The sequence below is a fragment of the Panthera leo genome, chromosome E1, assembly GCF_018350215.1.
Source record: "Panthera leo isolate Ple1 chromosome E1, P.leo_Ple1_pat1.1, whole genome shotgun sequence".
In the NCBI taxonomy this organism is placed as follows: domain Eukaryota; kingdom Metazoa; phylum Chordata; class Mammalia; order Carnivora; family Felidae; genus Panthera; species Panthera leo.
In genome coordinates this window covers 13,459,666-13,603,844 of record NC_056692.1, presented here as the reverse complement: position 1 = coordinate 13,603,844, position 144,179 = coordinate 13,459,666, and the positions used below count along the sequence as shown (strand labels likewise).

At 40.5% G+C, this 144,179-nt stretch overlaps 7 protein-coding genes, 1 long non-coding RNA gene and 1 pseudogene across 24 annotated transcripts; 3 read left to right on the top strand and 6 right to left on the bottom strand.

The window, feature by feature from the left end:
• The first annotated feature begins 2,899 nt into the window (after positions 1-2,899).
• Positions 2,900-3,847, top strand: LOC122206697 (putative olfactory receptor 3A4). Its single transcript, XM_042916113.1, has one exon. It carries the CDS (start codon positions 2,900-2,902, stop codon positions 3,845-3,847), a length of 948 nt encoding a protein of 315 aa, XP_042772047.1.
• Positions 3,848-6,287: 2,440 nt separating this feature from the next.
• LOC122206995 lies at positions 6,288-7,034 on the bottom strand (annotated as a pseudogene).
• A 29,094-nt stretch (positions 7,035-36,128) lies between these two features.
• LOC122207173 (olfactory receptor 139) lies at positions 36,129-37,076 on the top strand. The gene has a single exon (XM_042917031.1). It carries the CDS (start codon positions 36,129-36,131, stop codon positions 37,074-37,076), a length of 948 nt encoding a protein of 315 aa, XP_042772965.1.
• Positions 37,077-45,936: 8,860 nt separating this feature from the next.
• Positions 45,937-73,965, bottom strand: LOC122206473. 4 transcript variants are annotated; one of them, XR_006196473.1, is made up of 5 exons: positions 73,695-73,965; positions 68,035-68,215; positions 65,987-66,050; positions 46,666-46,862; positions 45,937-46,032 (listed from the first exon to the last, which is right to left on the bottom strand). It is a non-coding gene; the product is annotated as an uncharacterized LOC122206473 (long non-coding RNA). The 4 variants fall into 4 exon arrangements; XR_006196472.1 differs by lacking the exons at positions 45,937-46,032; positions 46,666-46,862 and adding an exon at positions 55,845-56,414; XR_006196474.1 differs by lacking the exons at positions 45,937-46,032; positions 46,666-46,862; positions 65,987-66,050 and adding an exon at positions 66,057-66,212.
• On the top strand, positions 51,216-99,019 carry LOC122206469 (olfactory receptor 1L4-like). Of its 11 annotated transcripts, none has more exons than XM_042915677.1 (6): positions 51,216-51,534; positions 52,937-53,051; positions 66,546-66,630; positions 68,067-68,151; positions 70,486-70,638; positions 73,401-74,577. In XM_042915677.1, the coding sequence occupies exons 5-6, from the start codon at positions 70,537-70,539 to the stop codon at positions 74,442-74,444; spliced, it is 1,146 nt and encodes a 381-aa protein (XP_042771611.1). In that variant the 5' UTR covers positions 51,216-51,534; positions 52,937-53,051; positions 66,546-66,630; positions 68,067-68,151; positions 70,486-70,536; the 3' UTR covers positions 74,445-74,577. The 11 variants fall into 11 exon arrangements, 6 of the variants coding, with proteins under 6 accessions (XP_042771611.1, XP_042771609.1, XP_042771612.1 ...); XM_042915675.1 differs by having other exon boundaries at positions 66,504-66,630; XR_006196465.1 differs by lacking the exons at positions 51,216-51,534; positions 52,937-53,051; positions 66,546-66,630; positions 73,401-74,577 and adding exons at positions 78,826-78,892; positions 89,561-89,669; positions 98,646-98,729; positions 98,846-99,019 and having other exon boundaries at positions 68,068-68,151.
• Positions 79,850-80,812, bottom strand: LOC122206472 (olfactory receptor-like protein DTMT). Its single transcript, XM_042915683.1, has one exon. The coding sequence runs from the start codon at positions 80,804-80,806 to the stop codon at positions 79,850-79,852; it is 957 nt and encodes a 318-aa protein (XP_042771617.1). The 5' UTR covers positions 80,807-80,812.
• On the bottom strand, positions 94,685-96,863 carry LOC122206471 (olfactory receptor-like protein DTMT). Of its 2 annotated transcripts, XR_006196470.1 has the most exons (3): positions 95,889-96,863; positions 94,922-94,981; positions 94,685-94,832 (listed from the first exon to the last, which is right to left on the bottom strand). XR_006196470.1 is itself a non-coding variant. In XM_042915681.1 (2 exons), the coding sequence occupies exon 1, from the start codon at positions 96,833-96,835 to the stop codon at positions 95,891-95,893; it is 945 nt and encodes a 314-aa protein (XP_042771615.1). In that variant the 5' UTR covers positions 96,836-96,863; the 3' UTR covers positions 94,685-94,981; positions 95,889-95,890. The 2 variants fall into 2 exon arrangements, 1 of the variants encoding a protein (XP_042771615.1); XM_042915681.1 differs by having other exon boundaries at positions 94,685-94,981.
• A 22,261-nt stretch (positions 99,020-121,280) lies between the features above and the next one.
• Positions 121,281-122,225, bottom strand: LOC122206369 (olfactory receptor-like protein DTMT). Its single transcript, XM_042915466.1, has one exon. It carries the CDS (start codon positions 122,223-122,225, stop codon positions 121,281-121,283), a length of 945 nt encoding a protein of 314 aa, XP_042771400.1.
• A 5,852-nt stretch (positions 122,226-128,077) lies between these two features.
• SPATA22 (spermatogenesis associated 22) lies at positions 128,078-143,094 on the bottom strand. Of its 3 annotated transcripts, none has more exons than XM_042916944.1 (9): positions 143,015-143,094; positions 141,505-141,619; positions 139,664-139,792; positions 137,455-137,515; positions 137,222-137,317; positions 135,467-135,809; positions 133,187-133,316; positions 131,270-131,367; positions 128,078-128,399 (listed from the first exon to the last, which is right to left on the bottom strand). In XM_042916944.1, exons 2-9 carry the CDS (start codon positions 141,545-141,547, stop codon positions 128,208-128,210), a joined length of 1,092 nt encoding a protein of 363 aa, XP_042772878.1. In that variant the 5' UTR covers positions 141,548-141,619; positions 143,015-143,094; the 3' UTR covers positions 128,078-128,207. The 3 variants fall into 3 exon arrangements, with proteins under 3 accessions (XP_042772878.1, XP_042772880.1, XP_042772879.1); XM_042916946.1 differs by having other exon boundaries at positions 141,505-141,613; positions 143,015-143,074; XM_042916945.1 differs by having other exon boundaries at positions 142,977-143,040.
• Between the last annotated feature and the right edge of the window lie 1,085 nt (positions 143,095-144,179).

Sequence of the window (144,179 nt, the reverse complement as noted above, 5' to 3'; positions counted from 1 at the left end):
AGTAGGGCAGTCTTGGTCTAAAACATACTCCAAACCTTTCTCTTCCTTTATGATGTTGGGGGCCTTGAAGGTTGGAAAATATTTAGGATCAGGATGCTACAGGGTCTTGATTGTAAGTGGAAGCAGAAAAATGGCAAGGCATTCGTTTGAGGCTAGAAGAGATGCCAAGTTTGAGGATGGTTAATGTGAGCTGTGTTGGGAGATGTGACATGACCTTGTGAGATGAGGGAAGTCCAGGGATGCTGCTCCAGGACTGAGATAGGAGCAGATCCTGCCCAGGCTCCACCCTCCTCTCAGCCCCAGGCTGCAGGCAAAGCTGTGTAGTTACAAGACACTGCTCTTCCCCACCGAAGACAATGGGCTGAACTAAACCAGAAACCCAAAGTCCCAAGGTCACCTCTGAAACTGTGTGACCTTTACTGTACTTTAAGACTTTCTGAAATTCATTTTAACTCCATGCAATGCTGATAGCAGTGCAGGTACACAGTATGAAAATTAATAAAGGGAAACATCATTAAAATGGAGTGTGGAAGCCAGAAGGGGGGAGCTCTCACTCTATGCCACTCCACCGCAGTTCTAGGAAGAACTGTCAATGCAGACCCCAATGGAAGAATGCTCAGGGGAAAAGAATCCTCAATTTCGGGCCCCAAGACAAAAAGATGTACATTTCACCTCTGACAAGTAATAGACTACCCCAGCAACTCAGCCAATGAGAAACCATCATCACTCTCAACTCTTGCTTTTCTCGAAGGGACAAGAACTCCTCTCAACTCCCTATTTCTTCATAAAATAACATTCCTTTCTTTTGTTTGTGGGACTCACCTATGGTTTTTGCCATAGCTTGCTTGTTCCAAACTGCAGTCCTCTGATATTCCTGAACAAACCCATATTTTCTGGTAAAATAACTGATTTTTATTTGTAAGATCAATAATAGTAGGTGGTGAAAAACATTTTTGTTAAATAAATGAATGAATTTTTCCATATCCATGAAGGTCATACTTGGAAACATGTTGAGGAAGTCCAAAACATTTGAAAGGTTCTAGAGATCATTATGTCTATGGCAGACACAAGTGTTTACCTGGTTCTGTCTCCCCCTGGAAGGTGCTAATTTCTGAAGCCTCAAGGGGTAACAGTGGAGTGGAGAAAAATCCCAATGTGAAATGATGTCATATTAGCTGTCTGTCTCTATCTCTCTGTCCTTTATAAGCTATTGCCTCCGTGAGGGTCTCTGGGCAAGTGTGACTGTCCCTCCTCTTTGCTTAAGAAGTGCCCATCTCCTTGTCTGGGTGAATGCCATCCCAAGACCCGTCACTGGACTCTCAACTTGGTTTGCATACCAAGGAAATGGGCTCTGGAATGGCTCCTCTCTTCCCCCAAAATATCAAGTGGGACTTGGGTGCTTGAATATGAGGGGTTAGAGAGAAGGCAGTGATGACTAAGTTTGCCAGCCCTGCTACTGGGAGGATGGCAAGGCTGTTACCAAAATATTTAAGTCAAGAGCAGATTGAGAAAGAAGACCATTTCAGATCTGGAGAGATTGACTTAGAGGTGACAGTCTGAACAACGTGTCCATGTAGAAGAGGCTGGACCATCAGTCGGTGTTTGACCCATTGTGGTCTTGACATTATTTTCAAAATTAATCATCAGGAAATGTATTCCTCTGCTCATGCCTTTTGCCACTTGGGGAGCTCCAACTGCAGCCTTTTCCTGTTCAAGACGACTTAAACATCCATCCTTCAACCAGAAGTTGAGACAGACCACGGTGCATTTTATTAGTGTGACCACTTTGGGGAAAGGCAAGTATTATCCAACTGATCATATGGGGCCAGTCATGGCACCATCACAGACTTTGTCCTTATCTGGTCATTGGGTCCATGATAGTATGTGTGTTGGATGATGTGTAACTAGAGCCGGGAGACCGAGGAGCAAGAAGCTAAGTGATGGTGTAATTGGAAGCAGAAGGGAGTTCAGGGGCTGGGTATATACTTGTTTAGCTCCGTGAGAGAGTTCAACTGGGTATCCACTGATCCCACCTGGGAACTTAAGCTTGCCAATTCTCACCCTACTCAAAAACTTTTTTTACAGTTTTCTTAATCAACAAAAGGTCAGTACTCTGGAGCCCAAATTTCCCAAGTTCTACATGGAGAAATGCAATAGAATCTTGCTGTTTAGAAAATCTACAAGGCTTGTATTCACCAGCAGTGGAGCGGGAGATGTCCTCAATGGTATCTTCTCATTTCATGTAGCTGTTTTCATTTCATTTCATCTCATCTCATCTCATCTCATCTCATCTCATCTCACCTCATTTCATTTCATTTCATTAAATTTCATTTCATTTCACTTTTTCTGAAAAGTCCAGACCAGCGCTCAGCTTCCCAAGTTAATGTCTTAACAGTCTGGGTAACAGCAAGCATCTCACTACTGCCATCCTACGCGATGACATGTGTAGTGGAGATTGTGGACACAGGTTGCGGGAGCATGCCTTCCCATTCCCTTTCCCTGAAGCCTCCATTTCATCCCCTGGGATCTTGTGTACCTAAATTATGGCCATGCCACCATCTGCAGGCTTGGCGTTTTCTTCTTGGAACTTTGGTCTCAGGAAAAACATCTTTCCCTTTAACTTTCAAATATTACATTTGTTCCCCATTTTATGTCTATTCATTTAGTTCTGTTTGAGTCTCTCCAGTGCTACTGTTCTTACCCATTAAGTGTCAGGTTTATCAAGTCTTTTCCTATTATGTCACAATCTTTAACTCTGTTAAATTTTATGTGTCCTTGCATCCTGGCCCTCTCTGGGACATTGCTACACTTGGTGGTTTCTATCAGGATCTCATTCTCCTTTCACCACCATTGGCACCTCCTAGTTTTTGCTCCGTTCTGCTGCTGGTGGAAGAAAGCCATGGATCTGGGAGCCTCAGGAAATGATTCTGTTGTCACTGAGTTTGTCCTGCTGGGTCTGTCAGAGACCCCAGCTCTGCAGCCCATCCTCTTCACCGTCTTCCTTCTCGCTTACGTAGCTACTCTTGGGGGCAACCTCAGCATCCTGGCTGCCATCCTCACCGAACCCAAACTCCACACCCCCATGTACTTCTTCCTGGGGAACTTGTCCCTGCTGGATGTCGGGTGCATCAGTGTCACTGTCCCTGCCATGCTGAGACGCTTCATGTCCAATAACAGAAGCATTCCCTACGGGGCCTGCCTCTCACAGCTCTTCTGTTTCCACCTCCTGGCAGGGGCGGACTGCTTCCTGCTGACAGTCATGGCCTATGACCGCTATCTGGCCATCTGCCAGCCCCTCACCTACAGCACCCGCATGAGCTGGGGAATTCAGCAAGCGCTAGTGGGCGTGTCGTGGGCCTTTTCCTTCACCAACGCACTGACCCAAACTGTTGCCTTATCTACTCTTGACTTCTGTGGCCCCCATGTGATCAATCACTTCTACTGTGACCTCCCACAGCTCTTCCAGCTCTCCTGCTCCAGCACCCAACTCAATGAGCTGCTGCTCTTTGTAGCAGCAGCCTTCATGGGTGTGGCCCCACTGGTCCTCATCACTGTGTCCTATGCACACGTGGCAGCCGCAGTCCTGCGAATCCGCTCTGCTGAGGGCAGGAAGAAAGCCTTCTCCACGTGTGGCTCCCACCTCACGGTTGTTGGCGTATTCTACGGGACAGGCGTCTTCAGCTACATGAGGCTGGGCTCAGTGGAGGCTTCGGACAAAGACAAAGGGATTGGCATCCTCAACACTGTCATCAGCCCCATGCTGAACCCACTCATCTACAGTCTCCGGAACCCTGATGTGCAGGGCGCCCTGCAGCGGGTGTTCACAGGGAGACGGCCTCCAGAGTGAGATCCCTTCCTCTCCTTTATGAATGTCACGCTTACTGCTTCCAAAAGGTATTGTGATTAGTGCAGATGAGAAGTGAGTATGATGAAGTGGGGTTGGAGACTGGCTTAGGAAGGAAAATACAATAAAATGATAATGGCTATCACTTATTTTATGGTACATGACAGGCCGTCTTCTCAGTGACTGACATCTACTAACTCATTTAATCCTCATAATAACCTTATGAGGTAGATGTAGATTTACAGTTGCCGATTAGGAAATTGAACCTTAGAGAGGTTGAGTAACTTGCCCAAAGTCACACAGCTAATCAACACCAGAGCTGGGATTTGAACCCAGGCAGGCTACATCTGTAAGTACTGCATCTCATTTCACCGAGGAAGGGTATCTATAAGGTGTGGGGAGGGGGCGGGAACTGGGCAACAAAAAGAATGAAAAAGAAAAGGAAAATCAATATTAGAGGGAAAACATTATTTAAACAAAACAGAAATATGAATTAAGAGATTTTTGTGCCTTTGACAAATTTACACTTTGTTCCAGAGCAGCTGGTAGAGGTTAAAGGGATTGCTGGAGGCCAATTGCAACAAATAAATCAACAAAAAGGAAACAAGTGTTAAAACCAAGCCTGGGGGCGCCTTGGTGGCTCAGTCGGTTAAGCGTCCGACTTCGGCTCAGGTCACAATCTCACGGTCCGTGAGTTTGAGCCCCGTGTCGGGCTCTGGGCTGATGGCTTAGAGCCTGGAGCCTGCTTCCGATTCTGTGTCTCCCTCTCTCTCTGCCCCTCCCCCGTTCATGCTCTGTCTCTCTCTGTCTCAAAAATAAATAAAAACGTTAAAAAAAAAAACAAAAAAACAAAAAACAAGCCTGAGGTGTCTTTAGGCCTAAAATGAATCTTTTGCAGGCAGCATACAGAAGGGTCTTGTTTGTTTTTTATCCATTCTGAAGCCCTGTATCTTTCAACTGGAGCATTTAGTCCCTTTACATTCAAAGTAATTATTGATATGTATTTACTGCCATTTTATTACTTGTCTTGTGGTTGTTTCTGAAGATTTTCTCTGATCCTTTCTTGTCTTTATTGCATGTTTTGCCTATTTTCTTTAGCGATATATTTGGTTTTCTTTCTCTTTATTATTTGCATGTTTGTTAGTGGTTTTTAATATGTGGTTAGCTTTGGGTTTGTATATAACCTCATCTGCATATAGCAGTCTATATTAAGGTGGTGGCCATTTAAGCTTGAACCCATTCTTTTCTCCTCTCCTCCCCATGTTTAAACATGTGTTACTACATTTTATATCCCTTTTTATTACTTCCTTGACTGATTTTTTAACAGAAACGTTCATTTTCACTGCTTTTGTGTTTCCTACTTTTATACTTCCACTCAAAGAGTTCCCTTTGATATTTCTTTCAAGGCTGGTTTAGTCATCATAAGCTCCTTTAATTTTTGTTTTTCTGGGAAACTCTATCTCTCCTTCTATTCTGAATGATAGTCTTATTGGATAGAATATTCTTGGCTTCAGATTTTTCCCATTAATCACTGTGGCGCGCGCGCGCGTGTGTGTGTGTGTGTGCGCGCGCGCGCGCATGCGTGCACAGGCACATGTGTGTACACATTTAGTTTTATTGTAACAAAACAACTTGTACACTTTTAAAGTTTAAAACCAAGCATCATCTTTCCTTTCCGGTGAAACAAAAAGAAAATTTAAAAATAAACAGGAACAAAATTACAATGGACAATGTCAATTCCCAATAAGATCCCATAGGTTCTTCTGATTCTCCTATTGAGCGGCAGTGTTCAAGTCATCATTAGGAGGGTATTTTATTTTAAAGGTGTCATCTTAAACTGCTAGGATGTCCATTAAACATCCTGATTAAACATGCCAAAGCCATGTTGTCAAAATGTCCTCTTACCCACCCAAACATTTCAAACCCACTCCTTGCTGATCTTCGGTAGCCCCATTTTTTTAAAGTCCCCCCCGCCTTTTTTAAACAAGAGAAAGTAGACAGATATATCTTGGTCAATGCTAATTGTCCATATTCACGTACAGACACAGTGTTATCTCTGAGCCCAATAGTGAGAGAAAGGAGGGAAAAAGCTAAATTCCATGCATTACTACACAGCAGGGTAACACCCTCCAGTTTCCGGCATAGCTAAGGGAGCAGCTTTTTCTTTTTTCCCACAGAACATGGTGGTGTTAATTCCATAAAGGTTTTGTTGAGACAGGAAGGGATAAAAATAATTTGGAACAGAAAGGGGTAGAGTTTCTTTCCCTACTCTATTCTGTTCATGGTATTTCCCCCCAAAGTAAGTTGAGAACCGTGGTATAAAGGCAGAGAATAGAGACTTTTAAAAACAGGGCGCATGAGCCACAAGGAAAGGGGAAAAAAAGATTACAACTTGCTCCAAGGGACCGGAGAAAATTAAAAATGGAAGTTTGGGATCCATCAGTTAGTCCTCTTTTCCTTCATCTTCCTCCTCCTCCTCCTCCTCCTCCTCCTCCTCCTCCTCTCCCTCCTCTAACATCCATATCAGGAACCAAGTAGTGCTACAACGGATTTGGCCAAATATCATCTTCGATGACCTCTCCTAACTCATCTGAGTCAGAATGGTTAGCAAACAGGTGAAGAAGCTTTCTGCTTCTTCATGCCGTCTCTTCCCGAAGGCTTTGTTCTGCATTTGACTTGAACGTTTCATCAAATCCTTTCCAGATTTCCATTTGATTTTAATGGACTTTGAAGATGGATCACAATTCACACTCAGATGAAATTCTTTGGAGAGAACTTTATTTTCAAAGTAAGGGTTTTCATCAAAATAAAAATCCATTCTGTAACCCGATTTAATATCTTCAAATTTTGTCACTTCAACTCTTGTCAAATAATGCAGCACCTCTTCATCCTCCTCCTCAAGCAGTGCAGACACCTGTGGATGATTGACAAATGTTACCTCAAAATTTGGGCTTTATGGTGATCAATTCTGACCTCTTCTGAAAAAATGGTTGGTGGAGTTTGTTATATTTCTGTTCTACTTTCAAAATCTCCTCACTGACTTCTTCGTTAAGTCTATGTCATTTTGTACTTCATCAATATGTTCAGTTGCTTTTTGCTGCTCTTTATCTCCCATTGGAGAGGTCAATGTCTCCTTTGACTTGGGGACAGGAGGCAGTTTCTTCATTTGAGGTGGGAGTGAAGCTGGCATTTAGGGCCATGCTGTGAGGAAAGTCCACAAAATAAGGGCAGACGTATGTCTGGAAGAAACTCCAACTACTCTCCCGTTCAGCACTTTGAATATATTATGCCACTCCTTTCTGTCTTGCAGAGTTTCTCTTGAAAAATATCCCAGTAGACTTATGAATTTTCCCTTCTAAGTTAATGATTTCTTTTGTCTTGCTGCTTATACGATTTTTTTCTTTATGACTCTATTTTGCAAATTGAATTACAATATGTCTTGGTGGAGGTCTGCTTTTGCTGATTTTGATGGGAGTTTCCTGTGCCACCTAGATCCGGATATCTATTTCCTTCCACATATTAGGGAAGTTTTCAGCTATTTTTTCTTCAAATAAATTTTCTGTCCCCCTTTCTCTCTCTTCTTCTGGGACTCCTAGAATATGAATATTATTATATGTTTGATGGGATCACTGAGTTCTCTACCTCCATTCTAGTTTTATGTAATTCCTTTGTCTCTCTCTTTTTTCGCTTGGTTACTTTCCATTCCTCTTTTAGCTCATTAATTCACCCCTCTGTTTCATACTGCTATTCATTCCATCAAGTGTGTTTCTCATTTCATTTATCGAGCCCTTTATCTCTGCTATGTTATTCCTTTTTCTGTGTTAAGGGCCTAACTCATGTTTTCCATTCTTTTCGCAAGTCCAGAGAGTATCCTTATAATCATTGTTTTAAATTCTCTATCAAGCATATTACTTGTATCTGCTTCACTTAGATCTCTGGCCATGGCCTTGTCCTGTTCTTTCTTTTGGGATAAATTTCTCTGTATCCTCATTTTGTCCGCTTCTCTGTGTCTCTGTGTAAGAAAGTCAGATATATCTTCTGCTCTTGAAAGTTAGTGACTTTATGAAGAAGAGGTCCTGGAGTACCCTGCAGTGCAATGTCTTCTGTTCACCAGAACCTAACCTGACACTTGTCAACACAAAATGAACAAACCTTGTACAATTTCTAAAAAAAAAAAAAAAAAAAGGAATAGAGTTTTATTCAAGCCCAAGTGAAGACAGCTGCCTGGGATATACAATCTTCACGGAGAAGAAAGTGCTTTGGAAAAGGAATGTTTAATCCAGGGTTGTATATGGTTTTGTTATAGCAAGAGTTACAATAATTATTATGAAGGACATTTCAGAAAACTACTAACTTTATTTTATGCTTTTAGTATGTGCAAGGTTGCAGGCTTCAGCAATATGGGAATGGAATTTAGGGAGATTTTTACTCTTATCTTTAGTTTGTAATATTTATTTTAGGTTATTTGCTAATGAAGTAGATGGACAATGTGTGCTCAGGGCAGAAAGATTGCCATGCTTTGAAGTTTGGTGAAGGCATTGTGACCTTGGTAAAAGTATAGCTTCCCTGGGAGCCCAGGAGCAGCACCCAAAAACGTTAAAAGTTGAAAATGTCTTTTATCATTCCCCCCTTTTAATCAATAATCTGTCCTCAGAAAGCAGTGATGATCGACCTTATGTTATGTCCCTTGATGCCAGGGTGACTGGCTTGTCTGCCGTTGGTCCATCAAGTCCCTCATTTGCTAGGCATGAACACACACACACACACACACACACACACACACAGGGTTCCTTGTTGGGGGGAATTTATTGTAACATAAATGGTGGGAAGCTTAAAAGTGGTATATGTTCTTTATTAAGTCCAACTGATGAACAAAGTACATGTGCTTGGCTGAGACTGTCTAGTTTTACATTTGATATAACATTTATAACAATGATATATGGACAGTAAAATAATTCCAATAAGTACATTTTGAAGAAACCAATGTGATATTTGAACAGACTGAGACAGAAGAAAAAGTCCAAAGAATCCTTTACGTACATCTTGGAAAATAAAAGGGTAGGGAAATTTATGATTATTTATGAGGAAAGATGGAGCATGCACATTGAACAAACCTAACATATATTCCCATGTTTCCTTGGGGTGGAGACTTAACATCAGAAGGAGACAAAATTCAGTCCCTGGCATCAGGAAGTTTTCTTAGGATAAGGAGAAGGGGTCATGGGCATGCTCTAAGAACTGGTATAAACTGGATGGGGTCTTAGGCTTGTTGTCTCTGGTAAGGCACGCACCTGTGCCAAGCCTTGCTTGTTCATAGGCTGTAATCACATCAGTTGACCTTGAGTCCAGGCTTCTGCAGAGACAGCTAGTGAGTCTTTTCCTGAGATCTGAAAAACACAACAGCTGGCTGGGGGAAATGCTTATCTGAAAAACAAGTTTTAAACTTTTTGTTAGTTTTAACATCCTTAATCCCATGAGGCACGGTTTCAATTCCCCTGAGTTAGGATCATCCCTTCATCTTGAAGAACTGGAATGATGACCAATTTGGCTACTTCTTTGTTTCTTCAGGTGAGGTAGGTTTTGCATAAAGAGCAGTTTCTGAAAATCTTTGCTGTACTATACCTATGTGCTGGGCTAAGCAGAAGTTTTAAAGGCCATAGCAGCAAGGGAAATAGAAGCAACATACAGTCAAATATGCTAAGTTTTTTTTCTGTTATAATTTCCTGTAGTCAATCCTTCATTCCATTTCTTTGGAACATGGGTGGCAGTCCCCCTTCTGTAACTGCTTCAAGCTGAATTAAGGCATAGTAGGGGCCTTGGAATGGAAGGATTTGACGTGGTACTGGATGCAACTCTTGGCCCCTTGTGCCAATGGAGGGGAACTATCAGAGAGAGTTCCTCATCTGAGAACTTGGATATTTTCCTACATAGTTTGGTACTACATGACATCGTTCATTTTATCCCCAAACACATTTTAAGGAAAAATAACAATATAGTTAAGTCCGTCATCCCCTCTAAAGGCTGTATCAATGGGTATCCAATAGAATAGATCAGTAAACCAGTCCCAGCCACCTTGGAAAGGGGGTGGTGGTGGTGGTCAAGAGCTTCTAATAGCCAAGTGGCTTGCTGCTTGATTTTATCTCTATGGGTTTTTATTTCCCATAAGAAGTCAATATAGGTGGTGTTAGCAAGTGGTGTTAGCCACCATATAGACTCTGTCTTAGTTAGCAAGCAATCAGGTCATTAATAACAGGGTTTTTTTTTTTTGGAAATAAAAGAAAAATATAAGTTAATGGTTGGAGCAAATTATAAACGCGGCGTCGGAGTCCCTAGTGATGCCAGTGTGAGAAGATTTTTAGATGTCAGACTTGAAGCATCCCCAGATGTAGGGGGAGCAGGCAGGGGCAATCTGATGGATTTTATAGTGCAAGTGTCTCTGGTGAGCCTTTTGAGTGGCCCATAGAGTAACAGGCACAGTGATTGTATATGATCTATTGTGGCAATCTTTCTGGAGTTTACCTCAAGTTGTCTGGCTTTGGTCTGCAGGGCTGGTAAGGCAGCTGGGAACTCCATAAGCAAGGTATCAGGCTGACATTTGTAAGGGACTCTACTGGCTATAAAGTCAACCTTAATTCCTTAAAGCCATCTGGTCTTATCTGAGTCTGTACATGTCTCTTTCAAATATGATGTTGCAGTCAAAGCCTTGGTAATATAACCAATGTTTCCAATGGTGTTCTGTTAAAGGAGAACAGATTTTTATTGAATTTATGTAAATAATTATAATCACCATGAAGGAAAGAATACTCATTGAGAGTTTTGAATTCTGGAGGGTTCAGGCAGGGAGAAAAGAGAAATGCTTCAGTTTTTTCATAAAGGAATCTCTATCAAATTTTTGTAAGTCATAGATAACCTAAGAGAAAAAGTTTCCTTGAATCTGAAGAGCAAGCATTAGAGAATCAGCAATATTTTCAAACAAGAGTCATAAAACAAAACTGTAATCATTTTCCTTAATTCACTTAGTCCCATGTTATTAATTTTTGTTTTGCTTGAATGTAGTTTTCCATTAGTTTTGGAAATCCTTAGTTTAGTTTTATGATTTTAAAGATATCAGAAACCTGTATTTGTCAAAATTCCTTTTCACAAATCTCTTTGAAGTTGAAACATATTTTGTAAGAGCATCAGAACAATAACTGTAAATGACAAAAGACTCAAAAATGGGCATGGTTTGATGAGACTCTGATGAGAGCTCATTACAATGCAGTTGACAAGGAAATTTGGTTATTTTTGTGACACATAATGTTTTAATAGTTAGAATTTTAAGTGATGACATTATACCAGGAAATATTCAAACCTTAGGAATTTTATATGGTTTTGGAACAGTTATAACATTAACCAACAAAGATAACCTAAGAGAAGTTACAATCAGTTATTTGACAATGCTTCCCACGTGACTTAACATACCAAATAAACAAGCCTATTTAGTCAAAAAGACTTCATTTAGTATTTGAATTTCTGGGAAGTTTGTTTAAAAAAAACTTAGAAAGTTTTAAAAGCATGTGCCTATATAAGATATTAGATTATTATAAAACCTAATATTTAATTACTGTTTAACCAAAAGGGCCATAAGAGATTTTACGGAACGTTGGAATACTTGTGACCAAATTTTGCCCCTTTAATATTGAAGGATTTAGTTTTTTCGAGTAGTCTAAGACCTTACAAAAACAAATCAAGAAACCTTATTTTTCTGAGCAAATGGGCAGGGGGGAACCTTGTTTATAATTTCTTATCAAGAGTATACCAGTAATCCAAGAAATCTTAGTCTTTTTTTCTTAACAGAGAGAAAAGCCAAATCTTAATTTTATATCATAATATTTAAAAAATTCATTTATTCTAGTGTTAGTCCTGACCACATATAAAATTCTTTTTCAAAGATTCCCCTTCACAAACATTTTACAACTTTTTTTTTTTTTAACTTAGATTCTGTCCTAAATTTTCTCTCTCTAAATAACCAGTCTCATTTCAGGACAAAATTATTTTCTTTCCATCAACAAAATGTATTTTCATTCTTTACACCTTTCTTACATACCTCCTACTTTCCTATATACGTAATTGCTTTTTTAAAAAATCATTTTCCAGCAATCTTAATCATATTTATCAGAGTTTTAATTCTTAGAAATCTTAGTCTCCTGTGAAAATTAACTAGTAACAAATTGTGAATTATTACACCAGAACGTTTTAGAATGGAAAATTTATGAATATATTTAATAGTTTCTACATCCTTTTTTTATAGTATAGTCTTTCAATAATGCACAAAGTATGTTTACCAACTGACTCAAGTATTTGTTGTTTTTTTTTTAAGTTTGTTTATTTTGAGAGAGACAGATCGCAAGCAGGAAGGTGCAGAGAGAGGGGAAGAGAGAGAATCCCAAGCAATCTCTGCTCTGAGAGCAGGGCTTGATCTCATGAACTGCACCATGAGATCATGACCTGAGCTAAAATCAAGAGTCAGACGCTTAACCAACTGAGCCACCCAGGTGCCCCTGGACTCAAGTATTTTCAAATAAGAAGCCAACACAGACAAACCTATATGCAGTAATTAATGTTCTAAGATTTTATTTTATTTGGGAAAGACTTAGATACCCAATGAATTTAACCTAGTTTATCATTTAACTTAGCAAAACTTCAAAGTTTTAGATTATTAATGATTTGGGGAAGCTATTTAAAAATTTATCCATAAACCTAGTTATTTATTTAATTTACTTGTTCTTAGCAATTACCCATGAAAACTTTATGAGACAGACAAAATTAACCAGTTTTTTAAGTCCCCTCTGCTTACACATTGCAACAGAGATAACATGAACTTAACCAATAAATTCAAATAGAATAAAAAGTTGGTTGCCTACATTATATTTGATGTCGATAACTCTAAAGCCATGTTTATTTTAATGAAATCAATGACCTCAAATTAGCTTTAATATCGAATATATTGCATCCAAATCCACTAAGAAGTCAATCGGTTTGTTCCCCACTGGTCAATTTTATTTGGGGCTCCTGTGGGGAAATCTGAAGTGAGTGATCTGAGTCCAGGGGAGTCCTTGACTCTTTCATGTTGATTTGGGAGGTGCTTCGTTTTGAACCTCACAAGGAGGTGGCCCAACAGCTTGGGGTGCTTTTTGCTCCTTGACAGTGAGGGTAGGACGAGCAAGAGCTGATGGCACTGGAGGCACCAAGGATAGTTTAGGAGCTGGTTGTGCGAGTGGACCGGAAGCGGGTACAGGAACAGGAAGCAGAGGCAAAGGTAGAAGGGGAGTCGCTGGCAAGGCCAGAGGCAGATTTAAAGTTTTGGCCTAAATTTTTTTTAAACCTCCATCTCCTATCCGGTCTCCTGTCAGCCTCTGGAAGAGGAGAGGGCCGGCCACCAGTTCTGGTGCTTGTGCTTGGAGGGTGGATTTAGGATTTCTAGTGTCTGCCTGTCTTCCTTCTCCTGTTCCTCATTATTCCGACTACTGGGTAAGGGGTCAGTGTCTTAAATTTTCGTCATCTTTATCTCTTTGGGCCATCAGTTAGGTCCTTTCCTGTGATGCATCTTTATTATGAAGTAACATAAAAGTATGGATGTTGGGAATTTTATCCCGGCTCATGTGAACTTGAAAAAACATTTGGATTAGTTTTTAGCCTTTTGTGTTTTAAAATGCTCAATTTTTACAAGCGCTTGCCTTTAAACCAATTAAATAGAGCTCTTTTACAGATTAACTTTAGCAATGCCCATCCACAGGTAGAGAAAATATCTCACATTTATAATACATATGGACACAAATGCACAAACAGGATGCAAACAAAATGTAGTCTGCATTTCATCAATGTTTGTGGAGAGGACATTAAAGACCCAATTTCCATATATCCCCCTTTTATTAACACAAATCTAATTGTAAGACAGCATTATAATTTATGGATCTATTAATTAGTTATTTTCCGTTTCCAATTACATCACAACCGGTTTCTTGCAGAGATACCAAAAGCTGCAGCAAGGGACAAACCGAATGAAGCCAGAGTACCTCTGTGACTGTTGGTTCCTCCCCCAAAGCCAGGAGCTTCATTGACTGAACCAAATGGCTTCCTGGTTTCTGGTAACTTGGTCTCATAGCCGGCTTTCCCTACTTATGCACACAAGAAACTAATTCAGACATGTCAAAAGAACCCCATTTGGGCCACCTGAGACTCAAGTTATCCTTCCAATTTTCCCACGTAAGTAAGCACTTGCAAGTATAGGCTCCATATGTCCTATACATGTAGCCGGCTGGAGTTTCTTGTGGGTGGTTCTTGGTTTTCTGGGGGCTAATTCCATCCTTTGAAACATGGCTCCCCAATTCTTTTAGTTTCAGTTTTACTTTTAGAATAAGGCTTGAATAAGACTGTGGTGGATCGAGAGGGTGCTGTTTGTGAGTGTCGCCAGTCGCCATGATAAACTCTCTTACGTGTCTTGGTTTCTTCCAGAGAGGTCCAAGACCACCGAGGGGGCTCGGGGCACTGGATGATCAATCCTTACGTGTGCGTTCCCTGACGAGCCAATCATTAATTATCTTATGAGATGGAAATTCCTAGGGGACCCCTTGTCGCGACCGGAACAACAAACACCGAGATCAGGGTCCTGAGGGTAGGGGAATGTAAGAAAAAAAGAGAGAAGAGAAGACAGTTTGGGAACAGGAGGGTCCCCTGGGCTGATGGCCCAAGTGACGGCTTTATTGTTGCTGTACACAGTCTTTTATATCCAGACTCTTATGGGTCAGGTCATTCTAAGAATAAACAGGTTTCACATAATCGCTGCCCACCAAAACATTTAGTTCTGTGTTTCTTGTGCATTTTCTAGACGGGTCACAAGACCTTGTTGATAAGATTGCTAGCAAAACACAATTCCCATGTTTGTTTCTATCTGACTCGGGGTAGAAAAAGGGAGGTAGCATTACTGCCAACACCTGCAGACCACAGGCTTCAGGAATTAACTTTCTCAGCCTTGACAAGGCTTTAGTATGCCCTTGAGAGTGGGGGAATGGGAGGGGGAACCACTGGGTTGGCTTGAGTCAACAGGGAACGTTGCTCGACCTGGTCTCAGCCTGGCACCGGGGCCCGGCCTCCCACATGAATGGGAGGGGGAACCACCGGGTTGGCTTGAGTCAACAGGGAACATTGCTCGACCCGGTCTCAGCCTGGCACCAGGGCCCGGCCCCCCACATGTCCCCCTATTGCTTGTAATTGCAACATGTGCATCCTGGCTTGGTATGTGGTAAAGGCAGTAAGACCCCATCTCCAGAAACAACACAGCAAGACAAGTATAACAGATATTAGGGAAACAATTCCAATAAAGATCCAAAAGGAATGCTGAAGAATATTAAATGGATTAAACCCATTAAGTTGGTGCAGTATGGTTCCAGCGAGATCTCCAGGGTCAGGGAAACTGAGTGAGCTACTTGCAACAGCATTTATCTCTTCTTGTAGCTGTAAGAGGTCTAAGCTAGTGTTAGCATCATGCCAAACCCCTTGTAAATGATGACGCACTTGTCCCCATGTCATATTGGTATACTCTAAAGGGGTAACACAGATATGCTTATATGCATCATGACAAATTAAAGAAAGTCTGGTATGCAAAACAGCAAACTGATCACCAAGATACATCAACGCTTCTTGTAGTGCCTCTAATTGGGCTTCCAATTTACGGTCTATTCGTTCTTGAGTGGCAAACACCTTGGATACATTATGAGCCAATTCATTTACATGGGATGCCATTTGGGCACTTTCATGTAAGGATATTACAGATACAGTTGCAGAGGCAATTACAGTCACTGCTGCTATGAGTCCAGCAATTAAGAGTCCAAGAAACCGTTTGGTCCTGCGCAGCCGTTCACAAGCAGGACAAGTCAGCCGGTATAACTGATGACCATCTTCTTTCACTGGAGTAATGACTCCGTCTCCAACAATCAGATAGTAGGGTGGAGGAACATAGGCACGCAATTGCAGAACTGGAGAAACATAATATTCTGGAAAACTAAAGCTGTCATTAGTATATATTTTATCAAAGGTAGCATATAACTTCCAAAGATCAGAATGAATTCTTCCTTCAGGGGATTGCGAAGTGGTTTGTGGGATAATCTTGTGGTGTACCTGTACCTTGTTAGGAGGTGGACCCATATCTCTTAAAGGAGCCACTAAAGGTCTCCTTGTTTCCCTTTGCACTTCCAAAATAGCCATAGGTGTTTCTTGAAGGAATGAATGCCAGGCCTTTCGGGAATAATCTGTAATGGTATAGTTTATGCCTTTAGGAGTCATCCTCAATGAAGAGGACTGGGCACATTTACCCCAAGGTGAGTCCCCAGTAAGGCCTTGACCAACTGAGGGACATACAGGAAGATTCTGAGGGGGATCACGCGGTCCAGAAAACATCCATTCTCCTAATAATTCTCTCTTTTGCCAATAAGCGGCAACAGAGCGGGGTACCCATTCTGAAGGACGCTTGCCATTTTGCCACATAGTATAAGTAATAGACCGCCCTACTGGTTTCGTACCCAAACACCCATATAAGCAAGTTTGTACGGCGTAGACTCCCTTTGCAGGCAGATGGGTACTCCTGCAGAGAGTGCCGTCCAATTTATAGAGGCCGACACAGTGGGCAAAAACCCTGCATCTTCCCCTCCCATAAAGGAGAGATTGGTGTATACTTTGGGTGTGGGGTCTCTCCATGTTACAGGTTGTACTGTAGGAGGACCTACCACGTATGCCCAATAGAGGGCAGACTCCCCGGTTGTAGTGAGAATGCACAGGCATGCCAAGAAGACATGTGTGGCCGTTACCTCTCTACCTGAGGCCGTCACTACATCAGTGGCCTGGGTCAGCAGGTTCTTTATCTGTCCCCAGGTGGGTGTACCCGCCTTATGACTCCACCGTTGTCGCTTCTGGGGGGGCTCCGTCACCGTCAATTTGGCCATTTTTCGGTGCAACCGTAATATCTTTGAGGAGCCGAAGCGGGACCCAGCGCGGCGCTTCCTCATCCTGTGGAAAAACACAAGCATACCCTCGCCCTTTTCGAAGCACTGGGTCTGGGCCTTGCCAAATGCCTTCCGGCATATCTTTCCATCTTGCCATCAAGAGAGGTTCTTGATTCCTTCCCCAGCGACGCTCTGCGGCAGTCATCCCTGCTTCATTGACATTTAAAAAATTTAAAACATACAACACAAGAGTGAGATGTACATGTGGGGAATACTTTATCTTTCCCTTTAATATCTCCCCCTCTTTAAGTTTTTGCAGATACTGTTTTAGAGTCAGATGAGCTCGCTCAACAATAGCCTGTCCTGTGGAATTATAAGCAATGCCAGTTGTATGCTCAATTCGGAGTCGGCGGCAAAATTCTGTAAAAGATTTAGAAGTATAAGCACTACCATTGTCAGTTTTTATTTTATGAGGTTTGCCCATTGCTGCAAAGGCAGAAAATAGGTGATTTTGAACATCAACAAATGCTTCTCCTGAGTGGGCTGAAGCATGTATATAGCCTGAGCAAGTATCTACAGACACATGTATATATTGCAATTTCCCAAAAGGTAAATATTGGGTGACGTCCATTTGCCACAAGTCATTGGGGCGAAAACCTCGGGGATTAATGGCATACACCGGCTGTGGGAAGAATTGCGGACAGATGCCGCATTGTTTAACAATTTGGCCGCTTCACGAGATATTTTGAATTCTTGTCGAAGGGCTGCCGCATTCTGATGAAAATTATCATGACTCCTTTTGGCTGTTTCCAAAGGAGTGGTAATGGGCAGAACTTGCAATAAATGGGTTGCTGCATCGGCTATCCGATTCCCAGCAACTAGGGGACCAGGCAGATCGGTGTGAGCTCGAATGTGGGAAATATAAATTGGAATGTGCCGTAAATTAAGAAGTTTTTGTATAGCATGAAATAGATGATAAAGTTCCTCATCTGCTGTCAGTATAAAGGCAGTGGGAAGCTGCAACACGGCTTTGACAACGTATTGACTGTCAGAATAGACATTTATAGATTCCGGGTAAGTTTTTAGGGCTACCTATACAGCATAAAGCTCGGCCCTTTGGACAGATTTAGTCGTATAATTTAAAGTGATCAAATTTTTATGTTGAGAAGTGACATAATACACTGCAATTTTACCCTCTTTACCAGCATCCACAAAAATGGAAGCAGCATCTTCAATCGGCTGACAAACAATAGGATTATAGGGCAAAATATCTATAAGACTGAAACCTTGTACTAAAGAATCAGAAGGTAAATGAAATTTAATTTGACCTGTAAAATCAGCCAAGGCAAGTTGCCATTCGATGGACTGGGCAAAAGCAGCGTCCACCAGCTTCTGTGCCAGAAAGGCACATGCAATAAATTCTGGATCGTGTCCAAAGAGCTGAACAGCTCGGGATCTTCCTCTAATGATGAGAAGACAAACCATAGATAGCAAAGGATTAATGACATGCAGAGAGTGTAAGGCTAAATGTAGCCATTCAAGTGGGCCATGAGATTGCCACAGAATTGCAAAGGGGATGACTTGAGGTTTTAATATTATTAGATACAAAGGCTGAGAAGGGTCAATTCTAGTGACTTGGGCCTGCTGAATGGCCTGTTCTATATGTCTTATAGCTTCTTTAGCTTCTTGAGTGAGACTTCTCAGGGATGCTGGAGAACTATCTCCTTTTAGAATATTAAACAAAGACAGTAATTGTTCTGTGGTGACCCCTAGTGTATTTCTAATCCAATTTATATCTCCTAATAATGTCTGAAAATCATTTAAAGTAGTCAAATGTCTGGTTCTAATTGATACTTTCTGAGGTCGGACAGTTGGTTTGGAGATGAGATACCCTAGGTATTCAAAAGGTGCTTCCCTTTGAACTTTCTCAGGGGCAACAATCAAATTATATGCTTTAAGGCATCTTTGAAGAGAAATAAAAGCCTCCTGTAATAATTCCTCAGTTTCAGCAGCCAAAAGTAAGTCATCCATATAATGGATACAATATACATGGGGAAAACTCTGTCTAAAAGGGGCAATTGCTATGGCCACAAACTCTTGACATAAAGTCGGACTGTTAGCCATGCCTTGCGGTAAGACCTTCCCCTGATACCACTTAGCAGGTTCCTGTAAGTTAGTGGAAGGCAGGGAGAATGCAAAATGTTCTCCGTCGCCAGGGGCCAACGGAATGGTAAAAAAACAATCTTTTAAGTCCAAAACTAGTAATTGATATTGTAAAGGAATGGCCGATGGGGAAGGGAGGCTGGGTTGCAAAGCCCCCATGGGCTTCATGACAGCATTAATTGCTCTCAAATCTTGCAGCAACCTCCATTTATTTGACTTTTTTCTCATCACAAAGATTGGGGTGTTCCAGGGACTGGTGGAGGGAACTAAATGACCTAATTGCAGTTGTTCCTCTATGAGGTGAGCAGCAGCCTCCCTCTTAACAGTAGGTAAGGGCCATTGGTCAACCCACACTGGAGTGGAAGACATCCACTGGAGAGGCATAGCGTGGGGAGTTTCCAATGGCCCTAGGAAAAACCCAATCCGAAATGGTCTCTTTTAGGCTCGGGGACATACGGCTCAGGATTCCCCTGCAACTCCTTCCCAAAGCCTTTCCCCTCAATATAGCCCATTTCCTTCATAAGGTGCATAGCAAGATTAGTCTGTTTTTGAATCGGGACTGCCTTAGTCTCCAGAGTCAAATTCATTGCAGTTAATATGTCCCTGCCCCAGAGATTAAGATCTATGTTCAAAACAAAAGGCTGAAAAGTTCCAGTCATACCATCAGGCAGTCTCCAATGTAAATAATCAAAGCTTTGCAACGGAGCAGAGGCATAACCAACACCTTTAATTGGAATATTAGTCACTTGAGTAGGCCATGTGACAGGCCAATTTTTTTGAGCAATAACTGAGACATCTGCACCTGTATCCACTAGTCCCTCAAAAGGGACTCCTTGGATATGCAATGTAAGCATGGGCTTTTCTACAGAGATCACTTTAGCCCAATAAAGATCTGTGGAGCTGAACCCCTGATTTCCCCGGTAAGGTTTAACAGCCTTATTATTGGAGGATATCCGGGGTATCAAGATCAATTGTGCTATGGGAGTCTTGGGCTCAAGCACCAAAGTTCCCATAGTTAAGCTGGCCAAAATTTTTATTTCTCCAGTGTAATCTTCATCAATAACTCCAGGATAGATCATCAATCCCTTAAGAGTCCAGCTGGATCTTCCCAATAATAACCCCCAAGTATTCCTGGGTAGAGGCCCCCATATCCCTGTGGGGATGGCTTTGGGGGGCTGTCCTCCTTCTAGGTAAACGGACTGAGCTGGGGTAAGATCTAGTCCTGCACTGGCGGGGGTACCACGGTATAGTTGGCTAATACCTGGGAGGTCTCCAGTGTTAGACACAATGGGTGAGAAGGTGCCTGTGGGAACATTGCCGCAGTTGTTTGAGGGGCCAGCGGCTGGCCCCGCTTCCAGTTTCCCTGAAGAGGTCTGCCATTACAATCAGTTTTAGAGCGGCATTCATTGACCCAGTGATACCCCCGTCTACATCTGGGACAAATAATTGCCGGCTTGTTATTAATGTTAGGGCCACTTGGCAAACCGGGGATAGTTGGAATTATTTCTTTACTATGACATTGGGCCTTCATATGGCCCTTTTGGCCACATTTGAAACACACTATTCCACCCAACTTCCTTGGATTAGTTCTTACGTTTTCACCCTGAAGCTGGGCATGCACCTGTAAGGGGTCCATTCCCTTTAAGGCGGCTGCCAAAGTAATGCCCTGAATATAAGATGGTCCAATCTCAGCACATAGCCTAATATAATCCTCCAAGGTACCCTGATTTTTCCAAGGATGAATGGTTGCCTGACATGCAGAATTAGCATTTTCATAAGCCAGTTGTTTTACAATAACGGTACCTGCCTCCCCATCAGTAACGATACGACTGACTGCAGTCAAAAGGCGCCCAACGAAATCCTGGTACTTCTCATCTGGCCCTTGCCTAATTTTAGACAATTCCTCAGTTCTGCCCCCTGTGGAGGGGAGTTTTTTCCAAGCTGTAATGGCACAGGTATTAATTTGATTATACGCAATTTCAGGATAATTCAGCTGGAGGCCCACATCATAATATTGTCCTGTACCTGTGAGCATGTTGAAATCCACTGGTATGTTAGTTCTTTTATTATACATAGCCTGTTTTTCAGCATTCTCTGCAAATTCTGCTTTCCAGAAGAGGTTATCTCTCACACTCAAACAAGCCTGAGCAATGACCTTCCAATCTCCTGGGCACAATGCCTCCCTGCTCAAATTATCAAGCATAGACAGGGTAAAGGGAGCTGTTGGACCATACTGGGCTGTAGAGGATTTCAAATCTTTCAGCAATTGAAAACTTAGGGCGGAGTACACTCTCTGTCCCCCCTGCTGAATAACAGGGTCAGCGTGAAAAGCAGAGGTGTCTTCCCCATACTGTGTTGCTTGATACAGAGTCCGCTGCAAAGGAGTAGCTCCCATAACGGGGTAAGGTTCAGTGGACTGTTGATTCTGAGTAATAGGGAAAGCCAGCCGAGGTAAGCCTCTATCTGGTGCCTGAAAAGAAGGTCGTTTTAAAGGTACCTTCCGGACCAGAGGGGCCAAGAAGGCAGGTGTCCTCTGGTCTTCCAAACACGGCCCATCATCCCCCTGATCCCCAAAAGGAGAGTCATCATTATTTTCTGGATCTTGCACAGATAACTGTTCTAGGAGGGGGAGAGGAGGTAAAGGTGAAGGCACCCGTGACTGTCCTGAAAGGGCATTGAAAGTAGTTTCTGGAGGGAGAGGAGCATCTGAAGTCACTAAGGGTTGGGCTACTTCCGAGCTAAGAGAAACTATTTCAATAGAATCCTGCGGATCAAGGACCTCCTTAATACAGGTCCAAGTAGACCACAAAGTCCCTGGAACTGCAGCCCCACGAATCTTCATTTGATTTTTAAGTTTCTGACCAACTCGCTGCCAATCCTTTAAATCAACTGTACCCCCGTCTGGAAACCATGGGCAATAATCATGCACTATGTCAAAAAATTCCCTAAGGGCTGACTGAGAAACCTTAATTCCCTCTCCTTCATAAGAGCCTGCAAGGCAGTTACAAAATATCCCTGTTCCGTAGACTGTTTCTGTCCCATAGTTTTACTCCCGTCGTCTGTGCTGCTGGCACAGTTCCCCTACCTGAATTAGACGTCGCGCGGTCCGCTTTCGCTTTCCTCCTTGTTGTCTCAGGTCCCTGTTCGGGTGCCACTTGTCGCAACCGGCGCAACAAACACCAAGATCAGGGTCCTGAGGGTAGGGGAATGTAAGAAAAAAAGAGAGAAGAGAAGACAGTTTGGGAACAGGAGGGTCCCCTGGGCTGATGGCCCAAGTGACGGCTTTATTGTTGCTGTACACAGTCTTTTATATCCAGACTCTTATGGGTCAGGTCATTCTAAGAATAAACAGGTTTCACATAATCGCTGCCCACCAAAACATTTAGTTCTGTGTTCCTTGTGAATTTTCTAAACGGGTCACAACAAGACCTTGTTGATAAGATTGCTAGCAAAACACAATTCCCATGTTTGTTTCTATCTGACTCGGGGTAGAAAAAGGGAGGTAGCATTACTGCCAACACCTGCAGGCCACAGGCTTCAGGAATTAACTTTCTCGGCCTTGACAAGGCTTTCGTATGCCCTTGAGAGTGGGGGAATGGGAGGGGGAACCACCGGGTTGGCTGAGTCAACAGGGAGACGTTGCTCGACCCGGTCTCAGCCTGGCACCGGGGCCCGGCCTCCCACACCCCTAGACGTCTTGAATAGTATCCTCAGACACTTCCGCTAGGCTTTCTGCCACCTGAAAGCACCATTCGACCAGAAGGAGCAAGTGTCCCTTCTCTTCAGAGCTCAGTGATTCAGCCTCTCATATTTCTAACCAGAAAATGGATTCAAGCCTTATATTAATAAGATCAATTAGTATCATGCCAAATTAAAACAACCAACCCATCCACTTTCCCCCTCTAGGTTATTCCCACCTAGAGAACATTACCGCTCAAATCAAAGTCATGACCATCAACACAAATTAGGGACGTCCGGATATCGCCAGATACACCTGTGAAATGTGAGCAGTCAGAGGGGCACAAGGGGCTGTGCTGGTTCCGAGGGCCACGTTCCAGATGATCTGCACCCCCCTGCCACCCCCTGCCCACCAAGGTGTTCTCAGCCAAGCTGCTCTGGTATTCTGACAGCAGTGCCAAGAACTGTTAATGCAAAATGAACAAATCTTTCACAATTTCTAAAAAAAAAGGACGAGAGTTTTGAGCCCAAGTGAGGACAGCTGCCTGGAATATACAATCTTCACAAAGAAGAGAGTGCTTTGGGGAAGGAATTTTAATACAGGATTATATATGGGGTTTGTTGTTTTTTTTTTTTTTTGTTACATTAACAGTTGCAAATCATCATGATGAAGGACATTTCAGAAAATTACCATTATTTTATGCTTTTAGTATGTGCAAGGTGGAAGGCTTTAGGGGTATGAGAATGGAACTTAGGGAGATTTTTCCTCTTTAGTTTGGATGTTTCCTTTAGGTTATTTGCTAATGAAACACATACAGTGTGTGCTCAGGGCAGGAAGATTGCCCATGCTTTGAAGTTTGGTGAAGTCATGGTGACCTTGGTAAAAGCGTAGCTTCCCCGAGAGCCCAGGAACAGGGCCCACAAACGTTAAAGTTGAAAATGTCCTTTATCACACTTTAGGAGAGTACCCTTTGTGTGTTGCTTGTGTCCTGTTGTGTCTGGGTCACTTTTCCTTTCAGTGCAGCCTTCTGCACTGACTCCCTGCCTGTTGTGGGCTGTGATCTCTGCGGTGTGGGTGGGACCCAGGCAGGCCAGCTCTGAGGGGACTGCCCACCCACCCCTGAACTTGAGAGGGGGCATTGGCATTAGCAACATTTGTGTGGGGCCTCTGGTCCCACGCCCCATCCCTGAAGCGCTTCGGCTGCTTTAACAGCATTTGCCCTGAGCCCTGGGCTGAGGCTAGCGTGCCTGGTGTGGCGTGTCCTCTCGAGAAACTGCGGGTCTGGCGCGTGCTGGCAGGTTGGGTAGCTGGCGCCCATGCAGCCCCACCTCCCGCAGAAGGGCCGGTGTTTATGCTGGAAGGTGGGGGAGGAAATTGGCACCTGCCAGCTCCCTTGTTTCTTGAAGTGCCCCCAACACACTCCGAAATCAGTATGAACAGATCTGTCTCCCGTTTGCCCCCATGTTGTGTAAACTGCCCTTTTTGCCTTGCCTCTCTGCACCGACTGCAATCCCTTTCAGGGCCAGGTACCCAGCTATCTCTCACCCTCCTGGCAGCCCAGTGCTGAGTCAGCTGACTTTTAGAGCTGACTTTTACAGGCTCCACCTCGGTGGCTCAGTCAGTTAAGCATCCTTCAGCTCAGGTCATGATCTCACAGTCAGTGAGTTCAAGCCCGGTGTCAGGCTCTGGGCTGACACCTCGGAGTCTGGAGCCTGCTTCAGAGTCTGTGTCTCCCTCTCTCTTTGCTCCTCCCCAGCTAATGCTCTGTCTCTCTCTAAAAAATAAAATAAAAACATGAAAAAAAATTAAAGCTTTGGGTTCCAAGTCCCATTGCTTATACGAATTCAGCCCCTTGGTTTTTAAAAGCCAAATGTTTGGGGGATTAGTTTTCCCCACGTGAGCTCCCCCGTGTGAGTGATGTGAAATTGTTGGGGTTCAGAGCCCTCCGCCAAGAAAGAATTCTTGAGACATCTTCAGTGCAAAAGGTGGCTTTATTAAAGCACAGGGACAGGACCTGTGGGCAGAAAGAGCTGCACTGGGGTTGTGATGGGTGACTGATCATATACCTTCAAGTTTGGAGGGAGGGCGTGGTTAGGGATAGAATAAGTCTCTAAGGAATTCTGGAAGCAAGGTTTCCAGGACCTTGACGGGGCTAGCTGTTGTTAGGAAAAGATCATTCAGTACTAACAAAATCTTAGTCATGAGACTCTTCAGATCAGTGGGCCATATGCATGGCTAACATATAACATATATGCTAACATATATTTGGGGGCTAGAGATAAAGGAATTTTCCAAAGGAGTTTCTATATGTTAAAGGAGATTTACAGGATCCTGGGGGGTCGGGGTAATTTTAAGCTAAGTTTGCCTTTTGGCTTTAGCAGTGTTAACATCGAGGCCGCCGAGTTCCTAGGGGAAGGTCACTCTGCCTGTCTCAAGGACTTGTCAAAGGGCTGTAAGCTGTAAGGAAATTTAATTTTTTTCTTTTGCCTTTGTTTTCCACATTGTAAGGGCCAGTTTCTCTGCCGGCTCCCTGCGTGTAGCTCCCTCCCTCCCGGCAGCAGCCTCCCTCCCCACTTCTGGCCTTTCAGATGCAGCTTCTTCTCTTTGGATCGCTCTCTGGTTTATTGACTTGGATGTGGATGGTATCTACAGTAAAACCTGGAATTGCCAGTAACTGGTCCTGCTTGTATTGATGTTCTAATTTAGGGGCATTTGGCAATATTGGGAAAGGCTTTATCTGTAACGTATGTTTGCTTCCTAGAATTTTCTGGTTCTGTCTGAACCCTAAACTTACAATACAGGTTACTTGTACCAGCACACGAGATGTGCTCAAGCAATATCAACGGGATGCATCTGTCTTGTTTTAAGGAAGACGGTCGCAATAGTTAGGTGTTATCTAGGGAGAGAAAAGAGGTACAAGACCTGCCAAGACATTAGACCTGACATGAAACTGAACCCCACATATTTTCATAAAAGCGTAAGTCTATTAAATTATTAATTGATTCCTAAAGCACTCATTGAGCACCTAAAATGTAACAGGACTCATAGTAAGTATTGAGATGCAGAGAAGAGTAAAACAAAAGCTCTGGTCTCAAGATGATTCCTTGATAGAAAAGGGACCCAAGGAGGCCAAAGTGGCAGAAACATGAAGGGTTGTAGGTGCTGTGTGTTAGGTGGCTTACGTGCACAGTGACGATAAAGAGAAAACTCTGTTGTGGCAGGACAGTGACAATATTGTGAAAGGGCATCCTGGTAGAGATGCAGATTGAGCCGTGTGTTTATTTTTTTTTATTTTTTTATTAAAAAAAATTTTTTTTTAACATTTATTTATTTTTGACACAGAGAGAGACAGAGCATGAACGGGGGAGGGGCAGAGAGAGAGGGAGACACAGAATCGGAAGTAGGCTCCAGGCTCTGAGCAGTCAGCACAGAGCCCGACGCGGGGCTCGAACTCACGGACCGCGAGATCGTGACCTGAGCCGAAGTCGGCCGCTTAACCGACTGAGCCACCCAGGCGCCCCTCTTATTTGATTTTCAAGACGTCTTGTGTGGCCTGTAGTACAGGCAACATTATTATTCTTCATTATACAGGTGAAAAACCTGAAGTACAACAAGACACCATTTTTCATTCAAGATCACAGTGTCAGAAAAAAATCCTAGAACTTGACACACTTGGAATCTGGAAGATGTTTCCAAGGATGAGCGGAATATTTTAAATAATTTTGAATGAAGTCGCATAGAGACATTACAGCTGTTTATAGCACATTCTTTTTTTTTTTTTTTTCAGGCTCTGTTGTGAAGTTTATAGCACATTCTAATAAAAATAATATCATGTTCTTCTTTAATAAAATAAGAAGCATGTATTTCAAACCTAGAACCAAACGATATTCTTAATGGCAAAACTCTAGAAGCTATGTCCTCTGAACTCAAGGCCAAAGTGCATGTGCCCATTATAGTCATAGAAATTTACATATAACTGAATTGTGATTTCTGTACTTTGGAAAATGTTGCTACTTTAGTAAGGCACCCTGAATTACCTTATTCATTTGAATTATTTTATCTGCTCTGATGACCCCTTGTCTCCAGGCTTCAGATGCATATATTCATCAGTCTGAGGGATGTTTCCACATGCATTGCAAACCCAACATGTAAGTGGTTAAGCTCATCTTCTTGCCAGCCTTGCTATTCTTTAATATCAGCTCATTTGTATGCCACCATCTGCTCTCCCAAGGATTAAAACCAGAGGTCATTAACTCCTTCCTTTACCCTGTTAGCATCCTTGACCTCTCCATTCAGCATGCATCTGCGAGCCAATAAAAATGACCTGGAACACATTCACATATAGTTGGAGTTCTGACACCTCTACTCTTTTTCATTCCTTCTGTTCTCTCTGAGATCACATTTCTACATAACTCTAAACTTTCTTCCTTTGAAATTGGCCTTTCTCCTGCCTCTGGTGCCTGAACCTAGCACTTAGCCTTGGTCTCTAATGTTAGAATCTCAGTTTTCCTCTGCAACTTTCTATACCCTGACCCCTCTTTGCTCTAGGCCAGGCCTTGAGATGCCCAACCTTGGCCTCTTGCTTCATTTTGCTGTCCAGGCCATTTTCCAGGAGGACTGCACAGAATTTTCAGTTGTTCTGTAGGCAACGTTTTATAGTCCTTACACTGGGCTGTGGGAACTACAGGGAGACACTGGTTCCGTATGAGTCAGGGATTTCAGGTCACTGACCACAAACTGACCAGAATTGCCTACTGCATTGGAACCAGTCATGAAAAGGCCTCAGGGAGAAGGAGGTGTGGACCAGGCCTAGGTTTAGTATGTCCTGTTATGAATCTGGTGCAAGACAGTACTGTGTGCATAAGAAATACATGTAGCCACCCCCCCCCCCCCAACCCCCGCCCCGATCAGTACATAGGAAACTTCATTAGATGACCATCGTACTACCCGGTAGTCCCCGATATCCTCCCACTGGGAACTTGTTAGCATATCACTTCGGTGTGGACAAACCCTATATATCACGTATTAGTATAGCCACCATTTCTATTAATAAATCCCTGCAGCTTTTATTTTATCTGCCTCCTTTGCATATGTTCATCATGCTTAAAACCCATATCCAGGTTAATTGCCTACAGGAAATGTCCAAATAGGAGGCAGAGAGTTTCTTACACTGTAAGAGTATCACTTAAGGCCTGTGATCCTAATATAACTTCAACTATCACCCCGAACAGGATGAGTGTAAAGGAAAACACACCCACACACACTGTGATCAAACTGCTGAACACCAAGGATAGTCTTGAAAGCAGTCAGAGAAGACAGAAACATCACATGGAGAAGAACAAAGGTAGGAATGAGAACAGACCTGTTATTAGGGGATGGACAGCCTAGGAGAAAATAGAGCAAGAGCTTTAAAACATTGAAAGAAAAAGAGCTGCCAACTCAGAGACTTTATCCAGCAAAAATATCTTTCAAAAATGAAGGTGAAAAAGGATTTTCCCAGAGAAAAAAAAATAAAGCTAAAAAAAATTGATCACCAGTAGATTTACACCAAAAGAAATGTTAATGTTCTTGGGGGTGCCTGGGTGGCTCAGTCGGTTAAGCGTCCAACTCTTGGTATCAGCTCAGGTCATAATCTCGCAGTTTGTGGATGAAGCCCTGCATCCACCAAGTGTGGAGCCTGCTTAGGATTCTTTCTCACTCCCTCTCTCTCTCAAAATAAATAAATAAAATTAAAAAAACTTAAAAAAAAGAAATGTTACAGTTCTTTTTTATATTTATTTGTTTTTGAGACACAGAGAGAGACAGAGCATGAGCAGGGCAGAGAGAGAGGGAGACACAGAATCAGAAGCAGGCTCCGAGCTGTCAGCGCAGAGCCCAATGCGGGGCTCGAACCCACACACGGTGAGATCACGACCTGAGCCACCCAGGCGCCCCAAGAAATGTTACAGTTCTTGAGGCTGGAGTATGATATCAGATCAGGTATTCAAGAATGTAAATTGGTCCATCATCTAAAATGAATCAATTTTATTTACGATATCAGCTGACTAAACATGAAAAACCATATTATGGTCTCAATCCATTCAGAAAAATCATGTGACAAAACTTCAACATTTATTCATGGTGAAAACTCACAGGAAGCTAGAGGTGGAAAGTAACTTCATCAGCTTGATAAAGGATATCTGCAAAGAACTTAGAACTATATCATAAATAATATGATATTATTTATCATATATAAATATGATAAATTTTTATCATATTCAGGGGCTGAATGTGTTGCCCCTGAGATCAGGGATGAGGGAATGAAGCTGGCATTCACAACTACTATTTAACATTATTTTGGAACTTCTAGATAGTACAAGGCAAGACAAAAATAAAAATCCTACACATTGGAAAGTGGAAGAAATAAAACTGTCCACATTCAAGATGACATGATCTTTGTTGACAATCCCAATCTACCAAAAGCTACCAGAACTAATAAGTGAGTTTGGTGAGGTCAAGTAAACAAGATCAACACAGAATATACAATATGGACTATGCAAAAATCAGTTATATTTCAATATATTAGCAAAAAAATTGAAAGTTGATACCAAAACAATACCACTTACAATACCATAAAAAAAAACCCATGAAATGGGGATAAAATAAGCAAAATATGTGCAAGACCTATACACTGAAAACTGCAAAACATTGCTGAGAAACATAGAAAGACCTATATGAATGGAGAGATATGTCATGTTCATGGACCAGAAAACTCAGTATTGTTAATATGTCAGTTCTTCCCAAATTAATCTATAGATCTTGGCATGTGTTTTATAGAAATTGGCAAGCTGATTCTACATTTTATATGAAAGAACAAAGGGCCTAGAATGGTCAAAGTAACCTAGAAAAAGAATAACAAGTTTGGGGTACGTAAACTACCAATTTCAAGACTTAACTGTTAAACTACAGTAATCAAGACAGTGTATATTGATGTAAGGATAAACACATTGATCAATGGAATAAAATCGAGAATCCAGAGGTACGCTCATACGTATATGGACAATTTATTTTTGTCAAAATTGCCAAAAAAAAACAGTCTTTCAACACATGGTACTGAAACAACTATACATCCATATTAAAAAAAAATCCTCAACTCAACCCTTTCCTTGCGCCATATCACACACACAGAAAAACCTTCAAAATGGGTCCTAATCTGAGTGTAAGCACTAAAACCATAAAACTTCTAGAAAACAATAGAAGAAATATCTTTGTGATTTGGATTAGACAAAGATCTCTTAGATAAGATGCAAAAAGCATGAACCAGAAAAAATTGATAAATTGTACATCATTAAAACTTTAAATATCAGCGATTCAAAGGAAACAATTAAGAAATTAAAAATGCAAGACTGGAAAAATATTTGCAAGACACTTACCTGATAAAAGGCCAGTATCCGGAATGTATAAAGAATGTTTACAATAGAACAAGAAGAAGTAGAAAAACCACCCATTTGGGATGGAGGGCAAAATATTTAAACAGACACTTTATCCAAGACATATGATGGTGAGTAAGCACATGAAAAGATGCTCAATATCACTGAGGAAATACAAAGTTAAACCACAATGAGATACTGCCACACACCTAATAGTTAATGTTAAAAATTCTGATGACGTTACGTTTGATGCACAACTGGGAATCTCACACTTTGCTGGTAGGAATGCAAATGGTATAGCCAGTTTGGAAAACAGTTTGACTGTTTCTTATAAAAATAAATATTCACCCACCTGGAGTCCAGCCTCTACGCTCTTGGTACTTTCCAAGGAGAAATGAAGACAAATATCCACACAAAGAACTGTATGCACATATTTATTGTAGCTTTGTCTGTAATGGCTAAAATCTGGAAACAACCCAAATGTGCATTAACTAGTGATTAGCTAAACAAATTGCTATATATCCATACAGTGGCTGGACTACTAGTACAGCCAACGTGCATGAATCTCAAAAAGATTATGCTGCTTCAATGAATCCAATTATAAAAAGTCTACTTACTGTCTGATTTATGACAGTCTGAAAAAGGCAAAAACATAGGGACAGAAATCAGATCAGAGGTTGCCATGGGCTATGATGTAGAAAGGGGATTGTCCGCAAGGGGGCAGAAGGGAACATTCTGGAGCGGTTGAAAATGTTTTACATATTGATGGAGATGGTAGATCCATGACTATACTTTTATCACAACTCATCAAAATTTACAATTGAAATTATACTTTAGTTAACCCGACCTTGTAAAGTTATGCCTTAAAAACCCAACGTGAAAAACAAATGAGAGGAAAAGTGCCAGAATCAGCTTAGCTGGGGCCCTGAGTTCCACCACAGCCCCCCGCTCTCTGGCCTTGGCAAATCATCTCAGCCCTCTGGATCTTATTTCCATCTGTAACATGGTGACTGTTTATCACCTTTCCTCCTTTCTTGGAAACTTGAGGAGCTTGGAGTGATGTCATAAATCTAATGGTTCTTTAACAGAGTCCAAAATACTCGGCAGATGAGAGAGACCCTTAAGGACTGAGGTTGTTTGTCTGCCTCTGGCTTCTTGTGCAATCCCTGAGAGAGTTCATTTTTAGGGCCTCTAAGTGCTCGTTAGCTGCCAGTTAGAGCACCAGGACAGACCTCTGGGTCGCTGCCTCACACCTTTTAAAAGTGTTTGGAGACAGGCCACCTTGGGTCAGCTTACCACTCACCCCCATCTCTGTAAGACCCAGGCAAGAGTACTAGCCAGAGTGCTCACAGAAAGGTAAGCCCCACCACGACTTCTCACTGCTCCAGGACCCCTAGTTTCCTCCCGTCTTGAGTAAGGGTGAATGGACATCACTCAAGGTCTTCACGTGGCTTTTTCCTTGTTGATAAAACAAAGAATTGAGTGATGCTTGGATTCAGGGAAGGTAGGGAAATATGGTGAGGTTTCCACTCTGAGTGACTGGAAGATTGAAGGACAGAGCTGGCAAACAGAAGGACATCAGAGGGAACTGACTGGGCTGAAGAGAAGGGGGAAATGAAGAGTCTGGGAGAGCCAAGGAGGCTATCTAGGTTGGTTGGGGCAGAGCAGCCTGTATTTACCTTTAAGTAAACCTAGAGAGAATGCAGTACAGCCTTTCACATTACAGAAGAAAAAGGGATGAATGGATGGATAGATAGATAGATGATAGATAGCCTTGGAAAACAGCAGGGGCTGGCAGAAAATGAACAAGTTCTCCATTCAGAACAAACTCTTGCTTATGTGAAATTCAACAAGTTAATTTTTTTGAGCCTCTTTTTTCTCATTTGTAAGATGATTACCTATCTTTAAGAATGTTTGCTAAGTTTAAATGTAACATGTAATGCAGTAACATATAATACCTGAAAGAAGGTTTGTATTTATGTAAACATTAGCTTTCTGTTTTATTTCTTTTCATTCCTTCTTTCCTCCCTCCATCTCTCCCTTCTTTTTTTCCTTTTTCCAAGGTCCCAGTGCTAGTAGAAACTTGTTTATAACACAAAAAACATAAGAAAAAACATAAGTCCCTGGACTCCAACTCCACAGCTCTTTCCATTTTGCTGAGTTGTCATTCTTATAAACCAGAAGAATGAGAGAGGGACAGAGAGAGAGAGAGAGAGAGAGAGAGAGAGAGAGAAGAAAAAAGTAGAGGGGAGGGGGGGGATTATGCATGACTTTGTGGAGAGAAAGAATTATGCAGGGCAAATTGGAACAGAGAACTTGAGATGAACTGAACGTTGTGTGAACCGGCAGGGTGGGAGATGATTGGGGTGGGGAGTGGACAGATGCGTCCAGGGTGGAGAGATGTTGCTGCTGCTCAGAGCAAGAATGAACTCTTGCCACTGTGCTATGTGACACTGGATTGTGTCACTGCTATGATTTCCAACCCAGATTGGGCTTGCCTTAATGTTAAGCTAGGAAAATCCATCTGTGAGGACATTTCCTCTGGTGACAAGGGATCCCGAAAAATACCCACTCCCTTCTCACCAAATAACCTGCCTGTCCCAGAAGTGGCAGGTGTTGGGGCACTCTTGATGAGTCCTCTGCCGCCTTTGGTCAGACCCCCAGCTCTGCTCCTCACTGTCTGCCTAAATGTGGACAAACTACCTTACCTCTTTGTGCCTCAGTTTCCTGTCTGTACATTGGGGATTATAGTAGTATCTACTTCCGAGGCTTATTTAAGATAAAATGAGGTAATACATGTAAAATATTCAGAACATTGCTTAACACATAGTAAGGTCTAATTAAGTCTCAGTTATTATTACCTCCCTTACAGGCTTTTTCTGTGGGCTGAATGAGGGAAAACATAAAAGCAACTTGGGTACAAAATACTTGATAAATGTTATCTGTCACTGGCTGTCACTCCAATCCCAGCACCCCCAGGAAACCCTCTCTTGTTAGTCGTAAGCTGACTTCGAAGGCTACACTTTGCTGGGCCTCCTCAGCACTGGGGGAGGGATTATATGCATGGGACCAACTCACAATGGAAGAAATTTATCCTCTCCAATCATGGAACAGGAAGAGGCGAACAATGAGGAAGGGATTATTGCCCATTCGCTTTTTATAGAATGAAGGCAAGAAGGGTTGGGAGAAACCCTTAGGCTCCTTCATTCAGCAGCAATCGCTGCCTTCAAATCTGTGCATGGGAGACCTCCTTGGCGGCTAAAAAAACCACTCCCAGCCTCAAGAAAACCCACAGCCGACCTCAGAGAGAAAGAGAGGGGTGCTATCTGTGAGAAAGAACCCTGCTATACTCAGAGGTCTTTTTCCTATGCTTTTTCAACACAAAGTAGTCATTTTTCTTCTGTTGTATTTCAGTAAATGGAGCAAGTCCCTCTTCCTTTATTAAGGAAATTTAACTTGCCCTTCTTAACTGCTGATACTGGTGAAATCTGAGTCATGTTATCTACATGTCCTGTCTCTTTCGTCAGATAGTGGCTGTCAGGTCCTCTGTTTCCTAAAGCCCAGGGAGCTCAAGTCTTCCAAGTGTCCCTGTCTCCTCCCACCAGTTCAGCTGAAGGCTTTCTTATTTACAGTCCTTCTGATCCAGGTAGGCGACCTGTGAACCTCTCTTAGAATTCCACAATCACTACAGTGTGATTTCCTTGAAGGCAAGAGCACATTTTCTCCTTACATGTTGCTTTTACAACAGCCTGACCAGGAAAGCTGTATCTGACGGACAATCCATGATCCCTGCCCTACCTCCAGCATTCTGGAGAGGTGCGTCTAGGGGACACGTATCTGTTGAGGGCAAAGGAGGCACTGCCACTCTACTCTGTGTCCGAGTGTAGCCCTCGGCGGAGCTAAAGTTTGCCTGGCATCGTGATAGAAAACAGAACCCAAATGTACAGTGTCACCGGCTGGCTTCCCACTGAGGCGACCGGTGGTGGTCCCAGGTGGGAGGCAGATTCTGGAAAGGAAGGTATAACCTGTGAGAGACTAGCAGTCTTCTTTCTCCCACTGAGGGTCGGCGCTGGCCCAACAGAGTGAGCAAAACAGATTGCCAACGGTTTTCACAGAAAAGGACAGAATGGAGGTGCCAGGAGTAGTGTAGAGTCTGCTGTGGTAGCCTGTTAGCATAATCTACATTCTGTGTCTTGTGCTATTGATTTTGAGTGGTCCATGTCGAGCTCTGTAACCTACTCCTCACAATGGTTCAGTTCCCTACCCTTTCTCCATATGCAAGTGCTAGAATGATCCAAGTTATCAATGATCTCATCAGAGGAGGGAAAGATCAGTTAAAAACTGGGGTGCATAAGGGGGCGCCTCGGTGGCTCGGTCAGATGAGTGTCTCACTTCGGCTCAGGTCATGATCTCGCGGTTTGTGAGTTCGAGCCCCACGTTGGGCTCTGTGCTGACAGCTCAGAGCCTGGGGCCTGCTTTGGATTCTGTGTCTCCCTCTCTCTCTGCCCCTCCCCTGCTCACCACTCTCTCTCTCACTCTCTCTCTTTCTCTCTCAAAAATAAATAAACATTAAAAAAATGTTTTTAGAAACTGGGGTGCTTAAGGAAGATTTCTTTGAGATGATGGGACAATGACCCAGGACTGAGCCTTGAAGGATGGAGTCTTGATGTGTGAAAGAGAAAGAATGTTCTAGTTAGAAGGGAGCACTAGCACAGTCCTGGACAAAGGGTGGCCTAGCAGAGGCAAGAGTCAAGCAGAAGGAGGCCCCAAAGCTACCTTTCCAGAGCCACTGATGCAGTCACATGAAAGAACTTTTGACTTCATGGCTTCACTCCTCAGTTGTCCAAGGATTTGTTAGGTAAACGGAACTTCCACTATGTACAATAGAGTAGAAGCTGGCTAAATGTTCCCTGGGACTTCAGCTGCCCTATTTTCCCTTGGAAAATCTCCTGATCTCCCATCCCACCCCCTACAAAATCATCATTCTTCCCCATATCTCTTAATAGCAACTCCAGTTGTTCAGGCCAAGAATTTTGGAATCATCCCTGTACTTCTCTTTCTCTCACACTTCATGCCTGGTCTGTTAGTTCCACTGTCAAAATATATGCAGAATCTACTACCTTCAACAAATAGACAACTATTGAATAAAAGGAAGGATGGATGGATGGATGGGATCTTGACTTCTTTCAATAGCTGTAGTGATACCAAGACCTGAAGACTTAGGAAAACCTTTCTTCTCTGTAGCACACAATGTCATTTATAAAGCCTCAGTAACAATACACCCAAGTTCTGTAAGAGGCAGTACAGGTGTCGATTTAGGGAGTCAGACAGTCCTGAGTTTGAGACCCTACTTTACAGCCCCGGACTACTTATTTAACCTTTAAAAACCCCAGGGTCCGGATTACACCGATATAATAGCAGTTACCCCACAGAGCTCTGTGAAAATTAAATAAGAAAATAACTATGAAGTTCTTAGCACAATTCTCAGAGTTTATGCTTTCAAAATGTTGTCAGCGCTTTCTTAAGTCACCTTCGTGTCCTTCCGTATTTAGCGTCCGAGTGCTTCTGTACTTTGGTCTGCTCCTTGCTCCTCTCTTTGTTCACTCTCCCTTTGTATCTCTTCTTGATTTTGTGAGATCTTGTCCTCCTACCCTTCTTTAGATTGTTCCTACTCTCCTATATTGTGCTTTCTAGAACCTCATATATTCATCTATTCACTGAGCTAGTCAGAACTGCTATTCAGCACTACACACAGACACAACCTTAATAGCTGTTAAAATGCTGGTAAATAGTCAGAGTCCTGGGCCCCAGAGTAGTTTCCTCTGCCCCAGCCCCTTCCCTAGGATCCCCCGGATCTCAGCCTGAAACAGGAATTAAAGGTCCATGTCTGGCATCGTGGGGCCCTCCAGGAGACTGCTTAAGCTGTAGGCTGGTAGGTGCCCACGCCATATTACCCCAGCATCCAGTAGCCACAGATTAGGTGCCTACTGTGTGTCTCTTTCCTTCTCTGGCAGGTTCAGGTCTTCTCCCACTACAGAGCTCAGCAGCAGCAGCCTATGGAGCCAGGCGCCTGGGGGAACAGGACAACTGTCACTGAGTTCATCCTTCTTGGCCTGACCGAAAACGTAAGACTGAAACCCATCCTTTTTGTCGTCTTCCTCTTTGCCTATGTACTCACCGTAGGGGGCAACTTCAGCATCCTGGCTGCCATCTTTGTGGAGCCCAAACTCCACACTCCCATGTACTACTTCTTGGGGAACCTATCTCTGCTGGACATTGGATGCATCACTGTCACTGTCCCTCCAATGCTAGCATGTCTCCTGCCCCCCCAGTGCAGAGTCCCCTACGCTGCCTGCGTTTCACAGCTCTTCTTCTTCCACCTCCTGGCCGGTGTGGACTGTCACCTCCTGACAGCCATGGCCTATGACCGCTACCTGGCCATCTGCCAGCCCCTCACCTACAGCACCCGCATGCGCCGTGAAGTCCGGGGTGCCCTGGTGGCCATTTGCTGCACTGTCTCCTTTATCAATGCTCTGACTCACACGGTGGCTGTGTCCGTGCTTGACTTCTGCGGCCCTAATGTGGTCAACCACTTCTACTGCGACCTCCCACCCCTTTTCCGGCTCTCCTGCTCCAGTATCCACCTCAATGGGCAGCTGCTTTTTGTGGGGGCCACTTTCATGGGGGTGTTCCCCATGATCCTCATCTCAGTGTCTTACGCCCACGTCACAGCTGCAGTGCTACGAATCCGTTCAGCAGAGGGAAGGAAGAAGGCCTTCTCCACGTGTGGCTCCCACCTCACCGTGGTCTGTATCTTTTATGGAACTGGCTTCTTCAGTTACATGCGTCTGGGCTCAGTGTCAGCCTCAGACAAAGACAAAGGGATTGGGATCCTCAATACTATCCTCAGCCCCATGTTGAACCCACTCATCTATAGCCTCCGGAACCCTGATGTGCAGGGCGCCCTGAAAAGGGTGCTGATGGGGAAGCGGCCTCCTGAATGAGAAGGCAGGGCATCAAAATACCCCTCCCTCCTAGAGCACCCCCTGACTTTCCCATGCTGAAGGCATGATGTCGGTCACAGGTGTCTTCAGGGGTGGGTTGAGGGATGGGAGGAAAGTAGATAGTATGGACCAGAGTAGAGGATGGTTTATCTTGGATTAGGGAGAAAAACTAAAGCTGGTAGGAGATGGATTAAAGTCAGGTGGGAGAAAATTATAATGTGGGTCAGGAAATGGGACACAAATCAACTTTTTTTTTTAAATTTTTTTTTAACGTTTATTTATTTTTGAGACAGAGAGAGACAGAGCATGAACAGGGGAGGGGCAGAGAGAGAGGGAAACACAGAATCCGAAGCAGGCTCCAGGCTCCGAGCTGTCAGCACAGAGCCCGACGCGGGGCTCGAACTCACGGACCGCAAGATCATGACCTGAGCCGAAGTCGGCCGCTCAACCGACTGAGCCACCCAGGCGCCCCTCAACTATTTTTTTAAGTTCAGTGAGTGTTCAGTTGAAATATATTTAAAATGCTAATAAAAGCAAAATGTTTGTACCCTCCACTCACCTTTTAAGACAAAATATATTCGTACCAGAGCAGGGGGTGTGGTTTTTAGTAGATTCTTCTTCAGGAAATAAACCCAGGACTGTGTCATTAAATTGAGGTTTGACATAGCCTAGGAGGGGGCATTGGGACCTGTCCGAACACCCCGCCAGCATCTTCTTCAGAGCAACGTTGCCACATGCGGGCTCTGCAAACCAGTGTCCCCATCCTGAGTAATCGTTAGTGGGAACACCACATTTTCATGTCCGTGTGCGAACTGACTCTCACAGCTCCTGCACCAAAAATGTGAGGACAGAGCATGTTTCAGGAGAAGGAGCACTCAGAATAGTAAGGCGCCCCTCTCAGAGTCCAACAAACTCATCCTGATACGAAATTGTAGGACACAGCTGGGGCAACTTTTGGTGAAATGAAGGTACTATGCACATTTTTAGGCCAAAAAAGAAGGATGAGGGGGGCAATATTAGGAAGATACTGGATATAAAAGAAAAAAAAACCCACTGTTTTTGATGAAATAAAGGCAATCACTGAGTTTGCCATAAAAGAGCAACACTTTCCTAACCGTGTGAACTGAGAGAATCCTGCCTGAAGCTACAGCCAAAGAAGTGTCTCTTTCCTGCAGAGAATTAGCAAGAGAACATTTAGTTAGCAAAGCTGAGCACAGAGCACCAGGGTGTGAAATCCCGTAACACCCAGAAACCGGGATCCACTTAACTTAGAGCACGCGACAGGGGAGGGGTAATAATAAACAAGTCATCATGTGCTATGACAAAGTGGTTGTCTTTAATTCATGTTCTGAAGTGCATGGTGTTTTTAGGCCTGCCTTTAGATATTGTGAATTTTGTTATTTAGCCTAACTAGGTGTGATCATGTTTCACAAAGCCATTTCTTCCCCAGGGAAATCTGAACTGTATAGTTTTTAACTCTGCTATGCAAATATGAGCAATTCATGTTTCATGTAAATCATTTTAATAAAAAGCCTCTTTTTGTTTAAAAAGAAATGTGAATGTATTGACATGACAAGGTGTATAGCATCTATTGCTAAATTTGGAAAGTGACGATAATGTGATATGTGTGCGGGGGCAGAGGGGGTGAGTAGGCAAAAAATCCCGGACAACAACCCCCGAGCTTAGACAGTGCTTCCCTCTGTGGAGGAGGGTAGGGCTGTGGGGAGTGGAGAAGCACTTCAGCTTTTATTTTGTGTATTTTTATTTGAATTTTTTCACTGGGTTCTGTAATTTAAACAACGACGACAAAAAATAAATTGTAAAAAATGCTAATGGTGACAGTGCGGAGTTGGGAGGGTAGGGTGAGTGGACTGTAGTGTTTTATCTCCGGCCTTCAAAGTGTCCTCTGTCATCCTCAACTTTGAGAAAAATAGTAAGTTGGCTTGTCCATCCAACAGAAGGCCACTGGGTTCACCTGGTCAAGATCTGGACGCCTGGGAGAGACATAAGCCAGTCATTGGCCATCTTGCTTCTCCAAACAATCCCTATCCTAGGAGAATACTCTCGGTGGGCCCTTCCTCCCTCCTCCATGCCCTTCCTGGCCCTGACCATTTGAACTGTACCCTCCATTCCACACCAATGTAATTCTACTCAGAAGTAGTGACTAATCTTGGTGGGGACCCATTTTGACCTTTCCTAGTTCCCTGTGCTGCAGACAAAGGTTCGTGGACTCCTGGCACCGAAAGACAACTTCTAACCATATCACCACCCTGACTTCAGAGAGCCCGTATCCAAAGAAATATGTTACAGATGTCATCGGTTACTTTGTAAACTTTTGAGGACGTCCGGGACCCATCTGTCAAGCTCAGCAGATGTCATTTTATACATATTGGGCATCTACATATGAGTAGTGGAAGATGCTCTCATATGCATCCCAATCATGCCTCCTTCTCCATCAAGAGGCTTAACCATTTGTCCATCACAGAGAGAGGCACTCTTAGGACTCAAGAAAATTATAAAAGTAGTAGGTTTTCTCTTTTATTCTATTAGCACACAACAGTATTTACGGAACACTTTGAAATCTATTCTCATTTGAATATTGTAACTGCATAGTTGAGTGTCACCCACAACCAGGGCCAGGATTGCAGAGTAAGAAGGCCAGCGTCTATCATCCTCACTTTGCAGATTAAAAAAAAACAAAGGTACAGACGTGCTAAGTGATTTTCCAGAGGCCGTAGACAGACTTAGTAGGTAGGGCAGCCTCCAACTGCCAACTCCTGATGCAGTATTTTTGCCTTCCTCCCAACCTGCTTCTAATAAATCACCAAAGAATTCAAAACTAAATGGTGATAATGACTCTAGGTGCAGCGAGTCTCAGAAATGGGAAAGGCAGCGTAGTTGAGTGGAGAGAGCTTTAGACAGGACATGTGGAGACCTGGGTTCGAATCCAGCCTCTTTTACTTTAGGCTACATGAATTTTAGGAGCATCAATTCCTTTCATCTGTAATTAGTCCCTTCCAAATATCTTGGCTTTTTTCACTCACCTACCATATGATAAATACTCAGACCCACATAGGTTGCCAAAGGCTGAGGGAAAATAAGGGACCATGGGCAATTAAATGGACAAGGATAAGGTTGAAAACAGGGTACAAGCCCAGGAACAATTAATTGATGGGCAGTGGACCTGTGGTGTGTAAAATCGGTTCTTGGTCTTCAGCAACTGGAGAGGTAGTAGCAGTGGGCCAGGCAGAGGCACGAAGGCCTGAGAGCTAATAATGATTGAAACAGGAAGAAGAGAGCCTGGAAAGGAATCTTGGAACATGAGCCAGATAATATGTCACCTGTTTTCAGAGTTTTTTATGTTTGAGCGACCTGGTTAGATGATGCTCTCAGGGCCTAAAAGAATTCCGACCTTATATTTGGTATGGACAGGTAGCTGTCCAGGGTAACATTCGGGGAAGAGAAAATAAAGCAAGCATCTTCTATGTGCCAGGCAGCAAGGTGAGAAGCCCATGCTCCTAGTTAAATTAAATACGCTGTGGTCAAGTTAGGAGACCTGGCTTCCGGGCTAACACTGCTACGAGCTAGCTGTGTGACAATGGGCAGGCCACTTCCTCTCTGCGGGCCCCACTTTTCTCATCTATGCATAGGGCATCATAACATGCGCTTTAAATGATTATTCGGAGCATTCAATGAATTGAAATACAGAATTATTGAGTTGACAAGTGCAGCGTGAAGGTGATGTGAACATTCCATCGGGTTCAAGTAGAAGGCATTGCCAGATTTCTAGTGTTTGTGTCCTCTCTCTACTATGGACCAAAGCAGGGATTTTCCCCGCAAAAATGCCGGCTTTCCCAGCCAGTGCTATGCCCTTTGTACTGCACTGGCCTTCAGCTCCCTTGAATGAGCTGGTGAAGGACTCAGTCCTGTAGAAGCTGCTGCCCTGCACCCCTCCCCCCCACACCACGGGAGGGAGCATGATGAATCTCTTGGGCCCCCAGACACCTCAGTATCTTTTGGTCTATTCACAAGAGGCAGCTAATTGATAAACTTTGCTAACTTCCCCAGCCTCCGCAGGACCTCAGGAGTCCCACCCACCCAGGAACTGCTCTAATGAAGGTTTCCCTCGGAGACAGCCAGGGTCAGGATTGGGGAATGTAGTCCTTCCAAGATCCACAAACAGAATCTTCTAATTAGCTCCCAAATGAGAGTTCAGGATAACGCAGCCTAGGGGCTAAGGGAAGGTGGGATTTGCTGATTGTCTTCTGCATCTCTGCTAATAAGGCCAGAGGGAAGGGATGCCCAGAGAAAACTTCCTTTCTTTTTGGTCCTTAAGTCAGAAAGAAGCTAGACCTCAGGGAGGACAGCGGAGGAGGCCAATTAGTGATGAGTGGTTGCAATAGTGTCATTAGTAAGACTCATTAGCAAACCTGTGAGTAGAGGGAGGATGCGTTCAAACCGAGAATGCCTGGTCAGGGGTCTCAGCCTCCCTGCAAACACCGGCCTCCCATTTCTCCACTTTCTGTCTGATTTTCAACATTTTGTTCTCCCACCTTCTCACATCCAGAACTCTGTGTTCTCCCTCCCCTCCCAGGACAGCCTGGTTGTTTTCAATCCCATATTAAGAAGCACACCTGCTTCATTGTAAGGGTGCATCATTTTATAACTGCACCAGGATTTCCTTGATCAAACTCCTGCCTCGACCGTTCAGGTTGCTTCCAGTTTTTCACTCTTAAAGGCAGGGCTTTGATATGTCTTTGCACAGCCGTTTCCTTGAACGGACCATATGCGTGTATGTATGTATATTCAACACTTTTATGAATATTGACAAATTATCAATAGGCAGATTGTACCATTTGGCTTTTCTACCAATTCAGTGCAACAGGGCTAATTCCCTGGTCCTCACCAACCCTAGATATTACCATTTACAAAAATGTTTTTACAACATGATAAGTGAATCACTATTTCCCATTACTGTTTTACTTTGCATTTCTTTGTGAAGGACGCTGAGCTTTTCTTCTTACATTAACACAAGTGTCAGCTGTTTTTCATATATGCTGCCAATATTTCCCTTATTTATATTTGTCTCTTATTAATGCTATTGGTGTTTTTGACTTTTAACATTTTCTGTAGCCAAGCATATATTTTACTTTATGATTTCTGTCTTTGCTGTCACACTTGAAATTATTTTCCCCATCTCAAGTTTATGTAAATATTCATCTATATTTTCTAGTGCTTATTTTAGGATTTTATTTTTTACATTTTATGTTTTACATTTGGACATCTCAAATTCATTTTCGTACATGATGTGACATAGTGATACAGCTTTATTTTTTTAATTCTATAGCTTAGGTCCCAAGACTGTTCCCAATAATTTGAAGTACCTCCTTTTGTCAAACATCAAATGCTTTGGTACACTGTTGCCTGCTTCTGGAATTTCTACTGTGTTACTCCATTCTGTCTGTACCACAATGTTTCAACCACTATAGCTTTAGAATACACATTCATTCATAGCTCATTTTAGAAATCACATATTCGCGTCACATTCTCCTTGATCTCTTTCCTCCCAAGTGGACTTGATTAGTCTTGCATGTTTGACATAGAATCATTTTTCTGATTGGAACCTTCTACCATGGAAATTTGCATTGGAATGTGTAAAATTTATAGATGGTTTGGGGAGAATTGACAGCTTTACCATATATCTTTCCAGATAGGGACATGGTATATGGTCTATCAATTTATTCAAGTATTGCCTCTAAAGAAGAGCTCTGAAGTCTTTTAAAAATGAACACTTCCACCTTTCTAATATTTCTTTTTTAAAAGCTTATTTCTTTAGGGGCGACTGGGTGGCTCAGTCGGTTAAGCGTCGGACTTCGGCTCAGGTCATGATCTCACGGTTCGTGGGTTCGAGCCCTCCATTAGGGTCTTTGTTGACAGCTCAGAGCCTGGAGCCTGCTTTGAATTCTGTGTCTCCCTCTCTCTCTGCCCCTCCCCCACTCACTCTATCTGTGTCTCAAAAATAAACATTAAAAACATTTTTTAAGCTTATTTCTTTATTTTAAGAGAGAGAGCGTACAAGCAGGGGAGAGGCAGAGAGAGAGGGAGAGAGAGAAAATCCCAAGCAGGCTCCGTAAAGTGCAGAGCCCCATGCAGAGCCGAACCCATGAACTGCGAGATCATGAGCTGAGGGGAAACCACGAGTCGGCCACTTAACAGACTGAGCCACCAGGCGCCCCTCTGTTAAGTTTATTTCTAAATAAATAAGAGTTTTGTTACTATTATGAAGTAAATGCTTTAATATAAGATATGAATAGTTTAGGACTCTTACTACATCTTGTTAAACTACCAACAGGAAAGTGACAGGGTATCCATTTGGACATGATCCATGTCTATTTCATCATACCATCACAAATATTACTTTTTTTTATCATTTCTAATCTTAGAGGCAAAAATATATGATAATTTTACTTTGCTTCCCAGTAAAACAGAGTAATTTCTTCTGTTAACCATGTTTGCATTTTTCTCTTTTATAAATTGCCTTTCAGTTCTTGGCTTATTTATCTAAGGAGATGTCAGTGTTTTCACTTCATTTTTTCTTTTTCTTTTTTTTTAGTTTGTTTGGTATGAATTTCTAATAGATCTTTAAAGAGTAAATATATTAGCCTTTTTGTATTTTCTGCAAATATTTCTCCAAGTATTATTTGCCTAATTTTAATTTGAGTGACTTTTTACATAAAATTTTTTAAATGTTCAAGTAGTCACATCTTTTGACCTTTTCCTTTGAGCCTTGTCGCATCCTGTGTGTTCCTAGAATGTCTGCCATTGTTGACAGTTATGAAAAATATTTGCTTCTTTGTTCCCCTGTATTTTTTCAATTTTGAGTTTTGTATTTAACTCCTAAGCCTCTCCTACATTGGTTTGGCCACATTGTGTACTGTATGCATCCAAGAGGTCTTTTTTTTCAAATGAACAATCAATGCCTCAACATAGTGTTAAATATTTTATTGAGTCCTCTATTGCCTCAATAATTTATGCTTAATTTATGCATGATAATTACTGCTTAATATGTACACATCAAATTATTAAAACTCCAAAAATGTGTTTATGGTCTGTGTCTTCCATTCTGTCCATTGTCTATTTCTATGTAAGTATCAGTGTGTTTTTTTCAGTCTCAAGACAATTTTTATGACCAAGACACCAGATCCTAAAAGGAAATTTTTACAGTAGAAATGTCACTTCTTTAATGTATACACATTTCCACATCAATTATATTTTTTAAATAATTTGGAGGCTTAAAAATGATTCTATTAAAATGTTCTTTGATATCTTTTCAGTATGTTTTTATTATTGTTAGTAACAACCCCTATTTATTTTCATGTATTTAACAACTAGCCAGAGACTAACTAGGCTTATACATACATTTTGTTACTTAATCCTTAAATAAATTTGTCCCATGAGACAAATGTTAGAATTTTCATTTTACAGATGAAGACAGCCGCAGGGGGAAAATTCTGACAGAAAAATATTCTGTAACATTTTCTTTTTTTTTTTTTTTTTTCAGTTCGTTTAAGGGTATATCACCTGGCTTCTCTCAACCCCCCAACTGATCTTACTAGTGCCCTCAAGACAGTAACATGCTGCCTTTCCTGTCACACCTCCTAAATTAGATCAGGGACCAGATCAGCCAGCTGGCCAGAGTTCCCCATGCAACTTCTTTCACAACTGGTGAAAAGCAAACACACTGCCCATCCTGCTGAAATATGCAAAGCCCTCCGGTGTATTTCCAGTGGAAATTAAAAAAAAATTAATGTTTATTTATCTTTGAGAGAGAGAGAGAGAGAGAGAGAAAGAGAGCATGAGCCAGGTAAGGGCAGATAGGGAGGGAGACACAGAATCTCAGGCAGGCTCCAGGTTCCAAGCTGTCAGCACAGAGCCTATGTGGGGCTTGAACTCACGAACCGTGAGATTATGGCCTGAGCCAAAGCTGGATGCTTAACCAACTGTGCCACCCACGCACCCCGTCCAGTAGAAAAATTTTAAACTCTCCTTGCCAGTGCTGATCAAACTTTGATCAATATTTTGTGACATGCATATGGAAATAAAGACATGTAACCAGTCTTGACATCAATCAGGTATTAGTCAACTGAATATAGCAGGTGAAGTGGGCTAAAATTCTAAAACCGAACAATTCACAGCATAGTGGTTTTCAGTGAGAATAAGTGTATTTTTTTTGTTGTTGAGTATCTAAATTTTAAACATTTCTGAAGGGATGTGCAAGCCAGGAAAAGAATAATATTTAAAGCTGCTTAAAATAACTAGTATTATTTCATACTGTTTCAGAGTATTTAGGAGTATGTTAACTGGGTGGTTCTGGCCCAGGGTCTTTCATGAGGTTGTAGTCAAACCGGTTGGCATGGCAAGCCTCTGAAGACTTGACTGGGACTGGAAATTTCCATTCATCACCATGTGGTCCTCTCCATAAGGATGCTCTTGCCATGGCTTCTGCCAGAGAGAGTGATGAGAGAAGGAGAGTGAGAGAGACAGAGAGGGAACACCAAAAGATGGAAGCCACAGAATCAAATCTTGGAAGGGATTCCCATTACTTGTGCAATATTCTTTGTTAGAAGTGAGTCATCAAGTCCAGCCCATCTCTAGGGGTTGGAAATTAAGTTCTACTTCTTGAGAGGAGGGGCATCAAAGAATTCATGGAAATATCAGAAAAGAATAACTTCCATACACATTTTGACAAAACTTAAAAACCATAGCCACATAAACTTCTTCTGTCTTTAAGGAATGTAATTAGTGGTGTTCAGCTACAGTGGAAGAAACATGAAATAAAAGAGAATTTTATTACCTGCTGGTAGCATCTTGAATGACCTTTATTTTTTCTTTATCCATTTCCATGTTTTCTAATAATCTTATGATAAGCATTGGTCAGCATAATAAAAGAAAAAAGCTAAAAAAAGAGAGAATTTTATTTTACTGAGTCAAGGTATGTTCAATGCAGGTGCTAAATCCATTAATAGTACCCAAGGGAGAGAGACATGCAATTTTTATTCAATAAAAATCCACTCTATACTCCACAAGAAATAAAACTGGAATAAATACATAGAGAATATCAATTTGAAAATGTATCAAGTATTAGACTGTCTGGGAGCCCAGACTGTGCTCACACTGGAAATTCCTCTTAACTCTTCCCCCTTCTAGACTGGACAGAGTTTTCCACAAGATCAAGAATTTGTGTATTATTTCTTGAAACTCCCCCAGAACTTGGGGCGCCTGGGTGGCGCCATCGGTTGAGCATCCAGCTTCAGTTCGTGTCATGATCTTGCGGTCCGTGAGTTCCAGCCCCGCGTTGGGCTCTGTGCTGTCGGCTCAGAGCCTGGAACCTGCTTCAGATTCTGTGTCTCCCTCTCTCTGCCCCTCCCCCACTTGCACTCTGTCTTTCTGTCAAAAATAAACATTAAAAATTTTAAAACAGAAAAAGAAACTCCCCCAGAACTTGGTGCACATAGGAGCCATCAGTAAATATTCTCTGAATGAACCAATACTGCATCTCTTCTCACTCTTACCCTAACCCCCAACTCACCTCCTCCTAGAAGAGTGGTTACTGTCTTCTGTATCTTGCGAAGATAATTACTCGAACAAGTAGAGACTGACCCTGGGTTAGACTGCAAACATGGGTTCTGATATCCTTGTCTAACTTCATTCCTCTTTCTTTTCTCCAAATCCCAATTGGACATTTAGGTTCCAGAAAGACAAGCACACACTTCCTCAGATGAAAATCTAATGGAAAAGCAGTTAAGAATTTGGCTTATTGGCCCAAATAGGCTCAGTATACCTTACCCAATGATTCTCTTTGGAGACTGCTCAGATTTTAGTATGCTTCTTCTTGCTTTCATTTACTGTGGCCAGGGGCGACAGCGGGTGTGGCAAGAGCTGCTTAGTCAAGGACCAGTTCTCAGTTACACGCTTGGGTGTTTGAGAGCTACTTGGCCCACTTGGAGGTGGGGCTGGTTTTGTGGGACACGGCTGGGCAGGAAGACTATGACCTTCTGAGACCTCTCTCCTACCCAGATGTCAGTGTGGTGCTGACCTGCTTCTTTGTGGTTTGCCCTAATAATTTTCAAAACACCAGTAAAATGGACCCCAGAGACCAGTCATTTCTACCCCGATGTGCCCATCATTCTGGTTGGGAATAAGAAGGACCTTTCTAATGAAGAATGAAGAAGCAGGTTCCAGTAAAACCAGAGATTTTAAAAGAGGGCCCAAAATTTCAATACCTGAAGAGTAAAAGTTCCCTAGAGAGAGAACAAAGGAAATGGGGTGGGAGTGGGGGAAGTAAAGTGTTCTTTTTTTAATTTCCATATCTCAAGAAAATGCCCAGATACAAAGCACAATGGGTGAAAACAGATCTATCCAAAAGCAATCATTGTGAAATTTCAAGTCACTGGAATTTAAGAGAATAGTCCACAAGCTTTCAGAGTGTGGGTGGCAGAGAAAGGAACTGTCAGCTCACATGTGAAGGATAAAGAGTTAGATGCATCTTCCACTTCTGGCAGGTGAGGTAACTGGAACTAAGCCTCCTTCTCGGGACAACTGAAAAAGCTGGACAAAATATTTAAAATATATTTGTCAAGGTATCAGAGCTAATAAAAACAGTGAAGAACTGCCAGGACAGAGCCCAGAGAAAGATGAAGTCCCACAGAAATGGGGCCATTCAGGCTTTTTCCCTGGAGCCCTTCACTGATTTCAGAGGGCACAGCCAAGTGACTAAGGGGCTACAAGTTCAGGATCACCCCAACTCAACTTCGGGAACTGAGATAATGTGGAGCTGTGCTATAGTCTCTGCAGAAGTTTTTTTATTTTTAGTTCGCCCTTTGCTATTAAAATAGCCTTTCCAGGGGCGCCTGAGTGGTTCAGTCGGTTAAGTGTCCGACTTCGGCTCAGGTCATGATCTCAAGGTTCGTGGGTTTGAGCCCCGCATCGGGCTCTGTGCTGACAGCTCAGAGCCTGGAACCTCCCAGGCCTGGAACCCTCCCTCTCTCTCTGCCCCTCCCCTTCTCATGCTCTCTCTCTCTCTCTCTCAAAAATAAACATTTTTTAAAAATTTTTTAAATGAATAAATAAAATATAGCCTTTCTGGATCCCAACCCAAATAAGGGGGTTTCATTACACCCTGAACTCTGATCCTTTTTCTCTAGGACCTTGAAGATTTTCAAAAGCACTTAACTGCATATTAGGAAAGAAGAAAAACTTCCATAAGCAATGAGCTAAACACCCACCTTAAGAAGTTTAAAACGAAAAAGAACAAGTTAAAGTCAAAGAAGGAGTGAGGGTAATAAATGAAGGTGTGAGTTAAAATAAATAAAATAGAAAAAAATATTATCACAGGGAAGATTGACAAAGCCACCATTTGTTCTTTGAAAAGTGTAACTAGTAAAATTGATAAGAGAGAGAAGGCACAAAATGACGTACACCATAAAAAGGAGAACATAACCACAGATGCTGCCAACATTTAAAGGATTATAAGAATGTATGAAAAACTTTATTCCAAAAAATGTTAAAATTTTTAAAAGAAGAAATGTGAAATCTGAACAGTTTTATAATTATTAAAGAAATTAAATCTTTGCTGAAAAACTTTTAACAGACAAAAAAGCATCAGGTGAATCTCCACCCGATATTTAAGGAATAAATAATGCCAATTTTACACAACCTCTTCTAGAGTATAGAAAAGCAGAATTCATCCCCCAACTGTTTTATAAAAATAGAATGGCTTTGATAATAAAACCTATCAAGGTCAGTAGAAGAAATTATTTCTTTTATCTTTTTTTCTTTTTCTATTCTTATTTGTTCTTTTATTTCTATTTCTATTTTATCGTTTGAGCGTCCAACTCTTGATTTTGGTTCAGGTCATGATCCCAGGGTTGTGAATCGAGCCCCACATCTGGCTCCACACCGAGCATGGAGACTGCTTAAGATTCTCTCTCCCTCTCTCTCTCTCTCTCTCTTTCTCACTCCCCCCGCCTCTGCCCCTCTCCCCTACTGTGCTTTCCTCTCTCTCTCTCTCTAAAATAAAGTAACAAAAGAAAAAGAAGGAAAACTTCAGGCAAATGTCATCATAAGCATTATGGAAAAATCTGAAATAAAATGAGGCAGCGATATATAACATAGAAGCTTCACTACAACAAGCTGGGAAGCTGGGTTTGTTCCAATAGGCAGCGTTGACATGTCATTCAAAGGCCAGGACCATTCACCAAATTAACAGACTAAAAGAGGGGGAAAAATCAATTGATCTTGTCATTAGATGCAGAAAAAAACATTCGGTAATATTAAATATCCATTCATGATAATAACATGGATAAAACTATGAATAGAAGAAAACATCTTTAATGAAGATTATCTACCGAAACCTACAGCGAACATCATGCTTGCTGTTGACTGAATGTTTGTGTCCCTCCAAAATTCATACGTTGAAACCTAATCCCTAATGGGATGGTATTTGGAAGGGGGGCCTTTGGCAGTGATTAGGTCATGAGGATGGACCATCGTGAATGGGATTAGTGCTTTTGTAAAAGAGATCCCAGGGAGCTCTCCTATATCTTCTGCCAGGTAAGAACACAGTGAGAAAATGGCCATCTATGAGCCAAGAGGCAGGTCCCCACCAGACACAAATTCTGCCAGTGCTTTGTTCTTATACTTCCCAGAGTCCACAACCGTGAGACATAAATTTCTGTTGTTTATAAGTCACCCAATCTATGGTATTCTGTTATCGTGGCCCCAACTAAGACAGAATGTTGCAAGCTTTCCTTCTGATACCAAAAGCAAGTGCTATCACCGTTTGTATTCAGCATTTTCCTGGAGGTTCTTGCTAGTTTGATAAGGCAAAGTTATTATTTTATTATTTAAAATAATGAGACTTGGAAAGGAAGAACTATCATGATCACTTTTCATAGATGATACCTTTGTGTGTTTAGAAAATCTAAAAATTTTATGACAAACCATTAAGATTAATAATTGAGATTAGTAGGATTTCTGGATACCAACTCAGCTGCACTTCTCACATCAGCAACTTACAGTTAAAACATAAAAATGAAAAGATAGCACTTACAATAGCATCAAAAATACCAAATGTCCCGAAATACAGTTGATAAAAGATGTGCAAAACCTGAGATGGAAATTCTATGGCATAATGGGGAGAAAACTTTAAGGACAAAAATAAATGAAGGCTTATCCGTGTTCATCACTGAAAAATATAACATGTGAAGAAGTAGATTCTCCCCAGCTTGATCTATATGTTTAATTCAGTCCCAAACCAAACCTCAACAGGTGTGTGTTGTGGGGAGGAGGGAAGCAGAGGGACTGGAGAAGCTGATGCTAAGATTTTTGTGGAAAATGCAAAGGCCCCCAAATAGCTTGAAGAACAAGCTGGTGGACCTTCTGGACAGTGAGACTCATTTTCTATAGCGATTAAGATGTGTAGTATTGATACAAAGACAGGCAGATAAACCAGTCTAAAATAAAACAGAGTCCGGAAGTGTCTTCACACAAATAAACACTTGATTGACAACAAAAGGTGGCACTTCAAAGCATTGGGGAAAGAAGGATCTTGTCAACACATCGTATGGCACAAATGAATACCTAAACAGGAAGCTATGAAATTTGACCCATATCTCAGACTACACACAAATGCCAGTTCCGGTAGATCGTAGATCTAGATGTAGCTGGGAAACAATAAAGCTTCAAGTGGATAATAAAGCAGAATATCTTTAGGGCTCAGGATAGAGAACATTGTCTTAAATAAGACAAAAGCATCAATCATAAAGGGGAAACACTGAGCCACCTGATTGCATTAAAATGAAGGACTTCTGTTCATTAGAAGATACAGATAAGAGAATAAAAAGAAAGCCACAGACTGAGAGAAGATCACGGCAACATATATATAAACAACTAACTAAGGAATTTCTACAAATTAACTCAACAAAAAGGTGGACACGGGACTTGGATATCACACAAGAAGACATCCAAGTGGTCAATGAACCTGTTATGAAAGCGCAGCTTCGGTAACCAGGGAAACACTCACGCAGGCGGGCATTCTTCAAAGCCTCACACGCAGGCAGGCCAACTCCACGAGCTAGAGTGAGGACGCCAAGGCCAGGTCACTGGCCATCACCTGGAGCCCCATCCCCTTCTCTCGGGAACCCGTCTGGGCAAAGCACCACCTACGCCCCGGCCGCCAGGTGGCAGCCTCAGCGCGGGGAACGCGGGAGACTCCTCCCAGGCGGCCCAGGCGCCGTCCGCAACCTGGTCAACAGGCCAGGTGTCCCTCGGCACGAGCGGGCGCCGGCCACCATCCACAGGAAGCTCGTGGCCATGAGACACGGCAGCGCCTTTAACAAAATTTGCCCTGATCCCTGGGCTGAGGCTAGAAGTGTCTGTGCGGCCCCACCTCCTGCAGGTGGTTCTGCGTTTGCGCTGGGGGGAGGGAGAGGTTAACCGGCTCCTGACAGCTCTCTCATTTCCAAAGAAGTTCCCCAACATGCTCCGAAATCAGTATGAACAGATCTGTCTCCCGTTTGCCCCGGCATTCTGTAAACTGCTGTTTTCATGTTGCCTCTCCGGGCCGGCTGCTGTCTCTGTAAGGGTCGTGACACAGTTACCATTCCCCACCCCCCGCCCCAGCTCACCCAGGGCTGAGTCAGCTGACTTTTAAAGTTCCAGGCTCCAAGTTCCACTAGTTTTACAAACGTATGGAATTCAGCCCCTCTGGTTTTTAAAGCCAAATGGTATGGGGATTAGTCTTCCCGTGAGCTCCCGGGTGTGAGGGGCTGTTTCTCTGCCCTTTCCCTGCACAAATCTGCCTCCCTCCCGCCAGCAGCCTCCCTCTGACTTTCTGACCTTCCTCATCTTTCAGATGCAGCTTCTCCTCTATATTTAGTCGTGGACTTTGTTCTGCCGGTCTTTGGGTTGCTCTCTGGGCTTACTGACTTAGATGTGGATGATATCCAGTTGGAAACATGGGATGGTGTGAACTCAGGTCCTCCTACTCTGTCACCTTCCTACGTTCCTCTCTTTTCAGAATCAATTTTTAAAAGCTATGGCCCTAAGATAATTGGAACAGAGCAGATGATCTGAAGTGCTTTAAAAACATTTTTATCAGTATGCAGAACATGTCACTGTTAAGGTAGAATAAATAAATTAGTTTAACAATGAAAATAACTATTGTGTTGAAATTCCATTATTATACCTAGAGAATACACTTTTTTAAATTAGCAGCAAAAATGACAACTACGAAAGCGTCTAGCCAAGCCCAGACCAAACCCTAAGCTGGTAAGACTCTCTCCCATAATCCACGTCATGGAAACAAGTGCTACTTTGACCACAACAAACTCCAGATAGTATTAATACAGTTCATCAGATCACTGAAAAACAATGCTATAACTCCTGGAGAAATCTGGGAAACTGCATTTATTCTATAAATATTTATTGTTCCATGCTCTACGTGAAGTATGCTGTGATACCACAGAAAACAAGATGGATGTATCTTACTACACAGAGCTTATCACAAAAAGTAAACATAAAACTCAGAAGTATACCGAAAAAAACATAATATTGGATCTGATGATACAGACCTTTCTAGAGGAAGCAATAATTTTTGCTGGGGAAGTGGAAGAAATTGAGACAAAGACAAATGTTCTTTGGTGAATGTTTGTCAGAAGCCACGGCAATGAATTTGTCACATTTTGTTCCTATCAACTTGTGTTCATTTTAGTAAGGATACGGTTGGCTATGCTGAGGTAACCATTGGCTTCAAAATCTCAGGGATTAACGCAACAAAGTTAATTTCTCAATCATGCCAGATGTACATATGTGGAGCTGTGCTGAAGGACCTAAGTTGACAGAGGCTTTATCATCTTGAACTGAGAACCCAACACCTCTGAGGTCACCACAGCAGGGAAGAGTGGAATAGAGGAGGTACATGGGCTTTTAACTTAGACCAGAAGGGACACCACGCTTCTGCTCACAACCCGAACCTGAGTGTGGCAGACACTGGGAAATGTAAGGGAACACATGATGAGCCCTACTGTCCCTGCCACAGATTCTTTCATTACAAGCAACATAAATCAACGAGCTTACTTATTCAGGGAAAAATATATATCTGTTGGAAAGATATGGGGGGAGAACACAGTACCAAAGAGAAGATGGAAGGGCCATCTTTGCACAGATAGGACTCAAGGAGCCTCAGGGGTTCTTGATAACAAGAAGCCTTTGAGTATCTCTTCTGGGAACCACTACTAGAATGGCCCTAGTCTTTTTTCAATTCTCTTTGATTCTTGTATAAGCGTCAAAATCCCAGGGACTAAGTGGGAAAAGAAACGGTCACTTGGAAGTAGCCTCCAGTTATCCCATCAGTTTAATATAGTGCATAGTCAGCACATCTGGGTTGACTGCCCCAAACCAAGATCACATCCATGGGATGAAGGAATTTCCCCAACGGTAAATCATAGCCCTGTTATGAATGGTGAATAGACATAGGGTGAGCACTCTGTTGATATTCTCACTTTCATCTTTATCCTGGTGTTTCCACTTACTTCTCCCACCCTAGCTAAGTCCAGAACCTCAGGGACCCTGCTATGAGGACTGATCACCTTGTTTAAAGCGAGAAAGCTGAACTGGAGAAGGTCTTCTCTGAGAATTATTTTAGCTTAGGTGGAACTGGTGAGATTTAAATAGGTCAGGTGAAGAAGCCCACTTCATGTCCAGGACATTAGTGGGTCATGTATTTCTCTCACTAGCCAGATGGCCAGAGGAGGCCCCAGGAAATTTGAATGCTAATTCTCAGAAGAAAGTCTCTGGGAAACAATGGTGACAGGGCTACACCCTCAGAGTCAAAAGACCGGGTACAAATCCTGGATCTTCAATATACAAGCTGTGTGACATAGGGCAATTTATGTCTGAACCCCAGTTTTATCATCTATAAAGCAAATATAACAATGCCCAATTTATGGAACTATTGGGATTATTCAATGACAATATATATAAACAGTAAGTGTGAGGCCCGGTAGGTATTCTAAATGGGGTAGCTGTTATTATTATTATTAATTACTCATTTTATTAGTTTTATTTTCTCTCTTCTTTCCTGAGCTTGCATTCTTTGTTCACCTCAATTAACCCACGAAAAGGAAATTTTGGCTTTTGAGAGTTATCTCCAGAGAGTCCTTTGCGCCTTTGTTCCTGGGGATTTAATTTTTTTTTTTTTGTTTATTTATGTTTGAGAGACAGAGAGACAGAGGACAGAATGTGAGCAGGGGAGAGGCAGAGAGAGAGGGAAACAAAGAATCCGAAGCAGACTCCAGGCTCTGAGCTGTTGACACAGAGCCTAACACAGGGCTTGAACTCATGAACTACGAGTTAACCAACTGAGCCACCCAGGAGCCCTGTTCCTGGGGCTTTAGATGAAAATGTTTAGCATGGATATTTTCACTGTGTACAAAACAGTGGCTACTGGATCTCCTCTAGTGAGCTGTCCCATATACCAGGGAGCTGACAGCAAGGTGGGAGCCACTGGTGTTTCTCTTATGAAAAAAAAAAAAAGATTCTGAAGATAGGTGAGACAATACAGATAAAGAAAAAGATGTCAAGATATAAGAGGGCTGGTAGAATGGCTAAAATTAAAAGACTGACAATGTCAGGTGTTAATGAGGATGTGGAGCACCTGGAACTCTCAAACATTACCAATGGGAGCATAAACTGATAGAACCATTTTGGAAAACTATTAGGCAGGGTCTAAGAAAGTGAAACATACATCTACCTTTTGGCCCAGCAGTTCTCCTCCTAGGTATACATCAAGGAGAAATGAAAACATATCCACAAGTAGCCTTGTATAAAATGTGCATAGCAGTGAAAGAAAGAAAGAAAAAGGGAAAGAAAGAAGAAAGAAAGAAAGAAAGAAAGAAAGAAAGAAAGAAAGAAAAGGAAAGGAAAAAATATTGTGCATAGCAGCTTTATTTACAGTTGCTGAAAACTGGACATGACCTAAATATTAATCAACAGAAGAATGAGTAAGAAAAATTTATCACTATAAATCCATACAACCGAACACGACTCAGCAATAAAAAAGCACAAGTTGGGGCGCCTGAGTGGCTCAGTCGGTTGAGCGTCTGACTTCAGCTCAGATCATGATCTCACAGTCTGTGAGTTCGAGCCCCGCGTCGGGCTCTGTGCTGATGGCTCAGAGCCTGGAGCCTGCTTCGGATTCTGTGTCTCCCTCTCCCTCTGCCCCTTCCCTGCTCATGCTCTTTCTCTGTCTCCAAAATAAATAAAAACATTAAAAAAAAAAAAGCACAAGCTACTGACACATGCATCATTGTAGATGAATTTGAAAACATCATGCTGGGCAGAAGGAACCAAACCACAAAGAGTACATACTATGTACATACTGTATGATTCCATTTATATGAAACTCATGAACAGGTAAATCTAACATATGGTGATAGAAATCAGATCAGTAGTTGCCTCAAGGTGGGGGATTACTAGAAAAGAGTATGAGGCCCTTTCTAGGATAATGAAAATATGCAGTATCTTGACTACAATGATCATAATATGATAATATGTAACATGTTAATACATTTTGTCAAAATTTACTGAACGTACTGACCTATGCAGTTTACTGTATATAAATTATATCTCAGTAAAGTAAACCAATAAGTATCAGGGCTAAAACAATTACTCCACCAAGAGCAAGGGAACAGAGTCATCAAATGCATATCAGAGAAAAAATGCTTTCATCGTGGTCCCAGATCATAAAACAGTCAGGGACGATGTACAGCAGAAAGAAAAAGAGTATGAGGAAGGTGTAGGTCATGGCAACAAGGCTGGTCATGAGCAGGCAGTCCCCATGAAGGTGTAGCACTGGAGGGCAGGGGTGACCATCGTACAGTGGAGAGGGTGGCAGATGGCCACGTAGCGGTCATAGGCCATTATGGCCAGGAGAAAGATGTCCATGTCCCCGAAAGTCAAGAAGAAGTAGAGCTGGACCAAGCATCCCGCATAGGAAATGGACCTGCTCTGGGTCTGGATATTCACCAGGGCCTGGGGCACGGTGGTGGAGGTGAAAAGGATGTCAGCACAGGACAGGCTGGCGAGGAAGAAGTACATGGGTGTGTGAAGACGTGCGTCAGTGCCAATGACCAGAATGAAGGTTCCCGGCCACGGTGACCACATACGTCTGCAGGAACAGCAGGAACAGGATGCACTGCTGTTCTGGCCGCTCTGAGAGTCCCCAGAGGAGGAACTCCAAGATGCTGGTCTGGTTCCCTCCTGCCATGAGCCCAGAAGCTAGAGAAAGAGATCTCCACTGAGACCCACGAAAACTCTAAGCATATTTCCGTATATATTAGCAATATCCCTGCAATTCAGGTTAAAGGAAAATAATTTTTTGAACTCCTTATTTAAATCCCAGTTACTTAATATACAGTGTAATATTAGTTTCAAGTGTACAATTTAGTGATTCAACACTTACATACAACACTTGGTGCTCACCCTCAATACCCATCACCTATTTAACCCATCCCCCAGCCATGCCTATCATTTGATAATCATCAATTTGTTCTCTCTAGTTAAGATTCTGTTTCTTAGTTTGCCTCTCTCCTCCCCCTGCCCCCCGCAATCTGGTTGGTTATTTTGTTTCTCAAATTCTACATATGAGTAAAATCATATGATAATTGTCTTTCTCTGACTGACTTATTTTGCTTAGAATAATACTCCTAGCTCCACCCATGTCATTGCAAATGGCAAGGTTTCAATTTTCTTGATGGCTGGGTAATATTCCATTGTACACATATACCACTTCTTCTTTATCCATTCGACGGCGGATGGACATTCAATGGCTGATGGACAGGCTCTTTCCATAATTTAGCTACTGTAGACAATGCTGCTATAAACATCTGGGTGCATGTATCCCTTTAAGTTAGTATTTTTGTATTCTTTGGGTAAATATCTAGTAGTGGCGAGATCATAGGATAGTTCTATTTTTAACTTTTTGATGAACCTCCATACTGTTTTCCAGAGCAGCTGCACCAGTTTGCATTCCCACCAACACTGCAAGAGTGTTCCTGTTTCTCCACATCCTCGCCAACACCTATTGTTTCTTGTATTGATTTTAGCCATTCTCACAGGTGTGAGGTAATATCTCAGTGTAGTTTTGATTTGTATTTCCCTGATGGTAGGTGATGATGAACATCTGTTCTGTATGTTGGCTGTTGGCTATCTGTATGTTTTCTTTGGAGCGATGTCTGTTCATGTGTTCTTCCATTTTCTATTTATTTATTTATTTATTTTATTTTTTATTTTTTTTGAGACAGAGAGAGAGAGAAAGAGATAGAGAGAACTTGAGCAGGGGAAGGGCAGAGGGAGAGAGACGGGAGGTTTGAGAGAGAGAGAGAGAGAGAGAGAGAGAGAGAATCTTAAGCAGGCTCCATGCCCGGCACAGAACCTGACATGAGGCTCAAACTCACGACCATGAGATCATGATCTGAGCCAAAATCAAAACTCAGACACTCAACTTACTGAGCTACCCAGGTCTTCTGCCATTTTTAAATTGGATTATGTGTTTTTGGATAAGTTCTTGATATATTTTGGATACTAACCCTTTATCAGATATATCATTTGCAAATATCTTCTCCCATTCTGTAGGTTCATTTTAGTTTTGTTGATTGTTTCCTTTTCTGTGCAGAAGCGTTTTATTTTGATGAAGTCCAACAAATTGGACAACTTCAAGAAATGGATACATTCCTAGAAACAAATAAAATGTCAAAACTGTAACAGAAAGAAATAGAAAACTTGAACAGACTGATGACCAGCAAAGAAATTGAATCAGTAACAAAAATACCCCAACAAACAAAAGTCCAGGGCCAGATGGCTTCACAGGTGAATTCTACCAAACATGTAAGGAAGAATTAACAGCTACTCTCCTAAAACTATTCCAAAAAATAGAAGAGGAAGGAAATCTTTCAAATTCATTCTATGAGTCTCACTAAAGTCTCACTTAAAAAAGAGAACTACAAGCCAATATCCTTGATGAACATGGATGCAAAAGTTCTCAATGAAATACTAGCAAACCCAATCCAACAGTACATTAAAAGAACCATTCATCACGATCAAGTGGGATTTATTCCTAGGTTTCAAAGGTGGTTCAATATTCACAAATCAATCAACATGATACACCACATTAATAAGAGAGCAGTATTATCATTTCAGTAGGTACAAAAAAGGCATTTGACAAGGCACAACATCCATTCATTACAAAAACCTCCAATGAAGTAAGTTTAATAAAGGTCATATACAAAAAACCCACAGCAAATATCATCCTAAATGGGGGAAAACAGAGCTTTTTCCCTAAGGTCAGGAACAATACAGGAAGATCCACTCTCACCATTGCTATTTAACGTAGTACTGGAGGGGCCTGGGTGACTCCGTGAGTTAAGCCTCTGAATTTGGATCAGGTCATGATCTCACAGTTTGTGAGTTTCAGCCCCGCATTGGGCTCTGTGCTGACAGCTCAGAGCCTGGAGTCTACTGCCAGTTCTGTGTCTCCCTCTCCTTCCCCTTCCCTGCTCATGCTCTGCCTCTGCCTCTGCCTCTGTCTCCCTCTCTCTCTCTCTCTCTCAAAAATAAACATAAAAAAGTTAACATAGTACTGAAGTCCTAGCCACAGCAACCAGACAACAAAAAGAAATAAAAGGCACCCAATTGGCAAGGAAGAAGTCAAACTTTCACTATTTCCAGATAACTTGATACTCCATATAGAAAACCCAAAAGATTTTCCCAAAAAATTGCTAGAACTGATACACAAATTCAGTAAAGTCACAGGATACAAAATCAATGTACAGAAATCTGTTGCATTTCTATACACAAATAATGAAGCAGCAGAAAAAGAAATTAAGAAATCAATCCCATTTACAATTGCACCAAAAACCATAAGATCCCTAGGAATAAACCTAACCAAAGAGGTGAAAGACCTGTACTCTGAAAACTATGAAACACTGATGCAAGAAGCTGAAGAAGACACAAAGAAATAGAAAGACATTCCATGCTCACGGAGTAGAAGAACAAATATTGTTAAAATGCCCATACTACCAAAAGAAATCTACGCATTTAATGCAATCCCTAACAAAATACCAACAGCATTTTTCACAGAGCTAGAACAATCCCAAACTTCGTATGGAAACACAAAAGACCTCGAATAGCCAAAGCAACCTTGAAAAAGGAAAGCAAAGCTGGAGGCATCTCAATTCCTGACTTCAAGTCATATTACAAAGCTGTAGTAATCAAAACAATATGGTACGGGAACAAGAATAGACACACATTTCAAAGGGAGAAGGACAGAAAACCAAGAAATGAACCCATTTCGACTATACTTCAAAAACGCAGGAAAGAATATCCAATGGGAAAAAAGCAGTCTCCTCAACAAATGGTGTCAGGAAAACTTGACAGCCACATGCAGGAGAACGAAACTGGACCCCTTTCTTACACTGTACACAAAAATAAATTCAAAATGGATTAAAGACCTAAATGTGAGGCATGAAACAATTAAAATCCTAGAAGAGAACACAGGCGGTAACGTCTTTGACCTCAACCATAGCAACTTCTTACCGGTTATGCCTCCTCTGATAAGGTCAACAAATGAGTTTATTTACTGAGCATCATCTCCCTGCAAAGCTCTGTGTTGACACTGCCAGGAATGTAGACACAGTCCTGTACCAGAAACTTCTCCCTTCTTTCTAACCTGAACGTATTCTGCTATAGTTTCTTCTCTTTCCCTGATTCACTGAGTAGGAAACACTTGGATGCTTTGGCCAAACTGTTGCAGAGAAGAATGGCAATAAAACAAAAATTGACATACCTGGGGAAAATCGACTGGCCAAGAGTACTTCAGAAGGCACATTTGGTTCAGTTCTCAACCCTGTAGCCTCAGAAACCTGTGTCAAGGGCAGATCCCACTAACCAAGCTTCAGGTAGGGACAGATAGAAACCAGAAGAACCCCATTCCCCATGCCTGATAAACAGAACTTAAAGGTAGAAGAGAGATTCTGCTGGCACTAGATCCTCTGCCTCTAGACAAGCTATATCAGAGTGTTGCTTGATGAACACAGTCAGATTGTACTGTTTCATTGGAGCCCTCTGCTTACTATAAGGAGAACTTGGTGAAGGAAAGGGTCGTGCCAAGCCTGACAAGTTATTATCCTCTCTTCCAGTCAATGCTTCCAAAGGCACTGCTAGCACTGCTCTTGGAAGACCCAGTTTTCCCCTGGATTTGCCTGGTCGACCTACTCCTTTCTGTTCTGTTTCTCCAAACAGGGTTTACCACAACCAATTAGCTTTCACTTACGAACTTAAAGCCCCGTACAATCCTACCTCCCTAAGATTCCCCCCAGGTCACCTTAATTTGGTTGGAAGGTTTCCAAAATTCTTCAAAGACAGTTTTACAACTAATCTCTTGATATACTTAAGCATGTGGCTGATTACATAATTTGTGTGCGGATTTTACTTATTTAACTCTCAAAGGGCAAACTTACTTCAAAGTTCACGGAGAGATCCATCAGCTCAGCCTGTGTCTAATATATTGATGATATCCCTCTACTTTTTCTTCTTCAAAAAGAAATAAATTCTCATGGTGATAATAATGTAAGCTCTCTGGGAGAAGAGATTTTGGTCTTTTTCCTGCTGTATCTCCAACACCCATACCCTTGTTCCTAGCACAAGGTAGCTCAATAAACATTTGTTGGTTGAATGAATGAATGAATGAACGAGTGAATACATGATCTATCCCGTCAGATTGGCTTGGTTTCCCAGACGATTGCCAGAGACAGAATTTAGCCCAACTTCTTTGTCTCGGGGTGTCTTTAATCACGTAGTGAACTTTCTCATTGTACTTACCTACTTAAGTCATCTACATTGAGATCTAGTTCTTCACGTCTGTCACATCTTGTCAGCTCCTTTGGGTTACAATTTCACTGTGTTCCGTATGTTCTTTCTGAAGCAGCATGTTTTCTCCCCACTTTACGCCTGTGGTGTTGGTGATTTCAAACATGCACTTTTTCTTCCAATGCTAAATAAAATGGCATGCAGGGGAGCCCCTGTCCTGTGCCTGCTTATGAGGACCTGACATTGTTCGGAAACATGACATCCATTTTATGCCAGTTCACATATTTCCAGCTCTTTACAATTTTAAGTTTCTAAGTGGTATGAGTTCTTAAAACATACCTTTATTTCCTTGTTTCCATGAGGAAGACCCTCATGATTTCTGACCACTTGATAGTATTTCTTTGATCTGTTCTCCAAGAAACTTTGATTTCTATATTCCGCGTTTTCTACCCCTAATAGTATGCTTTGTGCTATGACTTTCAGAGATACTAATACAGGTTCCTTACTCTATGATTACAGGGGACTCTTCATTTAAGCAGCAGTTCAGGAAGCAGGTATACATAGTCTAAAATGTTGGACTTATTTGGAATCTTCTGGGCTAGAAGATATAAAGATTGCCTTAAGAAGAGAGTGTGGGGCGCCTGGGTGGCTCAGTTAAGTGTCCGACTTTGCCTCAGGTCACGATCTTGCGGTTTGTGAGTTTGGGCCCCATGTCAGGCTCTGTGCTGACAGCTCAGAGACTGCAGCCTGCTTCAGATTTTGTGTCCTCCTCTCTCTCTACCCCTCCCCTGCTCGTGCTCTATCTCTATCTCTCAACAGTAAATAAGTGTTAAAAATTTTTAAGAAGACAGTGCAATATTCACGCAAAATATTTGGCCCACGTTTACAAATTCTAGCATTCTCATGGCCAGAGCCATAATGCATACTACAGTATCTTAAGAAACTCTTTACGTTTATTCATAACAAACTAAATGTGTTCTTAATTTAACAATATTAAAATACCAAGCCAACACTCCTAATTTTATTTTTAACATAAAATAAGATAAAGTATATTCGAACATAAGAACTTACTCAGTATAAATTCTCGCCCTATAACATTTCCAGCTGTACATAAACTCTTCAGAACAGGAAGGTACTTAAAAGAATCCACAGTGGAAATTCAACAAGCAGAGTCCAAGACTCCTGGAGATGCTGACTTTCACATATTTCTAAAATGGCAATCAAGTGTCCAGTTGTGTGGAAAGTTGACCTGGCATCTGAGGTCCCTCCTCTAGACTCAGGATTTACACTCTTTCGAAATACAATTAAATTGATGGAGGGAGGTGGGTGGGAAACAGGCTAGACAGGTGAAGGGTATTAAGGAGGGCACGTATTGGGATGAGCACTGGGTGTTGTATGTAAGTGATGAATCACTGAATTCCACTTCTGAAACCAATGTTGTACTGTATGTTAGCTAACTAGGATTTAACTAAAAAAAAACCACAATAAGTCAAAATAGGCCTTTAATCCTTCATAAAGATAATTTATAATTTTAGCATCTTTATATTCCCCTAAATAAGAATTAACACAAAGTAATGTGATAATTCTCTTTAAAAAATAATAACAATGCTAATAATTGCACAGTATAACTTCTCACTCTACTTTAGAAAAAATATGAGTATCACAATTATGCAAATTTTTAGACTTCACTTTGGTGAAGTATAAAACTTGAAGTATAAAAACTTGGTATTTTACATATATCTACATATCAATTTACATATATTTAATTTACATGTTAATTTACATATATTTAAATATAAAATAAATATTATATTATTAAGCCACAATACATAATATAAGTATTACATGAATGTTTAAACACAAAATTACGTTATTAAATCATAATAACGTGAATATTATAATACATTTTCAAATGTAACCTATACGCCTTTTTGCGTTCACTTGGCACAGTGTATCTTTGGAAATTCCTCCACAAGTCAGTTCAAACCGATGTGAAACCTGATGATATTTACCCTATATTTATTCATTTGTCAGAGAATTATAACTATGCTAATATAAAAAGAAAACTTGTTTTCAGTGGTTTACACTGAAGAAAAAGTACAAACTTCAAATGCCTCATTTTACAGCTTAGTGCTTGTCAGGTGCAAGGGCCAAGTCAGAACAAAACCCCGACTTGGAGTTGCCTATATTGGGCTGGAACAAGGCAGGTAAACGTAGGTGAGCACAGCTATACCTCATGTGATTGTAGAGAAATGCACTCAACAGTCAAAGGAAGTGAACAGGTTCTATCTTCCCCAGAGACAAAAATGAAGAATAAAAAAGTTAACACTAAAAATCATAATAGTATTTCACTATTATGAAATAGAGAAAGCACATTCACCACTGCTGGTGGCTGTGTAGTTAGTAAAAAGGCTTGCTTGATGAATTCCTTCCCTACATTTATCAGGAGTTAGAGAAATGTTCACCTCTTTGACCTTGGACTTTCTCTGTGGGGTCTTAGGAAAGCAGCAAGGAGGAAAAAAGGCCTGAGTTGACATACCTTCCTTAATAATTTGTTCAAAGTTAGGATGATAATTAAATAACTTGTGGCATGTTCATTTTATGGGATGTGTAGTTATTAACATGAATATCATGTGGTTTATTTTTTTAACTTAAGGTCTGTGGTTGAAAAGGAAAAAATGCTCAGCCTTGTGTATGTGTTGGAGGGACAAATACAACGAAAATACTTGCTTCGCTAGAAGATAAAATCCTTTGCCAATATCTCTACATATTTCCTTTATACTTATATTCTCTTTGTACTAAAAAAACACATTAAAAAAACTTTATTTGTATTTATGTGTGTGGATGGATAGATGGTGGATGATGGATGGATGGATGGATGGATGGATGGATGGATATGGGTTTGTATGAGCTGAGACAACAGCATGGAACCTGACTGTCAAAACTGACTACCTCATAGCGGTGGGATATGGGAAGAGGTCGGGAGAGATTAGTTTTTTCTTTATACATCTCTATATTTTTTAATTTTTTATAACAGGTAAATGTTACCCTTAGAGTAGGGGAAAAATCAAATAAAGAAAATTTAAAGGTGAGGAGGAGAATGAACAAGAACATTTTTTATTTTTAAGAAAAAATAAATTTGAAAAGAAAAGTGGCACTTAATAGCACTGAACCATACACGTGAACACAGTTAAGATGCGGTAAACATAGGAGTGCATATATCCTTTTGAACCAGTGTTTTGATTTTCTTTGGGGAAAATACCCAGGAGTGGGATTACTAGATATATGATAGTTCTATTTTTAACCTTTTGAGGAACTTCCATACTATTTTCCACAGTAGCTGCACCACGTTGCATTCTCACCAACAGGGCTCAAGCGTTCCTTTTTCTCCACATCTTCACTGACACTTAATTGTTTCTTATGCTTTTTCTATTAGCCATTCTGACTGTGTAAAGTTGATATCTCACTGTGATTTTAACTTGCATTTCTCTGATGATTGGTGATCTTGAGCATCTTTGCATGTGTATGTTGCCTATCTGTATGTCCTCTTTGGAAAAATGTTCATTCGGGTTCCCTGCCCATTTTTTAAGTGGATTATTTGTTTTGGGTTATTGTGGGTTTTGGTTGTGTTTTGTTTGTTTTTATTTTTGGTGTTGAGCTCTATAAGTTCTTTATATATTTTGGATGAACCCCTTATTAGACATATTATTTGCAAATACCTTCTCCCATTCACTAGGTTGTCTCTTGTTTTGTTGATAATTTCCTTTGCTGTGAACCCCTCTGTTTATTGCAGCATTATTTACAACAGGAAACAACCCAAGTATCCATCAGTAGATGAATGGAAAAGTAAGATGTGTTATATATGTACAATAGAATATTACTAGCCATAAAAAAGAACAAAATCTTGCCATTTGCAACAACATGGATGGACCTAGAGGGTATAAAACTAAGTGAAATAAGTCAGAGAAAGACAAATACCATATGGTTTCCTTCAGATGTAGAATTTTTTGTCTCTGAGAGAGAGAGAGAAGCAGAGGAAGAGGGAGAGAGAGAATCCCAAGCAGGCTCCACACCCAGCACAGAGCCTGATGTGGGGCTCAATCTCATGACCGTGACCTGAGCTGAAATCAAGAGTTGGACACTCAACCAACGGAGCCACCCAGGCACCCCTCATATGTGGAACTTAAGAAACAAAATAAATGAACAAAGAAAAAAGAGATAAGCAAAAAAACAGACTATTAAATACAGAGGACAAACTGGTGGTTGCCAGAGGGGAGGTGAGTGGAGGGATGGGTGAAAAGGAGAAAATAAGATTGAGTACACTTATCTTGACGAGTACTGAGAAATGTAGAAAATTATTGAATCGTTACATTGTACACCTGAAACTAATACTGTGTTAATTATACTTGGATTCTTAAAAGTAATTAAAAATGATTAAGATGGGGAAGCCTGGGTGGCTCAGTTGGTTAAGTGTCCAACTCTTGTTTTTGGCTCAGGTCATAGTCTCACAGTTTTGTGAGTTTTGAGCCCTGAGTCAGGCTCTGTGCTGACAATGTGGAACCTGCTTAGAATTCTCTGTCTCCCTCTCTCTCTGCTCTTCCCCTGCTCAGGCTCTCTCTCTCTCTCTCTCTCTCTCTCTCTCTCTCTAAGTAAATAAATAAACCTTTAAAAAATGGTTAACATGGTAAATTTTATATGTATTTTACCACAATAAAAACTTTTTGGAAAAAAGAAAAGAAAATCATGCCATAGGAATTTAGAGCCAGCAAGTCTCTGAAGAATCCCTTTGATTTAGTTGTTGCCATTTTTCCTTGGCAGCCATGTTTCCATTGTGCAGTATGGAATGTTAAACAATTGTTAAACAATAGGAGCACAGTGAATAGAACAACATATTATCACATGCTGTAACAACATGCTATTCTTAGGACATTAGTCATTATCCCAGGATCTATTTGAAACAGCTACTAGGAACATGAAGACAGTACCTTTTTTAGTGAGCAACAGTCATTTCATGTGTATCAGCAAAATGGAAAAATTCAAGGTGCCTTCCTTAAAAGAAAATCCAGGTCAGGAGGGTGCAAGAACAAACCCTAAGACACTTAGCACATAGTAAGAATGGCCAAGGGGTAATAACTGTCACAGCCAACATGTAGCCTGTGGTTGCTGTGTGCTGGGCACTGTTCCAAAGGCTTTGTGTTCCTTGTAGCATCCCTATAAAATAGGTTCTATTATTATTATTATTATTATTATTATTATTATTACTATTATTATTATTTGAGAGAGAGAGGGAGGTTGGGAGGGAGGGAGCGCGAGTCGAGGAGGTGCAGAGGAAGAGGGAGAGAGAGAATCCCAAGCAGGCTCTACACCAGCACTGGGCCTGACATGGGGCTCGATCTCACAACCGTGAGATCATGACCTAAGCTAAAATCAAAAGTCAAAGTCTTAACCAACTGAGCCACCCAGGCACCCTCAAGTAGTTTCTATTATTTTCCCATTTTAAAGGTGAGATACTGAAGTACAGAAAATTTGACTAACTTCCTCAAGGTCTCACAGCAAGAAGGGCAGGATCATGCCGGAGACCCTGGGACATGGGTGCATGGACCTTCTCCCCTATTGGAAACTTGTACAGGTAGCCTTTCCCTTCCATTGTATTTCCCGGGGCCCCTCTGCATGTACCATGCTCCCTAGATCCCTGGGTTTTCCCACACTGCCCTCCCACACACCCATATCCTCCCATTCTTCTGCTCCATTTAAATCCCACTTTCTCCCAGGTATACTCTCTGAACACCCAAGCCATTGGCACAACTTCTACTCTGAGCCCCACGGGCACACACTGCCCAGCATTGTACTGCCTGTGCCCAAGCCTCCCTCCCCAGACCTGAATGTTAACTATCCAGGGCCCATCCATATGTTCCATTCTCTAACATGAAGGGATCCTCAGACTCTGTCAGTTCACCCTTCTCCATTTACTGATGGGGAAACCGAGGCCCAGAGTGGGGAAGACACTTGCCCAGACTCCCACAGCTGGTCAGGACTTGAACGCCTCACTCATTCCAAGACTTCTCTGACACTCCTCAGAGCGCAATGGGGCCAGCACCCCATGGACGCTGAACAATGTTTTCAAACTGAGTGAATAGTCGAGTTGGAGAGGTTATCCCCTGGGATGTGGCTACCAGTTAGTTCCACACATTTAATGCGTCAGAAGAAATTAATCAGCCTGGGAATTAGGTCGCCCCGCAGATGCAGGAAGGCTGCTGTGTCGGGCCAATGAGGACAGGACAGTCAAAAGGCTTTGGAACAAGGAGCAGAAGTCCTCTTGCCCTGGCTCCAGCTGGGCAGGGCTGAGCTCCTGGCATCTCGGACCGGGGCTGTGGGGTGACAGAGGGCAGCACTCCTGAAGTCCATCAAGCACAGCTCCACAGACATCTCCCGAGCCTGCTGTCCTGGGGTGAATCTGCCGGCAGCTCCAGCCCCTCCTCCCTCCCTCCACTTCTAGGTCAGGTGGGAACTCTGGGGCGAGGTGGGCTCAGAGTAGGGCTCTGGGAGCCCAGGCTGGGAGACTGGGCATCTAAGTCCCCAGCTCCACCTTACTGCTTTCCTCACAGGGAGGTCAGAGAAAGGGCTCTTCCCTAACAGAGGAATCACAGTGAGGTCACAGCTTTGAGGGGTGACAGTTGCGGCACAGCGTGAGTACAGCCAGATAGAATAGACCAGGGTCCCTTGCTCTGTGATTGTCAACAAGCCCCGTCCTTCTCAGGCCATTAGCACTTTCTTAGAAGGAGGCAGAGGAGTGATAGCATCCTCTGAGCACAGGTGGTCACCACAGAGGGGTGTCTCTCCCAATTCTGGATTCCCAGACTCCTTTGTTCCCCCTCTCCTACTCATTCTCTCTAGAAGGGTAGGAGAGAAGTCATGCTGGCTGAGGGCTCCTCGTGGGGCCGGGGGGTGCAAAGCCCATCCTTTATGAAGTTTCCTGGTTAATTAATTAGTGAGTGACCCTCTGTGCTCCCAGCCAACATGCCACCCCTCTCACCTTTGGCTGTTGAGGTCAATCTTCTTCCCCAGGCGTGCCTGCCTTAACTCCCCCTGCTGGTAGCAGATCAGCCTCTGGGTGTGTGGTGTGGAGGGCAGAGCCCATCTGTACTCACAGGTAAGTGGTCAGGCAGGAGACTTGCTGGCACAGAGCAGAATAAGCAATGGCAGAAAGGCAAGGGCTAAATCAGGGGGAGAAAGAGAGAAGGGGAGGGAGAGAGATAAACGAGAAGTACCTGCCAATGCGTGACGGAAGGATGAGGAAGTACACAAAACCATACGTAGTTCAGACTCCTGGATTCAGTTCCCGGCTCTATCCCCAAATTGCTGAATGACTTCAGACCGTGTTCTCTGGGCCTTGTTTCCCATTTGTGTCATGGCTGTTGGGTTAGGTGATATGTTAAAATCGTTGCCAATTGCTGATGCCAAGATAAGAAGATGAACTCTTTGATCGTGTCTTGTTCATAAAGCTCTGAATGCCCTCCCTGCCTGGTGCTCAACTACCTGCCCGGCATAGAGTAGATACAACAGGCAAGATTGCTATATAAATTATTAAAGAGAAATGAATGAGAAGTTGGCAGAGGAAAGGAGAGGATAGAAGGAAGCCCTTGGAATAGAAAGGCCTCATCTTTGGCTCAAACTGGTTGAAGAGAAGGCTATTCAGGAGAAGAATCTGAGCTGACCAGCAAGGGACCAAAGTCAAGGAGTTGGATAGACATTCCCAGGACTGGGAGTGCTGGGGGGCCAGCGACGGTTTCCCCTTTTTTCCACTGCCTGTGTCCCCATCTGATAAGGCAAATGGAGACTTTCAGCAAGAGTGAGAGGAAGGAGGAAGCTGTTGGCATTTGTGTGTTGACTCCTGTGTGGCTGGAAGAATCCATGGAGGTCTCTACGTCTCTCGCATTTTTGAGTGTAGGGGTCTGGGTCTGGGTCTTTGTGTGTATATGGCAGGTATGTCTTTGGATGGATCTGTGTATGCGTCTACACCTCTGTGTAAGTGACTGTTAGTGGGTGTCCATGTGTGCCCATGTGTGTCTATTGCTGTCCTGGTGGGTATGAGCGTGTCTCTGGCATGTCCGTGTGACTCGATTTATCAGGATATGTCTGCATCTTTGTGCAGGCTCGTATCCCTGTGTACTTCTATGTCTTGGGGCATCTGAGTGTTTGCTGCAAAGGTGACCTTTTCTGTAAGCTGCCTGGGGGACGGGGTTTCTGATTCTAGATCCTAAGATTCTCTGCCTCATTTTGTGACCTTAAATAAGTCACTCCTATCCATTTCAAAGAGACATCTGCCATGCCTGGGCCTTAGGAAGGGGTTCGGAGTCAAAACCTGCAGCTCAGCATCCAGGGAAACCAGTTCTGTGCCTGGATTTCCAGGGGAGCCAACATAAATTCAGTCAGTTTACCTCCCATCACCAAAAGTGTTTCGAGGCTGGGGGAGATGGGGAGGAAATTGACATTTTTAAAGTACCTACTATTTGCTAAGTGAATATATATGCCTCAAAGAGGTTAAGTAACATCTCTGAGGTTTCTCTTGTAATTTCCATTGTACATGCTATTCCCTCTTTCTAGAACTCCTTTCTGCTCTTGTCTGTCCAGTGAATGTCTTGTCCTTCAAGCTGGCCCTGTTCAAATGCCGCCTCCTCTGTGGAGCCTTCCCTGACTGCCAGGAGAGTTAAGACAAAGCCCTGTGTGATGGGGCGCCTGGGTGGCTCAGTCAGTTAAGTGTCCGACTTTGTCTCAGGTCATGATCTCATGGCTTGTCAGTTTGAGCCCCACGTCGGGCTCTGTGCTGACAGCTCAGAGATTGGAGCCTGCTTCCGATTCTGTGTTCCTCCCTCTGTTCCTCCCCATCCTCACATTCTGTGTGTCTCTCTCTTTAAAAGATTAAAAAAAAAAAAAAAAAGACAAAGCTCTGTGCCAGGTCTGAGGCCAGATAGGAACAGATGAGTAAATATTTGCCCTCAGAAAGTCCATCATCTTGTGGAGAAGATGAGCATTACAGCAGAAGTCACAACACCAGCAAATAAGGGCTAAGTTCCAAAGGAGGGTTACAAGACGGAGAGGAGAGAGGCATTCAAGCGAGGGCTGGAGGAGTCAGGAAAGAAGGTGGGGCTTCCTGGAGGGGGTAGAGCCAGAGCTGGGTATTGGGAAAGGGTAGGAAGAGCATTTCAGGTAAGGAGCAGTGTACAGGAAAAGCTTGTGAGAAACGTGTGAACAAGAGATGGTGAGGAGGCCAGCCTGGCTAGGGTGGGGGGACAGGGAAGCATGTGGAAGCGGTTGGAGCTGAGACCACCGGAGAACCAAGTTGAGAAGTTCTGGCTGCCAGGCTGAGCCATTTGCACTGTACCCGATGGGCAATGGGAGACCAGCAGGGCAGTAAACTGAGTAGAGAGAGCATGGCTCAAGAATCTCCAGGCCCCTTTTAGTCCTGGCTTTCTCTCTCTTTAAGGCTGCTGTCCTAGCCCACAGGAAACACGCTGAAGTCTCTGGGTGAAGATGGATGAGAATGCATCTGTCCTCAAGATCGGGGACCTCTGGCCAGGAGGGAGACCAGCCCACAAACGGTGCAGACAGTGTTGAGGCCTGGCATGCTGCCCTTCAGGTGAGAGAACCCAACATTCCTCTGCTGTCTCCCTGCCTTGGGTTCTATCTTCCACCCCACCCCACTCCACTGTGCCTCACAGGGGTAGGGAGGACAAAGCCATGTGTCAGCTCTTCCCCCCACCCCCCACCCCCAAATACCTTTCTCTGCCTTCACATTCTCTCTGCCTGCCTGAAACGCCCTTCCCACTTCCAGGTCTCTATCTGGTGAGCTCCTACTGATTCTTCCAACCCCAGTTCAAACTTCACCTCTTCTTTGGAATCTTCCCCGAATCAGACAAGCACAGGAAATTACTCCTACTACTTTGTTCGTACAGTTAGTGTAATGCTTATTGTTGTGCATGGCTGGAGGTCAAGGACCGTAGCTGACCTGCCTTTATAATCCTAGAGACCAACATAAAGCCTGATCCAAAGCAGGCGCTCAACAGATAGGTGTGAAGTGGACAGCTGAGCTGTTACACTGCTCCCAGAGAACCCCACACAACCCAACCCCAGAAAGACCACTGAGTCCAATTCCAGCTAAAAAACACATTGGCAAAACAGAGGTTGACCGTAATGGAAAAGGACCTGGAAATTAGGTCCTCTAGGAAAGAATCTAAGGCACCAGGTGTGTTTGGATTGGAGAGAAGAACACCTCATAGACTTTTTTTTAACACTGTGTGAAAAGCTGCAGAGAAGGGAGATTAGGTGTTTAACCTTCAGTGGCCCAAACTGCGACCACTTGTAGAAGTTACAGGGAAGCAGGTTTCAGCTGAGATTAAGAAAAACATCTTTAAATAACTACAGGCTTCCAGCAGTGGACTGGATTGCCTCTAGTAGCCTCGGGGAACAGGGAGAAGGCATCAGAAGCTGAGGGAAAGGGAACCAACATCTACTAAGCAACCATTCCCTGCTACATGCTTATATATACATTAGCCATTTAATCATGGCATCAACCACGCAGAGAGGAATCAGTATTTCCATTCTATAGATGAGAAGAGTAGAGATGGAACGAATATGAGTCTATGTTTACAAAGTCAATCAGGATTAAAACCCAGGTGGCTCTGACTGCAAAGCCAGTGGCTTTTCCTCTATATCATGCACTGCCCACCTGGAGGTGGTGGTGGTGGGGGGGGGGGGAAGGTCAGGGGCTCTGCAGGGGAGAATCCTGTACCTCAAAAGAGGACGAATCGGAGAGGTATCAAGGTCCTGGCTGTTCAACACTTCAGCTCTGTTCTGGGGATAGGGATGGAGTTGGCATAAACAGATGACTCCCTGTGATAGCCAATGAGTGACAGTGATAGAAAAGCAGAAAAATGAAAAAATAGGCTACATCTGGGACTTCTCCTGAAACGCGACAAGAGCAGACACTGCAGTTTGCACATCATCTCCTCTCTTCCACCTTCCCTTGCCTCTTTTTTCTCTCATTGCTCTTTAAAAAGCTTCATTCAACAAATACCGATTGAGTGAGTTTTGTGTATAGATCACTTGGCAAGACAGGGAATAAGCACAGCTCCTTCTTGCAAGGGGCATCTGAGCTAAGAACTGACTCGGTCCACTCTCTGGGATCTCACCAAAGCCTGGCCCTCTTTCCTGACAAAGCAGGGATAGGCTAGGCTAGGAATAGAACATTTACAGAAACTTTGCATCAGTGGGAAAAAAATGTGTTTTAAGGAAGAGATTGAGTGGGTGACAAAATGAGTGCTTTGTTTCAGAGATAATTGAAATCACTTGGTTTACTGAGAAACTTTGAAGCAAAGACAAGACTTGCCCCAGTATCACAGTGGATGTTACCTTCTTCATTCCATGCGCCCTCTGCCAACAATCCCACACAATCTCTTCCCCCTGTCTGGATGCCTCCCCCTCCGACACCATAGCACGTCTGCTGGATAAAACTGTATTCATTCTCTAAGACCCAGTTCAAATCCCATCTCTTCTTTATATTCTTGCCAAACTCCTCCAGTAGAATAATTTACTCCCACGTGGTTCATAAAATTAGTAAAGGAGGAAACACTGCAAGCTGCTCTAGGTCAAACTGTGGGCAAAAGCTAAGCTTCACCCTGTTCCCCACAGGCCCCAGCACAGGAGTCAGCCAACTATGTCTTACGGGCCAAATCTGCCCTTCTGCCTGTTTATAATAAAGTTTTATTGGAACAAAGCCAAGGCCGTTCATTTACATACTATCAATGGCTGTTTTCACACTTCAGTGGCAGAGCTGAATACTTGTAAGAGACCCTATGGTCCACAGGCCTAAAATACTCTATGATCCTTGACAGAAAAGTTTAATGATTCCTGAGTTAGCACATAATACGTGGTGAATAAACAAATGGCAAATGCCATAAGGGGTTTTATGAAGAAACTTCAACTGGTGTTCGGATGGCCTGGGTCCCAATTCTGCCTCAACTGCTTGTTTGACTATGCAAATGATGGTAGATAAATAGACGGGTGGCAGGGAGGTGGGTAGATAGGCAAGAGTTTTGGGTGCTGGGTGCTGCGCTAAGTATTTTACACTTATTACCCACTTTATCTTCACAACAACTCCATGGGTAGCTATTAGTATTTTCTTCAATGAAAGAAGAAGAAATGGAGGTTTAGAGCGGTCATAGCACCTGAGTTGTAGAGCCAGATCTCAAACTCAGGTCTGTTCTACTCCAAGCTTGAAACTACCCGCTACCTTAGGACACCCTACTGAGATTCAGATACTGAGTTTCTTCATGAAATGAGGATTACTGGGTGGGCAGTGTGGTTTCCAAGCCTTTTTAGCAAGCGTAAATTTAAAAATAGGATACGGAACCCGCACATGCAGAAGCCTACCGAAAGGTGCCAGAACTTAGGCCTGCTCCTCATCTGCCCCCTCAGCGCCCCCGCCTCTCTGGCCGCTCCATGGCCCTGGCCAACCTCACGACGGCCCCAGAATTCCTCCTCCTCGGCCTGGTGGATGGAACAGACATCCACCCGCTGCTCTTCCTGCTCTTCCTCGGCGTCTACCTGCTCAATGCCCTGGGCAACCTGGCCATGGTGGTGGTGGTGAGGTCGGATGGGGCCCTCCGCTCCCCCATGTACTATTTCCTGGGTCACCTGAGCCTCGTGGACGTCTGCTTTACCACTGTCACGGTCCCCAGACTGCTGGCCGGCTTGCTCCACCCGCGCCAGGCCGTGTCCTTCCAGGGATGCTTTTCCCAGATGTACTTCTTCGTGGCTCTGGGCATCACCGAGAGCTACCTGCTGGCAGCCATGTCCTACGACCGCGCGGTGGCCATCTGCCGCCCCCTGCACTACTGCGCGGTCATGACGCCCGGGCGCTGCGCGGCGCTGGTGACCATGTCCTGGGCGGTGGCCCACCTGCACTCGCTGCTGCACACGCTGCTCATCTCGGCGCTTTCCTACCCGTGCCCCGCCCCTGTGCGCCACTTCTTCTGTGACATGACGGTGATGCTGAGCTTGGCGACCTCGGACACGGCGACCGCGGAGGCTGCCATCTTCTCTGAGGGCCTGGCCGTGGTGCTCACCCCGCTGCTCCTCGTGTCGCTGTCCTACACGCGCATCCTCGTCGCGGTGCTGGGAGTACGGGCGGCCGGGGGCCGGCGCCGCGCCTTCGCCACCTGCGGGGCCCACCTGGTGGTGGTGTCGCTTTTCTTCGGCTCTGTCCTCTCCGTCTATTTCCGGCCGTCCTCCGCCTACTCAGCCCTCTATGACCGCCTGGCCAGCGTGGTCTATGCTGTGCTCACACCGACCTTGAACCCTTTCATCTACAGCCTTCGCAACAAGGAGGTCAAGGGCGCCCTGAAAAGGGGGCTCAGATGGAGGGCTGCACCCCAAGAGGTGTGAGGGAACGTCCTGGTTCACTGGCATTTCAATGATAAGAAAGATTACAAAAGAACATGCCCCTCTTTTTCTAGCTTCCCAAAGCACTAGCAATATTGGTCCTGTAGCATCTTATTTCTGGTTAAATTAAAAATTAGACCCGAAACAAAGGTGACAATGTGTTTATTTTACAGAGATGGGTACATAGCAATAAGCTAAATTCATTTCTGCCTTGACTGAATGTTTGAAATAGAAGCTACTTGTAAATTTTGGAAAAATGAAAGGGAACAAGCAGGGGACCAAGGAAAGAGCCTTGTAGCTTCTGTAGAGAAAGGGGGAAGAGTGTGATATGGCAGCAGTTTAGTGGATGGAGAGGAAAGCCGAGAAGCAGTGCAGATGCAAGAGTTTTTAAGGAGGTTTTTTTTGGCAGGGGGTGGGGTGGGGGGAGAGGGCACTGCAGTGTAGACCACATTCTTTTCAGACTCCTTTTCTGGAAACTTCAGGAAAGACCTAGTTTTTATTTTAAGTATTCAAAAAATTATTTTTAAGTTCTATTCCCTAGACAATATGTCCATCATTTTCATGGCAGGAGTTCAAAAATACAGATGAAGATACAGTTCTCCTTGACTATCACTCAATCCAACCTCCACCCCCATCCCAGTTACCAGTTCAATACCTCCCTTGCCTTCCTCTCCCTGCTTTTGACACATAGATCTTCTCACTCTCTACATATTATTCCGTAATTTCCCTTGTCATGCAACAATAGTCTAGGAGATCTTTTCTTATCACAATAGATGGAACTTTTTCACTTTTAACTTCATGGTATAGAACCCTATACTGTGATATTCCAGAGTTTAACCATTCTCTTATTGATGGTTATACTTTCCCAATGTTTCACTATTACAATGATGTAATGATATCCTTGTCATAAAAATAATAAAAGATAACATTTAGTGAGGACTTATGTGCCAGACGCTGTCCTAAGTACTCTACATGTATGTCTGCCTTAAATATCACAAGATTCCAGGAGGAAGATATTATTCTCATTGCACAAGAGAGGAAACAGGCCTAGAGAAACCAAGCGGGCTTCCCAAAGCTGTAAGACTAAGCAGTTTATCTACTTCAATAATTTGTAGTTGACTCTTTTCATAATATTGAGCATATTTTAGTAATATATAAGTTCCTAAAATATAACTGTGCCTGTATTTTCAATTTATTTTATTTCAGTAGTATTCTTGTGATTTTAAGATTGCCTCTTTAACTGTTAATTTTGCTTCTTTTTCACTCCCAGAGTTCCTTATTTGTATCTTTTCTATTTTGTTGCCTTATTTTACATGCCATTTTATCTGTTATTATTCATATTACCAAAGAACCAACATTTAGTTATTATCATTCTTTTGCTTCTTGGTTTTCAACTCCATCAAGCTTTTACTTTCATACTGATGAATTCCTTACTCCTGGTTTCTCTGTGTTGATTTTGTTAAACCTTTTCCAGATTCTTGAGGCTTGTGTATCCTCTCGACTTCGGTAGGGGTGTCTCTGCTAAGGTCCACTGTTGCTGGACCTCGACTACACTCAGCATGGATAATACATGTCTTTTCTTTTGAGAAGGGAGTTGATGCCCTTCTTAGGGCTTACTGTTTCTGCTGACTGATTCTGTTAGACGCAGTGACGTCTTCCATCTGGTTCTGGGCTCTGACTTTAGCTGCCGCTACACGGTCCCCTTACTCATTATCCTGATAGCCTCTGGAGACACACTAGCTCTCAACTCCAGCAGGGCTCCAACAGGGTACGTAAGAACTTTTCAGATCTTCATGGCCCAACATGGTTGCAAAAATTTATGTTTATGTGCATGCGCATGTTGTGTGGGATTTCAGACACTCTTCCGTAGACCAGAGCTGTCATGATATGGCCGTGTAGTGGTGGGCTTTTCTGCAAAGTGGCTTCTCCCAGAGTACCACCAGACAAGGAGGGAAAGTTCACTGTGGCCTCCAATATCCAAAACTATTTGAAGATTTTACTATACCCCCATTTGGTTATTGAAGGACAAAGAGCAGGGCCTCACACTAATATCTGGGATCTCCTTAGAATCACTATTATTTCACATTATTCTTTTTTTCCCCCTTCTTTTAAAATTTATTTATTTAAATTCAAGTTAGTTAACATACTGTGTAGTATTGGTTTCAGGAGTAGAACCCGGTGATTCATCACTTTCGTACAACACCCAGTGCTCATCCCAACTAGTGCCCTCCTTAATGCCCATCACCCATTTAGCCCATCCCCCCACCAACTTCCCCTCCAGCAACCCTCAGCTTGTTCTCTGTATTTAAGAGTCTCTTATGGTTTGCCTCCCTCTCTGTTTTTATCTTAGTTTTCCTTCCCTTCCCCTATGTTCATCTGTTGTGTTTCTTAAATTCCACATATGAGTAAAATCATATATTTGTCTTTCTCTGACTGACTTATTTCACTTAGCATAATACACTCTAGTTCCATACATGTTGTTGCAAATGGCAAGATTTCATTCTTTTTTGATTGCCAAGTAGTATTCCATGGTATATATACATACATACATGTATACACACACACACACACACACACACATACACACACACACATCTTCTTTATACATTAGAAAAAAGAAATAACAGAACTAAGTATTTGAAAGAAATATGTATACTTACCAATCCTGATGTTAACTTTGTGTATCTTCAGTACCCAAGACAGGTAACTGAAATCCTTATTAGAAAACAATAAGAGAATTTAGTAAGGTGTAGTATTTTTAAAATGATATACAAAACAATCAGTAACTCTTTTATGTACAAAAAACTTACTTGTCTAAAAACATAATAGTGACCCCATCCAACATTTTTTTTTCAATGTAAAATACCTAGGACTAAATGTAGAAAGTAATATGTAATAATATACTAGGTTAAGACACCTACAAAATTCAACTAAGAAATGAAAACCTGGAATAAATAGAAAGGTATTCATTATTTATAGTTTGTAAGACAACTGTACAAATAGCCAACTCTAATTCACAAATCAATGTAATAATTCAGTGCAACTCAAGTTAATTTCCCAACAGATTTTTTAAATTGTAACTTAATAAAATAGATCTAAAGTATATCTGAAAGGATAAATGTGTCAGGAAAGTATTGGAAGAGAAGAATATAGAAGAGGGCTTGTCACACAAGGTACTTAAAATGTACCGTTATACATAGTATGGCCTCAATATAATAAGTCCAGAAATTAATAATAATAATAATAATAATAATAATATAAGCCCAGGAAGTATATGTGAGCACTTAAGACATTGTAAAGGTAGTTTTTTTTATACCTGTGAAGGTGGAGACAACTCACTTGCTGAGGAAGGGGAAAAAAGAAAAAGGACAGTTGGCCTTAAACAAAATTTTGGGTGGATCAAGCATAGAGATGTGGAAACTAACACTGTACAAGAGCTAGAAAAAAGAATGAGATAATAATAATAATTTGGGGATAGAAAAGCCATTTCCAAGCATGTGGAAGAAAAAAATCATGAAGTAAAAATCAACTTATTTGTCTACTTTGAAGTTTATGATCTTAGTAAGGGAAAAACACATCACTACCAAGTTCAAAAGATGAATAACAGACTGAGGGAAATGTTGCCTACAAGATAGATCATGTGATCATAAGAAAAAAGAAAATCGACTCAAGGCTAAGGACATGCACAAGGAAAAGTAACTAATCAATATAAAGAGATGTTTGAGCTCACTGATACATACAAAGATTCAATTTAAAAATAGTAAAATATCATATTTTGATGAATATTTTGAGAACAAAAAATCCAGAGTTGGGAACATGTAAAGAACCAGCCACTTTCATTCACTTTTGGAAGGAATTTACCTTAGCAGAATTCCTGGGAGGCAATTTGACAACTTCTACCCACTTATAACCTGTTCATATCCTTTGATCTAGTACACCCATTTCTAAGAATGTGTCCTTAGAAACACAGCATAAGTCCACAAGGAAACGTATGGATGAGGAAATAAAATTGAAGTATTTTTCAAAATCATAAAAAACTGAAAACAACCCAAGTGTTTACCAAGAAGATTATTTAAATAAATTATAGTAAATACATCCATTCAACAAGCACTGTATAGATTCTAAGATCATTATATGTCTTTATATGAAATGATGAATTCAAAATATATTTTATATAACAACCTGAGAAAATGGTGTGTATAATTTAATGCTATTATATGTAATGTTAGTCTACACAGAAATTATCTATGTACATAGAATATTCCCCAACTTCTAACTGCTTTTATGGGGGAGGGCAGAATTTGGGGGAACCTTCCATTACAGTTTATTATTTATTTCTTTGTTGTTTGGATAATTTTCCAGTGAGAATGTATTCTTTTTGTAGTCAATAAAAATTTTTGAAGAAGAAAGGAAGTCAAAGTTGGCATTATTAGGAAGACTTCTTTTAAAAGGTGAGATTTTTTTTTAAGGCACACTTTAATTTCAAGAAACATATGAAAATGTATTCAAATCAAATCAGTTATTATTGTCCATCTAGCAAGTACAAGGCACTGAAGTAGTCATTGAAGAGATAAGAGAGCACCTGTCTTCAAGACACTGAAAATATACTTGAAAAGAAGTAAACAAAGAAAGCATCACATAATTTCAGTGTAATATTTCAGAGGAAAAAAATCTACCTGGGGGTCATAAATAGATTCTAACCCTCTGTCACTATTTGTGCTACTTTAGGCTATGTATGGGCCACCATTTTACTGTCTATAAATTAAACAATTCATAAGAGAATCATATGGCTCATTCCATATAATATGATTTTAATTCAAAAGAGAAATTTTCATCCAAAATATAGATATTATCAAAAGAAGCAGTCTGTCATTAACTGACAAGTGATTGATAAATCAAAGGAAAAAACAATTTCGGGTATGATCATTAAAGTGGTGAATCAACCAACACCTGAAATGAAGATTAAAAACTAAATAAATAGGTAAGCAATGGAATAAATGATGATCCTTGGAGAGTAAAAAATTACAAAAGCAGTACATAATAAACTGGAAGACATTCTTCATGAAATAAACATGTTTGGCAGAAGCAAAGCACTGAAGGGGCTGAGAAATTTGGATTTATTTATTAGAGAATTAGGAACTACTGTACTTTCTCTGAGTGCAGTAAACACTAGCGTTAGAGTGATATTTATTCAAATTTGAATAATAATTGCCAAGTGTCCACTACATGTCAGTCCTTGTGCTACATCACCCCCCAGATTCTGTGGTAAACCCAGGATGTGAGATGGACCCACCCCTAGTGACAATGAGAAAACCCCCTGGGCTGCATTAGCTTGGTGCTTACTAGACTTTACGGAATACTACTCATTGTCAATATTATGCCTACTGTTTGAAAACATACATTAGTCTTTAGAGTCCCTGTCCCAGAGAAAGCTGAATCGTCCATTTGGAAAATACTCTTCCTAAGGCTCCCTTTATGTCCCGATTCCTCAGGCTGTAGATGAAGGGATTCAGCATAGGGGTGACCACAGTGTACATCACGGCCATGACAGTCTCCTTAACAGTAGAATTGTTGTCTGAAGGGCACAAGTAGAGGCCAATGATTGTCCCGTAGAAGAGAGACACCACGGAGAGGTGGGAGCCACAGGTGGAGAAGGCCTTGCGGATGCCCCCGGCAGAAGGGACCCTGAGGATGGAGGACACAATCCGTGCATAGGATAAAAAGATCAACAGGAATGGAACAATAATGACAAGCCCTCCCAAAATAAATATCACCATTTCATTTATTTGAATGTCAGAGCAGGCCAACTTTAGCAGAGCTGACATGTCACAGAAAAAGTGAGGAATCACATTATCAGCACAGAAGGACAGCCGAGCCATGAGTAGCGTGTGCAATAAAGAGATAAAAGTGGTTAGCACCCAGGACAGCACCACCAGGGAGAGACAGAGCTTGGGGCTCATGATGGTGGTGTAGTGCAGGGGAAAGCAAATGGCCACATAGCGGTCATAGGCCATGGCCACCAGGAGGAAGCTCTCCAAGTCTGCAAAAAGCAAGAAGAAGTACATCTGGGCCAGGCAGCCGGCATAGGGGACGGACGGGACCTGGCTCTGCATGTTCTGCAGCAGTTTGGGCATTGTGACAGAGGAGAAGCAGAGGTCAGAGAAGGACAAGTTACTGAGAAACAAATACATGGGCGTGTGGAGGCGGGAGTCCAGGAGAATGAGGATGATGATGAGCAGGTTCCCCACGACGGTGGTAACATACATGAGCAGGAACAGGGCATAGAACTGGTCCCGCAGCCCTGGCTCAATAGGCAGACCCAGGAGGAGGAACTCTGAGATGACACTTTGGTTTCCCATTTTCATGTTGATTTTGTCCTACCTTTGTAAAATTAAAAATAATTTGCATGACAGCGTGAATACGTATGTGTATATACACACATATATACACACTTCAGAATTTTCAAAAAGAAATCTTAATTTTTTTAATTAAATACCCACAAGTCATAAGGGTTAAGTTCAGTACTTCTTCCACTAGGATGAAAGTATAATATGTATTAACTCATTCATTCTTCACAGCAGCCCTATGAGATAGGTACTATTTTCTTCAGTTTTTACATTTAAAAAGTTGATATTTATACTCAGTAGGTAACTTGTCCAAGGTCCCACACCTGTTGAGCAACAGATCTGGGACTGCAGCCAACAGTCTAACTTTGGAGCTTGACTTTTAGTGGGGAGTGCTTCCAGAACTGGTTACACTTTGCAGGTTAGCAGGTATTACTGAGACAAAGTCCTACAGACGGCAGCACAGACAGAATGAGTTCTGAGAGTAAAGCATTATGGGGGAGGAAATGTTTTTTATTCACACATCTGATAATTAAAGAGAGATGCCTACAGTCAGCTTCAGAATATCCATAAATACAACCATTTTCTCTTGGTCAGAGGACACAGCAAGAGGGTCAGGTCCTCTCTGTGGTAGAGGTGCACAAAAGCACCGGGAACCACAAAACTTGTGGTGCAAATCAACCAGTTCAAGGAGTGGGAAATTAAAGGGTCCTTGAACTCTCTCAATTTGTGAATACCTCAAAAAACATGGATAGAATAATTTTTGACATATTACTCTTAGAAGGTTTTGTTTCCTCGCTCTTCACTTTCACTTCTTCCCATTCAATAGATAGTTAGCTCTATGCTCCTTGCCTCAGGATACAGATGTGGCAGGAAAGCAGAAATGGTTCACAAGTTTTCCTGGCTTTTATTTCCAAAAGCCTGAGCTCCAGAGTGAAGCCAGAATTTACCGGTAAAGAAAAAAAATGTCTGGACTAGAATTGGGAGGTGAAGTGAAGCTTCCTCCCAGCAAACCAGAAAGAGATCTCCTTGAGCTGGGGGTGGGGGGTGCAGGCAGAGGAAGGGTGGGAGAATGACCAGTGGGTCACAAGAACAGAGATGGCAGACCTGGCAATGCCACCAGGAAGGCAGGAAGGTCAGATATAATCACTGATTCAGAGGAGAGAGAACTTTAAAAAAGTACCGTATGTAATTTTTTGCCAATAGATCTGATGATTTAAATGAAATGGTTAACTTCAGGGATACCTGGGTGGCCCAGCTCATTGGACATCTGACTTTGGCTCAGGTCATGATCTCGCAGTTCACGAGTTCAAGCCCCGCGTTGGGCTCTGTGCTGACAGCTTGGATTCTGCATCTCCCTCTCTCTCTGCCCCCACCCCCTACCTCACTCTGCTGTCTCTCTCTCTCTCAAAAATAAATAAACATTAAAAAGTTTTAAATAATAATTAACTTCGGAGAGGAAAAAACAAGTATATGACCAATATTTACCCAAGAAATGAGAGGTGACCAATGCGGGCTTTCCCTCTTGTCTCTGTGGATCCCTCAAAGCCAATGGGCTGGCATTCATTTTTCCCCCCCTAGCCAGGCAATTAGAGCCCCGGTCTTCTAAATAAGGAGTTATGAGCTCAAATATCACCAGGGCTGCTTAACAGGATGTAGCCTCCAGAGCCGACCCACCGTGAGGGCCAGGACTGTGTCTACCTTGATCACTGTGAGATCAAGTTTTCTACTTGTAGATTTGATGGTAGTTGATGGTATCACCACATTTGTTGATTCTAGCAACTGCATGAAGGACGATAAAGTACCACAAATTCTTGTAGAACTTATGGTCCAAAAAGAGAAGTTGTAGAGACCACATTATTTGAAGGTAGTACAGTAAAATGACAAATTAATAACAAACATGTGATATACTCGGATATTAAGCCTCTACTAAATGATTTTTACATCAAAGAACAAAGTAACACTGCTCTATTGAGAAGGAACATACTACACACAGAGTCATCGTGGAAAAAGAAAAATCTATGCCTCATTTTTACTAATAAGCTAGGAAAAAATAAAGTATTAAGCTGAAAAGGATAGAAAAAAGAATGGCAAAAATTCAAATAAAAAGGATTAAGAAATTTATAAACTTAAAAGCGTATATTAGCAAAATGGAAAACATAAAAGCAGTAAAATGATAAAATAATTTGAGAGCTTTGTTTCCAAAAGGTCAACACAATAGACAAAACTGGCCAATTAAAAAATAAGTATAGAAGATTAGGAATAAAAAAAAGGATACAGTTACAGAGACAAATTTTTAAGTTTTCCTAAAATGTCTGAAATAAATGTGAAAATCTGGATGAGACATTTGCTAAACAAAAACAAATTGAAAAATTGGCTCAATAATAAATATACATGATATCTGAAGAGACCATTAAAATAAACAGTCAAGAAGTCGAAAAAATCAAAGACCAACAAATATGAAACAAACTGAAAAAAATAAGTATCTATAATAAATTACTTTAAGCCAACAATAAGCATATAAAAAGATGCCCAACATTATTATTCAAATTAAGATCATAAGATAGTACTGTACACCCACTAGAATGGCTAAAATGAAAAAATTGACAATATCAAATTTTAGTGATTAATATTCTCATATATCCCAGATAAGGATATAAAATAGTAAAACCACTTAGCAAACTGTTTGCAGTTCTTAAAGGTTAACATTCACTCACCCTATAGTCCAGAAAATTCATTCCCGAAATATCCCAAATAAATGAAAACAAATGTCCTCAAAAGCATGTTTAATAGAATTTTCCAAAGAAGCTCAAGTCATAAGAGCTAAAACTGAGAAACCCAGTGTCCAGGAGAATAGATAAAAAAAACTGTGGCATATTCATTTTAATGGTGTACTATATAGCAATGAAAAAGAATGAACTATAATGATTCAAACAACAGAATGGATAAATATCAAAAACATTACGTTGAATTAAAAAATCCAGACTCAAAAAAATGTGGGTTGATTCCATTCATACGAAGTTCATGAGCTAGCAAATCTAATCTATGATGATAGAAATAAGAATAGTGGTTACCTCTGGACATGCATGGGTACTAACTAGGAGAGGGCATAGGAAAACTTCTGGGATAATAGAAATGTTCTGTATCTAGATCAGTGCAGTGGTTACATGGGTGTAAAATTCAGCGAGCTGTACACAGAGATTTGTGCACTACATGTAATTTATATTGCAATTAAAAAAAATCATTGGGCCAGGAAGCTTTTTGGATTTTTCAAACTCTCAAGGAACGATAATCCCCAGGCTCTACATAAAGCATTCCAGAGCCTAAAATTAAATAGAAAGCTACATAATTTACTGAAACAGAGTGGGGGGAAAGACATGAAAATAGAATTATAGAACAATTCCACCTATAGAAATGGATATGAAAAGCCTAAAACACTAATAATTCCAAATTTTCATATTTGAAAAAAAGCTAATGTTTAATTTAAAAAATTAGTATTAATGAACCACAGCCAAAAGGCAATTGAAAAATATCAATACCAATTCCTGATCAAAGCTCAGAATAAAATAAGAGATTACTTCCTTAATATAATGTGCTAGGATCTGCCAAAATTGGATTGTGTCCCCTCTCCAGATGTGAGCATACTTTCATTCTCTAGATCACAGTGAAATGGAAATCATAGGACTCCATCAAGAGATTTAATCCTATCACAAGATTTTGTTCTCCTTTAATTCCCCATTAACTGTAATGCCAGGTCTCAACCACACTGCTCCCAGCAAGGCTTCTTCAACTGTTCAAATACTTTCAGGGCCTCGGAACTCAACAGTGGGTTGCTTGCCCTACGTTTACCATCAAGTTCTGCTGGCAACACTGGGTGACTGCTGGCATCGGCACAGACTGTTCTCATATCTTCAACAGCTTTACTCGGAGCAGACCATGAGGACATCAAACACACTCTCATCTTGCCCTGTATTATTTTTAAACCAAAGGGACTCTGAACAGATTTACAATCTCTGCATATTCTCCTACTTCATTGCAAATATGAAGCCTGTTTTTTTTTTTTTTGTAGGACACTTAAAGACACCAGTGCCCTTGCTTAAGAAAAAATAGTTGGTCAGTTTTGACTAATTTAAGAAGAAACACAACCATTAAGTAGGGTGTCTCAGGACACACATAGGGCATTTTTCTGAGAATTCCCAAAAATACATAATAAAAAGATCTAACTTATCGAGAGTCAACATCATACATAATGGTAGAAATTTTAAATCCTCAAGACTCTGGAGGCAATCAGAATGAAGCATGGTGGTTAATCTAAAGCAGCACTGTCCACTGGCAATAAAATATATGCCACAAATGTGAGCATTTTAAATTTTATATTTTCAATATAATTTTAAATTTTCAATAAACACATTTAACTTTTCAATAAACACATTTAAAGTGGCAATTTTAATTAAAAACAGAACTACCCTATGACCCAGCAATTGCACTAAGAGGTATCTATCCAAGAAATACAGGTATGCTATTTCGAAGGGGCACATGCACCCCAATTTATAGCAGTGCTATCAACAATAGCCGAAGTATGGAAAGAGCCCCAATGTCCATCGACGGATGAATGGATAAAGAAGATAATGGAGTATTACTCGGCAATCAAAAAGAATGAAATCAAGGGGAGCCTGGGTGGCTCAGTCAGTTGAGCCTCCGACTTCCGCTCAGGTCATGATCTCATGGTTTGTGGGTTCAAGCCCCATATGGGGCTCTGTGCTGACAGCTCGGAGCTTGGGGCCTGCTTCAGATTCTGTGTCTCCCTCTTTCTCTCTGCCCCTCCCCTGGTCATGCTCTGTTTCTCTCTCTCTCTCTCTCTCTCTCTCTCAAAAATAAGTAAACATTAAAAAAAAAGAATGAAATCTTGCCATTTGCAACTATGTGGACGGAACTAGAAGGTATTATGCTAAGTGAAATTAGAGAAAGACAAATATCATATGACTTCTATCATTTGAGGACTTTAAGACACAGAACAGATCAACATAAGGGAAGGGAAGCAAAAATAATATAAAAATGGGGAGGGGAACAAAACATAAGAGACTCTTAAATAAAGAGAACAAACAGAGGGTTGCTGGAGGGGTTGTGGGAGGTGGGATGGGCTAAATGGGTAAGGGGCATTAAGGAATCTACTCCTGAAATCATTGTTGCACTATATGCTAACTAACTTGGATGTAAATTAAAAATAAATTAAAAAAAATAAAAATAAAATGGCAATTTTAAATTTTCAATAAACACGTTTTATTTTTATTTATTTTTAATTTTTTTAACATTTATTTATTTTTGAGAGAGAGAGAGAGAATGGGAGCAGGGGAGGGGCAGAGAGGGAGACACAGAACCTGAAGCAGGCTCCAGGCTCTGAGCTGTCAGTGCAGAGCCTGATGTGGGGTTTGAACCCACAAACAGTGAGATCATGACCTGAGCCAAAGTTGGACACTCAAATGACTGAGCCACCCTGGCGCCCCTCAATAAACACAATTTAAAAGGCAAAAAGCAGGGTGCCTGGGTGGCTCAGTTGGTTAAGCGTCTGACTTCAGCTCAAGTCATGATCTCATGATTCATGGGTTCGGGCCCTGACTCGGACTCTGTGCTGACAATTCAGAGCCTGGAGCCTGCTTCAGATTCTGTGTCTCCCTCTCTCTCTGTCCCACCCCTGCTCATGCTCTGCCTCTCTCTGTCTCTCAAAGCTAAATAAAACATTTAAAAAATTATATGTAAAAAAATAAAAGAAAATAAAAAGGCAAAAAGAAACAGGTGAAGTTAATCTTTGTTATGTATTTTATTAACGTCAAGATATCCAAGATACCATCATTTCAACACATAATCAATACCTGTACGCTAAAAACTCACACATCTATTTTCTTCGAAATCCAGTGTGGATTTTGTACATACAGCACATCTCAATTGGAACTAGCCACACTTAACTGCTCAATAGTAACATGTGGCTAGTGGTTACCAGATTGAACAATACAGATCTAAAGTATAGCTTCTCTATGGCATACTCTGTAGCCAATTACAACAAAATGTAAAAAACAAAACAAAACAAAACAAAAAAAAGTGAGTAGGAGTGCTGGAAAATGGTGCCTTGGCATGCCAGAAGTTTTGAGAACTAGATCATATGAATCAGTGGGAATCAGACTGAGGAAAAGTTCATCAGAGTAACTGACTCTCATGTAACACAAGCTATGGAGAGACCTGCCTAGAAAATAAATGGTCCATTTCTCCCAGAAGCACTAGAAAACTCTCAAATTTGTAGAAGAAAAAATTAGATCACAGGGACATTGGGAGGGTGGAAGGGAGTGTAAACAACAAATTCTGAGGAACACAGATGGGTCCCGGATATTAAGATATGAAGCACTTAGGGGTGCCTGGGTGGCTCAGTCAGTTAAGCATCTGACTTCAGCTCAGGTCATGATCTCACAGTTCTCGAGTTCGAGCCCCGTGTCGGGCTCTGTGCTGACAGCTCAGAGCCTGGAGCCTGCTTCGGATTCTGTGTCTCCCTCTCTTTCTGCCCCTCCCCCACTCATTCTCTCTCTCTCTCTCTCTCTCTCTCTCTCTCTCTCTCTCTCTCTCTTTCTCTCTCTCTCTCTCAAAATAAATAAACATTTAAAAAAATTTAAAAAAAGACATGAAACACTTGATCACAACCCAAACCTAGACATCATCCCAGGCATGCTGGCCTATTAAGTAACTGGGAGACTTTGCTGAGGCAGTCTCCTAATGAAGCCAATGGGGCCAGACACAGGGGGAGATAAAACTCTAGCAAAGGTCTGGTCACCACAGCAAGCACAGCAGTGAAGTCCCCTAATCTGAGCCTCCCCACAATGCTTTCTCCTTCACCTTCATGGGGTCTGTGCCCCTTGTGAGTCCACCATTGAGGCTGAAGAAGATTGTAGCCAGGGAGCAGTTGGGACGTAAACAGATCAAAGGGCCACCAGAACCCTGAGCACTCAGCTGTTCTCCTGAGCTTCCCCTCCACAAGCTTTACTTGGAAGAAGGCGTGTACAAAACCAAGTGGCGGCTCTACCCCCACCTACCCGTCAGCAGCCTCATCCTTCTCGCTGGTCTGCACCCAGCACTCCTACTCCAAAGGAAAACCCATTTGTTTGTCCGCCTACCTGGCTTACACACCCTCTCAGCCACCCACCTCAGTGGGTGTAGGGAAAGAAATGATGAGCCCAGACTGATCTGAGCCCGTGTTGCATACCCGTCTCAGCCTGGGGGCTGTTTAGAACCAGGGGTCTGCCCAAACTGCAGAGTGACACAAAGGTCTGAGTTGCTTCAGATTAGAAGTCAATAGATGTTCTCTCATCATCTGCAGGCGCTAGACCCCAACACTGTAGTTCCTAACACTGGAACTACTGGAAAAATGGCTACCCCAACCCACGTGAAAAGCTTGTCTCTTTTCCCTTTTAAGACTTGATTGACTCAGGAGACATTAGTCAGGGAAGCAAGAGTTAGAAGAGAGTAAGAACGAAATGGACATTCTGGGGACAGCAGCTGACGTGGCTGAGGCTGGGAGGACCCCAGTGTGTGTTTACAGTATTTAAGTGGTGGGCCCTGGAGCCAGGCAGCATGGGGTCACCTTACTACCCCCATACCTGCTTTGTGACCTTGGCCAAGAAGCTTAATCTCCCTTAGTCTGAATTCCCTAATCAGCTTAATAGAAACACAGCAGTACCTAATTTATCATGCCAAGGTAAGTTGAGACGAAGTGTGGTATTAGTAAGACCACTGTCATCATCAAGTTCTGTGATGAGGATGCAGTGTTTTCCCAAGTACCCCTGCCCTCATCTCCCTTTCACCCATGAGCCCAGCATGTTGGTACAGGTAGAGAAAAGGTAAAGGAGCACTGTGGGATAGAAGAAGCTACTGGCCCAGAAGGGACAAATATTTGGAACCCAATAGTGAGGATTTCCTCTCAAGTTATGAGTTGAATCTATCCCTAGCTAAAGATATTAATATTAGGATAACTCTGTGGAGAGTGGGGAAAGCCAGCTTCATGGAGAGGCGTTCCCCAAATGGTCTCTTATACCCTGTTTACCTCAGTCCCAAGCAAGATATTTAGGAACCAACAGAAGTCAGACTCCATCATTACAGGCTAGTAACCTTGGCAAACTGCTGAACTTTTGCAACCTTACACTCCATCATCAGTGAATCTTACACACCTTACAGAACTGTGGGTTTGGAATGACTGGCACTTGCAAAGGATAAAGGACTCCACAAACATACGATTTATTTTTTCCCATTAACAACAGCTCTGGTGATTCCCAGTTACATTTGGAGACGGGAATCACTGTTGAGAGAGGAAAACAATGAAGCTGACGACTTCTAAATCATCCTGCAAGAACTGCACTACAGAATTTTGGAATCTTAACATCTGTTGCACGGGATTTTAAAGTAACTACCTCTTCTGAACTCCCTCCCAGCTTACCCAGCTTCTCTGACTGTGGCTCCAGAACCTGCTTCCTGTTTGTTACTTCTCCATCATACATGTTAGGCTGGAGTCTCTGCCATTGTCTCCTGACTCTCTTCTATAATGGCCTGACTCCTGGGATCCCTGGGTCCCAAAGAAACTTATTAGTATCAAACCCAGTGCTTGCCCCCACCCTTGCGTCTGCATTTTTCTAAACCCTGAGACAGAACTCTGGGTTCACTCTAAGTCTGATCTTCTCAGGAAAGTTTTCCCCAACCATTAAAGCCCACACTAATATCTCCCTTCTCTATCTTTTGCAGGATCTGGCCTTCTACAATAGTTATCAGAGTCAAATACTGTGGCATCTGGCCACCGCTATTAGATGTTGTCCAATGACCGCTTCCATTTATACCAACCTTCTCTTCTCAGGTGGGCTTTAAACTCCATGATAGCAAGCATTGTGTTGACCCACCCAGGAAATACTTAATCTATTACATCATTAATGCATTCCTTCTAAAAATATTTACTGGGTAACTACCATGTGCAACGCTCTGAGCCACGTATTTCTCTTTGCCTGCCCTCAAAGTGCTTATAGTCTAGCCGGCAGACATGCAACTAAACAAGCTCCTACCAAGCATTACAAATGTCCTCACAGGGGAAATAAAAGATGTGATAAGAGTGCATATCAAGGACACCTTTATCTGTTAGGTCAGAGGAAACATGTTTTATTTTGTTTTGTTTTGTATTTTAAGGAAATTCAAGCGAATCTGAGGAGTTTTCCAGAAAAAGAAAATAAAAGTATCTAGAGAGGAAATAGTATATGGAAAAACTCAAGTGAGAGAGCCTGGAGCTTTTTAAAAATAAAGGAAGTTCAGTGTGGCTGAGGTATAGTTCATGCTCTGGGAGGAGGGTAGACGATGGGGGTCATTGGGAAGGAGGAAGGCGAGTGGTACAGTCTGGTGATTCCTCAAAAAAGTTAAGCGTACAACTGCCATATGATCCAGCAATTCCACCCCTTGTGTTTACCAAAAACAAACAAATAAACAGAAGTTATAAAAAAAAAATACTTGTATATGAATGTTCATAGCAGCACTATTCACAATAGACCCAATGTGGAAACTGCCATCATCTGATGACTGGATAAAGAGAATGTGATATATCCATACAATGGAATAGTATTCACCAATAAAGTACTGATACATACACAATATGGATAAACCTTGAAAACATTATGCCAATTAAAAGAAGCCAATCGCAAAAGCCACATATTATATGATTCTATTTATATGAAATATCAAGACTAGGCAAATCTATAGAGACATAAATGGATTGGTGATTTCTAGGGAAAAATGGGTAGTGATTGTTAATGGGATTTGGGGGGGTGGGTGATGAAAACGTTCTAAAATTAATTATGATGATGGTTGCACAATTCTGTGAATACATAAAAAATAGTTAATTGTATATTTTAAATGGGTGAATGGTATAGTATGTGAATTGTATGTTAACAAATCTCTAATAAAAAACAAGTCTTTTTCATTGGGAAATTTGTATGTAGATTGTATTAAATATATGTATATTAATGTTAAATTTCTTAAGTGTGATAATGTAACTATGTATGAAAATGTTCTTGTTTCTAGGAGATCCTGAATGCGGAATATAGTGGCTATGTGCTTTGATGTCTGAAAATTATCTCAAATATATCAGCCATTTTATTTTTTAAGTTTTTATTTTAATTCCAGTTAGTTAACATACAGTGTTATAGTAGCTTCAGGTGCACAACATAGTGATTCAACACAGATCAGTCATTTTAAAAAGAAGAAGGAAGGAAAGGAAAAGGGAAGAGAGACAGGCCTAAAGGTGCGGTGACGAGAGAATTACAAAGCAGGGGGCTAAGACTCCCCAGGAACAGAAGCACCGGTCCCCTGGCTCAAGCATATTTTTGCAATTTGTCTGATAACAGTGAGCACATACAACATGGTATTTGGCATCTGGACAGGTCATGCACCTGCAGTGTATTCCATACTGGGTCAGGAGTATGTCTGGCACCAGACAAAACATTCTTATCCCTGGCTTGGTGCCCATATGATGTCCTCCTGGAGGGGATGAGCAGTCCCTGCGGCTTTCCACCTGGGAATGAAACTGCTTTCAGTTCCTTGCTGTTCTGTCCTTTTCCTTCAGGACATTCTTACGGTGCCCCCGGCTTCTTGTTTTCCAACAGAAAAGAAAAAGGAGAGGGAGAGGGGGGAGGGAGTGAGGAAGAGAGAGTTTGATATTGGATGTATATATGAACAAATGAAATATGAACAAATTTGAGCAATGGATGGAGTATAAGAAAAACAAACTAATTTGAAATTAAGCCTGGAGCTTTTGTTTTGAATGTCACAGGTGTAATGACATAGGATTTCATCTTTAAAATCTCTATCCCCGCATCTTGTTATAAAAATAGAAATTTAAAAAAATAAAATAGAAATTCAGTCATTTATAAATTTATCAATTATGTTTATTCTTTTTATTATGAATCAGCAGTTATTTAGTAAAATTATAACACAACATGTGTTTTTACCATGCTTTAGGACACAAGATGAGGTTGAGACTTGGAACAAGTATATATGGTAGACTAACTATATATGTGTGTTTTTCAATGTTTATTCATTTATTTTTGAGAGAGAGAAAGCACACACAGCAGGAGAGGGGCAGAGAGAGAGAGGACGAAAGAGAATTCCAAGCAGTCTCCAGGCCATCAGCGCAGAGCCCAACCAAGGGCTCATGAACTGTGAGATCATGACCTGAGCTGAAACCAAGAGTCAGCCACTCAACCAACCAAGCCACCCAGGCTCCCCTGTATGTTTGTTTGTTTGCTTTTTAAAGAAAAATCAAGATCTGAAACAAACTTGACAAATATTTGAAAATGCATAATGTTGGCACAGAGTTGGTCACTGTATTATCCTTTATAATTTTCAATATAATTGAATATTTTCATACTCATACTGTTTGTTCTTTATGAATTTTCTGTTAATATTTTTTATTTATTAAGTTTTTCTTTTAATTCCGGTAGGTAGAGTTAACACACAGTGTCATATTAGTTTCAGGTATATAATATAATGATTCAACAATTTCATACATCACCCAGTGCACATCATGACAAGTACACTCCTTAATCCCCATCACCTATTTCCCTCATCCCTCTGTTCACCATCAGTTTATTCTCTATAGTTAAGAGACTGAATAATATTCCATTGTGTTTATACACCACATCTTCTTTAACCATTCATCTATCAATGGACACTTGGGTTGCCTCCATATCTTGGCTGTTGTAAATAATGCTGCTTTAAACAAAGGTACATGTGTATCCCTTTGAATTAGTGTTTTGTATTTTGGGGGGAAATACCAGTACTGCAATTACTGGATCATAGAATACTTCTATTTTTATCTTTTTGAGGAACACTGATTTTGTTTTCCAGAGTGGCTGTACCAGTTTGCATTCCCACTAACAGTGCACAAATGTGGGGGCACTGGGTGGCTCAGTTGGTTAAGTGTCCGACTTTCGGCTCAGGTCATGATCTCACAGTTTGTGGATTTGAGCCCCATGTCAGGCTCTGTGCTGACAGCTCAGAGCCTGGGGCCTGCTTCAGATTCTGTGTCTCCCTCTCTCTCTTCCCTCCCCAGGTCATGCTCTCTCTGTCAAAAATAAATAAACATTAAAAAATTAAAAAAAAAAAAACACAAAACAGTGCACAAATGTGCCTCTTTCTCCACACCCTCACCAACTCTTGTTTCTTGTGTTTCTGATTTTAGCCATTCTTACAGGTGTGAGGTGATATCTCATTGTAGTTTCAATTTGCATTTCCCTCATGATGAGTGTTGTTGAGCATCTTTGCATGTGTCTGTTAGCCACCTGTATGTCTTCTTTGGAGAAATGTCTGTTCACGTCTTCTGCCCATTTTTTAACTGGATTATTTGCATTTTTGTGTTTTGGGGATTTTTTGGATCATCTGTTTCTTGGGTGTTGAGTTGTATCAATTCTTTATATATTTTGGATACTAACCCTCTATCAGGTATGTCACTTGCAAATATCTTCCCCCATTTAGTTTTGTTGATTGTTTCCTTCGCTGTGCAGAAGCGTTTTATTTTAAAGTAGTCCCAATAGCTTATTTTTTATTTTATTATCCTAGCCTCAGGAGGCATACTGCAGAAAAACGTTGCTATGGCAGATGTCAGAGAAATTACTGCCCACGCTCTCTTCTAGGATTTTTATGGATTCAGGTCTCACATTTAGGTCTTTAATTGATGTTGAATTTATTTTTGGGCATGATGTATGAAAGTGGTCCAGTTTCATTCTTTTGCATGTTGCCATCCAGTTTTCCCAATACCATTTGTGGGAAAAGACTGTATGTATTTTTCCCGCTGTATATTATTTCCTCTTTTATTGAAGATTAATTGACTATATAATTGTGGGTTTATTTATAGGTTTTCTGTTCTATTCCATTGACTTGACTATCTATTTTTGTGCTAATACTATACTATTTTGATCACTACAGCTTTGTAATATAACTCGAAATCTAGAATTGTGATGCCTCCAGTTTTATTTTCCTTTTTCAAGATTGCTTTGGTTATTTGAGGTATTCGGTTTATTTTATTCTTATATTACTTGTAGGTGTTCTTTGTATATTCTGAATTTTAATATTGTGTCTGTTAGACATGTAACTGTCACGTCTCTTTCAAGTTTGTTTGTGTTATCTTTTCTCCTAGATAAGTTTCTTATTTTTATGTGGTCAAATATGTCAAACACACATCAATATAAACTTGTCAGTTTCCACTAAAATAATTCCTTTGAGAATTTGATTTAGATTGTATTGAATGTATATGAGGAGAACTGATATTGTTAAAATATTGACATTTCAAAACTCATCAAAATGCACAATTTTAAATGGATTGATTTTAGTATATAAAATTTACTCCTCAAAAGCTGTTTAAAATGAGGCATCCTGGGTCACTGTAAATGTCCACTTATTGTGGTATTCTTTTATATCTTTCAGTAAAGTTTTAAAGTTTTCTTCTTATGTTCTTGCACATAATTCCCATTGCTATTGAGAACAGGATCTATTTTTCATTGTCTTTTTTAATGGAATTTTTGTTACGGATGGAAGTGCATTAATTTAATCTTTTTCTTGCCACTATATATTTGTTGTATGATGGCAATGAGATTTCAGAATTTATCCAGTATAGCAACTAGTGTTACCTTAGCTAGCTACCTCATAAATATAATAAAATATTTCAAGAAATGAAATATTAAATGAAAATGTATAATGCAAGATTATATAAACTATAATCGACTTTTATGAACATATATACATATACATAGGTGGCTGTTAAGGTAACTGGGTAGAAGGTGACATCAGAAATCAAGATGTAGAATAAAGGACAAAGAGCAGACCTGAGGGAACATAAAGAGTTTAATAATGTGCATGTTGAGCTTGAAGTGTTCATAAACCCTCAAGTAGAGACATCCAATGGATAGATGAGAATAATGGTCTGGAACTCTTGAGAAGAGTCTTGGCTTCAGATAGAGATGTGGAAGTCACCAGAACATACCTGAGGATCCAAGTGGTGGGTTTGGATGCCATAACTTAAGGGGACAGCTGAGGATACATATGGACCAAGGTTGGAAAACTAGTCCATACCATAAATGAAGCTAAGAGAGGTTTGTTTTGTCTTGTTTTTAATGGCTGCTCCCCTTCTTTCTAAAGTGAAAGAATATGAGAAGAAATTATAGAATTACTTAGTCTAGGATCTTCCATAGATTCAACAGTTGACATACTGTGTGACTTGGCAAGTAATTGAATGCTATATTTTTCAGTCTGTGAAACAGTAATAATATCTACCCCAATCCTTGGAATTGTCATGAGGGTGATGGTAGTGTAAACATACAGATATAAAGTTCTTTTATAAGGTCCAAAATATCAAACAGAAAAGAGGTATCCTTAAACTCTGAATTTGTCTACTAGCTTCCAGCTTCTTTCGCCATTCCTGGGGAAATCAGTTTTAGGTCCCCTGGGTATTAGTTATTCCCAGGTAAAGACAAAATACACTCCTGTAGCAAAGGGCTAGAAAACTCCATTTCAGGTCAGGCCAGGTCAGAAAACAGAGTAGACATGAAAATAAGTAAGAGGGGGAAAAGGTTGAGAGATAAAGTGATGTGAATCTTGTGCAGAGAGAGGTAAGTAGGAGATGTTTAGAGGGAAGCTGGGAGGTGGATATGGTGGAGCTTATTTAGTTTTGACCTAAGAATATAGAGAATTATTTTTAAATTATACCATAATCAAAGCAGAGTTCAGGCTTAAAAAAAACATAGTCTCCTATGATAAATTAGTTAAAGACTATAAGGCATGAAGATCATTTAAAACAGGAGTTTTTAAAGTACACTTTTTCAGGATCACTGAGGAAACACAAAGAGAAGGCTTAGCCAGCAGGTCACCAAGACCTCTCTTCCCTCCTTCAACTATACACCTCCACTTCATCTCTTTTACATATTGAATTTAGTATGTGATTTTAGCAGAAAGTTTCCATGGTAAGGGAAAAAAATCTGGGATAATATTCCAATATTATTATATCTACTAGATAGAAATATGTAAAAATACCAAATGTTACCATCATACAGAGAAGGGAATTTTCTTTCCACAAAAGACTCTTCCCAGGGCTCCCTTCATGTCTCTGTTCCTCAGGCTGTAGATGAAGGGATTCAGCATAGGGGTGACCACAGTGTACATCACGGCCATCACAGTCTCCTTAACAGCAGAATTATTAGCTGAAGGGCACAAGTAGAGGCCGATAACTGTCCCATAGAAAAGAGACAGCACAGAGAGGTGGGAGCCACAGGTGGAGAAGGCCTTCCGGATGCCCCTGGCAGAAGGGACCCTGAGGATGGAGGACACAATCCGTGCATAAGACATGACAATGAGTAGGAATGGGATGATGAGAATGAGCCCTCCCATGATAAATATCACCAACTCATTGACTCGAGTGTCAGAGCAGGCCAGCTTCAGCAGAGCAGACATGTCACAGAAAAAGTGGGGGATTATGTTGTCGGCACAGAAGGACAACTTGGCCATGAGCAGGGTGTGCAACATGGCATGGGCAGCAGTCAGCACCCAGGACAGCACCACCAAGGAGAGACAGAGCTTGGGGCTCATGATGGTGGTGTAGTGCAGGGGGAAACAGATGGCCATATAGCGGTCATAGGCCATGGCCACCAGGAGGAAGCTCTCCAGGTCTCCAAAAAATAGGAAGAAGTACATCTGGGTCAGGCAGCCGGCATAGGGGATGGACGGGACCTGGCTCTGCATGTTCTGCAGCAGATTGGGCATTGTGACAGAGGAGAAGCAGAGGTCAGAGAAGGACAAGTTGCTGAGAAACAAATACATGGGCGTGTGGAGGCGGGAGTCCAGGCGAATGAGGACGATGATGAGCAGGTTCCCCAGGATGGTGGTAACATACATGAGCAGGAACAGGGCATAGAACTGGTCTCGCAGCTCTGACTTGATGGGCAGGCCCAGGAGGAGGAATTCTAAGACAACAGTTTGATTCTTTCCTGTCATGCTCTGTCTTCAGCATTTTAGGAAGAAATTATAGTGTCCATTAAAACCTGAATTTAAAAATGAACATATTTCTATGATACATGGCCTGCTGGGTGCTCTGCAAAGATACTTTACATCACTCTCATCACAATAATTACCATTCCTATACTCCAAATCTCTACAGTCAGAATGTCTATGATTGGAAATGACTTTTCTTCACTTCTCTTTAACATGTAACAATATCTCAACTTTTATAAAACAATCTTATCCATTACCTTCTGAGACACATATATTCATTTTCCTCATATCTACCTGACCAGGCATCCTCCGTAACTCTGATTTCTGTTTTGTCAATCTCTTCATGTTGATGTTCCAGGGCTTTCTCCTAAACACTATTCTCTTACAGTGCTACATATACCACCAAGAAAAACTCATCTACTCTAATGGATTTGATAACCATTTAATCCTCAGGTGTAGGTGACTTTGTAACCTAGTTACTTAATGATTATCTTCCCTGAGACTTATCACATGCATTTAAAGCTCAGCAGATCCCAAAAGAAACATGATGTTACCCTGGCCATCTCCCAGTCCCAATTCCCTCCCCCTGTAGGTCCCCATAGCTCACCAAAAAGGAATCCAGGTATACCAGTCGTACACCTGAGTTCTCTTTCATTCCCTCCTTTCTCTCATTATCAGTATCCAATCTGTCAACACATCCTTAAGATGCTGCCATGTAAATCTCTTTCTCATTCATCCACTCCTTATCTCCACCATCACTACCCTGGCTGGGCTAACATCATGTCTGCAATATTGGAACAGCCTCTTCACTCATCTCCCTGCATCCATGCTTGAATAATCTCCTTTAATATCCTTTGTTTGCACTGTGGCATTATAAGATGAAAATCTGATCATCATTCTCCCTAAAGTCTTCATAGATTCTCATTGCTCTTAAGATAAAGGCAAAATTCCTTTCAAAGGCACGAAAGGTGCTTCATGACCTGACCCTGGCCTACTTCCACCAGCTTCACCTGGCCCCACTGTGGCACTCACACTCACCTCTCCAAAAATGCTGCACTTGAAAGTCACAATTTCTTGCCTCCAGACTTTTGCACTTGCTGTCCCCCCTGCCTAGCATCTTCCTCCCCCTGCTCCCTCTTCACCTGGTTTTCCCTACTTATCCTTCAGGCATATTACATGTCACTTACTCAGCTATACCTCTCCTGTGCCCTCCAGACCAAGTGAGAACCTGCTGCTATGTTTCCACAGCATCCTGTGCTTGTCCCCAAAGCACTAAATGCCCAGGGGATTGTGTATAGCTGTCCTCCCCAGTGGACTGTAAACTTCATGCAGGAAAGGTCATGTCTGCCTTCATGACTGCAGAAGTGCCAGCACCTGGCACGGTGCCTGGATGTAGCCAGTGTTTCATAAATATTCATTGGCTGTGCTTCAGGCTGAGACATGCATTCCTTCAACTTTAAAGACAGCAGACTCCTGGGGCACCTGGTGGTTCAGTTGGTTCAGTGTTTGACTCTTGATTTTAATTCAGGTCGTGATCCCAGGGTTGTGGGATAGAGCTCCACTTTGGGCTCCATGCTGAGTGTGGAGCCTGCTTCAGATTCTCTCTTTCTCATTCTCTCTCTCTCTCTCTCTCTCTCTCTCTCTCTCTCTCCCATTGCCCCTCTCTCCCACTCCCCCCACTCTCTAAAATAACAGTAATAATGAAAACTAAAGACAGAAAACTCCTGTTAGAATATCTACTCCTACTAAATGCTCTCAAAACAAGAACTCACTAGCTTCACCATTTAGCACTGAATTTGTCACTTTGTTACAGATTTATGAATGTAATACTGCACCCATGGAAAATGTTGGAGCACCTCAGATAACACTACTCTTATCACTGATACATCTGATACAGGTAATAGAGATATACAACTGTGTTTATAGATATATAACAATAGATATAGATATAATCTCCTATTGGTTCTGTTTCTCTGGAGAACCCTGACTAATACACCTCCGTGTGTCTCAAAGCTGACAAAGAAAGCAGAGGAGAACCACCAAGAGATGTGGGAAGCTCCTTCATCAAAGACATAACGGAGAGTCCACGTGCTAAGACTTTCACCCTGCTGGTGCTGTTTGATCCAACCACATTTAACAGCTTTTACACATGGATTTTATGTACTGGCATTACAGTGGGAAGAAACATCTAGGGGAAATCATACAGCTGTTTTCTCAGAATTTTGCTTCCCAGTAAATGAGCGGGATCCATCCCTGGTGTTGAGGGTATGATAAGGAGTCACCACCCAGAGACAGCACTTGCAGATGCTACTACTGATTATGCAATGACCATCTTCACCCATCGTCAGTAGTTCTCAGACTAGACTGCACATGAGAATCACCTAGCACAGTACTTCTAAAATTAAATGCTCATGCAAATCACCCAGGAGTTCTGCTACAACACTGATTCTGGTTCAGGGGGCCAGTTTTACATTTTTAATTAGCACCTGCTGACTGTTATGCTGTGGTCCATGGGCTACACATTGAATAGCAAATATTTATGATGCTTTTAAAAATGAACATTACTGGGTGCCCTCAGATATATATAATCACAATCTTAGAGGAGGCCTGTGCAAAGATTTTTAAAGCTCCAAGGTGATTCTAAAATAAAACAAGGGCTCAGACTATTACATTAAATTAACCTACCACAAGAGCCATCATTACATTGGAATTATACAATCTTGTAAGAATACATGACACAGTAATATTTACAAATGCTATCATTGACCACAAGATTGTAACTGGTGAACATCAACTGAAATATTTCTAGAATGTGGGGATGTCTTCGGAGGCAGGGAGGTGAAGAAGAGGAGGGCTATCATACCTGAAGCTCTATCCTACAGAACATCATACAACCTGGGAAAGCAAGACCCTCAGGTTGGAAGGACCCTAAGAGACCAGCTCATTCACCCTCTGCCCAACTTACCCAGTGTGTCTGAGGGTGACTCCTGGACACTAACCTGAGGTCCTGTTTCCCTTTATTTACTAAGACATGTGAAGTGATAACCTCTGTAATTGTCACCTGTGTCTGCAGCATCCCTTATCACATCTCCCATTGTGCACATCCCTGGCCCTAGAGGGCCCTGGATCCCAAAGGAGTCTAGATCCTAAAGGAACTCATTAAAGACACAGAAATTACCCAGGACTCCTTAAGATAAATGCTCTCAGAGTCTTGGAGTGGTGATTGACTACATCACTGACCACACCTGACTAAAGGTGGCAATGGAGAGCAGCTCATATATGGATGAGTAGTCACTGCCTGTTTAGGGAATGGGCAGTAGTCCTGTGGGGCTGGAGCCTACAATTTGGGAGGTGAAGAAGGATGGTTGGAGAAGCCATGGAAATTAAGGGATCAGACTGAATAGCCCGAAACATCTTACAATGTAAGAGGCTTTATCCTATGGCCAAGAAGATGTCATCAGTGGTCTTTGAACAAAGTGCCATGAAAGACAAGTATTTTTGAAAGATTCCCAGGGTGGCATACTCTCTCACTACAACCTAGTTCCTCATAAACATTCTCAAGGGGAGAGTTAAACCTGCAGCTAACAAAAATTAGATCTCTATGACGCAACCATATGCAGGTACATAGAAAGTACTGGAATAAGAGAAAATCTAAACTCTCCCAGATTATGTTCAATTCTTCCTCATGCAGAGATAGAAAAAGAAACTCAGATCTGAATCCCACTGAGGTACTTCTACTTCATTACCTCTCTTGGAAAATCTCCATAGAACTCTGTCACCACCATCATCTCTACCACTCTTCCTATGTGTCAGATTACCTCTTATTTTCCAGTTCTTCCTTGTACTGTGATTGATCACAAGGCCATAGGTGACATTTATAAATCCTTCTTTCACTAACACATTCTATGTTCTCATTCGCCATTATCTCTGTCTGGATGGGAGTTTTTTCCTTAGCAGTATCATGCAAACCTTCATTCCTAGGAAATCTGTACCCTCATTGGTCTTGCCTTTATTAGGTTGTTATAGTTTCCATTAAGATTTATTATTAGACAAAATCTTAAGTGGCACCCAAAGAATTCCCCAGAATTTCAGACATGATCCTAGCTGCACCATTTGTGTACAGCAACCCAGATTCTCCTTAGTAATCAACATCACCACCTCAGGCAGAATGGCAACTCTTCTCTTTGTGCATCAGTTCACATAAGAACAGCAAAATGTCCAGATGGTGGGCTCAATTTCTAATTCAGTGAAACCATCGTTATGGAAAGCCACCCCCTGATAGAATCACTCCTCTCTTCAGAACTATATAAGACACTGCTTGTGCACCATTTTCAATTCTTCAGTTTCATTTTTTATTTTAGCCACAGCTTCAGTAACTGCACTGACTTCAATGAGCTTTATCAGAAGCTACCTGACAGCACGTTACCTCAATTCTGCTGCACATGCTCCTTGTTTTCTGCCCTGGGACTTCTCTTACCTCACGAAACAGGATGCTATGGGGGAACTTTCTCAGTACTCATATTTGTATGAGTGCATGATCCATTTTGAGTGAATTGTTGTAGAGATTGTGAGGTATGCATTGAGGTTCATTTTTATTTTTTGCATATGGAAATCTGATTTTTCCAGCACCGCTCATTGAAAAGATAATTTTCCATAAATTATCTTTGCATCTTTGTCAATAATCAGTGGACAACACTTGAGTGGATCTATTTCTGGACTCTATGTACTATCCTATACTGTTACACTCATCAATAGTTCTATATTTTCTCCAATACCATAGTTTCCTGATTATTTTAATTAACAGTAAGTCTGGAAACCAGGCAACATGAGTCCTTTTAGTTTGTTTACTTTTCCAAAATCAGTTTTAATTTTTAGTTTCTTTGCCTTTACATATGAATATTATAATCATATTGTTAATTTGTATCAAAAAACTGGGAATTTTGATTGGAATTGTGTTCAATTTCTAAATCAGTTTTGGAAGAGTTGACATCTTAACAATATTGAGTTTTCTATCCATGACCATTTTACATCTACCCATTTTTTTATTTGACTTCTTTAATCAGTGTTTGGTAGTTTTCAAGATATAGTTCATTCATATATTGTGTAAGATTTATACCTAAGTATTAAATGTTTTGGTGTTAGTGTAAATAGTACTTTAAAGAGTTTTTCTTCCACTTTACACATGTTTATTTCTAGGTGATATAAATATAATTTTAATATATTAATATTATATTTATACACAGAAATGAAACTTCTTAATATACTGACCTTGTATCCTATGTTATTACTAAACTCACTAATTCTAGAACCATTTTTTATGTTCTTTGGGACTTTCTAAATAGACAATCATGTTGTTTATGAACAGAGATGGTTTAATTTCTTACTTTCCACTCTATATACTTTTTATTTGTTTTCCTTGCCCTTTCTCACTGCTTAGGACTTCAAATACAATACTGAATAACAAGGGTGAGAGCAAACATTTTTACTTTGTCCCTGAACTTAGGGAGAAAGTATTCAATCTCTCACCATCAACTATGATATTAGCTATAGTTTTTTAGAAGTTGCTCTTCCATTAGGTGGAAGAAGTTTCCTCTATTTCCAGTTTGCTGAGAGTTTTAATCACAAACTGGTTACATTAATGTTGAATTTTTTGTCAAAGGCTTTTTCTGCATTTGTTCAGATGATTCTTTTTCCCAGGTAAATCTCCCTTTTTAATAACAAAGGGTCACTTGGTAACAACTGTACAATACACTTACCCACAGAATTATACTTTGGGACACAGCCTTAATTAAATGGTTTCTTTGAGGTTTAACACCATGCTGATTTTAAAATCATATGGCTTTTCCCATTTGCTTTATTGATTGATCGTTTAGATTGATTGGTTTTTGAATGTTGAATGAACAGCTTTTCATTCCCATGATAAACCCCATTTGATAGTGATATATAACCCTTTTCATGTATGGTTAGATTCTGTTTGCATTAATGAGGATTTTAGTGTGTATGTTCGTGAGGAATATTGGTCTATAGTTTCCTTATAATTTCTTTATCTGGTCTTGATATCAAGGCTTCATAAAATGACTTGAGAAGTATTTCCTCCTCTTCTAAATATGGGGAGAATTGCATAGAAAGTATCCTTTTTCCTTCATATAATTGATCAGTAAAGCCATCCGAAGTTTTCTTTGTCAGAAGGCTTTTACCTACAAACTCTGTTTCTTTAATAGAAACAATGATTCAGGTTATCTATTCTTTGTGAGTAGGCTTTGGAAATTGTGTTTTTCAACAAATTTGCCCATTTTATCTGAGCTGTAGCATTTATGGGCATAAGATTATTCATAGTATTCCATTATTATTCTTTGAATGACTATAGGGCTTTGTAGTGACATCTTATATATCTTTCCTAATATTTATGCTTTGTGCCTTTTCTTTTTTCTCCTCTTAATCATTCTGACTAAAAGTGTATTTACTTTAGCTAATTTTTCAAAGAACCAACTTTTGTTTTCATTTTTTCTGTCTCATTTTTCTGTTTGCAATTCATTGATTTCTGTTCTTTTTGTTATTTCTTTTCTTGTGCTTGCTCTAATTTCCTCTTTTCCTCCTTATATCTTTAGGTTGGAAGCTCAGATCATTTATTTGAGAACTTCATTCATTTGTAATATAAGCATTCAGTGCCATAGATTTTCCTTTAAGCACTGAGTTAGCTGTATCCTACTAATTTTGATATGCATCTTTCACTTTATTTTAATTCAAAATATTTTCTAATTTCCCTTGTGGTTTCCTACTCTACCTATAGGTTGTTTAGAAATGTGTTGCTTACTTTCCAAGTATTTGGATATGCCTATTCATACCAAATACAAAAATCATTTCCAGGTATATTGTAGATGCGAATGTGAAAGATTTTCAAAATAGAATGGAACAAGGGCACTTGGGTGGCTCAGTTGGTTGAGTGTCCAACTTCAGCTCAGGTCATGATCTCCCCATGAGATCTTGCTGCTGTCAGCCTGTCAGCGCGCAGCCCGCTTCAGATCCTCTGCACACCCCACCCGCCCTCCCCACTTGCACTCTCCCAAAAATAAATAAATATTTTAAAAATAGAATAGAACATAAAATCTTCTAGAAGACAGTATAGAGTATCTTTAGTGTCTTGGATTTAAAATAATTTTGTTTTGATTAAAAGCTCTACATTTAACAATTTTAAAAAATTCTGTCATCAAAAGACACCATTAAGACATCAAAAGATACCATTAAGGATAAAATTCAAGTCACAAATTGCAAGATATTTGTGGAGTGGTGTCATCAAGATAGCAACATAAATCATTCCCAACTTCAGTTCTCTCACCAGAAGACCAAACTTTCCATTGACAAGACACCATGTGAAAATATCAGGACATGAAGTTGAGGCTAAAGTACCACAGAGACCAAGAAGGACTGCATTAGAAGAAGAGGAATAGATGAATTCACTATTATAGTTGGAGACTTCAAAATCCATCCCTCGGAAATGTACAGATCCAACAGGTAGAAAATCAGTAGAAATGCAGTTGAACTCAACACCACCACCTATCAACTGGACATAATGGACATCTACTGACTACTTCATTCAACAACAGCACAATACATATTCTTCTCAAGCTCATCAGGCATTCTGCCCACAAAACAGACCTTAACAAATTTAAAAGAATAGACATCATACAATGTCTGCTGTCAGACCACAGTGGAATTAAACTAGACATCAATAACAAAGATAGCTGGAAAAAATCCCAAAATAGTGACTAAGCAACACTTGTAAATAAAATATAGGTCAGAGAATAAATCTCAAATTTATTTTTAAAATAGTTTAAAAATTAAAACACAACTTATCAAAAGCAGTGCTGAATGGGAACTTTACCACATTGAAAGCATTTGAGAATCATAAAATGGAAATCAACTTACATCCACATTTGTTACAACAGACTTCTCAGACTCTAGCCTCAGCATAGACAAGAAAACAATTCATGCAATGCCACATCTTGTCATAAACTGAGCATGTCACCACTCCTTACCTCTCTTGTGTTTTGTCAGGTTTTCCCAACTCTAACCTTCCTTATACAAAGAACCTACTGTCTACTCTCATTAAAATGTACTTAAGGCTCACTTATCCTATATATGCACAAACTTTTTATATCCTATTAGAAGGTGTGCAAAGGGGAAAGAGAACACTAGGATAGCAAAAGATTGACACCATGTCTTAAAGGAATCAGCCAGACTTAAATAAAATTGAGTTAAGTCTAGGTGTGGTTTAGATTCTAAAGGTAGCATGTTAGAGAAACTTCACATATTCAAACTTACCTTGAAAATTCCCTTTCAACTTTTAATACCCCACTTACATCAGTAGACAGGTCATTATCCAAACAGAAAACCAAAAAGGAAACAATGGCTTTGAATGACACACTGAACCAGATGGATTTAACAGATTTATGCCATCCTAAAACAGCAGAATATACATTCTTTTCAAGTGCCCACAGAACATTCTCCAGAATAGATCATATATTAGCCCAGAAAGTAAGTCTCAACAAATTAAAAGACTGAAGTCATACCATGCATCTTTTCTGACCACAGTGTTATGAACTAGAAATCAACCACAAGAAAAAATCTAGAAAGACCACAAATACATGAAGGTTACAATAACATGCTACTAAACATGAATGGGTCAACCAAGATATCAAAGAAGAAATCAAAAAGACATGGAAATAAATGACATGAAAACACAGTCATCCAAAACCTTTGGGTTGCAGCAAAAGAGGTTCTAAGAGGGAAGTTTGTAGCAATGCAGGCTTACCTCAAGAAGCAAGAAAAATCTCAAATAAACAACTCAACCTTATACCTAAAGGAGTTAGAAAAAAGAAGAATAAACATGAGAAGGAAGAAAATAATAAAGATTAGAGCAGAAATAGCTGATATAGTAACTAAAAAAACAATAGAACAGATCAGTGAAATCAGGAGCTGGTTCTTTGAAAAGAATTGATAAACAAAATTGATAAACCTCTAGCCAGACTCATAAAAAAAAAAAAAAGAGAGAGAAGACTCAAATCCACAACTATAAGGCTAATAAATCTTTAGAAATCATGAAAGAACATCCAACGGGAAAAAGACAGTCTCTTCCAAAATGGTGCTGGGAAAACTGGACAGCAACATGAAAAGGATGAAACTGGACCACTTTCTTACACCACACACAAAAATAAATTCAAAATGGATGAAAGACCTAAATGTGAGACAGGAAAACCATTAAAATCCTAGAGGAGAACACAGGCATTAACCTCTGACATAGGCCATAGCAACTTTTTTTAAATGTTTAATTATTTTTGAGAGAGAAAGAGAGGCAAAGAGAGAGGGACAGATCCAAAGAGGGCTCTGTGCTAACAGTAGAGAGTCCAACGTGGGGTTCAAACTCACGAAATGCAAGATCATGACCTGAGCCAAAGTTGGACACTGAACCAACTGAGCCATCCATGCACTCCTGGCCATAGCAACTTCTTACTAGATATGTCTCCTGAGGCAAGGGAAACAAAGTCACAAATAAACTATTGGGACTACATCAAAATAAAAAGCTTCTGCACAGTGAAGGAAAAAAACCAACAAAACTAAAAGGCAACCTACTGAATGGGAGAAGATATTTGCAAATGACATATCTGATAAAGGGTTCATATTCAAAACATAAAAAGAACTGATACAACTCAACACTCAAAAACCAAATAATCCAATTTAAAAATAGGCAGAACACATGAATAGACATTTCTCCAAAAAAAGACATACACATGGCTAACAGACACATTAAAAGATGCTCAACATCAATCATCATCAGGGAAACACAAATCAAAACTACAATAAGATATCACCCACACCTGTCAAAATGGCTAAAATCAACAATGCAAGAAACAACAGGTATTAGTGAGGATGTGGAGAAAAGGGAACCCTGTTGCATTGTTGGTGGGAATGCAAACTGTGCAGCCACTCTGGAAAGCAGTAGGGAGGTTCCTCAAAGTTAAAAATAGAACTTCCTATGATCTAGCAATTGCAGTAGTAGGTATTTACCCAAAGAATAAAAAAATACTAATTCGGGGCTCCTGGGTGGCTCAGTCGGTTGGGCAGCCGACTTTGGCTCAGGTCATGATCTCGCAGTCCATGAGTTAGAGCCCCGCATCGGGCTCTGTGCTGATAGCTCGGAGCCTGGAGCCTGTTTCAGATTCTGTGTCTCCCTCTCTCTGACCCTCCCCCGTTCATGCTCTGTCTCTCTCTGTCTCAAAAATAAATAAACATTAAAAAAAATTTTAAAAAAATACTAATTCAAAGGGATACATGCACCCAATGTTTATAGCAGCATTATCTACTATAGGCAATTATGGAAATAGGCCAAATGTTCACGGACTGATGAATGGATAAGGAAGATGTGGTATATATAACCAATAGAATATTATTCAGCTATAAAAAAGAATGAAATTTTGCCATTTGTAACAATATAAATGGAGCTACGGAGTATTATGCTAAGAGAAATAAGCCAATTAGAAAAAGACAAATACCATATGATTTCACTCATATGTGGGATTTAAGAAACAAAACAAACAAGTGGGCGCGTGGGTGGCTCAGTTGGTTAAGCAACTGACTTTGGCTCAGGTCATGATCTCACAGTGGGTGGGTTTGAGGCCCGCATCAGGCTTCATACTATTAGTGTGGACCCTGTTTGGCTCTCTTCTTCTCCCTCTTTCCTCTCTCTGCCCCTCCTCTGCTCACACTTTCTCTCTCTCTCAAAAATAAGTAAATAACCTTTAAAAAAATGAAACAAAGCAAACAACCATAGAGGAAAAAAAGAGAGAGAGGAAAACGAAGAAGCAGGCTCTTAACTGTAGAGAACAAACTGATGGTTACCAGAGGGGGGATGGGTTAAATAGGTGATGGCGATTAAGGACGGCACTTGTTGTGATGAGCACAGGGTGTTGTATGGAAGTGTTGAATTACTAAATTGTACACCAGAAACGATATTACACTGCATGTTAACTAAATGGAATTTAAATAAAAACTTAAAAAAAGAAAATAAAAGAAAAGCTGGAGGAAAAAACAAAATAACCAAATTTAAAAATGGGCAAAGGAGACATATAAATGGCCCATAGGCATATGAAAAAAAAATGCTCAACATGACTAATCATCAGGGAAGTACAAATCAAAACCACAATGAAGTAACACTTCACATCTGTTAGGATGGCCATTATCAACAAACAAACAAACAAACCAACCAGAAAATAGAAAGTATTTGTATGGAAATGGAGAAATTGTAGCCTTTGTGCACTGTTGGTAGAAATATAAAATAGTGGAGCCACTATGGAAAACAGTGTGGAATTTCCTCAAAAATTATAAATATAATTCTCAAATGATCCAACAATCCCACTTCTAGGTATTTATTCAAAAGAAATGAAAACAGGATCCTGAAAAGATATGTGTGCTCCCGTATTCATTGCAGCATTATTCAGATTAGCCAAGAGACAGAAACACCCTAAACATTTATCAGTGGATGAATGGATAAAGAAACTGCAGTATATACATAAAACAATATTATTCAGCCTTAAAACAGAAAGAAATCTGTCATATGCTACAAAACATAAATTTGGAGGACATATTATGCTAATGTCAGTTACAGAGACATTACAGTTAGAGAGAGATAATTACTGCATGATTCCACTTACATGAGGTTTCTAAAGTAGTCAAACCCATAGAAGCACAAAGTGGAATACTGGTTGCTCAGGGCTGGGGAAGAGGGAAATGAAGAGTTGCTGTTCAGTGGGTATAGAGTTTCAATCATGCAAGATGCAAAAGTCCTAGAGATCTGCCCTACTACAAAGTGCATAGAGTTAATAGTGCTCTACTGTGCAATTACAAATTCACTAATAAGGTAGATCTCATATTATGTGGGGTTTTTTGCCAAAATAAAAAAAAAAAGAAAGAAAGAAAGAAAAAGAGAAGAAAGAAAAAAAGCTGGCTGGCTCCTGGAGCTAAGATGGCAGAGGAGTAGGGAAACCCTAAGCTTGTTTCATCCCTTAACACAGCTAGTTTTATCGAATCATTCTGAACACCAAAAAAAATCAGGGGTCTGAGAGAATGAAAGCTGCAAGACTAGAACAGAAAAGCAACCACCTTTTGGAAGGGAGAAAGTGCGAAGAGTTTACAGGAGGAGATATTGCTCTGGGTACAGCAGTAGGAGGGAGCTGGCTCACAGAAGCTACTGCAAAGTAATATAAGCAGGGGAGCACAAAATCTGAACTTTTAGCAGTCTGCTACCAGTGAGGGAAGTGCCTGGCTTAAAGGCGCTCAAGTGGTACAGCAGGAGAGAATCCCGGGAGTGACAGCATGGTCTGACGATCCCTTGGGTCACAAGGAAGATGGGTTGTGCAAATGGGCTGTGCAATTTCCAGGCATAAGAGAGGGGACTCCCTCAGGTTGAGGGCAGTACGCAGGGGTGCTGGCTTTCTGTTCTGACATAAAGTCCGAACAGCTGCACTGTCATGCCACTGCTTTTTTTGCACAGACCAGCAAAAGTCAAAAGCATGGTAAGACCCTCCCCTAGAGGAAGAGCATGGGTCTGTGCTGCAGGAATCCTTAAATTTGGAGTTTTGAAGCTCAGTCACGAACCTGAGATTAAAAAGTTGGACACAGGCAGGGGGAACGCAGGGTTCTGATGGAAATGACGTGTGATTAATTGCTCCTCTGTGAAGTTTTCCTGAAGAGGAAGGGGTGCAAACTTTCAGCTCCAGGGCTATAGAACTGGGACGCAGATATCAAAATACAAGGAGCACTGAGAAAACTCCCATTAAATTCAACAAAAGCCAACTATCACCAAGGCATATCATAGTCAAATTCACAAAATACACAGGAAAAAAAAATCATGAAAGCAGCAAGGGTAAAAAAAGTACTCAAACTACAAGTGAAGACAGATCTGTAAAGATCTGCCCACAGAAACTTGCCAGGCCAGAAAGGAATGGCAGGATATATTCAACGTGCTGAATGGGAAAAATATGTAGCCACCAATTCTTTATCCAGCATGCCTGTCATTCAGAATAGAAGGAGAGATAAAGAGTTTCCCAGACAGACAAAAAATAAGGACGTTGTGACCACTAAACCAGCCCTGCAAGAAATTTTAAGGGGAAACTCTTTGAGTGGAGAAAAAAAAAGACAAAAAAAGACCAAATGCAACAAAGACTAAAAAGGAACAGAAAACATCACCAGAAACACCAGCTCTACAGGCAACACAATGACAGTAAATTCATATCTTTCAATAACCACTCTGAATGTAAATGGACTAAATGTTCCAATCAAAATACACAGGGTATCAAAATGGATTAAAAAAAAAAGAGCCAACTATGCTGCCTACAAGAGACTCATTTTAGACCTAGAGACACCAGTAGATTGAAAGCGAGGGGATGGAGAACCATCTGTCATGCTAATAGATGTCAAATGAGAGCTGGAGTAGCCATACTTACATCAGACAAACTATATTTTAAAGCAAAGACTGTAACAAGAGATGAAGAAGGGCATTATATCATAATTGAGGGGTCAATCCATCAAGAAGATCTAACAATTAAATATATTTATGCCCCAGCTTGGAAGCACCCAAATATATAAATCAATTATTCATAAACATAAATAAACTCACTGATAATAATACCATAATAGTAGGGGACTTTAATATCCCACTTCCAACAATGGACAGATTGTCAAAGCAGAAAATCAACAAGGAAACAATGGCTTTGAATGACACACTGGACTGGAAGGACTTAACATATATTCAGAACATTTCATCCGAAAGCAGTAGAATACACATTCTTCTCAAGTGCACATGAAACATTCTCCAGAATAGATCACATACTGTTCACAAATCAGCCCTCAACAAGTACAAAAAGTTGAGATCATACAGTGCATATTTTTGGATCATGCTGTGAAACTTGAAGTCAACCACAAGAAACAATGAAAGCCCTCCAATACATGGGGGTTAAGGAATATCATACTAAAGAATAATGGGTGAACCAGGAAATTAAAGAAGAATTTTTTTTTAAATACACGGAGGCCAGGGGCACCTGGGTGACTCAGTCAGTTAGGCGTCCGACTTCAGCTCAGGTCATGATCTCACAGTTCGTGAGTTCAAGCCCCGCATCGGGCTCTGTGCTGACAGCTCAGAGCCTGGAGCTTGCTTCGGATTCTGTGCCTCCCTCTCTCTCTCTGCCCCTCCCCCACTCACGCTCTGTCTCCCTCCATCTCTCAAAAAATGAATAAACGTTAAAAAAAATTTTTAAATACATGGAGGCCAATGACAATGAAAACATGAGAGTCCAAACCCTTTGGGATGCAACAGACAGTCCTATGAGGAAAGTATATTACAATTCAGGCCTATCTCAAGAAGCAAGAAATGTCCCAAATACACAGCCTAACTTTACACCAAAAGGAGCTTGAAAAGGAACAGCAAACAAAACCTAAACCCAGTAGAAGAAGGGAAATCATAAACATTGGAGCAGAAATAAACAATATACACACAGACAAACAAAAAACAGTGGAACAGATCAACAAAACTAAGAGCTGGTTCTTTGAAAGAATAAGCAAAATTGATAAACACCTAGCCACAGATATCAAAAAGAAATGAGAAAGGACCCAAATAGATAAAACCATGAATGAAAAAGGAGAGATCACAACCAGCACCACAGAAATAAAACAATTATAAGAGAATACTATGAAAAATTATATGCCAACAAATTGGAAATCTGGAAGAAATGGAAACATTCCTAGAAACTCACAAACTACCAAAACTGAAAGAGGAAGAAATAGAAAAATTCAAAGATCCATATCCAGAAAAGAAATTGAATCAGTAATAAAAAAATCTCCCACCAAACAAGAATCCTGGGCCAGATGGTTTCTCAAGGGAATTCTACTAGACATTTCATGAAGAGATACTACCTATTCTCAAACTCTTCCAAAAAACAGAGATGGAAGGAAGATTTCCCAACGCATTCTATGAAGCCAGCATTACCTTAATTCTAAAGCCAGACAAAGACCCCATTAAAAATGAGAATTACAGGCTAATATCACTGATGAACATGGATGCAAAAATCCTCAACAAAATACCAGCAAATATAATTTAACAGGACATCAAAAAAATTGTTCACCATGAAGCTCAGAGCCTGGAGCCTGCTTCAGATTCTGTGTCTCCCTCTCTCTCTGTGGCTCCCCTGATTGCTCTCTCTCTCTCTCAAAAATAAATAAACATTAAAAAAATTAAAAATTAAAAAAGAATTGTTCACCATGATCAAATAAGATTTATTCCTGTGCTGCAAGTATGATTCAATATTTGCAAATTAATCAATATGATACACCACATTAATAAAAGAAGGATAAGAACCATATGATCTTGTCAAAGATACGGAAAAAGAATTTGACAAAATATAGCATTCCTTCTTGATAAAAACCCTCAAGAAAGAAGGGACAGATGCAACATACCTCAACATCAAAAAGGCCATATACAAAAGAACCACAGCTAATATCATTCCTCAACGGAGGAAAACTGAGAGCATTTCCCCTACCATCAGGAACAAGACAAGGCTGTCCACTCTCACCATTACTATTTAACATAGTACTAAAAGTCTTAGCCTCAGCAATCAGACAACAAAAAGAAATAAATTGCAGACAAATCAGCAAGGAAGAAGTCAAACATTCACTGTTTGCAAATAACATGATACTCTATGTAGAAAACCCAAAAGACTCCACCAAAAAATTGCTAGAACTTGTACATGAATTCAGCAAAGTCGCAGGATATAAAATTAGCATGCAGAAATCTGTTGCATTTCTATACACCAGTAACAAAGCAGCAGGAAAAGAAATCAAGGAATCAATCCCATTTGCAATTGCACCAAAACCAATACGATATCTAGGAATAAAACTAACTAAAGAAGAAAAGACCTGTAGTCTGAAAACTAGAGAACACTTAGGAAAGAAATTGAAGAGGACACAAAGAAATGAAAAAGCATTCAATTCTCATGGGTTGGAAGAACAAACATTGTTAAAATGTCTATACTACCCAAAGCAATCTACACATTTAATGCAATACCTATCAAATACAATCAGTATTTTTCACAGATCTAGAACAAACAATCTTAAAATCTGTATGGAAGCACAAAAGATCTTGTTAGTCAAAGTAAAATCCTGAAAAAGAAAAACAAAACTGGAGGCATCACGATTTCAAGTTTCAAGCTATACTACACCTGTAGTCATCAAGACAGTCTGGTGCTGGCACAAAAAGAGACACACAGATCAATGGAGCAGAGTAGAAAATCCAGAAACAGACCCACAACTACATGCCAACTAATCTTCCACAAAGCAGGAAAGAATATATAATGGGAAAAGGTCCCTTCAGCAAATGGTGTTGGGAAAACTGGCGACATGCAGAAGAATGAAACTGGATTACTTTCTTACACATTACACAAAAATTCATTCAAAATGGATGAAAGACCTAAATGTGAGACAGAAAACCATTAAAAGTCCTGGAAGGGAACACAAGCAGAACATCTTTGACCTGGGCCAGAGCAACATCTTACAAGATACCGCCAAAGGCAAGAGAAATAAAAGCAAACATGAACTAATCGGACTTCATCAAGATAAAAAGCTTCTGCACAGCAAAGGAAACAATCAACAAAACTAAAAGGCAGCCTGTGGAATAGGAGACAATATTTGCAAACAACATATCTGATAAAGGATTAGTATCCAAAATCTATAAAGAACTTATCAAACTCAACACCCTCCAAAAAAAGTGTCTAAAGAAGACATCCAGATGGCTAACAGATGCATGAAAAGATGCTCAACAAAACTCATCATCAGGGAAATACAAATCAAAACCATGATGAGATACCACCTCGCACATGTCAGAATGGCTAAAATTAGTTAACACAAAAAACAACAGGTTTTGGTGAGGATGTGGAGAAAAAGGAGCACTTGTGCACTTTTGGTGGGAATGCAAACTGGTGCAGCCACTCTGGAAAGCAGTAGGGAGGTCTTCAAAAAACCAAAAATAGAATTACTCTACAATCCAGCAACTGCACTACTAGATATTTACCCAAAGAACACAAAAGTGCTGATTTGAAGCAACACATGCATCCTGATGTTTATAGCAGTATTATCAACAATAGCCAAACTATAGGGAGAGCCCAAATGTTCAACAACTGATGAATGGATAAAGAAGATGTGGTGTAGATATACAATGGAATATTACTCAGACACCAAAAAGAATGAAATCTTGCCATTTGCGATGACATGGATGGAGTTTGAATGTATTATGCTAAGTGAAATAAGTCAATCAGGGAAAGACAAATACCATACGATTTCATTCATACATGGAATTTAAGAAACAAAACAGGCTGATGTATGGGAAGCAGTGGGGCCAGGGGTGGGGGGGGGGGTGGGGAGAAGAGAGGAAACAAACCACAAGAGACTCTTGATGACACAGAACAAACTGAGGGTTGATGAAGGGAGGTGTGTGGGAGGTGGGCTAGATGGGTGATGGGTATGAAGCAGGGCACTTGTTGTGATGAGCACTGAGTGTTGTGTGTAAGTGATGAATCACTGAATTCTACTCCTGAAACCAATATTGTACTGTATGTTAACCAGCCAAACTTTAAATTAAAAAAAAAAGTTATTTCCAAAGAAAAGCTGGAGGCATCACAATTCCAGACCTCAAGTATATTACAAAACTATATTAATAAAAACAGTATGGTACTGGCATAAACATAGACACATAGACTAAGAGAACAGAATAGAAAACCAAGACATAAACCCACAATTATATGGTCAATTAGTCTTCAACAAAGGAGAAATTGAATGTACAATAGAAAAATACAGTCTCTTCAACAAATGTTATAGGAAAAACTGGACAGCACCATGCAAAAGAATGAAACTGGACCATTTTCTAACACCATACACAAAAATAAATTCAAAATGGATTAAAGACCTAAAGGTGAGGCCTGAAGCCACAAAAATCCTAGAAGAGAGCACAGGCAATAATGTCTCTGACTTTGGCCACAGCAACATTTTTTTAGATATGTCTCTGGAGGCAAAGGAAATAAAATTAAAAGCAAACCATTGGGACTACCTCAAAATGAAAACTTCTGCAAAGAAAAGGAAAAAAATCAACAGAATTAAAAGGCAACCTACAGAATGGGAGAAGATATTTCCAAACGACATATCTGATAAAGGGTTAATATCCAAAATATATAAAGAACTGATACAACTCAACACTCAAAAAACAAATAATCCAATTAAAAAATGAGCAGAAGACATGAACAGACATTTCTCCAAAGAAGACATACAGATAGCCAACAGAGACATAAAAAAACACTCAACATCAGGAAAACACAAATCAAAACCACAAGGAGACATCACCTCACACCTGTCAAATGGTTAAAATCTACAATACAGGAAACAACAAGAGTTGGCAAATGTGAAGAAAGGGGAACCTTCTTGCACTACTGGTGGGAATGCAAACTGGTGCAGCCACTCTGGAGAACAGTATGGAGGTTCCTCAACAAGTTAAAAATAGAACTATCCTATGATCCAGTAATTGCACTACTAGGTATTTACCCCCAAAATACAAAACATTAATTCAAAGGGATTCATGCACCCTAGTGGTTATAGCAGCATTATCTACAATAGCCAAATTATGGAAGCAGTCCATGTGTCCATAGACTGATGAATGGATAAAGAAATACACACACACACACACACACACACACACTGGAATATTATTCAGCCATACAAAAAAGTCATGAAATCTTGCCATTTGAACAACATGGATGGAGCTAGAGAGTATTATGGTGAGCGAAATAAGTCAGTCAGAGAAAGACAAAGCCATATGATTTCACTCATATGTGGAATTTAAGAAACAAAGCAGAGAAGAAAGCAAGAGAGAAACCAAGAAATAGACTCAACTACAGAGAACAAAGTGATGGTTACCAGTGGGGAGGCAGGTGAGGGGGATCAGGATAGCACTGTGTAATGTAAAGAATTGTTGAATCACTATATTGTACACCTGAAACTAATATAATACTGTATGTTAACTATATTGAAATTAAAAAAGAAAATCCCCCAGCAAGGGACCCCATTTTATAGTAATATTGTCTATCAGTAGGTCAAATGTAGCCAGTTTTTCCTTTCATTTTTTAAACAGCTAATACTTCTTTAGTACAGCACCAATGAAATGCATACCTGTATTTACACAAAGGGAAAAGATATGTATCTCTACACACTAGACTCTTACATGGCATGTGAGGTACTCATCATTCATTTATTTTCCCTTTTTCTCTCTCTCTCTCTGCCCTCTGTTGCTTTTTGAACATCTATGATCCCATTTATATAAACTAAAATTAAGATTATCATATATACCTGTGTTTCCTGTACAGTCCCATTATAGTCCCAGACCCCTTTTACTCTCAAAATATACTACAGTTTGAAGTATGAAGATGTAACACAGCAGACATCCTCTGTGGTGAGACAACAGTTCTGGAGTTTGATTTTGATGGTTATATGAATCCATATATGTAATAAATTATCATAAACTACACACAAAGACATCATCATCATCATCATCATAATCTTCATAAAAGAATGAGTGCAGCAAAACTGGTAGAATCCAAGTTTGTGGTCCAGTTCATTGTGATGTGCTAGTCAATTTCCTAGTTTTGTTAACGTGTTCTACTTATATACAATGGTACCACTGAAGGAACCTAGATGAGGTACAAATTATCTTTCTGTACTATTTTTTTAAATTTCTTGTGACTCTGTAATTATTTCAAAATAATATCTATCTATCTAACTATCTATCTACATGGCAGTCTAGGAGGAAGCAATTTCTCACCACATCCCCTTATCCACCTTTTATCTAAGTTGAGCTATGTGGCTGAGTCCTGGAGAACAAAATGTAGGTCAAAGTGATGTATGCCATTTCTGGTTCCAGTTCATTGAACTCTTCACTGTTGTCCTCTACCCACTGTCTTCCTCGGGGCTGAATGTCAACACCTGAGGTGACTATGGAGCCTCCATCAACCTGATGACATGAAACATAGGGCTCTCCATGTGTCAATGCCAACTCAATTTTACATGAGCAAGAAAAAACATTCACTGTATCACACCACTGAAATTTCAGGGTTTATTTGTTACACCAACTACTGTACCTTAGGTAACACATGGAGAATATTAAAATAAATCAGCAAGCATAATAGTAAATGGAAAAAGAAAAACTGAATAATAACCCATTTTCATAAATACATAGACACACAAACAGTTCTTTGGGTAACTGTATGGAAGATAATATGAATCAAGAAATGAAATATCAGGGGCGCCTGGGTGGCTCAGTCGGTTGAGCGTCCGACTTCAGCTCAGGTCATGATCTCACGGTCCGTGAGTTCGAGCCCCGCGTTGGGCTCTGTGCTGACAGCTCAGAGCCTGGAGCCTGCTTCGGATTCTGTGTCTCCCTCTCTCTCTGACCCTCCCCCGTTCATGCTCTGTCTCTCTCTGTCTCAAAAATAAATAAAAAAAACATTTAAAAAATTAAAAAAAAAAAGAAATGAAATATCATTTGATGCAGTCCCACTTGTCTATGTTTAGTTTTGCTACCTAGGCTTTTGGTGTCAAATCTAAGAAATCACTGCCAAGATCAATGTCAAGAAATTTTCCCTATATATTTTCTTCAAAAAGTTTTACAGTTTTAGGTCTTCTATTTAACCCCTTACTCTATTTTGAGTTGATTTTGGTGTATGGTGTAAGATAAGATATCCAACTGAATTCTTTTTTCATGTGGATATCCAGTTTTCACAACACCACTTGTTGAAGAGACTATCATTGCCCCATTGCATGTTCATGGCGCCCTATTTGAAAATCAGTTGATTGTATATTACATGAATTTATATCTGGGTCCTCTACTCTGTTCCATTGGACTGTATGTCTATCTTTACACCACTACCTTACTGTTTTGATTTCTGTGGCTTTGTAATATATTTTGAAATTAGGAACTATGATGCCTCTAGCTTTGTTCTTTTTGCTCAAGATTTCTTTGGTTTTGCAGAGTCTGATATAGTTCCATATGAATTGTAGGATTTTTTCTATAAAACACGCGATTGGGATTTTAATAAGGATTACTGTGAGGCACTGGGTGTCATACGTAAGAGATGAATCACATGGTTCTACTCCTGAAGCCAAGACTACACTGTATGTTAATTAGCTTGAATTTAAATTAAAAAAAAATATTTTTTAATGTTTATTCATTTGGGGGAGATAGAAAGACAGAGACAGAGTATGAGTGGGGGAGGGGCAAAGAGAGCAGGAGACACAGAATCTGAAGCAGGCTCCAGGCTCTGAGCTGTCAGCCCAGAGCCCGACGCAGGGCTCTAACCCATGAACTGTGAGATTATGACCTGAGTTAAAACTGGAGGCTTAACCAACTGAGCCACCCAGGGGCCCCTAAAATAATTAATTAAAAAAGAGGAAAAAAATAAGGATGGCAGTGAATCTGTATATTGGGAAATATGGACATCTTAACAATATTAATTCTTCCAATCCATGAACAAGGGCTGTCTTTCCATTAATGTATCTGCTTTAAATTTTTTTATCAGTGTTTTATAGTCTTAATATACAAGTGTTCCACCTCTTGGTTAAGTTTATTCTAAGTACTTGATACCTTCTGATGAGACATCAAACTTAAAAGCTTCTGCACAGCAAAGGAAACAATATGAAAATGCATCCTATTGGATGGGAGAAAATATTTGCAAATATCTAATTAAGGGTTAATATACAAACTATGTAAGATTCTCCTACAACTCAACAGCAAAATAAAAATAAATAACCTCATTAACAAATGAGTAAAAGACTTGAATAGACATTTCTCCAAAGAAGATGTACAAACGGCCATTAGGTATATGAAAAAGTTGCTCAATATCACTAATACACCAGGGAAATGCAGATCAAAAACCACAATGAGATATCACCTCATATCTGTTAGGATGGATATTACTTTTTTAAGATAACAAGTGGTCAAAAAGGAGAACCCTTTTTTTTTTTTAATTTTTAATGTTTATTTATTTTTTGGAGAGAAAGACAGAACTCGAGTGGAGGAAGGGCAGAGAGAAAGGGAGACATAGAATCCAAAGCAGGCTCCAGGCTCGAAGCTTCACAGCTTCAGCACAGAGCAGCATCAGCACAGAGCCCGACGCGGGGCTACAACCCAAGAACCGTGAGATCATGACCTGAGCCGAAGTCAGATGCTTCAAAGACTGTGCCAACCAGGTATCCCCGAAAAAGAGAACTCTTACGTATAGTTGGTGGGAATGTACAGCCACAATGGGAAATTGTAAGGAGTCTCCTCAAAATAACCAAAAATAGAACTACCATGTGATCCAGCAGTCCCAATGTGGGTATATATCCAAAGGAAATGATACCAGGATCTCAAAAAGGCATTTGCACTTCTGTGTTCATTGCAGCATTATTTATAAAAGCCAAGATATGTAAACAACCCAAATGCCCATCAACAGATAAATGGATAAAGAAAATGTAGTACATACATACAGTGGCTTACCATTCATCTTTTTTAAAAAAAGAGAAAGAAGTCTTAAAATTCATGACAACGTGGATGAAACTAGAGGATGTTATGCTAAGTGAAACAACCACAAACTGAAGGACAAATACTGCATGATTTTATTCTGGATAAGAGGTGTCTAAAATGGTCATAACCACATACAAGGAGAATTGAATAGTGTTTGTTGGGGGCAGAGGGACGAAGAAATGCAGAATTGGTTTTTCAATGGGTATACCTTTCTGTTACATAAGATGACTAAGTTCTAAAGATCTGCTGTACAATATAATACCTACAGTTAATAATATGGCATTGTGCACTCCAAAATATGTGAAGAGGATAGATTCCATGTAAAGTATTCTTATCAAAAAAGAAAAAAACACAAAAGAACACATGGAAATTCTTGGATATTATAGATATATTTAATATCTTGGTTGTGGTGATAGTATCATGGGTGTATGCATAAGTCTAAATTCATCAAGATGTCTACATTAAATGTGTGCAATTTTTATCAATTATACTTCTGTAAAGCTAAAAACAAATGGAGTTTAAGCAAAGTGGAAGTTTGGGGGGAAATATAAAAATTCAATTTTTTGTAGGTTAAGATTGAAGTGCTCATAGAGCATCAAGGGGAGAGGTCTACTGTGAAGATGAAAACAAAAATTGAGAACTTGTAAAAGATTTAGACTTCAGATAGATATGTGGAGGTAGGCAGTATTTTTGAGAGGATTAAAATAATGGATTTAGATGCTATCAGAGATAACAGGAAATGAACAGTCCAAAGTTAGAATTCTAGACAATGCTATACATGGGGCTGACTGAAAAATCAATGGCTTTTCCCTTATTTCTGAGGTGGGGGAAATGAGAAGAAATTCTAAAATTAGATAGTCTGAGATCTTAGGCTCAATATTGACCAATTCTGGGACTTTGGCAAGTTATCAAATTCCACATTTTCAATCTTTAAGATGGTAATAAGATTCCTTTGTGGAGTAATCATAAGAGTAGCATAAGTTCATGGATGTACTATTTGTTGAAAAAATTCAAAATACTAAGTAGGAGGAAGACAGCCTTAAACAGTAAGGCTTTAACCAGGCTCTGGCTTTCCCATACCTGTGTGAGTAACTTATAGAGTTCCAGGTATGGGTTAGCTCCCAGGCAAAAACAAACTATTGTAGCAAATGAGATAGAAAGTTCATTTTAGGTTCAGATCAGGTCAAAAAGACAATGTAGACATGAAAATAAATCAGAGGAGAAGAGGAGACAAAATAACGCGAACCCTTGTTCAGGAAGAGGTACGTAAAAATCTGCGTTCAACAATGAAAGTCCAGTTTAGTGAAAGTAAGCAGAGGAGTGAGAGGCTTGAGTTTTAGTCAATATTGACCTGGGAGAGCAGGGCATTACTTAAAGCAGAGTTTTAGTTAAAAAACAAACAAAACATATAATATAAACTAATTTAATATATATAATATATTATAATAAAAATAAAATAAAATAATAAAAATATATATAATATATAATTATATATAATATAATAAAAACTAATAACATATTAGTTGTTTCACAACTGGAAACAGAAAGCTCAATTAAAAGTTTAAAAATAATGTTTCTTCAGGGTCACCTGGGAAGAGCAAATAGAAAGAACCTGCTAGCAGGTCATTGGGATCCCCTTTCTGAGTGCAACCACATAACCCCACTTCATTTGTATTATGTACTGAACAATTATTTAGTAGGTCTTTTTAATAGAAAAATTCATGGTGAGAGAAAAAAAAGAAGCCTGGGTCAACATCAGTGTATCTACTTGATAAAATTATGTAAAAATCCTCAGCTTTACCATTATACAGAGAAGGAAATTTTCTTTTTGAAAAGGAGTCTTCCCAGAGCTCCCATCATGTCTCTGTTCCTCAGGCTGTAGATGAAGGGATTCAGCATGGGGGTGACCACAGTGTACATCACGGCCATGACGGTCTCCTTAACAGCAGAATTATTAGCTGAAGGGCACAAGTAGAGACCGATAACTGTCCCATAGAAAAGAGACAGCACAGAGAGGTGGGAGCCACAGGTGGAGAAGGCCTTGCGGATGCCCCTGGCAGAAGGGACCCTGAGGATGGAGATCACAATCCGTGCATAAGACATGACAATGAGTAGGAATGGGATGACGAGAATGAGCCCTCCCATGATAAATATCACCAACTCATTGACTCGAGTGTCAGAGCAGGCCAGCTTCAGCAGAGCAGACATGTCACAGAAAAAGTGGGGGATTATGTTGTCGGCACAGAAACACAATCTGGCCATGAGGAGAGTGTGTAACATAGCATGGAACATGGTCAGCACCCAGGACAGCACAACCAGGGAGAGACAGAGCTTGGAGCTCATGATAATGGTGTAGTGGAGGGGGAAGCAGATGGCCACATAGCGGTCATAGGCCATGGCCACTAGGAGGAAACTCTCCAGGTCTGCAAAAAACAGAAAGAAGTACATTTGGGTCAGGCAGCCAGCAAAAGGGATGGATGAGTCTTGGCTCTGCATGGTTTGCAACAATTTCGGAATGGTCACAGAAGAGAAGCAGATATCAGAGAAAGACAAATTGCTGAGAAACAAATACATGGGTGTGTGCAGGTGGGAGTCCAGGCAAATCAGGAAAATTATCAGGAGATTCCCCAGTATGGTGATAAGATACATGGCCAGGAACAGGACATAAAACGGATTTTGTTGCTCTGGCTCAATTGGCAGGCCCAGAAGGAGGAAGTCTGAGACAATAGTTTGATTTCTTCTTGTCATGGTCTGTGTCCTTTAGGAGGAAATAATGGTGTCCATTAAAAAACTGAATAAAAATGAAAATATTTCTAAGATACATGGTCTGTAAGCTGTTCTGCAACAGATTGATTTCATCCTTGTTATCCACAACACTCTATAACCACAAATATAACAGTTCACTTAACCTAATCATTTTCTGGCTCAATTTTTTTTCTAGTTAATTAGCATTTAATAATATTGACTCTTCCATACCTTCTGAAACATTCTGATCCCTTCTGTGCAATCATCCTGTTTCTTAGCTCTTCTTTCTCAATAACTGTGATTGGTGTCTTCCATAACAGAATTTTATATATTGGTGTTTTCTTGGGCTTTTTTTCCTAAATCCTATTCTCTTATAATGCTACATAGACAGCCCTAAAAGAGTTGCTTACTCCCATGGCATAAATTACCATCTAAACCTCATGGATAGACCTCTATCACTGTCAGAACTGTATTCCCAACTGTGTAGTGATTATCTCATCATAGAATATCACAAGCATTTTCAGCTCCACAGACCGCAAATAAAGCTCATGATCTCACCCTGCTCCTCTCCTAATCTGTGCCTCCAAGTCTCTCATATCTCAGTAAAAGAAATCCAGGTTCAAGTCATACACCTGAGAGTTTTCTTTTACTCCCTCCTTTCTGTCATTATCAACATCCAGTCTATGAAGTCCTATATATTCTGACACGATAAATCTCTTTCTCATTTATCCACTCCTTATCTCAACCATCACTATCCTGGCTGGGCTGACATCATGTCTTGTCTGCACTATTGAAACAGCCTCTTCACTCATCTCCTTGTGTCCATGCTTGAATACTCTCCTTTAATATCCTTCGTTCACACTGCAGTATTCTAAGATGAAAATCTGATCATCATTCTCCCTAAAGTCTTCATAGATTCTCACTGCTCTTAAGATAAAGGCAAAATTCCTTTCAAGGGCACAAAATTGCTTCCTGACCTGACCCTGGCCTACCTCCACAGCTTCACCTGGCCCCATAGTGACATACACTCACCTCTCCAGAAATGCTGGACTTGAAAGTCACAATTTCTTGCCTCCAGACTTTTCCACTTGCTGGCCCCCATGCCTAGCATCTTCCTCCCCCTGCTCCCTCTTCACCTGGGTTTGCCCTACTTACCCTTCAGGCATATTAAACATCACTTTCAGCTACACCTCTCCTGTCCCCTCCAGACCAAGTGTGAACCTGCTGCTATGTTTCCATGGGATCCTGGGCTTTTCCCTAATACTGCCCAAGGTATTGTGTATAACTGTCCTCCCTAATGGACTGTAAACTTCATGCAGGAAAGGCCGTGTCTGCCTTCATGACTACAGAAGTGCCAGCACCTGGCATGGTGCCTGGATGTAGCCAGTGTTTCGTAAATATTTATTGGCTGTTCTTCAGGCTGAGACATGCATTCCTTCAACTTTACAGACAGCAAACTCCTATTAGAATATCTACTCCTACTAAATACTCTCAGAACAAGAACTTACTAGTTTTTGACATTTTATTATAGAATTCCCTGACATAATCTCTAACTCATGGAAAATTTGGACTACTTCAAGCACACTGCTCTTTAACTGAAACAGACAACCCAGTATACACATCCACACCATCACTTTTTCCTTGTGTTGTATCCATAGGATTCAGTGGTATTGCCATAAAAAAAAATCTCATGTATAGACAGGTTTAGTAATTTGTGGAGGAAAGGAAAAAATAAAGGTAATTTCTACCCTTGAGACCTCATTCCAGTGCTTCTCCAGACACCCACACCTCACAGAGTCCCTCAAAGCTAAGAAAGCTCAGTAGGAGCATTAAGGAATATTAAAAGTTCCCTCCCTAAAGAAGCATAACTGAGTCCAATGGCTAGAATTTTCACCCTGCTGATGCTGTTTGAGCCACATTAAAATTTTTTATACGTGGACATATGTGCTGGTGTTGCAGCAGATAATGACATCAAGTGAAGTTTCATACACCTCATTTATCAGAATTTTTCTCCTCTGGAAAATGAGCGGGCACCATCCCTTGTGCGAACGTCTCATTAGGAAGCACAGACCAGAGAGCTAGCAGACACTGCCACGGATCAGGCGTAGGAGCTTCAGCTGCTCCATTAACGATGCCTCTCATCTTGTTCACATGGCCAATCAATGGTTCTCAGTCTGGGAGGCCCAAGAGGCAGTGCTTCTAAAAATCTACATATGAACTGCCTAGGGGTCCTGTGAAATGCTAATTTTGATGTTGTAGATTTGCAGTGGTGCCTAAAATTCTACATTTTTTTAGGCACTAAATTTTTTATTTTCTGATGCCAAGTCTGCTGGTCTGTGGACCATTTTAAGTAGTAAGGACACACATTTTTAAAATACTGATTACTGTACCAGTAAATGTAATCAGATTCCTGAGGGGAGAGGGCTATCCAAAGTATTTTAAAGCTCCTAATGTAATTCAAATATATATTCCAGGGTTAAGAACCTGTGTATTAAATGCTTGCCTCAGGGGCGCCTGGGTGGCTCAGTCGGTTAAGCATCCGACTTCAGCTCAGGTCATGATCTCGCGGTCCGTGAGTTTGAGCCCCGCGTCAGGCTGTGGGCTGATGGCTCAGAGCTTGGAGCCTGCTTCCGATTCTGTGTCTCCCTCTCTCTCTGCCCCTCCCCTGTTCATGTTGTGTCTCTCTCTGTCTCAAAAATAAATAAACGTTAAAAAAAATTAAAAAAAAATAAATGCTTGCCTCAGAGATCCGTTAAAATGATACAATCTTGTGAGATGCAGTATGTAGTAATATTTACGAATGCTATAATTAATAAAAAGACTCAATGTAACTATGAACATCAATCAAAATAGTTCTAGAATGTGGGGGAAGTCTTGGGAGCCAGGGAGGTAAAGAAAAGGAGGGTTATCATACCCGAAGCACCATCCTACAGAACATCATACAACCTGGGAAAGCAAGACCCTCAGGTTGGAAGGATCCTAAGAGATCAGCTCATTCACCCTCTGCCCAACTTACTTAGTGTGTCTGAGCACTCCAGGAGACTAACCTAAGTTCCTGTTTACCTTTATTTACAAAGAAATGTAAAGTGACAGCCTCTGTAGTTGTCACTTGTGTCTGCAACATCCCTTCTCACATCTCCCGTTCTACACATCCCTGGGACTAAGGGGCTCTGGATCCCAAAGGAGTCTAGATCCTAAAGGAACTCATTAAAGACACAGAAATTACCCAGGACCCCTTAGGACAAATGCTCTCAGAGTTTTGGAGCAGTGATTGACTACATCACCCATCATACCTGATCATGCTTTGGTGGGGGGGGTAGGGGGGGCGGTGAGGATAGACAGAAGCTCATATATGGATGCTCAATCACTGCCTGTTTAGGGAATGGACAGTAGTCCTGTGGGGCTGGAGCCTACATTTTGGGAGGTGAAGGAGGATGGTTGGAGAAGTCATAGAAACGAAGAGGGACCAGACTGTGAATATCCTAAAAGATCTTACAGTGTAAAAAGCTTTATCTTGTAGGCAACAAAATGTCATCAGTTGTCTTTGAGCAAAATGTCATGAAAGACATATTTTGGAAAGATTCCCAGGGTGGCATGATCTCTCACTACAACCTAGTTCCTCATAAACATACTCGAAGGGAGAGAGAAACCTGCAGCTAATAAAAATTAGAGCTCTATGACCCAACCATATGCAGATACAGAGAAAGTACTAGAGTAAAAGAGACCTCTCCCAGAGTATGTTCAAGTCAGCTTTGCACAAAGATAGAAACCTAGATTTTTCATTCCTTTGAGGTATGTCTAGCTTCTCACCTCCGTAGGAAACTTTAATAGCACCCCACCACCACTATCAACTCTATCATTCTCCATATGTGTCAGATTATCTCCTAGTTTCCAGCTCTTTCTTACACTGCATTGATCACAAAGCCACAGCTAGTATTTATAACTCCTTCTTCTATACTTCCTCTATATGTATGACTTCAGCTGGATGGTTTCTTTATATTCAACCTTCATTCCTTGGGAGTCCGAATCCTCAGTGTTATTGCCTTTATTGGGTTGCTGTAGTTTTCCATTATATTTTACTAAGTGGTACTCCAAAGAATCTCCTGGGTATCAGACAGTGCTTCCTCAATGTGTAGAGAAATTCATTTTTCTACTGTTAATTTGGATTGAATTACTCCAGACAGTATGGTAACTCCTTTGTTTGACTGTTGGTTCAGTAACATAAAGAACTTAAAATGGCCAAGTGGCAGTCTCAGCTTCTAGTAGAATAAAACCATTAAAGCACTCCTTGGGAACTGCACCAGACACTTCTTGTGCACCACTTCAGATTCTCTTCAGACGGTCTTTTATTCCAGCTACAGCTGCAGTAACCAGTTCTGCAGACTCCAACCAGCTCTATGGAGACACAATCTAACTGCATTACCTCAGGCCTGCTCCACCTGCTTATTGCGTCCTGTCATAGGGTTTTCCTGCTTCCATGGAGTAGAATACCATGGGAAGCCAGTTTAATATTCATCTGTACACAACCCGAAAGTGTAAGGAAGTTTAGGATCCGTGGGCCAACCCTTAAAAAACAAGTGGTCGCAGGGCACCTGGATGGCTCAGTTGGTTGAGCATCCAACTTTGGCTCAGGTCATGATCTTGCAGTTCATGGGTTCGAGCCCCACATCAGGCTCGCTGCTGCCAGCTGTCAGATCCCCTGTCCCCCTCTCTCTATCCCTCCCCAACTTGCACTTTCCCAAAAAATAAATATTAAAAAAAAAAAGTAGTGGGAGCTGATGAATATATGCTTCCCCCGTTTTCATTAAGGTGGATGATCCTATGATGCATTTCATCAAGTCTTATTCACCCCAGTAGTGGCCAACTTAAATAAGCCACCCCGGTTACTGGTTTTCCCTTCTTTGCTTCTGTCTCTTCCCCTGTGAGGTAACAGTCCCAAATAAACTACTAGTGAATAATAAGACTTCGTCTCAGTGTCTGCATTTGGGGCAAACCAGACTACAACAGAACATAACATCTCTAAATTAGCAGCCCAAAATTGTGGGGGTGGGAAGCAAAAATTTTGTGAGTACATTATTTGGTCTAATAATAACAAAAGTCAGTCCTGCTACCATCCTTTGATTCCTGGACCCATGAATCAAAGCTATGGAAGAAACAGCACCACATATAGGTTCCTGGTTCAAAGTATATACCATATTTTAAAGGAGCGTACACGAATCTTTCTGGATGTGATCTCCCAACTGGCATCACAACTGAATCTTTGGTATAAAGCAGTAACTACAAAGCTAGAACGGAACTTGCTATCATCTTCTGTATCCTCCTTTCATGCACCTTCTGAGGGATTCCTCCACCCTGATTATTTTTAAAGCTGGAGATTATCACTCCCCTCCACTTGTTTGCTTCATAGACAGGTAAACAATAGAGATCCAAAAAATGAGGGCAGGGAGAGGATGTAGAGAGGAAAGATCAGAGTGCAAATGTATTTTAGAAAGACAGATATAAGAAGTAGAGAGAGAAATGCAAATTATATATATATATATAATTGTATGTATAATACATGCTTACTAAAGCATTTTATTACTTTAAAGTAATAAAATGAACTTCATAGACTAACAGCTCCAGTATAATGCCTGGTAACAGTACTGATAGTGGGCACCCTTGTCTTATTCCTGACTTTAGAGGGAATGTCTCTTTATTTCCCCATTAGGCTTGATGTTGGCTTTTGTGCTGACTCAAATGCATTATTACTTCATGTTAAATAAGTATCTATTCCTATTATATTGAACATTTTTATCCAAAATGGTTAATTTTAGCAAATGCACCACTGTCATAAAAAAAAAAAAACTCTTCCCACATTTAAAAGGACTGAAGTATTTTAATTCAACAAATGAAATACAGAAAAACAGTAGCTATAAAACCATGGAGATGATAACTTAATAACAAAAATGCTTTAAATTATACTATTTAAACTTCCTTCATCACTATTTAAATTTCACTCATTATATTAGTATAATACCTCATCTCAGCATCTGCAATTTTAACAAATGCTTGGAAAGTTTTTTGTTCAGAAACAGATGCTGGTCTGACAGAAACACATTTGAAAATATTCTTTTTCTGGTCATAATTTCCAACACACCTATGAACTCGGCCTCTAATCAGTCTTGGAAGTTCACGATCCTGTTTTTAAAAAAATAAATATCAATAGTTATTTTTTTACTTCATCTGAATTTCAATTTTTTGAAACTAAAAATATAATCAACTAAATATCAATCACCTCAAAATGCTGTAATTCCCTCAGCTGACTTAGAGCCCCACGGCTGACAAGACCATAATAGGTGGGCATATAGGGGTGCCCTGTCACAGAGGAAAGACCTTCACTTGCGTAGGGCTCCTTACAAGCTGGTGAGCTATTGCTTCTTAAAAGACTGAATAATTCCCACTGTAATGGCACATGAATTATTCACTTCTATTAGACTGCTAGAGTTCCACTTTTAGTAGATGGTAGACCAGGTAGTTTAGGCCAAGTCTCTAGCTAAGAACAACTAGAATAGCTGGATGAAATATTTATATCTTCTTGTAGACATTAGAGAGATACCAACGCGGTGGGGGAATACGGAGACACCCATTTGGGAGAAGACAGGGGTCCAGAATGCGGCCTGACATTTACGGATGTTTCTCACTGAGGTTCTGTATCAAGTATAGTCAAGGCAGTTAAGAGTCTAAAAAACTGAGCAGAGTTTCTGACAGGCTCCCAGGACCGGGAGATAAAAAACAGAGTCAGAGGTCCACAAGGAAAAGAGATTCTGGTCACTACCTCCACCATCACCCCCAGCTTAGAGTTAGGACCCAAAAGGACCCATGCCTTAATGGGACTAGTAAAACAGGAAAAAAAAAAAACAGTAACAGGAAAAACACAGCCAGCATCAATTCCTTTTAACCATGAATAAAATTATTCTGGAATTGCTTTCACCAAATGGTCATAAAAAGCACTAGCTATAAGGGGTAATATTGATAATTGCTAAAAGGACTATATTAAAATGAAGAATTTCTGTTCCTCAAAAGCTACCGTTAAGAAAAAGCAAACTATAGAGTATGAGAAAATATTTGCAAGACAAATAATGGACAAAAAACTTGTACCCAGAATAGTTACAAAAACAAAAACAAAAAAACAAAACCAAAACCAACTCCTCTAAATAAAGAAGGACAAAACAATAACTCAATAGAAAAAAAGAACAAGAGGCCTGAACAGACTTTATAGAAGGTATCTAAGTGGCCAGTGAACATATATAAGGTGTTCAACCTCATTAGTCACCCGGGAATGTAAAGAAGTAAGACAGCACTAAACACCCACTAGAATAGCTGAAACAAAAAAGACTGACAGTACTAAGTCTTGATAAGAATACAGAAAAACTAAAACTCACCTACACTGACTGTGAGTGTGTAAACTGGTACAACCCCTTGGAAAATTCTTTGGTGAATAACTACTATATTGGAATATACAGATACACAATGATGCAGTGATTTTACTTCTAGGTAGATGCTCAGCAGAAATGCGTGCATATGCATGAAAAACACAGAGAAGAATATTCCCAGAGCATTATTCCTAACAGCAAAAAATCTGGAAACAACTCAGATGCCACCAACAGCAGGAGAGAAAATTAAATTGTTTTACAACAGAATACTGTACATAGAAATATAAATAAATGGGCTATAGCTACATGCAACAACACAGATGAATTTTACAAACATTGTGTTGAGGGAAAGACATAAAAGATGTACCATATAATATTATTTATATAAAGTTCAAAACTAAGCAGAATTAATTTGTGATATTAAAAGTCAGGACAATAGTTACTTTTAGGTAGAGACAGGAGATAGTGTGAGGAGACACAAGGATACATAGGGTGACAATAATATTCTATTTCTTAACCTTGGTAATGTTCACTTTGTGACACTTCACAGATACTTCATAGAACTGCACAATTATGATTTTTACACTTTTAGGTATATATTATACTTCAATAAAAAATTTTAAGCTTATCAGACTAGAGAAAACTATTAAAAATATTACAGAAATTAATAACATAATTACTATTTCTTGATCATCTACTCTATGTCAAATGCTATACATTCATGTTTTATCATCTTATCTCCAAAATAACCTTTCAAAGTAGGAATTAGTCTCCCCATTTCACAGATTAAAAAACTCATAAAGTTGAAGTAGCTTTACTCAAGGTCATAAAACTAGTAAATGGTGGGAGTAAAAACTGGAATCCAAGTCTGATTTTGGAATCAAGGACAAGTTCAGAATTAATACCCAACTCTTCTATAATGTATGTAAGTTAAAAGTCTGCAGCCTCCTTTGTGATCTCCACCCTCCTTTGTCACCCTCAGCCTTCTTTGTCACAAAGAGTCTTTCCTATATCCCAGCCCACTCTTTGCCTTCCTTCAATTTTAAAGCCACTATCCTCACCCCCATCACTTACTGACTCCAGGCTCTGGTAATTATAAGCTACTTGCAGTTTCCTCTACAATCCATGCTCTCTCTTAGCATATGCTGCCCTCCCATCTTAGAGTGCACTCCTCACGCTTCTCCCCTCCCCCAACACACTCTGGCTTTATGAGTCTTTAAATATATAAGATAAGATAGGTTACTACATTCTTCAAAAATCTTTCTGATCTGCCCCATCCTTCCTATCTACTTCTATAGCACACTGCACATTCCTCTATCATACCATTTATCATGCCACGGTTTAACATTTATGTAAGTCTCTCTACCTGAGATTGTAATAAACTCTTTGAAAGAAAGCTATTTAGCACTTATATTCCATTTTGTATCCTTTGTATCTAGCACAGCACCTGGCAGGTGCAGGTAGTTTCTCTAGATTAGCTAAACAAATAAACTTTAATGTCAGAACTGAAACCAAACAAAATGCTGAAAGTACTACTAAATTGTTAACAGAATTTCTACCGCAATGGAATTACAGCCTACATTTGTATGTTTTGTTGGCACAGGCTTTGCAAAGAATATTTAAACAAATACTCACGATTTCATAAAATACACAAGGCAGAGTATTTTTCCCATCTCTCATAAGGAAAGTCTTTGAATAATATGGACCAGGTGTAACAGCTGAATCAAGAACAGCTAAGCAACATTAAAATGGGGGAGGGGGGAGAAACAGCGTTGGTAAATGTAAATAAAACTTAACAGTGAGAAGTGACTTTTAAATACTATTCCTACACCAAGCTCTCCTACTTTTATTTATACAATAATAAAGACAACACTTTAAGAGGGAATGACATTTCTGAAACTGCTTTATACCAAGGAAAGCAAAATTTTTGGCCTTGTCTAACTCAGGAACAGGTTATGTGCCAAAGTTCATACCATGGACAATATTTGGCCATTTGATGCTTTTTTCTTACAGTGTGTTCTATAGAGTGGTTAAATCCTCAGACCATTCTATATTATAATAATAAAATACAAAAACATAATGAATAAGCATCATGGTTTAATGAAGGAAAAAACACTGAGTTAGAATCAGAAATCATTTATTTGCATTCCAGTTCAACTTAACTAAATTGAGCAAATTGTTTAACCTCTTTCAAATCTGTTTCATATATAAAATGCAAATAATATTTCATGTTTATTTCAATAAATTATCAAATGAGAGCATTATTCATTCTTTAATAACCACCTGTTGAGTACTGACAGTGAACATTTGTTATTTTGAGGTCTCCATTCCCCCTAATAATACCCAGATTTTCCTTTAGGAAACCTCTGCTATGTCATTCTTAGCCATATGATTTGGATAGGATCTGACGGACCCACAGATCCAGGAGACTAATTTAACCCATCAGCATATCCCATTCCCAGCTAGAGTTCAAGATTGGCTAGTCATTTGCTAGTTTCTGGAAAACACAATGAGAAGGAACTATCAACAAATGTGACAGTGTGGTATAAGCATGTGTGGTACAGAAAATTTTGATAGTCATCTTAATACCAAAAGGAAAGAGTCAGAAGTGCTGGAGAGACCACATTTGGAGCTTCAGGATGAAGCCAACACTGTGATAGGACAGAAAGATGGCTAAAATCAAAAACATAATTCTAGATGAATATGAATATGTGTATTTTAAAACACATAGAGCAAAAAATATAAATTGTGAAATCAAATGTGCATAGTAAAATTATAAAAGCATGGACAGGAAAGATACCACAGGGATTATCTCTAGAGAAGAAGAAACAAGGATGGGGGCTTCAAATAGATCTCTAACATAGGTATGTGGATATTTATATTCTCTATTTTTCTATATATTTAGAATATTAAATAATTTAAACAGTATTAAATATTTATTTTATTTGAATTAAAAGAAATATGTTTTGAGTCTCTACTTCTTGTTTATCTCTTCATTCTAGGTAAAATCAAATTCTGGAAACATTCTAAAAACTTTTAAGTAATAATTTAAGAAACAGATTAATCATAGGGTGTTTTCTCCTATCACTAAAGGATTCTTCATAGATGTTCTATTAGAGTATTTAAAATATGATTTAACTATATACGAAATTACTACTGGATTTAGTATAATATAGTACAAAGAACACCAGATTGAGAATAAAGGAGATTTGGTTTTTAGATCCATTTCTGCAGCTAACTTGCTTTGTTGTAGTCAAATGTACTCTAATGAATTGCCCCATTTCTTCACCTACCTCAAGGATTAACTTAGAGCTCTTGTAACAATCTTTCCAGTTTTAACATTATAAATCAGAAGAATATTACCATAAATAACCAAATACATCTTAAGTCACCCAAATCAATGACAAATTCAGGAATTGAAGAAAATCCTAATAAAACATAATCTCCTTTTGCAAATTTTATTTTTCTTTAAGGTTCCCTAGGTATTCCTATTGACATTCAAAACTATCGTCCAAATAGTACTACTGAGGTTTTTTGAAGTACGATACCTACCCAATATTTCAAAAAGAAGTACAGTTTTCTGTGCATGTTCACACCAGTACTTCATGCTTTCAATAACTGCAGATATAATTCTTAAAGAATTATCTTTTTCCTTAAGCTTTAACTGATACAATGAGTCTTCCTTTTGAAAAAATAAAAACAGAGCATTAGAAAATCCTTTCATTTTTTTTTTCATCATACTCTTTCACTTTCCATGTTAAAGATTCTAGGTCCCCAGGCATAAAATGTGTAATATATGCAACAAAACCCACTACTGATAATTTTAGTAGTTATTCCCCCAAATTAAAGACATCATTAGCACTTTATAGCAGGAGAAACTAGGATTACTTAGAGACCATTAATCAAGAAGAGAATTATTTATATGAACATTCATCACTCATTTATTCACTGAGTATTTTTAAAGCAAAGAATTATTCATGTGGACATTCATTCGTTTACTTGTTTTTAAAGAATCGTGTGCCAATCCTGTGATAAACACAGGTGAGTAAAACACAATTCCTTTCCCTAACGTGTTAATACTCTAAGAGGGGAGCCAGACACATTCACTCATTCATTACAAAAGTACTCATTGGCAGTTACTATGCACCAAATATTGTTAATGAGGAAACAACACTGAACAAAACAGACAAGATATCTACCCTCACAGATTCTGCCATCTAATGGACGATCCAGAAAATAAACAAATAAATACATAATTGAATGTCAGGAGTTGATATATCCTATGCATTTTTTAAAAACAGGGTAAAAGGATAAAGACAGACAGGAATTATTAAATACATTGATGAAATGAGAACTGAGGAACACTAAAGTATAAAGGCCCTGAGATGGGAATTGTGTTTGGCATTTTAAAAAATCAACTAAGAATACAGTGTGTTAAGTTATTAATTGGGGGGGGGGGGGGGGGAGGGTACTTTCCTTTGTGAGGGTGGGGACACATCAAAGAACAACTGATGGGACTTTTTTTCCAACTACAATTACCTTCTTTCTCCTTCTCTTCGTAACCAAAATACCAATGCCTGCCATTGAGAGCTACTGCCATAATGAACAACTGTTACTAAGGTAAACTATGTCATATCATTCTTGTATACAAGGAAACATAAGGTTGAAAGCCACTGTGATATATGCTATATTAGTCAGACTTCTAGCAAAAAAAAAAAACAAACTTTCTGTTGAAAAGACTTCTTACGAGTGTATGTACAGAACAAGCACAGGGTACTTAAGCCCTCAAAGACTAACAACAATAAGAAACTACTGTCACTCCTAGGCTGAAAGGACAAAGGGAGGAAGTAAAATTACCACACCTGTGAAAGCTGGACTCATGGAGGGGCTGTATCATTTAGGATCAGCTACTGACTATGACACAACATTTAAACAGGGAGAAAATGGGAAACCCTAAACTTTCTCCCCACCCTCTAATTTCCTGCCAGTGACCCCAACTGGCTGATCCCTAACAGGAGCTAGCCTAGGGACCTCAGGATGCTGTACTGTGTAGGACAATTCAGCCTTCCAAAACACAGACAAGAGTAGAGTGTAAAGAATCTACTGAGCCAGGGCACAAGGGAAGGTAGTGAACAACCAGCACATAGAATATATTAAAGATATTTACAAAGAACAATTAGAGCAAAGAGTGGTGATAGGAGGAAATAAGGCTGAGGTACAGATATAGAGAAAAATATACAGAGTGCATATCATGGTCAGAGAATTGTGAAGGGTCTGAAATGGTTAGTGTATTGGAGAATTAGTAGATTATGGAATACGAAACTGGAAAGGTACAATAAATTCTGACTTGCAGTCCAAATCTATCCTGCTATTTTTGTAAATTTTCATTGGAACACAGCCAAGCCTATTCATTTATGTATTGTCTATGGCTGCTTGCAAGCTACAAAGGCAGAGTTGAGTGGTATAGCTAAGAGACTATATGACCCATAAAGTAAAAAATATTTACTATCTGGCCCTTTACAGAAGAACTTTGAGAATTTCTATACGTAATGGATAAACTCATCATCCCAACAATCAATAAACAGTGAAATTCAGAACCCGGTAGGATACTCTAAAGCAACCATGAACAGGAGCAGCCATTCACAACCTCTAAGAAAATATTTTGGAAATGAACATTCATCCACTCCAAGGGAACTAGATATTTGTGTTAACCAAGAAATGCATGCCATGGGATTGATTTTAAATGCTCTTATCGCTGTAAACTTTTAAATGTTTATCTCATTTTTTAAATGTAAATACAAAAATGTAAATAATTCATATTTAAAAGTTTACCTTGAGAGTGCTTTCTTCTGGAATATAATCCAACATTTTCTTCTTAAATTGGTTTTGTTGAAAATTAGACTTAAATGCCTGTAATGCACTGTTTTTGTCTAGACCTCTCATTGTGGAGCCAGGTATTTTTGATGAATGTGTTTGTCTGAGTACTTCAGTTTCTCTTTGATGAGATGAGTTAGGAGGTTCGGATATTTTCAACTGTTTCTGTTGTTGAGCTCCCCAACTCTTTGGACAAGAATTTATTCCATCATTTGCCACTAAGTTTGTCCTTTCACATTGAGGCCTAAAATCATTTCTATCCCAAGTTTTCCAGCTAGTATTTTTGTTGTCATCTCTGTAGCTGTAATAGTTTAAAATTAATATTAGTTTTTATTTCTATATACTTTTCCTTTTAAAAAATTAATAGTGAAAAATTGTGGTTTATAAAGTACCTTGTAACTACTGACTAGTTGGAAATTCCAAATGCATTATCATAACAACTCTACAATATATTATACCTCTCTTTTTAGGTGAGGAAACGGAGGGACAAAACAACTTGCGTGAAGTTATATAGCAAGTTACTATCAATCTGGAACCCAGAGAATCCTACTCTCCCCACGCAGATTCCAGTGCTATAAAGTATATTTTTAAACCATATAAGCCTTCATATGACAGTGGTTGTCTCTGAGTGTAAGATTTTAAGGACATTTTATTGCTTCTTTATACATTTATTTTTAAATTTTCTACAAAGTAAAATTTTTACAAGTTAAACTATGGCTTATAGATGATTCTAAATAACGAGAATAAATATAGGCAGTATAGGTAACTATTTAATTAGAAATTTTGTACTTTTACTACATAGCTTAAAAGCCCAATTTATGAATCTGTTGCAGGATTGTATTATATTAATCTAAGGGAGTTGGATTAATTTAATCTATAAGGAGATCAGAACTGATGAGAACATAATGTTAATGAGGCCAAAATCAAAAGTATAATTTCTGAGCATACTAGTTAAGAGTTCCACAAGGAGAAACTAGTCCAGGTCACAAATTCTCATTTCTGAATAATTTTTCTGAAAATATCACCAGGATCACAAGGGGGCAAATAACACAACTCATCCCTCATTAGGGAAAATAATCCAAGAAAAGGTCCTGGTTTCCTAGAGACCAGGCACAAGTCCAGACTGTATGGGGCCTGAAGCTTGCATGATGTGAAGAGGCTTCTCAAGTAAATTAGGTGCAAAAGTAGGTATGAAAATAACGAGAAAAGAAATCACAAATAATTACAAAATTTTCAAAGGTGATAAATATCGCAAACATCACAATATCCAGGAAAAAATGTTACTGGCATTTTTATTAATTAATTGTCTGATGCACCTCTATAAAACTTTTCCTACATCGATCACCTCCTCATATGACAGCAATTTTATTTCCAATAGTGAGAACAGAAACATAATTTTGTCTTTCCATGACTATAGGATAACTTGTATTACTCAGTTTAGAAAAGTTTCTTTCAGCTTCCCAACTCCTTACTGGTAAACAACACATCTGCAACCTGCTCCAATGCTTTTGTCTAGGAGGTGCTCCTGGCCTGGGGACAAGCCCTGGAAAAACTACAGTCCTAGGTGAGCCCACACAGTTGGTTATTATTAAGTATAAAAATGTTCTAAATGTAATTTTGTCTAGGCAAGGACAAAGAGATGAAGGAGGGGGGAAAGAAGGGGAGGAGGAGAAGGGAAGGAGAAAAAGAAAGAGAAATCTTAAGTAAACTCACCTCCAACTACTCTTGCTTCTTTCAGTATTTGATTGAATAGACTTAGACATAGAATCTTGACTTCTCAGGGGAGGAGAAACTGAATGTGGCATTTGCCTTTAAAGGAAACATGTCTTATAAATATTAGTATTTATAAGTTTGTTTCCAAATTGAGAAATGTAAAATGTACACAGAAAAATGACATCAGTCAATAACAGACACACACAGTCACTGGTGTCCATTTTTCCACATACCCTGTGTTCAGTGTTTTCATTAAAGGAGGCAACTCTGGATTCACAGCTTCCCAGGCCCAATCTCAAAAGATATAAATAACATAGATAAAAGTAAGATAGGTAACATTTTTAAAAAATAATTATTTCATACTTATTTAATTCGTGGGAAACTAAAAGCCTGAATAAGCAGTGGACTCGAAGATATGTATGTGTTCTTTAATAGCATTGTTGTGGAATTTGTCACAGCCTGCCTTATTAATTTTTATAGATGTCTTTCTTCTCCACTGTATTTTAAACAAGGATAATAGTTTAATCTGTATCTTTTCCACAATCAATCCTAGTATATACAGTACCTTGTATTTTGTAACATGAATTCAGCGTAATCAATGTTTCTTAAACTTTTTTGACCCCAACCCACAGCAAAAAATGCATTATAGCCCAGGGGCACCTGGGTGGCTCAGTAGGTTAACCTCCAAACTCTTGATTTCAGCTCAGGTCATGATCTCATGGTTCGTTAGTTTGAGCCCCGCATCAGGCTCTGGGCTGACAGTGTGGAGCCTGCTTGGGGTTCTCTCTCCCGCTCTCTCTGCCCCTCCCCTGCTTGTGCGTGCTCTCTCTCTCTCTCTCTCTCAAAATAAATAAATAACTTGAAATAAAACTACATCATAGCCCAGAACATATATATATCTATATATATATACACACACACAAACACACACACACACACACACACACACACACACGGTATGCATGTGTGTGCATGAGAGAAAGGAGAGAGAACATAAAACTGCACCATCAACTTGTATCCTTACTATCTGTGATGCACTCTCATATTTTTTATTCTACTTTATTCTCTTCTATTTCCTTCTTTAAAGATTAACTTTTTCCCAATCGGACTAACGGATCAAGACACAAATTTGAAAATCACTGATCTAGTCCCATCTTTTACCCAGTATAAGAATCTTATAGATCTCTGACAGATTGTAATCCTGGTCAGAGTTTGGACAGTTCAGTACTTCAGGAGGATGAACATTTCCCTATGGAGTAGCTCCAAATGTTGTTATTTTTCAAGTCCAACATTCATGCTATTTGTAAAAATATTTTAAACGTCAGAGAAATTTTTTAGATGGCAGAGGATGACCAGATAAATGCCCATTTATGTATATCCATGTGAATTTTTATCTTTTATCCATAAAAATGAGAGTAATATAAAATTCCTATTTTAAATTCCTCAAACGTGAAAGAAAATAATTACAGCTTAGAAGCAGACTAAGTAAGGTCTATGATAGCACATTGGATGAAATTAACAAATATATATATTTTATATTTATATGTGGCTACATATATAGATTTTAAAATTCCAGTTGCAAAAGAGCCTATTTAAGATTTTTAAAGTATCCTCAAAATTATATAAATGTATATAACCAGTATATACCAAGTATATTTCAGAATACCTGCCTATCCATGCCTTCTTCTTAAGAGAAATAAAAAGTCAGCAAACATTAAGACCTCTCTGCACCCACCACCACAGCTAATTGTTACAGAGATGAGAGGCCTAATCATAAAGCTAAACCAGAATTTTAATGACCTCTCTGAAAAAGATGTGCTGAACCAAAGGCTCTCTGTCTCTAGAATTTAATCAGAAGATACAGAAGGCAGTCAACAGTAGACTCTGAAAACTAGAACTAAAAAGGCTATGTTAACTCCCAGCAAGGGCAATTTAGTTCATGGGCTAGTTGAAGCTATAAGGAAGCCAACTGGATGAGAGAAATGAAGCATCAAATGAAGAAAGGCAAAAATGCTAAGAGAAGAGAAAAAAGCCAAGCAGCAGAAATGTTAGGCTTCTACCCTGCTACCCCCATTTTTCCTGTGTTCACATGCATACTTATCCCTATTCCTGACGCAACTTGAGTTTCTCCATTCTTTATCACCACATGCCTAAGTCACAATATCCATGTATCTTGAAAAAGAAAAACACAAATCTTTACAATGTGGGTTACAACTTCATTAGAACAAAGGCTCCAGATCTAAGATACTCCATTTAAATGCTAAGCCATCCTTGTAGACAAGGAAACTCAAACTACTGTACTGGAATGTTCAGAAAGAGCCAAGTAATCCCTGTATTTGGATGGTGGAAAGAAGAAAAAGTAAACTTTCTATTTCCATTATAATAAAATAAAAATGGTAATTTTCTATAATCTTCATTCTTATTTTCACCTTATTTTCTTACCTGTTGGTAAAGGAGGGAAGTCATAACTGTCAGAAGCAGTACTGATACTTGGATCATTTGTAAGTGGATTAGAGGTTAATGGCTGTCTATTCCTCTTTTTCTGATTGAACAATGGTACAGGCAAACAGCCTAAATTAAATATATCAATAAATTAGTACATAATAGGCAAATAGTCGATCTAGTTATAGAGTAACTGTATAATATACAACTTGAATTTGTCTACTTCTGTATGTTAATTTTATATTATAGATATATTTCTACATCTTTGGATTGATTTTTACATTCTTTTTAAGATCCCAAATAGCCTCATTTGTCTCTACAAAAACTCCTTTCTTGTTCTACATTAACACTGACTTAATTCCTCTTGTTTGGAAGTAATTCCCATCTCCTTCCTTACCCCCTGACCCTTTCTAAATCCACTTTTTGTTTTCCTTATTTCCCTCCTGTGCTTGCTTATTACCATGTCAACTGGAGGGGATCCTTTAAATACAACAGAGGTGAGGGAGAACCAAACTTTGATCCCTGCTTTCCAAAACCCTAACCACTCTTTAGACTATGATAGCACACTCTTTAGGGCCACAGTTCTCATTTGACTAAGATTTACACAGACTTGTGCTTAACATGCCAGCTCCTAGACCCCACTGTCATAGATTTTATTTCAGCAGATTTAGTTTGGAATCCAAAACTCTACAATTTTAACAAGCACTCCAGTTGTCTCTAATGCATATTGTCTGTGGGTCACTTTTAGAACGCCTTAAAGTGATAATATCCAGTCCACATAAGAATAAATAAATATCACCTCCAAGCTATCCAGATGGGAGGCCTGGGATCTCAAGTCAAGCCAAGAGTTAGAATTTATAAACACTAAAACTAGAAGGGATCTCAGAGCAAAAAAGGGATCCAAAAAGCTTGCACAGTGCCACAACGGAACTAAGGTTCCCAAATCTCAATTCAGGTATCTTGCCACTAGACCATACTCTAGCTGGTCCATCAACATGTACTATGGGAGAATATAGTCTCTGTGATAACTATCTGATGAAAAGCTGGTAAAATTATGTGAGCTCTGAAATCAGACTGCATGGGTTTGAATCACAACTTCAAAATATAAACTTGGGCAATTTCCTTAAACTCGTTGTGCTAATATGACATACATAGAGAGGCAGGATAATATAGTGATTAAGAGCACGGATGCTAGAGCCTAGCATCTAGAGCTAGATTCAAATGCTGGTTCTGCCACTTCATAAGTTACTGATTTAACCCTTCTGTGCCTTAGTTTCTCATCTGGAAAACAGGGATGTTAATAATAATGCCTATCCCAGAGAGCCAGTGTAAAAATTAAATAAAATAATACATATAATGGCCAGAATACAGTACATCCAACAGTTATTACTATCTTCACTATGCATTATCACCATTTCCCTGGTTCTCTTCATTTTTACCATCTGTCCTTTTACTAACTAATAAATTGGGAAAGAAGAAATGATAAGGGAAGTTGTTACGGAGACAGAAGTGCTTCTGGAAATATTTTAAATAAGTAGGTCACAAATACAAATAGAAGTAAGCCTATTTTTTTGTTTTCAGTTTAAAAGTGCAGAACAACTCAAACACATAAGGTTGGTAGAAAGAACACTAGAGTAAATCCAGGAAAGTTTCATTTTACTCCCACTTCTGTCACTATTTTGCCTTGAGTAAGTTATCTTACTTCTCTGCACCTAAAAGAGGTTAGACTATATGTTCAGTCTTCCTTAAAGTTCCTTCCAAAATGTTCCCTCTATAAACTACACAAGATTTACATGGAATATAAAAATATAGAAAATTTAAAAATAAAAGTTGTTCAATACCTGCTGTACTTCGAGTTGAATTTTCATTTAGGTTTCTCTTCATTTCCTTCAATATTAAAATCTGTAACTTTGTCTTTAGCACTCCAAATTTACAAATGAAGTTGTCTGACTAAACCTTCCAAGAAATATGCAATTCACATTATATCAACAAAAAAATCAAATTCTCAGCCTACTAATTACTGAAATTTTGATTTAACACTATGGCTTCAAAATAAGGTAAACACTTTACAGAACCCTGCTTCCCGAATAAGAATTTACAACATGATCCATTTTTCCAATCCTGTTCAAAATTGGTTAGGACTGAGGTGGCTATAACCTTGCTGCCTAAACATACATTTTTTTTTTTTCCACACAGTCCACATAACATGTTTCACAACCAAAAACCCACAATGAAGATTCTGAACCAGATTTATAAAAGAGGGAAATGGCTACAACACTGGCAAACTGATAGGCTCGCAGGGCCAGGGAGGAAACCTACACAAGTGAACTAACCACGTGAGAACACGCTCCAACTCACTTTAAAACACTGTGCAGATCACTTGCTTTGGCCATTAACTGGAGACCCCTGTATTACAGAATACCAAAGACTAAGGCCTCAATATCCAGATTAATTGCAATAATAAATATCTACTCAATCTATATAATTTCAACAAGTGAAACAAGGTTTTTCTTTGTTTTTTCTTCTACAACAAAATTTGTTGCAATTTTTTTCCATGTTTAGCCTCCTCCTAATATATTTCAATCCCAATTTAATGCAACAAACACCTATTACATGAAAAGGCAAAATACAAGCCTAAATAAGGTAATCTCTGCTCCTAAATTCATTATCCAGTGAGGAAACAACTATGTAACACCGCAAATCATACTGAGGTAAACACTAATTTCCAAATATCACTTAAAGAAATAAAAATGGGGAAACATAAGGGCAGGGACTGCCTCTGCTTTGTTTCCAAATCTTGGGCTTGAAACCGGATATCGCGGGCCCTTTAGAAAATATTCTTGATGTCATTCTAGGAAGCAAAACTGAGGTTATACGACGTTTTCTCCGCACAGAAATACCAACGCAACTCACACCATGAACCTAGAGCGGGGCTTACAAGGGTCATTACGTTTCTGAGTGCCAACAAACAAAATCAACAAAAATGAGACATCCTCCCCCCGACCGGAGGGCCGGGGACCCTGAGGTGCCCCCACCCCAGCTTCTAACTAGACTCTAACGGCAGTTAGGTGGTTGGCAGCGTCGACGTGCAAAAAGTTTGTTCAGTCAACACACACACACGCACACACAGCCCCCAAAGGCCACTAGCTCAAATGGAGGCAAGGAGGGCCTATTTTGGCCACTCCTGGGCGGTCCAGTCAGGCCTACATTCTCTTTCCAACCACCTCTCCTGACCCAGGGACTGGGGCAGTTTGGTAACTAGAGACAATACACTCTTTCATTTCTTGGCCCTCGGGCCAACACGACACGCAACTTTAACCCTCAGGCTCCCAACCCTCCAACAACTGTCACCCGTTCGCTTCGCTCCGTCGTCGTCGACGTAGCCAACACAGCCCAGTCAGCTACCGCTGACTTCCCGGCCTCTGAAGAAGCGCGAGAAGTCGAGCTTTGCGCAAGCGCACCTGCACCCGCACCGCCCACTGCGCAGGCGCAGGAGCCACCTGCCTCTGGGGCTCGGGTGCTGTGGCATAATGCTTTCAGTGGACGGTGAGAAAAAGATGTTCGCGTGCCTGTCCTCCCTGTTCACAACTGTGAGGTACGAGGCGCCGGATGGCTCTAGGGACGAGCCGTTCTATTCACCGCTGAGACGTACCCACGACTGGTGGCCCAACACTCCTCTTTACCCTTTCCCCAGCGCACACATTTTTTTAGGTTCTAAAACCTAAAACGTTTTTAAGACATTGGAGGTTCACCTAGAAGAGAATAACAAGGCCTCGGGCCTGAAAAGCAGGTCATAAGGTTTGTTTGACTTTGCTTCGTGTGGGCTGGGAATTAGTCATCTGGCGGCTGGCTGGCTGGAGAGCTGAGGCCCCGGTTAAGAGGAGGGCCCTGCAACTCTAAGAGCAGGGGCTGCACTGTGCGAGAGCTCAGTGGAGGGAAAGGGCGTTCAAGGCCCGGGAGAGGAAATGGAATGCCGCAATGACCCGGGACTCTGGCGCTGGCCAGACACCTCTGATCTTGGGCAAGTTATTTACCCCCTCTACACCTACACTTCTCTTCTCAGTAAAGCAGGTATAACTATTTACTCAGTTCCCCTAAAACTATTAAAAGAGAAAAATGAACAGCCCTGGGGCACAGTAAATGCTCGGTAAATGTTAGCCCGTAATTAATAACAGTAGCTACCATCTACTGAGTCCTTACTATAGACCAGGAATAGTAATTCTAGCTCTGTCTGAAGTCAAAGGCCATGCTATGTTGTTACTATATCTTCTGGCCATTTGAAGCCTGGGAGAGGTGAACAGAAATGTGCGGAGGGTCTACAGATGGAGGGAAGGTTGTTAGTACAGGCCTAGGACTATGAGACCATGAAACCTATTAGTACGGTTGACCCTTGAACGGTACAGTTTTCAACTGTACAGGTCCACTTATAGCTGGTTTTTTAGAGTGCTGTACTGTACATGTATTTTCTCTATGATTTTCTTAGTAACATTTTCTTTTCTGGAGGTTACTTTATTGT

What these genes read in the sequence shown, in the direction of transcription:
- LOC122206472 (XM_042915683.1), bottom strand. Translation starts at nt 80,806, where the DNA reads ATGAAAATGGGAAACCAAAGTGTCATCTCAGAGTTCCTCCTCCTGGGT.
- LOC122206369 (XM_042915466.1), bottom strand. Translation starts at nt 122,225, where the DNA reads ATGACAAGAAGAAATCAAACTATTGTCTCAGACTTCCTCCTTCTGGGC.
- LOC122206471 (XM_042915681.1), bottom strand. Translation starts at nt 96,835, where the DNA reads ATGACAGGAAAGAATCAAACTGTTGTCTTAGAATTCCTCCTCCTGGGC.
- LOC122206697 (XM_042916113.1), top strand. Translation starts at nt 2,900, where the DNA reads ATGGATCTGGGAGCCTCAGGAAATGATTCTGTTGTCACTGAGTTTGTC.
- LOC122206469 (XM_042915677.1), top strand. Translation starts at nt 70,537, where the DNA reads ATGAGAATGCATCTGTCCTCAAGATCGGGGACCTCTGGCCAGGAGGGA. An exon ending in CCTGGCATGCTGCCCTTCAG is followed by an intron (nt 70,639 to 73,400) that starts GTGAGAGAACCC and finishes ATTTAAAAATAG; the next exon opens with GATACGGAACCCGCACATGC.
- SPATA22 (XM_042916944.1), bottom strand. Translation starts at nt 141,547, where the DNA reads ATGAAGAGAAACCTAAATGAAAATTCAACTCGAAGTACAGCAG. An exon ending in AGAAGCAAGAGTAGTTGGAG is followed by an intron (nt 135,810 to 137,221) that starts GTGAGTTTACTT and finishes AAACTATTACAG; the next exon opens with CTACAGAGATGACAACAAAA. An exon ending in CTTGTGTATTTTATGAAATC is followed by an intron (nt 128,400 to 131,269) that starts GTGAGTATTTGT and finishes TTTTAAAAACAG; the next exon opens with GATCGTGAACTTCCAAGACT.
- LOC122207173 (XM_042917031.1), top strand. Translation starts at nt 36,129, where the DNA reads ATGGAGCCAGGCGCCTGGGGGAACAGGACAACTGTCACTGAGTTCATC.